At 41.3% G+C, this 121896-nt stretch overlaps 1 protein-coding gene and 1 pseudogene across 2 annotated transcripts; both read left to right on the plus strand.

Annotated features, from left to right (window-relative positions):
- Positions 1-13615: 13615 nt before the first annotated feature.
- Positions 13616-14994, plus strand: LOC137784769 (uncharacterized; annotated as a pseudogene).
- Positions 14995-61138: 46144 nt separating this feature from the next.
- On the plus strand, positions 61139-105645 carry insyn1 (inhibitory synaptic factor 1). 2 transcript variants are annotated; one of them, XM_068601178.1, is made up of 3 exons: positions 61139-61771; positions 62318-63966; positions 104330-105645. In XM_068601178.1, exons 2-3 carry the CDS (start codon positions 63823-63825, stop codon positions 105155-105157), a joined length of 972 nt encoding a protein of 323 aa, XP_068457279.1. In that variant the 5' UTR covers positions 61139-61771; positions 62318-63822; the 3' UTR covers positions 105158-105645. The 2 variants fall into 2 exon arrangements, with proteins under 2 accessions (XP_068457279.1, XP_068457359.1); XM_068601258.1 differs by lacking the exon at positions 61139-61771 and adding an exon at positions 61788-62032.
- The last annotated feature ends 16251 nt before the right edge of the window (positions 105646-121896 follow it).

Consider the following 121896-nt stretch of genomic DNA (forward strand, 5'->3'; position numbering starts at 1 on the left):
CATAATCTAAACACCATTGTAAAGCATCCTCAATGCAGCACAACACTTAAGTATTGATGAGGGCACTTACAGACTTCCTTCAGATCTATAGCATACCATTTTCTGGATTTGAATCAACTAACCAGCAGGATGCAGATTGTCAAGAACATGGCTGAGCTCTAAATGTACACTAAATCTTCGCCCCACCATGACTACTGGAAAGTACAGTGCTGAACAGAATATATTGTTATTATTGGGGAATGATCAATCAGGAGCATCGAAGGAGTGCCAACCTAACGTCGCAGGTTTCCATACTGTGAAGATCAGTTGCAGTGGGCAGACTTATCAGTGCAACTAGCACTTCAATTATTACAGTAGCAACGTTTAGATCCAAGATAATGGCAGAAACACCATCAAATGAACTGGCTCTGGAGCCTAAACTGTACACAGACCCACTAGAAGGAACAACTGTTATAATTGCTGAGCTGTTCTATTTGTACCTTTTCTCATTAGACTATTCTGATATGTGTAAACATATCCCTTTTTCTAAGAAACAAGTCGTGGATGGCTTATTTTCCTTACTGCTCAAATCATAAAGTATTATAATTATTATAATCTAATATATATATATATATATATATATATAATTTATTTCCATCCATCCATCCATTATCTTAACCGCTTATCCTCATTAGGGTCGCGGGGCGCTGGAGCCGATCCCAGCTGTCAAGGGGCGAAGGCAGGGTTCACCCTGGACAGGTCGCCAGTTCATCACAGGGCAGACATATAGACAAACAACCATTCACACTCACATTCACGGGCAATTTAGAGTCCAATTAACCTATGCAGCATGTCTTTGGACTGTGGGAGGAAGCCGGAGAACCCGAAGAGAACCCACGCTGCCACGGGGAGAACATGCAAACTCCACACAGAAGGACCTGCCAGACCAGTATCCGAACCCCGCCCCGCCCGGGATCCGAACCACAGACCCTCTTGCTGTGAGGCGTCAGTGCTAGCCACTACACCACCGTATAATTCATTTATTTTAAATAATTCTAAGTTATAGTAAAGACCACTGTAGCGCTCTTTAGTTCCCGAAGCACGATGACGGCAACAAACCAGCATTGATGTTTATTAATGCTTATTTATGCCTCGGCGGTCTTTTAGGTTGTGTGTGTCTGCGCTCTCCTGCAGCAGAACACATCAGGCAGGTTGGAGGACACACACAGCTGTCTTCCGACCGCACGCCACGTAAAGACCGCTTTAACGCCTTCTGCTGCAGAAGAGCGCAGACACAAACAGCCTAGAAGACCGCTGAGGAAGAAATAAGAAACATCTACGCTCGTCTGTTGCCGTCATTGTCTTTCGGAAAAGTCAAGTTGGGAACGGAGAAGTGCTCGATAATCTGGTGACAGGGCTTTGGCCCTGGGCCTGTTAAGCCTGTATAATTATAGGAGAAATCTAAACACATTACTGTGATATGTTCTGTCTGGATAATGTAGCGGTGTCAGTTCAATAAGTCGGATTGAGACAAATTCAGATGATTCTGCTGACATTTTCTAATTTATTGTTGTGGAACAATAACCATGGCTCTCAAGCCAGCCCAGATGTTGTTGAGCTGGCCACTCTGCCCAACAGTCAGTATTTGCTTCTCACCCTGAGGAAATCATAGCTCTTTGTTGCGCACAGTGTGAGTAATTATTAGGTTTTGACTGGACATTTTAGTCACCAAGGAAACTAAGTTATTCAGCTATTGAGACCAACAGACATAATGGTTTTGTTTCTCTCTTTTAGTTACTAAACAATGTAGATGTATCTTTTTTTTTTCATTCAGCCACTGAGACCATTTAGTATACACAGAGAATGCCTTCATGCAAGAGTGACCAGTTGAAGGAGAAACTGCATTATCAGGAATACAGCTTGTGAAGTTTTCTCTGTATTTTACATTACAAATTTCAAACAATAGTTGTATTGAAATGATTTTCCTTCTTAAGCATTTAACTATTGTTGAAATATAACATGACACACAAGAAAGAACATTCTCAATGTGATTTCCTCTGCAAATTACACCATTTCATCATCGATTGCTTGGTACTGTTTTTGACAATGAAACGCACTGGCCACAGTTGGTAAAACTTGAATGGCCCAAAAACTAGATCACATCCACAACCCAGAGCGTGATTCTCTGCTGTGGTGAGATTACAACGCTGATAATAGACCACCCTTATGCCACATACAGACAATCACACAATAGAGCATGAGACCAAAATGCAATTTCCATGCAAATTTTTAAGCACCCTTACAAAAAGATTTCCATATTCTGTGTGATTGTGACTCAAAGTCTCTGTTTACTCTGCTTAACCTTTGGATTGATTTCTATTTTTTTGATTTCCCCCTTTTGATCCAATCCGTCCGTCTCTTCTTATGTCTTGGCTTAATGCAGGTTTTGTGCATTGACCAGAATGCTCGGGCAGAGGGCTGTTTTACCCTCCTGTTCTTGTCGCTTTATTTATTCATGTGACATCCTGTCCTTTTACCTCATCCAGCTCAGTGCTTTGCAGGGATACAGATGCTGTAGATAGCGGACACATTTGGGTTGCTCAAGCACTGATCTTATGCCAGCCACTCAGACAACACCATTAATCTCTCTTATCAGCATCTCAGTGGGTGCTCTGCCCCCGGAATGGTATGTTCTACATTGGGCTACCATTTCTCAATGGATGCTAAATAAACCACGTTGCTTCCTCTGATTTACCCTCAGTACTGATGTACAGCCTATAGCTGAGGAGACCAAAAAGAGCCATCGCTCTCCCAGTGGCATTGACCACTTTGTTATTGTTAGTTCCTTCAAAGTGTTCCTGGCCTCTTACACAAACGGCTTGACAATTTTGTAATTGCATTGTGTGATAAAAAGCTAATTAAGTTATGGAAGATCTCTTATCTGTTTTATTTTCCTCGACGCTATCCAGGGGATGACCTTGATAAGATCCGTTGGAGGCTGCTGGCTTTTTTTTTTTCTACTTGTGCTCTGTGTTAATAGGGACAGTGATAACTACTGTGGATGAAGATGAGAAAGGGCTCCTTGATGACAGTAAGTTAACACAAGATACAGAGATACAGGCCCAGATAGAAGACAGGGAGTGCCTGTGGGAATCACTCACCAATAAAGTTCTGGTTCTTGTGATCTCATGAATAACTGATAAGACTTGGAAGCTTAATGAGTTGAATTATTTTACTGACACTTGGAAAATGCGGGTTGACTGCTGTCTTATGAAGCAAGACAATATACTCACGCCTGCAAATCTGCACCATAAGCGACGGAAAATGACTTTGTGGAGCCCCCTGTGCTTTACAACAGGCGTTGGAGATGTGGTTACACTGGGAGCAAGCATTAAGCTGAGACAACACTGGGTACGCTGCACTTCCACATGAAAGGCCGAGATGCAAAATTCATCCAAAGCAAACTCATCTCGGCTGGGCAACAGTGTCCGCTGTCACTCCAAAACCAACAGGGACACACACTGCTCAGGCAGACATACATCCGCTTATCTATTTCATTCAGACTGCATGTCTTTACTCCATTCAGTTCAGCGTGGTGATTCATCAGGAACCACACAGACCTGATAGCCTGTGATAGCGTATTAGGATAGATTAGGATTGTGCTGTCTGCGCAGGAAATAGATCTTAGTCTGGGATTTATTGCGCCTGGTGGTTTGTTTACGGTGCAAAGCACGGCTAGCTGAGCAAGCGTAGCTCCAGACATGAAACAGTTATTTTAGTTAGGGATGCCCTGCTGGACATATATGGCACAGGAACGGTGCTAAATAGCGTTTTCATTCAGTCACATGCATGTCAGGGATACTGTACTCCACCTGACGCTGCAGGAAACGTCGACTTTCCCACAAAGGGCTCTCTCTTCCATCTAGAAAATCAAAGATATACAAGTTGTATACACACATTTGTGTAATCAGGCTATCATGATAAAGTTGTGTATATTAAAACCATACTAATAAACACAAATATCCACCAAAGAAGAGTTTAAGATCTCCACACCATTTTTCCTACACTCGGCTATTTATAAGAGCCTTACCAATGAATGGCTTGGGCAATGATTTGCAAGTGCAGACAGTGTACATTTATAGTGTTATTTTTTTGGTTGTGTTGAGAACATATCTGGGGAAAATTTTGACAGCGCTCTCAACGTATTATATAAATGAACTGTTATCCTCAGCGCTCATACAGGCCTTGTTTGGTATTAAATAATTCAGAACATTCTCGGTTGCAAATGTCCATTGCATGCACATCACGTATGTGCTTCCTGTCTCCCTCGTGTTTCAGAGGTGTAATATATTACATGGACCCATGATGCATTGGAGACTGACGCACATACTAGATGTACGCCCTAGGGTGTGGTTTGGGTGATGGTGGGGAAACTAGTACACTGTTGTACATCATTCCCTGCACTTTCCTACAATACTATTCTCATTTTATAGGGAAGCAGCAAATGATAAAGACGGCGTTGCGATTTAAAGAACAGCTGGAAACAAAATTCAATACTTAATGTAAAGGGAGCGAGTGGACTGTCAGTTAAAGTTAGTGGGAAACTACTTCAAGCATTTTCTTAATGGCTGACTCTGTGTTCTTTTTGTATTCATGCAGCAGGAGGTTTGCACTCTCACAAAGCCTCCATCAGCAGGACTTGTCTTGAGCACCTCTTCTTGCAGAAATACAACTGTCCAACTGGCTAATTATTCATTTGGCATGTGGCCTTTCCAATACAGAGAGAAAATCAGAGCTGTGTTATCACTGCTACAAGATGACCTGCTGACAGCGACTGGCAGGGACCCCAATGGGATTGGTGTATTGATCAGATGTGGTAGAACCCCCATCAAAGTGGAAATAGACTGTTAACATGTGAGCAGACCCGGGGGGGGGGTCAATTAAAAATGTATACTGTGTGACTCATGAGAGTGAAAAAAAGAAGTAAAGAAAAAAGACAAACAATCAAAATTGCCTGCATAGCAGAGACAAAATTTCACTGGTATACATTACATACACATATCATGGCAAATTCTTAGTTTCATGTAATCTTCCACAGAGAGACAGATATTGGATTTTTCTTTTTTGGAATATTGGGAGAACAGAGCATCATATTGACGCACTATTGAAAATGTGCCCTTCAATGACTACCTCCTCACACTGGCATTTGTTCTTGACAAACGGGCTCATTATTGGATGACTTAATGAAAGCCTTCCATTCAGAATAGATTTCTGTCTTAGACAAATTATGTACACATGGCACCAAGAAATTAGAAGTCTAGAAAGGCAGAGAAAGGCTCTGTCAGCACCCACTCTTTTGGACAAATTCCTGCATTAGCCCAGATCACAGCAATTGTAATTATAACATTGTCTTGATCAATTAGTCTTCCATATCAGACTGGTTACAATATGATGGCTTAAACAGTCCTTTTGGATTGGACAGAGACAAACATGGCTTTTCGGACTGACTCAAAATACACTAATTCCCCTTTAATAAATGTTGTGTGGAATGGCCTGAAGAAATGATAAAATATTGATTAATATATAAGAAAAAAAGTCAAAACATATGAAAAAAAAATCATCTTGGTTTTCATATTTCAGAAGGGAAGAGCTTTACGAGGGAATTTAATTTCCATTAATCGGAAGTAAATCAGATGCTGTATCTTCAAACATTACATTTAGTTCAGTGTGAAATTACCAGGCTTCATATTTGTGTTTAATAAGAATGCATTTTGTGTTTGAGATCCTAAACCTACTCAATTATGTGTAACTCAGCAAAACACTTTTTTATTTAACCAATTTAAGAAACAACAGTCATCAACAGTCCAAAGATAGTATAACACAGACAAAATAAATTACATCATTATTATAAATCATAAAGTAAACTAGCTGTGTCCAAGCAGTTTACCCAGACATCTTCCTCTTCCGACCTCTTTTCCTCACTTTCCTCCTTCTTACTCTGTTGCCCTAGTTCTTCTTATCATAATCTCTGGCCTTTGCTAAATTGCCCTTGCTGTTTGCAGTGAAGTGTAGTAAGCAGAAACCCACCTTGCCCTGAGTTGCCCCTGAGTCAAAACTTACCTCTTGAAAACCCCTGGATTTCCAAAGATCCAGGTCTCATGAGTGCCTCGTCTGTCACTCCATCACTGGCTTGTATCCTTTCCCTTTAATAATGTGTGCTTTAAAGCATTCTTCTGATACCGAGCTTGACATCAAGACGACATCTGTTTTTAATATTACACATAACACTGAGAAATGCCAAAACAGTAAGCCTATTCATTTCAGATTACAAACAAAGAACTAAGTCCCTTTTTTGCATGCGCCAGGTCAATAACAAAAGTGGTTACTCATACAATGACAGCCCACTCATCAAAACAGGGCTAAATGAAGCTGCAGCTTAATTAAAAAAAAATTAAAAACATAACGACCACAACCCTTCTTGTGTGAGACGTGAATGGTGGAGGACTTCAAACGTCTTCCTTTCCACACATTGCCAATCACTGTAGGCTGCATGATTCCATGTGGCATTGTACATTTAAAAAAAGGTGACTTTGAAATGCTGAACAACACTTCCGTCGGATTCGAAGCAAGCTTGGCATTCATCCGGAGATGTGTTTCTGCTCACCTGATAAAATCAAGTCCAATATTCACTTTTTGCTCCGCTTTTACTCGACACTAACTCATAAGAATAACATTACAAACAACTAAAGCAAACATAATAATAATAATAATAACATAAGAATCACATCTAATTTCTAGAGTTCCATTCAGAGTTTAACACACAACACCATTGGCACCACCTTTTTAACTTTTTCTCTATGCAAAACAATGCAAAGAGAGCCATGAGAATGAACCCCAACAGTAGCGTTGTAGGTTAGATTAAAAAAAATCCACTGAAATGTGCTTCAAAGCTCTTTTGAGCTGAGCATATCTGCAGTCATAATTTCAAGTAACCATGTGATCCAAACATATATTATAGCAACAGATTTAAATAATGACTTTGTACAAATGTCAGCAGTTTGCCTCAGGGCACATTTGAGGAAGTATAGCTCATGCAAATGCTTCAAGAGACTAATTTGTTTTCCCTTTTAACAATTTGCTAATGTTGGTACTACTATACAAATGCCATGAGCCCATGTTTTAAGCATAGTAACTCAACGTTTGGGTACTTTTTAAATGAGCTTATATTTTGTATGTATTTTTAGACCTTTCCAGGCAAGAACACACACTTATATATTCCTGTAGCCCCAGAAAGTTAAAAAAAAACAAAAAACTAATTCCTTTATGAATAAAATTGCTTCAATGCCTTGAAGGTACAACACTACTTTTCCTTGAATTGTATTTTAATATTTCAGTAGGCACTCCATCTTTAGAATATTCAAGGTTCAATATCAATAAGACATGGTTTACAAGTATCTACAATTTTGTTGACAGCCTTTTGACACACACATGAATGATGTAGACCACACATGGACATGCATATTCTTTGCCTTAAGTCACACGTGCTTGTAACAAGACACATGCATATAAATGCTTCAACACCATTGTCCTAGAAAACCAGTATTATCGCTGTACTATATGTACCTGAGGGATCGTAAATGTATTTGTGTGAGCATATAACGACTCAGTGAGAAAAGTCCAGTCTGTGTTAGACTTGAACAAGTGCACTGAACATCTTCTGATGAGTGGAAAGTTTTGCTCTTTGAGAGAAGAGTAGAGATCCAGAAGTGATCCTGACTTAAAGTGCTCTGCCACCGTGTATCAGACTTTGGGGTTAGAGGTTTGGCGCAGGCGTGATTAATTTGCCTGTGAGCGCTTTGTGAGACGGAGCGGCATGCAGCAGCAGTTGCTGCTCGCTCAGCACAGAAACTTCGTAACAATACATGCTTTGACGTCAGGCTTGAGTCAGCAAGTCAACAATTGCCTGTCGATGAGGCTACGGAAGTGTGCACGCTTGTACATAAATTGCCTTTTATAGTAAAAGCAGTGTCGTTGTATTGCATTCATGGCATGCATCTTATTTATTCATTTTTCATTTTTGATTGACCTCACGCGGGCCGGATCGGGAGAGCCGCAAGACGCCCTTTTGTGAACTACCCCGTCTGGGAGAGATTTTAAGAGCAGCACTTGTGTGCTGCAGTGATAAATCCCTCCCAATGCAAAAAAAAAAGAAAATGCAGTTAACGCATGATTAAATAATGAACGCCATTAAAGGATTGATGCGATAACGCTAATTATTATTAGGGCTGGGCAAGTTAACGCGTTAATAACGCAGCCCTTATAATGATACTAAATTGTATTTGTATAACACTTTAAAAAGGCACTTGATGCACTTAAATGTAAATGTAAGGCTCATTAATAAACAAATGATATTAGATGTGAGACAGTCCTGCTGCTCTGTTCTTTGGAGAACAAAATAGTAGATTTAATTTGGCAAAAAACAAATGTTTTTTCATGAGGAAAGGTGCTCAGAAATAAACAGTGATCATTCATTTATTTCAGTCAGATGTGAAGAAAAAATGAAGGTTGTGTGTTTCTGTGTGAGGAAGCTGATCTGATGCCCAGCATGTCACATATAAAGTACTGATGATGCTGATTTTGCCATTGCACTTCTGACCCGGCCGAAGCAGGCAGAACATTTAAGTGCAAAACAACACCAAAATCACATTGTAATCAAATTGCCCTCTCCTGTGCCTCTCATCCCATGATGGCAGTTAAGTTCACAGCATTTTAACAACATATCACTCGTCTGCTGATGTGTCAAAGCTCTTTTTTTTTTTTTGTCAAAATCGAATAATGAATTACATAGTTTCAAATTAGGTTAATGTCTTTAGATTGCTAAAAGATCATTTTTTGTTAGAATTGTACATGTGTTTCACTGAAGACAAACATGCAGTCTATCTGAACACTGACTAAACACACATACATTTAAAATAGATTAAACGAAGGCATGGTGAAGGAGAATCTATGATTTATTTGCCCTTGCGAAGAAATGGGATGCTGTCTTATTTTTTTCTGCCACAGTGTTAGACAATGAGATGAATGGTTGCATTAAAAGATAAAAGAAAAGGGAAGAAGAACTGAATACAAAGGGGAACAAGAGCGTAGCTGCAGAGATATGAACTATAATTCTTTTCATGACGCAGGCATTGACCTGCAATACCATTCTTCATCCTGCACTCTGTCTCTTTCTGTTGTGACGTCTGGGTTCTTTCTCTGTTGCTTGACGCAGCACAGGAAATGCCTCAAAAGTCCCTGCAATGTAAAAGTAGAGTATGTCTATTCTGTCATTGTTCTCCTTAACACACTGCGTACAAGTGTATCTGCCCTTGTGATCTCTATTCTGCAGTTCTTCTGAAGGAGAGCGAGTTTGTGTGTGTTTCAGTGTTTTATTGTTGCCCAGTGAGCCCTTCTCTCATGACATATTTGAGAAGTGATTATGTCTGCTGGGGATCTCATGTCTGGCTAAAGGATGGGAACAGACGAGATTGGGATCTACTTCTTCTGTTCTTGACTAAGCAGCATGGGAACATCAAACATTGTTGGTCTGGCTTCCACTTCTGTAGTTATTCCTTTTTATTTTGTTTCATTACAGAGTACCACATTAAACAACTGGCTATGTGCCCTATGCCTCCAATATGCCTGTATTGATCTGGACAGTAACTTTGCGCCTTTGTGCTGCTGCTGTCACCTTGAGTCATGCCTGGAGAGCAGCCAGCCTACTTGTAGCCAGTTTGCATCACACTAACAACACACAGTGTTTTCCTAATAGGATTGTCACAGTGCTGGTATAGGGCCCATCTAAACACAGTGCTTTTCCAAATGGCTGATTACACTTTAGACCAGAGTAGGGTCTAATGCTTTTACTTATCAGTAGGGAAGTAGTAGCTGGATTGAAAAGCACTTATTAGTCACCTCATTTGCTTGCAATTCCCCCCACGAGTGTAGACCATATGACAAAATGAAAGATTCAGCTACTTGGGGGAGATCTGGGTCATCAACAACCAATGCAAGTGTTAGCTTACACACAAATATGCACATGGATTGGAATACAGTTATTCACGATCAATAGCTATCATGCTACTGTTGCGGGACATAATATCCAAACTTTATTGTCTTTTGAAGTAAAGAGGCTCTTACCTCACATCATTCCATAAACCATAACCTATTTATTGAATTGATGTCAATGCAGAATGCGGTAAATTAGATGATAAAATTGCACCCACTCCAGATACAAATCGGATTTAACAAAATTGCAAACACACATCTGCTCTTGTCTGATTATTTGTCTAATGGCATGGTGTAAATACATGTCAAACAGTAGAAAGCATGCACACATAGGATAGAAGCAACATGGGAGTAAACACACAGCATTGGCAATAGTCTGTTGCATTATTTTTCTAGCTATGCAAATAACATATCTATGATGACATTTTTTTGCAGCAGCATTTTATTATCATGATAAGACATTTTTTTCCATTGGCTTGATTAAAATCACTAGTAACATATGTGTTTTATATGCACATTTAATCTGAGACGCAAATTTCATATGTAGTCATACACATCTAATAGGGCCAGCGCACAAAGTAGCAACTAAAAAAGTGATTTAATTGACAGCATTTAGTGACATTTTGCTGAGTATGCTTATTAATTTTATGCAATACTCTGTTTCATATTCTTACTGTCAACCATATATATTCGTGTGAGCAGCCCACAACACCCATTGTCTGCTTCTGGCCAAATGAATCTGGGAGAAATTGTTTTATTCAAGAGTCCCTCATTTGCTGTAAGGATCTGATTAACTTTATTATGTTAATGCTTTGAAATGATCTTGTGTCAATATGAGTCTGTTGCTATGAATCTCTGCCCATTTGTGTTAACACTGCAAAGCACTGGTAACTTGTCTGTAGTCCAGCCATTATGGAGCCTGTAATCTTTATAATGAGATATCTGCATATAAATGTGAAAATCTGAAGACAAGGGAGTTTGGTATCAGAAGCTTTTGGTTTTCCATTTGTAGTCTGATTTGTAAAAACTAATCATGTTTGAACAAGCTCTGGTTGCATACAGGTAAACGGTCCATGCAGAATCAGAACCCATTGGCTATAACTTGACAATGATTTAGCTTTTTATTCATCTCTATCTATTTTCAGAGTGGGTGAAGCAGACCCTGTTTATCACCATTGTGGCAAAAGATTCATTCCTGACAGGCTGGAGGGCTCAAGCAGGTGTAAGCATATGCTGCAGGCATACCCATAGTTCTGGAACTGAGGACTGTCCATTCTGTCCACCAACTATTTTATTTCCAATCCGTCTCCTCAGCAAAATGGTCTGGTAAGGCAGTAAAAGAAGGGACGCAGAGAGGATATGATGGATATGTGTTCCAACACCCACAACTGCCCATGTTCACTGGTGGCAAATGAGGTGAGGTTTCTACTCATTACCCACTTACATGCATACTGTATGTCAAGAGGTTACCCTGAAAATTACATGTCCGTTTCAACTCTGTGTTGTGGATTAAAATCAAGGCAAGAATATCCTGAGATCGCCAAAAAAGCTCTGAAAACCCTGCTATCCTATCTTTGTGGAGCGGGTTTTAATTAGTTACAGAGTGCACATAAGGGTTTAACTTACGGAGGTAGAATCAGACTTGACATAAACAATACACATTGGGGGTCACTCCCGTCACCTCAAGATGGGACCGGCTCGTAGTAGAGAATCAAGCTCAGGGCTCCCACTAATTTGGCGTAGTGGTGGGTTGTATTTTTATGCACCTTATGATGGTCTTTATGCCGGTCATCATTTTACGTCATATTTATTACGTCATATTAACGTCCACATAGTGAAGCGCCGATGTTGCAGTATTGTAATGGTGTGTTCACACCAAACCATCAAGATTTCGACGTGCGTCAAGATTACATGCCCAGCTGTGTAGAAGCTGAGAAGACTCGTATTTTCCAGCAGGCAGCGAGACAGATGCGTTGAGGCAGCACGAATGGCGCGTTGGCCACAAAGCATTCAACGCGTGAGTTGAAATTTCCCAACACCGTCAGCAAAAACGTGTGAGTCACAGTTGTGTCAGCCAATCAGCGCTGAGATGTTCTGCTTGTCACTGCAGTCCTGCTGGTGTTGAATCAAACCTCTACTAGCGGTTATTTCTTCTGTCGTCGATAGCAGAAAAGATCGCTCTTACGTTGAACAACGATGTGGTTGTGGAGAAAACGAAGGAAATGTCGAAGGAAAACTGTCTTTCTTTGTATGTCAGATGATGGGCGCAGGAGGTTTTGGTGGGTGCGATATAATGCTGTTCCATGATGTTTGGGTGCACATTAGGTCACTCCTTTTCTGTGTGTTGTGTAAAATGGTGTGGAGGGCACAGCTGTTAGTCAATGGAATAAGCTGAAAACATGAACTTGTTTAAAAAACGTGAGGGCTCACACAGCAGAAGCAGTGGTGCTTTAACACTGAGCACTTTATTTTAATCACATATTCAATTCACATAATGGCTGATAATGCTGGTTATTAACTAATTGTCACTAGCACTTTTTAGTTGAGCATGTTATTTACTGTACTAAAGCAAATATATAAGTATCATGAGCAAAGGTGGAGAGGCTGTGCAATACAACATGCAGCTGTGTACATGAGATCTAAATACCTGTGGGGATCCCCTGCTCCAATCGCTCAAACCTTGCAGTAATGCTGACAGCTGTAACTGCACTAAATCCCCCACCTGCCTACACTAATATATATATTACGCTCGATAAGTTGGAGTTAGGGAGCAAAATGTACATTTCATGGTTTTCCCTGATGCAATTAAAGACTGCTAAACCATGAGCAGTGGCCTGCTCTGGTTCCATAACCATGAAGCGGAATATTAGATTTCCCAGCTCCCTCTGCTTGAGCAGTGAAAGTGATAAGGATATGGGGAACTCCCTGCAGGAGACCTCGGATCACAGTATGTACCCAGCCTGGTCTAAGGACCAAGACCAGAGATGATTAAAATGTTACGACTGACATTATAATTTGCATTTAATTATTCTCAAATTTTAAACTCTCAAAAATTGTATTATGGAAGAGCCTCTGGTTGGCCTGGCCTGACACGTTGAAGAATTCAGTTTTTCATTTCTCAGTGTAAACACTTTTTAAATTACATAGTGGCCTGGGGGTTTGCAACACACTTTTTTACAAGACCTCTTGCCTTCTAAAATGGCTAAAATGACTGTACGTATACAACTCTTTCTGATCATCAAATTCAGAGCATATCTAGTGCGTCCACAGAGCGCACTCTCACCATGGCAATGATTGAGTAGCCAGCTCGCAGTTAACAGTGCTAACAGCGCTAACAAGGGCAAGAGTGCTGACAGAACAAACAGTATACCTGGTTACCCATGGTTGTATGCTCCACTTCCACAAAGACACACTTGTTAAGAGCGGTAACTGCCATATGAGTGCAATGCAGAGGGTCGTCCATAAGCCAGCGAACAGGGACTGCAGCTCTGCATTCAACACTATCATCCCGGAGGCTCTTCATCACAATCTCTCTCAGCTTACCAGACCAGCGCCCACCTGTTAGTTGGTAACAAACTTCCTGACAGACATGACGCAGCAGGTGGGGCTGGGAAAAATCACATCGAGCACTGGCGCCCCCCTGGGATGTGTGCTCTCCCCACTGCTCTTCTCCCTCTACACCAACGACTGCACCTTTAGGGACCCAACTGTTAAACCCAACTGTTAAACTCCTGAAGTTCGCAGACGACACAACGGTCATCGGCCTCATAAGGAACGGTGATGAGTCTGCGTACAGACAGGACGTTGAACAGCTGGTCCTCTGGTGTGGTCAGAACCACCTGGAGCGGAACAAGCTCAATACTGTAGAGATGATAGTGGATTTCAGGGGGAGCCCCCCAACACTACTCCCCCTCAACATAAACAACAGCACTGTTTCTGCGGTGGAGACCTTCAGGTTTCTGGGATCAACAATCTCCCGGGACCTGAAGTGGGCCTCCAACATCAACTTCATCCGCGAAAAGGCCCAGCAGAGGCTGTATTTCCTGCGCCAGCTCGGGAAATACAACCTGCCTCAGGAGCTGCTGATCCTGTTGCAATAGATGGTATAGTTTACACAGGGAGACAACCAGGGGAAGAAGTTCAGAAGAATTTGGGAGAAAACATTGTCCAGCAGTTGTGTAGTAGATTTGGAAACACAGGTCGCAACATCACCATGGATACCTTTCTTACCAGTGTGCCTCTTGCGCAGCATCACCTGGAGAAGGATCTCACTATTGTGGTGCCTCTATGTCAGAACAAGCCAGACATCCCTCCTCTGACGAAGCCTTCCAAGTCCAGGGAGGTTCACAGCACAGAGTTTGGATTTAATGACAGCCTTACGATGGTCAGCCATGTCAGAAAGAAAGGAAAAGCGGTTGTGCAACTGAGCACAATGCACCACGACAAAGTAGTGGATAGAAATAGTAGAAAGAAAAAAACAGAAGTGATCACATTTATAACAAGACAAAAAGAGGATTAGACACCACTGACCAGATGGTTGGCACCTAGACCTGCAAGCGCCAAACACAGAGGTGGCTCAGGGTGCTGTGGTACAACATAATTGACATTGCCACCCTGAATGCCTACACCTTTTTCACAACTCAGCACCCAGAATTCAAGAGCGGCAATGCACGACGGCTCTTCCTCAAAGAGCTGTTAAAGGAGCTTGTCACACCACACATGAGTCGACTGGAAGGCTGCACCCAACTGCAAACCCTGATTATTGAAGCAATGTAAAGGTGTGGGGTGACAAGAGCCAAAACCCAGCCACAGGAAAGAAGCAGACAGGGTCAACCAAAGAGAAAGAGGTGTCAGATCTGCCCAAGTAACAAAGATTGCAAAGTCAACAATAGGTGTGGGAAATGTAATGTACCTGTGTGCAATGATCACAGCCAGAAGCAGGTAGTTTGTCTGAACTGCATACAATGATGAGACGAGAAGGCAAAACAGGGAAAAGAGAGAGGAACTGCCAATGACTGGACAGTTACACACACACACACACACACACACACACACACACACACACACACACACTGGATGTTCACACTGGATGCACTGGATTTTTTTATTGCTGTTCTGGTCTTTGTATGAATCTTTGAATCCCTTTTTCATGTGAACTGCATTCAACGAATCATTTCTGTTTCCTTGGCTGAGCCTTTGCAAGTCCCGATGCGCAGCCACGAGTACGTGAACAAATCTTTTTTTGAGAAGACTCATTACTTTGAGTCTTTGTAAGGATTCGTTCATTTTGAACGAATCATTCACGAACGACACATCACTACTGTCCAGTCTGCAACACGTTTTCTCTGTGGTAGGTGGATATGTATTGAGCTCTGTTGTGCTAGCTAAATAAGTGTATATTTGTTCATATTGTTCATATTTATAATTGTAGGCTGTGTTTAAAGATGATCTTTATTTCCTTTGTTAGTACCAGAGCTATGACCACGAGGTGGGCTATGAAAAGCTGATGTATTTTTGTTGTTTGCCAGGTATGTTAAGTTGAAATGTCTGTGTGTCCCCCAGTCTACAACACGTTTTCTCTGTGTACTAGAGCTAAGACCATGAGGTGGGCTATGAGAAGCTGATGTATTTCGGTTGTTTTGCCAGGCCATTACCATCGTGTCATCTCCGTGTCAAGTGTGCTTTACGTTACTAAAAAATTACAAAACGCAAAAGATAGAGTACACAACTGCTACACTAGCATATTGATTACTTGGTATTAACATGAACATAGCTTCAGTTTACCAAGTTTATTTGTATACAGTAGACTAACTTTTTACAGCAGTGAGAGTAGGACGTATGTATGTTCACACAAAAGATTGTTTGCGGCTTTCGGGGTCCATCAACAAGCGCGACTTGGGCAACTTATCACACTACAGCAGGGCTATTGAGGCCGCTCTACTGCATTTGAGCACAATGACTATATTGACCAGGCATGAAAATCCCTCACCTTTCGGCGAAATTTGCCATTTTGAAACTAAAATAGGTGACCTAAGTGAATTGTGTAGATTCGATGATTATTTTTTTTTTGATGGGTGGTGGTGGGGGGGGGGGGTGTTTGTATTCAGTGAACTGCGAACAGATGCGCGTGCCAGAAGGGAACGCGAGTTTATGGTAATAATATTTTATGGTATATCTAAGTTAAGTTTCCCAGGAGCTCTGTTGACATAGACTTAGCTAACGTTAGCTCCAGCTTGATGAATTGAGTCATTGAACACAGCAGGAGAGAACGCAACGTTAGCCAGCTAGCTAACGCTCCGTTCATGAGGAGGTAGATTCTGAGGTGAGCGGAGTGAGGGGCCGATTACACAGGACGCGACTTTTTAAAGCGCAGCCGGTTAAAAAACTCCTTGACAAAAACGCAACCGGTGTTTGTTTTTTTTTAAAGAGGGTGTCTGGATGACAAGAGCTTCAGTTGTTCTTTGGGCTATTCTTTTATTTTTTGCTTCTTATTCCCTGCAGAATCAACTGTAAATATTCAATACTCACATTTAAATAATATCCACGATCCCTCCTTACTGCAGTCTGTTTCATATTTAGCGTCAAATGTTTGTTGTTAAATGTTTTGAAAAACGCTAAAAAAAAAGATGGTAAACTATGACGAAAACACGGCAAAAGACTCAAAAACTTTCAGAAACAAGACTTACTATAATTTGCAACACTAAAATATTATTTACGAAAAGAAAGTCAACTAAAACGCCACTGAAACACCGTTATAATACCGTTATATTCTCTCAAGTTTTACTCTCTCTCCTGTTGTTCTCTTGCTGGCGTCATGGTCTGCTGCCCTCCCCCTTCACCTGGTTTCAACAGTACCGTAATGTACCGTAAATGCCTGGAAAGCGCAACGTCTTAGCTTTCAGAATCCGTTGGAATTATGTCAATTGCGCAAACTTTCGAAGAATTACGGTAATGTCCGTGTTGCATGTCACTTTCTGTTGCCAGCGACAGCATCCGTGGGTTAACCACGGTGGTCAGCACATTTATCCTGATGTCGCCAGTTAACACAAATGTGTCCCTGTTTCAACAAAGCGAAGTATGTCTTTTCAATAATGCCAAACACAGCTCCTAAGACTACAGCCCGCAGACTGGTGCTGATGAACAGATGTCTGAAAACGTACTTCCAGCCTCTCTTCAGGATGCTGCGCCAGTTGCTGTGGGGCGACTTATTGTAATCCCAGCGGTGCCTCCAAAATGTTACACCCCTGAAACAGGGGGAGAAATAATCAAGAGAGTGATGAAGCAGTTTCTCAGCAAAACTTTACTGAAATTAATTCACACAAAAAACAATAATTAACACAGGAATCTACAAGACAGCACACAGTACACTTCCATTCCAGTTTACCCAGCATATTTAGATCGTACATTACCCACAGTATTTAGATAGTATATATATATATATATATATATATATACATATACATATACATATATATATATATATATATATATATATATATATATATATATACATATTCCCAATCTTGTCGCAAAATGGCGGCTACACTTGCCACAGCTAGCTACAACTAGCAGGAACTCATGCACACAGCGCATCCTCCCAGTGTAGCCTTTTATTATAACACCAACATTATTCAAATAGCCCTAGTGGTTGCAGAGATACACCCTTTTTACTTTGGCTATGCAATTTTCGGCCTAAAAATAGGTTGGTTTTCTTTGGGAAAGGGGGTATATGGTATTTTGGGTGGACCCCACTGGACAGCAGAATTTCATTGTTTAGATGCACATTTTTGGGTGATGTCTGCCAAGATCTTGCTGTTCATTTGCGATCTGATATAGAGTTATTAAACGAGAGGGCCAGACTATGAATCTGATGAAGATTTATCTAAAAGGCAAAGCTGTTTGAAGACTGAAGCCAATTAGACATGATATGCAAAGGCTTCCAAGATTTACATTTTCTTCCATCAAGCGACAGATGGATTTATGTCAGTAATGCCTCAGATCAGAAGAAGAACAGAGACCAAAGGCACGTACAGTATTCATTCAACACTGCTGCATGCATAATGGTCTGTATTCTATATTGTCTCGGAGGGCTGCATCCATGGCACAGAAATAGGAAACTTTTTACTATATAGTTCACGTCTACTAAATCATATTTTCTTGCAGGAGGATTTAATTCTGTCTCGATGTATAAAAACAATCAATCTAATTACAAGCCTTCCATTTGCGTGGCGAAAAAAAAACATCAATGGGATTTTGAAAACATATTTACAGAAGCTGAGGCAAGGAGCGCATCTGCAAATATTGGATTTTGCTGTGAAAGGAGCAAATGTGTAACCGACACAGGGAAAACAATGACAACGCAAGACCGAATGTAATAAATAAGAAAACCAATAAGTCAGATATCAATAGAGATGATAAACAAAGTACCGCATTCATTGAGCTTGTGTAGCTTGTTTAAGCTATGCACTGTAGTATCACACAGCAGTCACTCGTAGACAACTGGAAACTATTACCTATTGCCAAAGAGTTGTGATAAAAAGTCTAAATAGATAATTGTGATGAAACTAATCGTATTAGAAATCTAGTTTAGGGAAAATAATCAAACCAGCATACATGAAATGCTGTGGGTCGACAAATTTGTCGGGCATCACACGTAAAGCATCGCAAACAAGTGAAGTACATTCAAAAAATGTTGTTTTCCAATCAAGGAAAATAGAGAGGTGTAAGGACAAAATTAGGGGAGATGGATGGACGCTTGAAGTGCATCCACTTTAAATTCAGGATGTTAAGATAACAATTGTATTTTTGGTTAACTACTTAAAAAGTCAAAAGGTTTCATCTCCTGCTTCATTTTAACATTGACTTCGTCAATCTCTACAAATATTTTGGTTGTCTCCCTTCCAGATCTTGTTTGAGATTGTATCAGCTAACATCGTATGCTTTCTTGCACTCGGAATCAAAGCCCTTGCCATGGCTTTGTTAGCACACACTGCTATTAAGATCGTAGAGCATTGTAGAGTGTAGGAGTAACTAAAAGTTACACACCTTAGGCACAAATACAGGAGCAATTTGGGGTTAAGTATCTTGCCCAAGGACACATCAACATGTGCTAGTGCTAGAGCCGGGGATCAAAACTGTAGTATGAATTCCCCGAGTACAAATAGAACAGATATGGAAAACCCACAAGCATCAGGATGTGGGCAAACATAACAAAGCTTTTCAAACAGTGGAGAATACTGAAGGTATGCTTTGTGCACGTCTCAACTGTATATGGGAACTGCCGCAGAAAGCGATATGCAAGTAGAGTGGCAATTAGAGGCACTGTGGAGTGCTGAGCCAATAGGCAGATAAAGAGCCCCTTTGCATACAGTGTTCAAGCTGTAATTATGTTCAATTGTGTTTTTTTTTTTTTTTTGTTGCATGTGGCTTCTGAGCTGCTCTTAGCACCATGTTCCTCTCAAATGAGTCCTGTGGGGCTCACCTTCAATTTCCCTTCTCAGCACTTTTATACCACACCCACTGATGGCCAGCTCCAACTCATTATTGTGGAGCGATGTATGGTTGGGACTTCACGCCTACATACCCACAACTGCTGCCTCTTCTGCCACCCCAACATCATCAGTTTAATGCAATTATATTGCAGAATTTGCAAATTGACACACTGATGCAGGGCAAGACAGGACCTCCTGCTCAAAACAAAATGATGTATGACTTAAAAACACTGAAAATAATATGCATAAGAGCCTACTACTGTATCAGGTTGTTCATGGCTTTGAGCGAATGGCTTACAAAAACAATGCCAACATGCTGGTGTTAACGCTTTATGTTTGCCTTGTTCATCATTATGTTTAGTGTTTTAGCATGCCAACGTTTGCTAATTAGCGCAAAAACAAAGTAAAGCTGATGCTGCGTTCACACTAAAAGCAAAAGTACATTGCATGCAAAGTCAATGCACAGACGTGAATGGTTGACATTTATGTTTAGGGCGAATGATGCGTTGTGAAACAATTGCGGGGCCGTCAGGGCCTTCTAAACCTGTCAAAACCTAGAAGCTTGAATCTTGGGACTTACTGATGACCAATTTCCCACTCTCCCCTTGCTGTGCTGCCCCCCCTCGGGTGCATTTCCTCCACTGTAGTGCGCCACGACCGGCTCCAGGCCGAAAGTGTCATGCCGGCTCCGGTCGCATGCTTTTGAGCGCTCGTGCCTGGACCTGGCCGCTTCCCAGGGCCGTGGATTATGTGATTATGAGTCTAACGCACAAGCGAGTCAGAGGGTCTCTGAAACCCTGTTGCGCAATAAAAGTGAGGGCCGGCCCGCGTGACGCGCCCCTCGCACCTTGCTCACAACGTCTCCTCTTTTTTTTTTCTTGTCATGTGGAGCGGCTCAGCGGGTCAGTCCTCTCGCCTCGTATGCTCGTTGTGGAGCCATGTTGGCGGAGCAAACTGTATGAGTGTAGATCTGTGACCCTTTTTTTTTTACCTGCGATCACAGCTGGCCTAATGGCCAACACCCCGGACCGCCACTGGTGGCTACGGATAATATTATGAACCCAGACCTGATGGCGTTTGATGTTTTGACGTTTGTGGAATTTCCACAACGGGTATAAAGCAGAACCAGTGGTTATTTCAATGGTAGATGGCGAAATTGTGACTATTTTTACGGCGATACGCCACAAAGAAAAGCCGTACCCCTTTGCGGCGCTAATGAAGCAAATTAACCATATAGTCGAGCGAGTAAACACATGCTTAAAGCCTTTATGCTTCTGCGTCAGGTCGACGGCATACCTACGCCGTCGACGCACACCCCTACGCCGTAGCTTGACGCGCACCTCCCAAAAATCCTAACTACGCGTCGCGTTGACGCGGAACGCAAGCGCTGTCTTCTCTGTCACCTTTCGCTTCAACGTTTGCAATACTCTATAAACTCTATAACCCCTGAAACGACACATCAATTGTAAACAGTAAAACACTTTGACATGTTGGAAAATGTTACAATATGCTAGAGTAACACTAAACAAATACTTTTGGCCCAGTCCTGTTGCAACCAAGACTTGGATCATCTCCACATAAATTATGTATGTGAAAGTTAGTTTAAAGAACATAGCTGCTATTTTTATAGAGCTGGAATGTCCTTCTGGCACACATACTCAATCACACTTCACCATTCAATGCAAACTATGGGAACGTGGAACCATTACTGGTATTTAAACTACACAGCATGATAGCACAAACGGGCATAAATGACGCTTGAGCTGTACGCCTTCATCATCAAAGACTCCATGTTTTCTGTCTGTTCTGTACTTTGGGCATTTACACAATCACACACCTGAGAGAAATTTCCACCTAACAAGATTGATATGTCACCTGAGACTTGCTGCGAGGAGCTGAGTAAATGCTTTGCCAGATTATCTACTTATTGCTCCTCTTTCCCATTTTACTCCCTTTGGTGGTGTCTCTCATGCAGAGAATTGGAATTTCAAATTTCTACTTCTGATGACATTTGTGCTGAGGGCTCTGACATGTTTTCTCAGTTGAATGAATATGTAAATAAAGACCACCGTGTCATGTCTGATTAAACAAAAGAATGACTTCATTAATTAAAACTGTTTTTTTTTTGCCAACTTTTTAATGAATTCATGTGAGAACATTGTGCTCTAAGTGAGGGCTAGTTCTACTTGTTGCTGCCCCTGTGAATGCTACGGTAAGCTATGTATTTTCACATCCCAACCGTGTGCATCACATTCCGTTGGTCCAAACATTTGCAGGAGAGAAAGTGAAGCAGAGATTGCTATAATACAAGGGCTTAAAAAGCCCCGAGTTGTGGCAGAGCTGGATCCTGGTGGTGTGAACATTGAGTTGGTTACACTATGATGCCACCCTGTGAAGCCCCAGGTGGATGCCTTAGGTTTTTCTCTACAGTTCAGGGTTTCTTTCATGCCATCTGCGCCTGGCTCGCGGACATGGCATTCAAGCAGGGCACAGAGCAGGCACGGCTCCTATACTCTCACTCCAAAGAGGCTGGAAGCTTTCCCTTTGAGTGTACAAACCTCAGGTCAGATGGCTACCACAGCAAGTAGACATGGCATTAATATCTACAATAAGGATGTCATCCTCTACCAGGTCGCAGGCACGCTATTTTTTTTTCATTGCTGTGAGCGACAAGGGGGCCGCTGTGAGGAGACTGCCAATATGAACTAGGCAGTCAGTGCCAACAACATATCTTTGGGTAGTGCTCAAGACATCTGTGCACATTGTTAAATCAGGGGGCAGATTACATATGTGCCACCATCTGACATCAGCACAAAAGTGATGCAGAATTGCTGCGTGCAGATCATCGACATCAAAATATTGGTGACAAAACAAGCTGAGAAAAACATCTTTCATAACATCAGCAAGAGTTGTCCTCTCAAAAAATAAGAGGATACATTATCAGGTTCCCGTTTAATTAGATGCTTAAGAGACAGAGCAGGATGGACGCCAGCTACTTGTGTTTCTGCGTCTACAGCTCAGCTTGAGACCCACTAATCTGGAAGAAATCAAAGATTTACATTTTTGCATTTGCCTCAAAGACCGCTGACTCAGATGTTCCCCAGCCCTGCACAGCACTCCGGAGACAAATCTGTCTGGCACATTTCATATTCCACACTACACATATATTTTTCAGAGAATGTAGGTTGCTGCTGACATAAGCCAAAATCTAATTGATGAGGACACCACCTATTTGATAACAGGGGCGTGACCGATGGGACACTTGACTGTGCATTTCAAATTTAAACATAATTTTTATTCATTTATTTTCATTCTTCACAGGAGTACATTTGAGCACTACTTCATCAAGTGGAACAAATTGTCCAGTTCTCTATTTTGTTGGCAAAATAAGATAAATCACTATGAGCTCTAAACATGTAAAAAAAAAAAATAAGAGTGGAATGCATTTGCTGGCATCTCCTTGACAGTTTCAACTTGCAGCTCTCTGTAATTTTACTGCTGAGATCAAGCTGACCTAGATTCCATTATTTCTAAATGCGGCTGAATTTTCAGTGGCAGGTAATTAAGTGTGATTCTTCCACCTTGTTCAACGGGGCCCAGGATGTTTCAGAGTTGGCTGCTGAGTCAGATGGGGTGGTGCTATGCAGCTAACTGAGATCTAGGGGCACATCTCAGTGCTGCTGCCTTTAGTGTGTGTGCCAGCTGCCTGCCAGAGGCCCAGGCTCATTAGATGAATTACAGAGATCAAACAGAGAGGCCGAGGAGCAGAAGAAAGAGAATCAGCTGTCCCTTTGCAAGAGGATGGGATGAAAGGCACGCAGACAGTGAAGTGGGGGCAGAAGAAGACATTGTGTAACCGGAGTTCGGAGGGTGGGTTCTCTGATTCCCCGTCTGCTATAATGAAACATGCGTAGCACCTTGATGGGCCCGCATGTGTCTGGTGACATTGTAGTATGCGTACTGCAGTAGTAGGCAGGTCCAGTAATATCAGCCCTATTAGGATCTTGATGACTCCAAGTCAAAGGCATGTTATTCTTAGAGAATAGTAGATACGTAGAGAGTGTCTACTTGAACTTTTAAAAAAGTGTCTCAGTGCGTTTCAGTGGAAATCCTAACTTGATGACCATACATCCTGGAAAATCTGTTTTTGTTGTTCTTTAGTCCTAATTTGTATTTATGTAAATACAAACCTTGTACCTGCTTTCGAAATTTGATGCAAAGACCAAATCAATGTCATCTTGTAAAGTTACTGGTGAGGAACTTTGAACCAATTTCCAATTTAAAACGGAGGCCTCAATATAACCTGCAGAAGTCCATTTCCAAGAAGATTGGTTATGAAGTTATTCATAATGCTCATCATCCTGCCAGATGGTTTGTTTCACAACTATTTGAAGAGTCCTTCTTGAAAATTGTTTAGAAAATACTTGGCATGTAATTGGATGAACCAAACTTTTTTCAATCAAGAAAAGCCATCGGGGCCATTCATTGCTCTTCTTATAATGAATACATGTTCTACATATCTGACTGACCTAATGCTATTGCAGCAGTTATGCTATCCTCTTGAGAAGCTGACATAGCATTTTAAAAAGAATATTCCTCGTGTCATCTCTTACACACATTGTAGCGTAGGTTTCGAACTTTTAAAAAGGTAGGAGTTGGGCGCCAGACAGTTTGAGAATTAGGAAAGCCTACTAACCCCGCTACAAAACGCACAAGATTCACCAAAATACACAAAACATATACAATTTAATTCACTTTTTACTGTGGTGTCTTTCTTAAATATAAAATGGAATCTATGGTGTCTATTAAATATGGTCTTATGCACAACGGCAATTAACGGAAGATAAACACAAATACAGAGTCCGGATATGGCAATTGAATGTCCTTAATTAAAGTAATCAAATGACAACTCCAGATAAATGTTAATTAAGTGTGGTGGGTCAGAGGAGGGTGTGAGTGTTCACTGTTGAATGATCGAGGAAATTATGAAAGTAAAAAAGTACAACCAAACAAATGTATAACCATTTTTTATATTCTTGTATAACCATTAGTTATTCTAGTATAATCATTTAGATTTTTAAGCATAATCGTTTAGATTTTTAAGCATAATCATTTAGGTTTTTAAGTATAATCATTTGTTTTTATGAACCAATGAATGAAAGTATATACTGTTTGGTCTTTAATTCAAGTGTGGATTGTGATTAGACCATAGAAAATGCATAGAACGTTATAAGTTGCTGTGAAATATACTCTTTAAGTTGCTATGTATTATATGTTTTTTCCTTTGTCTGAGTGATGTGTATTTGCCATAAGACCAAATAAAGTGGTAAACCCTCCTCTTGGGACGTCCTGAGGACAGCATGATTTATGTTCTTTGGTGTTTAAGAGAGGGGGAGAAATGCATGTTTGGTGTGCCTGACAGCGGTACAGGAACACCAAACAGAGAAAGTGGTTTTCAACCAACTCTGAACTTAGATTTCTTTTCATTTTACTTTTCACACTGAGCACTGTTTCATTGAGTTGAAATTGTTGCAAGTGATTGGAGCGCAAAAGAAAAAATCTCAGCCTCACGATCGAGTGAGTGACTGACACCAAATAAAGTTCTGGTTCTTTAGAACAATTCAACCCTCTTTCCCTGTCCACCGACCGTGAGATACAGAAGTGACGACTGAATCTACCGAAGAGACTTAAGGTAAGTATCTTTGGGTGAAAACTTTGCAGTGTTAGTATAATGACGAGATGGTGTCAAACAGGCAGAGAGAAGGTGTAGACGATGCACGCACTCGCTATACGGGTTGAGACAAGTTACAGCCCACTGTGGGGACCTGACAGCATAGAGCGGTAAAACCCCCTCGCCAAAACCTATAACTTTACTCGAAATTTCAAAAGTCCTAAAGATTTAGCCCGGGGCGAGATAAAAGACCGAAAACATTATACTCATATCGGATGAGGATTGTTATTTCCTCCGGGATCACTGAGATAATAGTTGACGAAGTGCCACCGTTTTAGGTAAAGAGGTCTTGCCTTCCTATCCCCCCCTCCTCCTCCTCTCCTCTTCCCCCGGCAAGATCTCCGATCACGCTACAACACGAAGGTGTAAGTGCGTTGGGAAGGGCTTGTAAGTCTGTTCAATCCGAATAAATATAGTTTAATTCAATTTTTGAAGGTCTGATGATGGGCAGTTAATTTAAAATCTGCGTGTGTGTGTATATGTGACAAAGGAAAGGAGGTCCACAGTGGCATCGAAGCAGGGTCAGACCGTTGCTGAACAAGTTTCTCCTGAAACAGTCTGTTCTCGGGACTCCGCACTCTCCGCTCTCTTGTTGTCCATGAAGTTGATAAACTCAGTTGGTTCTTTTCCTAGTTGCTCAGTTGGGCTATACTTCCAACTATTTTATCTTCGAGCTTAACGTGTCAATAAACTGAATATTAAGTAAACTTATCTTCTCCTTAAACAGCCCTCGCTCCTCTTTTATCTCCTTTTGTTAGTTGATTGTTTCCCCCAGCTCCGCCTCACTTAATCCAATCCCCTCCCACTTCCTTTGTCCGATGTTGATGAATGGATTCTGTTGTATGCCATAAGTGCTTCAGTCACTGCATCACCTCTGGATAATCTCGAGAATCCAGCTGCCATGCAAGGTAATGTCATAAGTGCTACTTTGTTGGATTTCCCGTAAACTCAGTAGAACATGCAGGTTCACTTCTTCAGCTCCGACTCCAGTTCACTTTTGATCTGCATTTGGTGCTCCGATGAGAAGCAAAGACCTATGTAGCGGCTTTTCCACCTCCTAGGAGCTGAGCTGAAGCCTGTTGAAGACAACACTGACACCACCTTGCTGAAGGACATGACATATTGCTGGGCCTGCTGAAGGAAAGGGCGCATGAAACAGTATTGCTGCAGTAAAATTTCAAAAAGAAATTGGATACACTCCCGCCAACATTAGTCCACAGGGACAACAAAAATCAACACAAGATTTAAGTTAAAGGTGGCAGCTTTAAAGTAAATTTGATTTGAGCCTAAACAGATGAAACATAACATGAATAATGTTTGCATATAGGTATCACTTGCTTCTTTGGCCAAGAGAAAGGGACAACTCTTTATAATATATATATATATATATATATATATATATATATATATATATATATATATATATAGATAGATAGATAGATAGATAGATAGATAGATATAGATATCTTTATTTAGTCAAAGGTTTTGACTTTTTATTAAAATAAAAGGTCAAAACCGTAATAAAATTGTTTATCCCCAAACCTTTCAAAAATGTTTCACTTATTATTCATCATTTTAGTCTTGACTCAGTTTATTGCTAGCTGAATACAACCCTGATTTATGCAGGACTTATTGATCCAGCCAGCAATTCAACATTCAAATCATGCCAAAATTAAAACATGCAGATGGTATCAGCTGAGAATTGAGTCGGGTAAAGCTTACACTGATTAAAGGTCAATAGGGGTGCAAAGTGCAAATCAATAAATATGGCCATGCAGTTGGATTTTTAATAAACCACGGCACTTCTTCATGAGTGTGAGTTCTGGGCAAATTCCCTTTAATGTGCGCACATACGGATTGTATGGCCCTTTTGATGTAAAATAGAGATTGCATGTGACTACATGTGTATTATAAAGTACTGTATGCTCCTCAGGCACATTTGCATGCAAGCCATAGGATCATTACTTGTGATGTTTTATGGCCCTCTACTTGATTCCTACACCACAGTGTAGAATCAGAGAGACACTGCTTGGACCCTGGAGGTTCAACAACAAAAGCCCTGTTGAAATTGAAGAGATTTCCAGTGCATCTCTAGTATTGGTTGCGAGGTAGAGGCTTACTGGAGGAGCAAGGTGACAGCAGTGGATCAACAGAGGAATTGCATTATGGCGAGATAGACTTAATGGTGGTCCAGACCTCGGGGGAAGTGGCGAAAAGCACACTGGACTGCATCACTTGTGGGGTTGACAGCTTTGGGTTAGAACATCTTACCAATATAGACACTTTCCTCATTAAGTCCTCACTTGCTTTTAGAAAGTTAATTGATGAGATAATTGGGCGGTACTGGGGTTGTCTAGCTAATTATTTCGTTGGAGAAGTTTGAGACACAGGGGCTGAAATTGCTTTTATAATAGTAGTCATGGAGGCTCTGATGCAGAGAAACCATAAAATCAATTGATGGATTGATTGTAGGGAAATGTGCAAGCACATCAGAATAAAAAGGAAGGAACCTCCAAGCTTTATTTAGACTTCCCAAATAAATAGTAACACTTTAGTAAATGATAAAGTATACATGTTGCTAAATGTGTTTTTAGTTGTGCCTGTGGCTAATCTTAGCATTTAGGTCAAACTAATACTGTGCCTGAGTACAGTCTCACAGCTTTTGGCCTATAGATCCAAATAAATACTCTTACATACAGATACAGAGTTATCACACTAACACATTGTGAAAGAAGCTTCTAGCTCATGCAATTCTGAACAGAACAGTACATTGAATCCTTTAAAATGCACTTTTAATTGTGGTCAGGCCCTAAAACAAATGTTTAATGGTTTACTTATTCATTTATACCTCAGTCTCATGCAAACACTTTTTCCTTTGAATACAATTGAAGTGTTCTGAATACTAACAATCGTATTCAAAGGGAGCTTCAGACGAGTACGCTCCGCATGGATTTACTGTCCCTGGGGAAAGGGACAGACTCCATTACAATCTCCTTTCTCATTTTACCCCCTGAAAGGTGTTGGCAGTGCTTTGCATCTAAAGTGCCTTAAAAATTATCATTGACTTTAGGAGACACAACTTTAAGATCACTATAAAGACTGCCGGAAGAAAAGCGAAAATTAAAAATCAGTAGTTGTGATGAAAGCTGCTGTGAAACTAATTAATTTTGTATAGTATGTTGCAGCAGAGAATATTAAAATGGTTATCTTATTGAGTCGTACATAGTAAATACCTACTGTGCTCACTTTGTGATGCGTTAAACTCCACTGTAAATCCAGAATAATTTCCCTCATAACTGGGTCACACATCAGATCTACAAACCAAGCATATTTAGTCAGAAGCCTTAAGAAAGTCTTGAGACTCCCAAACAAATCACGCTGTGGCAAAAGCAGCGCTTGAATGCTTGTTATCTTTGCTAATTCTTAGTTCATATGAAACATGGGAAAAAAGATTAGATCTTCAGTCATCTGACAACCTTTTCATCCCATGATCCATCATGCCAGAAGTCTATTAGTACAGTGTGTTGATAAGAGAAATAGGTCACAATATTGATAAAGAAAAACACTTGCCATGGCTTTGTTCAAAATATGAAAAGCTGCCTGATTTGAGAATCCTCGACAGACAAAGATTACGGTTAAGATGAGGTTTTATCTGTCTGAGTAGTCATTCAATCTCCTACTTAGTCTTTCACAGATCTCTGAAGTTATGCCAATAAGGATATTAAAGAAATGCAAATGCACCACTGTGCTTCCTTACCTGAGGCAATGCTGCCTGCTAAGTTTTCAACAATAGCCGAAGCGGAACTGCTTAATCTCCCTTGTGTTCAACTGCAGCCCAAGGCTACCAAGGGAATGTAGTGGTGAAACAAACCGTAAACCGAAATATGGTAACAATAACAATACTTGTTGCTCAGCATCACTTCTATCTGGTTAAAAAGAGAGCAAGAAAAAAATCCCAAAACAACTATGCGTGTTGGCTCATTATTTCCAGCGTTATAAATAAAAGATCAATACTCCCTTCGAAAAACATTACTCATGTTTTCCGAGGGAAGAAATCACCATATTGGAAAACACAGCCTTTGCGGATGGATTTTTTTTGAACAATTTAATTTATGCTTTGCTCCTTTATATTGCAAAAGCAGCTCAGTATGCGTCTCGTCTACAAAGACATTCAGGTTCATCAGCTTCCACTCTGACAACTCACAAGTTATTGTCATTACCCTCTAGGGTTCATGAATGCATGCACAAAATGTTGGTACATTCATACATACATTCAAAAGTTGATTGACCGACTGCCAGACAGACCAACATTTCAGACTTCTTGGTCTTTCGACGAGCATAACTGTATTCTTTTTTAAATGACAAACTTTAAAGTAATTTACTACTAATTAAAGTAGTTAGTATTGACCTTTTTACATTGTGAAATCAGATTTAATAACATTTTGTGATCCTTAATGACATGCCTTTTCATTGCAGTGCAACTGAACACTCGGTGCTTTGTGTGTTCAGGGAGTATGTTTTGACATGTCAATGCACATTGAAAAGTTTACTTTTAACATCATATTAAATATTCCTCCACAGACAAAACAACTACAGGGTTTGTTATGTCCAACAGGGAAAATATTTTCAACTTTGTTACTCAGAGCTCACATGTTGGTATCATGTTGGTATATAGTTTGGTATCACAAGTAACAGTACATACCCATACTCATTATTCTCACTAGTGGAGGCTAAACAGAATAGTCCAATAGTCCAATGTGCAAATCAGACAGAAGGGCATAGGAATTCTTGCTTAAGCTCATTGAGACCGACTTGAGAGAGTTTTACAGTCATCAATGGGTATGACGGGCCTGCCCATTATAACTATTACCGCTTTTCTTATGACATTTATATGACAAAACAATCTACAAAACTACGACACTAAAACACTGCACACTCAAGAGCACGAGCAACGATCAGAAGGAACGATATTAACTATACAACAAAAAACAACACCATAGACACAATAACACAGCACTAGTGCAGATGTGAAAACACAAAAAGCGCAGCACATGGACTTAAAGACAAAGTCCACCCTCCTCTCTTGTTGAACAAACAGTTCAATAACCAGAGCAACAGAGGGAACAGGAGCAATGTGCAATGAGAAAATACGCTAATAGGGAAAAATAATAATACATGTAGTGTATTTGTGAAGAAAAAAATATATAAAACAGCTATAACTTTGTGATTTAGTTTAGGCCAGCAGAGAAGGCTTAGCTGGCCCTGACAGCCCACCAATACACTAGACATTGTGAACATGTTAGCCAACTCGCTAGCTAACGAATGTTTCTCATTAAAAGTATTATGTACATTAAGTATTATATACACTAAGCAGTGAGAAGGTGTTGTGGGTCTGGCCACTTGGTGAAGGTAAATCCAATATTCATTCTCTTTTAGCTCTGTTTTTGGTCTCTATCAAGTCCTGAGGGAAATATCTGGCTCTTTAGCTGCTACATGCTCCATTATGTCCACCAGCTAGTCTTTAACTGTGTCTCACTGTGATGCGCTTTAGTGTTTGTTTTTTTGTGTGTGCTGAAAACAGCTGGCTGCTGCAGCCGTTCGGAACATATGAGTGCGGTGAGAGAGAACCAACACAGTGAAGTTCTAGGCAGTTAAATAATGAGTTGAAACTCACTTTAAAGCTTAATAAAGCTGAATGGAGCTGCGGATTTCATGTTGTTATTTGATACATTGTGATTATAACAATATAAATTAGAGTTGCTATGAAGTTCCTTCTGTATTTATTGATTTGATGCTGATAACTAAGTTTACAAGAAGCGTATCATCACTGGCTGTGTACTGCCAGTGAAAGAAGGATTTGTGGACAGCCTTGAGTTGAGTAAATTGCCCGTCAGCATCTTGGCATACTTTATTTTAATCTAAACGGGAACATCATTTACTATATGACAGTCTTCTTGACAATGTTAACTTCGTTAATACATACAAGACATTTAATACACAGTCTGACTTCTTTTTTTGGGGCTTGGCATGGCGACCTCGGCGCGTGGAGAGTGTGTCTCTTGTGCAGTTGTGCTGCAATGTCATGTCTGCACTGTGCAGGGTCAGTGTCGTGTTTTTTGTTGATAGATTTGGACAACATGCATTGTTGTTGACCAACAGGGTTGTGCTCTCCTCTCGCTGTGCTGGCCCTCGCCGGGCACATTTCCTCCACTGTGGTGCGCCGCAACCAGCTCTCGGTCGGCTTGGAAACCATGAGGTCCTACCAAACAAAACATGATTACTTTGAGATTGAAAACTGAAAAAAATAATAAAACAAGGTTTTAAGCACTGGTCCCCATCTTTACTCACACCACACAGTTTCCCTTTCAAACTCTCCCATTTAGGATTCTATCAGTTTTAAACTGATGCTGAATTTTGTGACAATCTACCAACAGCAGAGTTAACAGTGACAATGACTGCAGTGAGTAGGGATTTGATTGGACAGCCCAAATTGGAAAATGATTGGATAATCTGCAAAAATAGGAAAAGAAGATATAAATAAACAGTATTAAAACCCTCGAAAACAAGAATAATAATACAGTAGTTGGTGGATATTACACATCCTTTTACATCTGAATTCAAATACTATTTTTTTTAATATTCTTTTTTTTTATTTAGCAGCAACACAAGAAATGCTTAAAAATGCTGTTTGTGTTATAATACTAGCGAGCAGTGCTGTCAAGACCTCCTGTCTGTGTAGATGCTGTTGGAGTTTTTGCTACTGCATGGTCAAAAGAGGGTGTTTCAAACACTATTTCAAGTTTTTGAAATCCAGTCAGAAGTCCGAGCGCCGTGACTGGAGATGTCCCTTTTCAATGTCCATCTAGACTTTTGCTGAACACATACAGTTATGCAGACGTTGTGAAGAGGTGTTTCTGAAAATTATTATCATTTATTTTTTCAAACGCTCCAATTTGATTTGCGTTTTACCTTTCTGAATTATTGAGCAGAAACAGCTGAAAGAGTGATCATGCTGAGTGCATGTCGCACCAATGAAACAATGCACACACACACACACACACAGACGTCTATGTCAATACAGGAACATCATATTCATGGTTTCCAAAACATGTAAATGGTTTTTCATTCATCTACTTTGCTTTTTGAGCATGTCTCAGCTATTTTTCACTGGAAAAAAAACTGTGGAAGAGAATAAGCAACAATATGAAATGTTTCCTTATGCATGGAACTACAGCCTCTGGCTCTTGTGCCAAAACAACACACAAAACAACCATAAATTGAAAGGCTAGCCAAGGCCAAACAATCACATAAAACCAAATATTTGCTAATGTGTTTGTCCTGACACCATGTTGCGCAAAATACATTTCCACATCGCAGCTATAGCACACCCGACCCGCCTGGCATCAGAGTCATTCTTTAAAACCAAACATTAACACAGCTTTGCTGCCTGATATTTACAAGTCCCAAATGAGCTCTGAAGATTACAAATTCAGAGTCTTTTGTCTACTATGCTTCAAACAGAATTGTTATCGAAGGGGAGGTTGAGCAGTCCCATGAAAGGTCTCTGAATAATTGCACCATGTTCTGTATGTCTTGATCTCGGTACATGCTTGAGTTCCCAGTGCTCCGTTTTCATGTGGTTGAAAACACGGCGAGCCTCAGATCTTGCAAAAATTGGCAACTAACAAAGATCTTGAAGATCAAGAGCTCTGGATTTATTTTTGACGACACTATTCAGTGTTATGCAAATATGATTTCCTGTCTGGCGGAGATTTTTTTCGACTCGGCTCATGAGAATGAAATGTATGCATGGTGAAATTTGTGCACAGTGTTGCAACCGAGGAAACATGATTTATGGTATTCAGGTCTGAAAATGCCAGATTGGACAAGAAGGGCCCAGCCATTGGAACCTCCAGGATATGAATATCATGAAAAACCAAAACAGTGTCTTTCCATATACACTACTCACGCTAATAATGTAGCAGAAAGTAATTCAGTTCAGAAGAAATCACATGTTCATGTATATCCTAACATAGGCTCCAGCATTCATGAATGGATTACAAAAATATGACAGTGTCATAAAATAGACCTGTGAATCGGGTGTCCATGCACATTAATAGCACTTGTGAATTTGTTTTGTGAAATCTGACTCAATCTACATGATGGCTTGATCACGGAGTTTCAGGGAGCACTGTCAGACGAAGCCCTCAATGATACTGCTCTGAATGTGCTATTGACTGAGTGAGCACACTCCACACATTCAAATCAATGCATCATTACTGCTGCATATTTGCTGAAAATATATCCAGTTATAACCATCATCAGCATTGAATATATCTGCTAAGTGATATAAGTTTGGGGTGAGTTGCTCCGGGGTAAAGCAGAGCAATTGCTGTCCTCCGAGGCTTAATCATTTGATCGAGGGAGAGAGAGAGAGAGTTTGGAGGATGTCAGGAGGATGAACAGAGCTGTGACAGGTGAGAGAGGCGAGAGAGAGGCAGAGAAAAGGTGTTCTGTCAATCACGTTAGTTGAAGGAGAGGACGAGCATATGAACCACTCTTGCTCGTTGTTTAGTCGGACGAAGACAAGTGGCACATAGACAAGGAGAAAGAGGACAGGAGGGACAAGGAGAATCCATCCTGCCTTTCAACCACGTGGCTGGGGGGCTTTGGTGCAGATCCACAGTAAGGGAGAGAAGGTGAGTTACAGCTGAACAACTAAAGCCTCTAAAAGTGCTTGAAAAGAGTCCACTTCACACAAAAGCTATTAGGACAGAATATGATACCTGCGTACAAATATGCAAAAGTATTAATGATCATTTGAAAAATCCTGGACATGTTGTACCCCATACAGAAAAAAAAAGTCCCTGCAACTGTATTCATTGATTCATATCTAGTCTCCTTTCTCTTCACCTTGGGTTGATATATCTTTAATGGTTGAACTTCACTTCAGATGGATTGATGTAAAGCCATTGACTCGTTTGCAAGGTTGATTGCAGACCAGTTCATTCTGCTCTGTCAGGGGTTAGACCACAGTATCATTAATAATATAAGAGGAAGACAATGCACCTTGTTTCCCTACGCACAATTCCAGATTACTGAATTTCCTTGTGTTACTGGGAAATACTGGACTATCCAGGGTGCAAACCATTCTAGTTTCCACGGCAAAGTATGTTAGCTCTAATAAATGTATACCTTGTTAGTGAATAAAACTAGGTTTTATAATAAAACATAGCCTCAGGGTGGAAGACTGAGGCATGCAAATTGCTTGGAGATTGTTTTATTATTGCACAGGAAACAGCCTTTAACAAAAACGCCCCTCGCTCACCGTCTGTCATAACATTACTCATGCTTTTGGGTAGGGAGTTGATAAGTACTGGCTATCTGTTTTTTTCTACAGCAGCAATGGGTAGCAATGTGTAATAAAGATGGAATATTCTGCAAGTTTCATTGTTTCTATTTGCATCGTTGAACATATTTGAGTTGGTGGATCACATCATTTGGTTTTGACTTCAATAGAAATGTGCGGACACTAAGGACAGTATGATTCATGATACATACTTTTGGTTTTGAAACCTAGAAAGTAACATGTTGCATGTACACAGAGATAATTTTAACAAAACAAAGCAAAGTATAATTCAATGTGTAAGTAGTTTTCCAATGCGTGAAGCGTTGACACAGTGTGGTATTTTCATTATTGAATCACAGTGGGATGAACCGCTGCAATATGTATACGCCAAAGTATGAGAACGCAGAATCCTACACAGATGCTGAACCACATCTCAAGGCACTGTCTTTCCTCCGAGCCAACGCCGTGCAATTTGGGCAAAATAAAGAAACAACAGAAGTCAATATGTGTCAAATAAAATCAATTGTCTCATTAGGGATACAACAAGAAACATTTTTCAGACAAATGAAATGGGATTCACTACACCCTTTGCCTTTTGAATTTTGTTCGTGCTGTAATTAAACTAAGATTGAGTTATTGTTTAATTAAAATAAACAAAGGCAGAAAAGAAAACATCCTCAGACTAGACAATCAGGCATATTTATAATGTAATACTTAGCAACACATCTCCTTCACATAATTGTATCTGTTTAGTTGAACAAGTTGTTTGTTGATTGTATTTGACACTGTAGACTTTAATCATAATAATCATAACCCATATTCAAGTAAATGTCAATCCATATTCTCCAATCTAATCTTGGTTTACGAGACATTAGAGCGTAGTGCATCAATTTCAAATAAAAAATTCTCACAAGCAATTTTCATAATGACAACAGCTCATACCCTGTTAACAGAAACAGGCTACAACAACCTTCTTTCTCTAATGATGACATCATCACGGCAGCCTTTGACCATTGTCACACTTCAGATAGCCACTGGGTGCACCTGTGGATTTAGCACATGCATCGCGCCCTGTGGTGATCCATCATGGCTCCAACCTCCACAGTCACCCTGATTGGGGAACTGTAGTCAACCCAGTCTCACTCAGGGATAATGAAGAGAGGTCAAGGTCTGATGGTTCAGCCTGGCCTCACTCTCACCTTGGTGCAGTACATCCCGCTTTGATTTTTACAGCAAAAAAACACTTTCCTCTTCTTCAGAATTAGAAAGTGTATTTATTTCCCTCAACGTAAATTTCATACAAGAATATGCGAGCAGGCATGGTTTAGCTCACTCTGAATTCAAAACCCATTGAACTGTATATCAGTCAAGACATTTCATATTAAACATGATTTTGTCATAAGGCCAAGGGAAAATAAAGGTCGGAGAAAATAATAAACAAATACTGTATGAATAGGGAATGACAGTTTGGGCCATAAGCTTGAGACACGTCACATTTTCAATCTCTACCAGTAGGAGGACAAATCGCCTGAGAGGAGGGATTAGGGTTGTGAATCACTGATGGAATAAAAGCCTCTTGTTGTTGCTTTGTAATTGTCTCTGCCATATTTACATGTTAAAAAATGGAAATCTTTTGTTGGATGCTGGCATGAAAATCGCTCTCCTATGAGTCAGTAGTGACGTTAAATATTCATGACTTTATGTGGAAAGCGGCATTTAGGTCCAGGATGCCAATGAGAAGTAAGCAAAGGCACGGATTAGCAGAGGTGACGGGGCTGATGAATACAAACATTTAGGAGATTATGTTTTTGATTGGAATAATGCTTTGCGGGCAGATTTATTCAGAGCATTGGGTAATGATTAGATTTCCACTACTCATCATCCATATGGAGTTTTGACACGCTGTGTACGCCGGCGCCACAGCAGTGGGGTGGCGTTCAGTTTTCTACTGTGGCGGGGGAATTGATCCACAAGGTGACACCCAGAATAAGAACTGTCAATAGTAGGTCAGGAGCTCTCCACCGCCGAGCATACAGAGTGTGTCCATACTAAGCCTCCTGTGCAGCCATGCAGTGTCGATCAATGTTGTATGAGAAGGTTGGCAACATCCAACTGAATCACCCTGCAGCTTTGCATTGGATTGCATTGGATGCCAAGCAGCATAGGTTTAGGTTGTAAGGGAAGCGGTTCCAAGAGAGAGATATAAAACATTTTTTGAATAGCACTCAAAAGGACCGGTGTTTTAAAATACTACTAATAAAAAATATATGTATATGTAGTGGGATTCAGCGATTTCTTAATACATATGATCACTTTCATGTGACATAAAAAGCATCTTCAAGCAACATTACATTTCTGTTTGGTGTTCCCTTGTCGTGTCAGTGAGATAACAAAAGAAACAAACAAGAACAGACACACAGGCAGACTGGTTTGCAGGCAGTTACAGTGGGGGGGAAATTTCAGAGATACATTTCTGTTCTTAATGTTTGACTGATCTGATTTATTTGATGTTCACTACTGAAAGAATCAGTTCCACTTTTTTTTCTCTTTGACCTGCTTCCTGCCTAGACATCAAATAAGATGTGTTCTCTTGTACTGTAGATTGAAAAGTTTCTCAAGTATCCTCGGGTCTACATCAGAGAAACTATCTGGATCCCTTAAGTTGATGACAAGCAATCAATAGCTTGTCTGTTACTTTATTCTGAATAACAATTATTAAGGGAAAAGTCACAGCAAGGCCAGATGCAGTGCTTTAGTATCTCTGACTTTCAGACTTTCAGAGGATACAGCAGCGCTAGCAGCTTTTTGTAAATGTACTTTAGCGATGAGCTAACACACGGTGACAATGGCATGGTGGTGTTTATCAGTTCTGATGTTTACCATGTGCATCATCATGTGCTGTAGATTGTGAATGCAAACTAAATCATCAATATCATATATTTTTTCAAATGAACAGGTACATTTGTAAATGGATCATGAAGACTATGATATTACAGCTCTTTAGAGCAATTAAAAGAACCACCCTTTGTTTAGCATTTTGATAGCTTGTGGTTTAAACTATATGTCAATATAACAATCATATAATTAAATGAATGTGTGTGCATGAGCCTATCACTTGCAAAGGAAGCTCCATCACTGCTGCTCCTGCTTTCATGTTGCATTCCCTGGTCAAGCGCTGTGTTCACTGTAGCTCCAAGTGTGTTGTTTTTTTTCTCCTTTTAATTACTAAATTGACACTGTTTCAGTTGTTACTGCTATTCTCAATATTTACCTCAGTCTTACCTTGAAGCTAAACTGAAGTTGGAAAAGTTTCACTTGCCATTAACTTACTTGGCCAATGATGAACCTTGACACAAATTTGCTAGATTTCCGAGATTAATGCAGAGAACATCTGTCCACAAAACTCTTTTGAGGAGAACTGATACAACATCACATTACATTACATGTCAATTAGCTGACGCTTTTATCCAAAGCGACTTACAATAAGTGCATTCAGAATTAGTACATAAGAATCAGCTGTGACTATTTGGTGTACATGTTTTTAGGCTTATTAAAAGGGAATAATTTTCTAGTTTAACATTGTTCAGGAGTTCTACCACTGCTGCTTGAGTTTGTCTCTCAGGCACTGTCTGACGTGCCTTGCCGATAGCTCTAAAGCTATACAATTCAACACTGTTTTCCCTGTATACCTTTGGGTTTGGGAGACAGGATTAGTGTAATGGAGTATCACTGTTAAGCATCTTAAACAGCTGTTTGAATCCTAAATGTGCCCACTTTGTTCTTTTTCTCATCCCAAGTACAAACTATTTTCCTGTCTCAACAAAAACAGATAAATATAAATAGCTCTTACCAACTGTACCACTGGACTATTTAGCTCACATGTCTTGTCTGAACGCATGGGAAATACAATATAATGGAAATAATGTTATTTTATAGAGCAATATGAAAATAAATGAAATAATATGTGACTTAAAAAGATCCAATTCCAGTGGATCATTCACAGCCAAGTCCACCAACAAAAGTCAGCTTATCATGACAAGAAAGGGAACAAATAAACTCATGAATAAATGCAAATTGGTATAAATATGCACATACATAAGCCAGACCATGCTAGTCTGATGACAAGAGGTGGTTGGATACAGAGCCTCAGCCTCGCCTCATTGCTGATGCACTGTTGAGCAGGGCACCCCTGCTGGATCTCAAAAAAGACTCAACTACAACCCCAGTACTCCGTTCGCAATCAAAATGCACTTAAGGCACAGTTCCATGTCCCTTCCTCTGTTTGCATTGCGCTGGTAAAGGCGCCTCTGTATTCTGACAGTAGAAGGTCGCTGTTTTGAGCTGTACACCGTGTCTTCTAGACTGACAGGCTTGTTTGTATGCAGGACACACACATCCATCACACGGGGAGCAGCTGGGCCTCAGAGCAGAATAGGAAAGTTCAAACTCGCTCAACTACACCTAGATGAACAAAGAGGGCTGTATAGGGAGAAACACAAATGTCCATGCGCATGTATTGGACTCACTTAGGGTGGTAACAACATACAGGGTAATGGCTGTCAATGACGAGTGTCCTCCAACTGTTCAGGAGCCATTAGGGGGATCTATATTAAGAAAACAGAAGCAGGAGCATTTTAAAACACAGCAGGTATAATGACATTAAAACGGCAAGATTGATGTGTGAGGAAGGACTGACACGCATGAAGGACACAGGAGCTTGGCCTCCTCTTCAAAGACAACAAGGACTGTCATGGTAGTGAAAATAGGAACTAACAGAATTATTTGGGAAAGTGGCTGCTAGGCTCTCAGCCAGCACTCAAACCACAGAAAGAGAAAGGTTGTGTCGGTTGGTGCTTATTGTGTGTGTTTGAGTGTGTGTGTTCCAAAATGACCACCGTCAGAGTGCAGCATGGGTGCCACCCAGGGAAGAGACATATGGTTAACTTTAGAGAGCACCGCACTTTTGGTCCCTTCCGAAGCGGCGGGCTTTCATGGTTCTACAAGATCCCCACAACTTATGCTTGACATGAGAACTGGATAAGTAATTTTGAGCTTCAATGTTGATTGCTCCACATGTCAGCCACTGCCAACAGGCATTAGTGTGGTAAATAAATGACATGAAAATGTGAAATACTTGGCTGCCTGTCTCGGTCATGAAATGTAAGAACAGAAGGAATGAGTCAGGTATACGCCGCGTTTGTCCAGGTTGAATATATTAAGTAGGTGTGCCATCCTGGTTCGGACTACGGAATATCCGTGTCATTTTACACAGCAATTTACTATTAACGGATATTCAAGCCCCTAAACCTGTGTGCTCCGACACACAGCAGATAATCTCATTCCAACAACTTAAAACTATGACTGCAGGTGACTGTAAAGTTGAAACATAAATCATCCAGTCAATTTCACGCTCTTCTTTTGCTCACTTACAAACACAATGAACAAGACCTTGACATGCTTAAACCCATTCACTCCCAACCAGTGCTGTGGCAACTGACTTATTTCTAATTTACATTTCTCTCTACTCTCTGTTTGACTGTTTTGTCGTACACATGAACACATTTAAGAAACCCTACTTGGAGCTCAGTCAAGTAAATGAATATTTTGTATGTAAATACACTGGTATTTTAGTGTTTTCTTCTCATTAGCATTTACCATGATACTGATGAATAGAAATGTATAAAATATAACAAATATTATTTGTATATCTTATTGCACCTTTCAAATAGCTGTGTTTCTTCTCCCCAGTTCATCTGAGAAAAGAAGAAGTCACTGGAAACTATTAGATTGCATGCAATTATGCATACACTTAAACAGCGTGATCAAAGTAATTAAATTTGTTTTGCATTCAGACACCAACATAGGAATCATTTTTACAATATTTCTATAGGTCTCTGGGGAGACAGAATTGTTAGTCATTTCTATCTTGATATTTTGAGACCCGGGGAGATCATTTGCTGTTTTTTAGATGGCTCACCTACTCAGATTACTCAGGCACTGTTTGCCCTGTGAACAGGTTTGATACAGTGCAAATGATTTTAATTTCACCAGGCCGGCCTGTGAGACAGCTCTAGCCTTGCCTTGCTGATTGGTGAAGTGCTCTTTAATTGGTTTAAACTTTGCTCTCGCTGCTCAGGGATCTACACGCTTAATTTCAGCAAAAGGTCAATATCAATAAATCCGATGCTAGAGAAGGGTGGCAGGCGGTGGAATGGAAGAAAGGGGAAAAAAAAAAGCTCCAAAGTCTTCTGGCTCGAGCTGACCACTGGGAGGGGGAAGCGAGCTGACCCTGGTAACACGGCCAACCAACAGGGTGCTAAGAGAAAATTAGAATTTGAAGCTCCATCGGCCCACCCTCTTGTCAGGTGTTTATTGCCCATGACCTCTGCGAGATGAGGTCAGATTTTCATATTATAGCAAACCAACTCCTTTGGCACAATTGGTTGCAGTATATTCAACAACAGAATAATGAAATGGCCCGACAGAAGAGGAGGGGCTGTATAAGCAAGTGAGGAGAGACGAACTGAGATAGGTAGTGAGTCTTAAGGGGCGAAGTGGTAGAGACACTGCGCAAGATTGTTTGCAGTGCAGAGCAGATGTAGAAAGAAGGAGACGGATATGAAATAAAATCTACTCTGTAGGGGCCTTTCTTGTTGCATCAGCTCCTCTCTTGTGCATTTCAAGGCCCTACAGTGGCAGGCATGAGAGGCTGCCGTGCTTTGGGCCCCTGGGGTGGATATCCACACTCAATACTTGCCCCTCAGGATTTCACTCAACCAAATGGAGAGATGAGTAGTCCCACTGATTACATGTCTAATACTTTATATGGCTCATCACTCTCTGATGCCCAAGCGGAGAAGCTCGCTCAGCACACACTTTCTCACGGACAAACCCACAGACAAAAACTAAGTCGTAATCACCAGCATCCTATCCCCATCCATCAAGAGGTCAGCTGTCAACGTGATGGTTAAGTATTTTCACACACACACACAATAGGAGAAATGCAGAACCAGCAAGAGGGAAGTACAAGGAGAAGAAAGTAAAAAAAAAAGAAGCCAGTACAACGAAATCAGAACAAAAAGATTAGGTTTTCTGGTCATACCTAGGTAATTGCTGGCAAACTAAATAATCTATTTGTTTATTAAATACCATGTGACCCTTAAATGGAGGTAACAAAAGAAAGTTCTATTGGACTAGTCATACTCCCTCTTCAGTTCTTCAAAAGAATATGTCAAAGCTTTGTTTTGCAATGATCTGAGATGCGGATTTGAATTCCTTAAGTCCTAACCTTTCCAAAAAGGTGTGTTATTAGTATGTGGGATGTTGATGCCCCGAACCATTGAGTTGGAAAAACTCGGGGACTGTTCGAGGAGGAATTTTTGGCAAATATTTCTCATAATCATGCTGGATGTTATAAAATATGTTATACAAAAATATATACATATGAAAATGTACATTGAAATTTTTTTTATAAAATATCAAGTATTATAACTGATTTGGAGTTCATACGAGTACTTGAACACAGGGAACAAGAGGTAAAGACCCCAATTGTGGCACGATGGGTTGGAAAGACTTTCAGAGTAGCCACAAACTCTAAAATATGCGGAAACGTTTCTCAAAGTGGACACTGTAGATGGAAAGAATGTATCACGATAGCAAGTATTTTATCAGCTTAAATGAAATGACCCTACTCAATATACAAAGAGTTGTAGATAGCATTATTGGTAATCAATTGCACAGTTATCTGACCCAGACTCTGCTTTGATAACATGGAAAGCTGCATTTTGATAGGCCTATACTGTAAGTGTCTACTAGATGGGAAAAGAACTGTCTGGCCTAAAAAACTGCACAACTTGATTTGCATTAACCCCCATATAGCTGAACCACTTCGCCAACCAGCTGAAGTGGATTCATTTGTAGTCTAGGTAGTTTACCAAAGAAAACTGATCACAAGAATAATGGACTTAACCAACATCATGTCATTGCCCATGTGCTTCACCAGCTGATCCCGTAATGCAGTGCTCAAGCAATGAGGAAGACCAAGAGACAGCTGGGTCACACGTTTTCTACAGCTGACCGCACCTGGCTTTTAAAGCATCTGCAGTGGTTCTTCGAAACTAATGAGTGTGGGAGAACCACCCGGACTGCTTCTCTCTTGGTACCTTGCTTGATGAGCGCTTCATGAAGGCATGAAGGAGACTAGGGATTAGGGTTTGTTGAAACCTTGCCCTTCCTCATACATCACCGTAATAGAACACAGGATGGGACCAAGGTGCACAGATTTCAGCTGTCAGGAAGAGGGGCTTAGCATCGTCTCAAGCAGTGATGATAATCCATGCTCACCTATCCCCAATCAGGAGATGAGAATCTGTAATGACAGGCCCCAATAAACTTGAACCTCAGTAGCTAGGGGGCTAATAGCATTTCATGTCCAATTAGGTTAGTTGAAGCTGGTGCATCTCTCTGACACAGCCTCTTTTCTGTGATAGGCAGACTGACAGAGAGGGAGGAGAAATACCTCTGACTGGGTTGACAGACTGGGTCAAAATCAGCTCTTCGGTGGGTTAAGTAAGGCTGACACTGTGTCTGCTTTCCTGTGTAACTGAGCTGAGCCACAATACACAGTGCACGGAATCATAAAAAATTGAAAGTGATATTTTACTTTTGAAACAAAATAGCCGAGGCATCATTTTCACCACTGGAGTCCATCTTAAAGCTTAAATGCCGAGGTGCATTTCAGACCAAGCTGGGAGAAGTCAGGAGGGATGATGCCTCTGAGAATGCTTTGATAAAATGGGAGAGTTGACCGGTGAGGCGTGTGATGCAAATTAAATTCCTCTAACGGAGAATCTGATTGAAGTCAGAGAAGAACTGACCAAGCTGAACACAGACCTCACAAGCTCATCATCCCAGCCGCTGGCTCCTTGGCGTGTAGCAAGATCTACCCCCTGTAGCCGAGCAAACACAGATGTGGCTGCCTCATTTAAATACCTTGCTCAGGGGGTTGCAATCGCAAACATGTTTCCCCAGCCGGCAACCAAAATCTCCTATGAAAAAGAAATTTCAGTCTTTAGAGTAATTGCCTGCTTCCAGTTCCTGATTTGCATGGTTTCAGTGTACACAAATATGCTTGAATAAGTGTGAAGTCAGTCTTGTTCTCTTTGTCGAGGGAAAGTTGGGGAAGCAGCGTACATAGCAGCTTAGCTAAGGCATTGCTATGTTTGGAAAGAGAGAATCCTGGTGATCTTCAAAGTACATTGTAGAGTTATATTGGTACGGTTGCCCTGCTCTCTAACGAACCTGAGTAGAAACAGTAGGGAATATAAATAAAGGTTCAGTACGCTGCTGCCAGATGGAGCCCTGTTTGGTAGATAATGCCCACCGCCAAGCCCCTGAGGTACATTAGCAATGCTTATTTAAACAGCTGGGCTGAATATTGCCCTTTTAAATGGAATGAAATGGTCCCATTAGCGGGCCATGCGCCCTACTCCTTCCACTTATTGTTTCCTACTACTGTAAAACTCCCTCAACATTGAAGGGAAGTTGATTTACAGTAAGTGAAGCTAAATGGGTGGTAAGGTGGCAGAACAAAGCAATAGTGCTGGAAGCCGGATCAAGAAGACACTGTCGGCATATGCACAACATTTAACTTCAGCTTCTCAAAGACACTCACGTTTAGCCTTGTTGACATGTTTTTGTTATTGAGAGTTTCTTTCATCAGTCTTTCTGAAAAAGTGAAACTTTTAGTATTGGTGATCTAAGGTCAGTTGTATTACAATTTGAAGACATCCTGATTTTAACAAAGCCAAACACCAATTAACTTGTTAGCATTCATTAAAAAAACACTTCCATGGAGTTTAACCCCACTTGCCTTCAAGTTAGATTCAGCGTATCTAACTCTGCTGCATATTAATTTGCGGATCTGTAAATGGACTGTACCAGTGCTTTTCTAGTCTTCCGACCACTCATAGCGCTTTCACACTTACCCATACACTACATTTTGCTGTCATTGTACGCCCAAAGTACTACAGAGTGCAACACCAAGGCCATCTAAGGAGACATCCTGGCTTTTTGTGTGAAGAAATGTATGGTATCAATACACTGTGGCATAAATGCTGGTGACAAGTTACAAGTGCAACTCTTGTAAAAAGAGTCTAACACAACTGTTAGCTTAACAATGTAGTAAGGTACTCTAATTATACTCTCTGTAGATTGAAAATGACATCTTGAAACATCAGCTTTATCAACACAGGTGAAGTCCATTGGGCTGTCGGCTCGACTGTGTTCCCTTTAAAAGCAACACACTGATCATGGAGCTTCACGATAAGTAGATTTTAAAGAACCCCGCTGCTACTGAACAAGTAAGGCAAGGAGCACACTGAGTCACTGAGTTGAGCTCCAGGCAGAAACAGGGTTCTTTGTCGACTATGGTTTTGTTGTCTTGATGTCTTGTCTGTGGGCACTGAAGAAAAATTCTGACATCTGGCAAAATATTTTGGCTCATTCTGATTGGCTGACAAAGTGCATACTGCACAACTTTAGTGCAGTGCACCACAGACGACAGAGCCTACTGTATAGAGTCTTTTAGATTCTGTGTACAGTACTACAATTCCAAGAAAAGCATATGGTCATTCTACTAAAATATATATATATATATATATATATATATATATATATATATATATATATATATATATATATATATATATATATATATATATATATATATTAAAATAACAAAAAGTAAATGGCAATACTACTTTTGTATAGGAATATTATGCAGGGGTTGGAGAATGCGTCTCGGTGAAGCATGAATGTTTTGCTAGCAGAACATTTCCTAGGCATTGGCTGTCAATCTGTCAGATGAACAATTCTTTTTTTCCAGGTCTGATTAGGTTGACAGTTCTCTCTGTACCGAATGGTCATTTCCTGGAACAATTGCATGGCTTCCTGCATTTAACACTTGTATCCTCCCTGCCTGTACTTTAAATGAATGTGGTGTTACCGGACAGGAAAAGTAGCTTGGGGGCCTTGTGGATTTTATATGTCAAGTTGGAGCCAAAATTCCCTTGCAATTACATCTCAGGTATGACGTGTATACGAGAAAGAATTCAAGTGAGAAAATTAAAACGCTTGAAATTAACTTAAGTGCACAGCGGCAGACAAGGTGCTTGAATGATGATGATTTTGGTGTGTGTGAGAAGGCTATAGGGAGAAAAGGTTAGAAAGAACAAGCCAAGCAAAGAGAGTGAGTGTGGATTGCAGATTTTCATTTTGACTATTGGAACCCTGAAGCGAGTGGTAACAAAGCAGACTGGTTTTGTGTTTCCCTTTGAGCTCTCAAAGCAACATGAAAAGGAACAAAAGACCAGGGGACTGCTGCAGTGCTTTCAGTTTTACAAACAATTTCCTGATACATCAGACAGGCATGCAAACAGACAGAGTCTGACATTAGATAGAAAAATAGATGAAGCTGGAGAGTCCAAAACTGAGGAAGCTATCATTGCGTATTAGCTGTGATGCACTATTCACTTTTATCTAACTTCCTCTGGCGAAGTAAAAACAATTTACAGTGTGAATTTGAGTGTGAACTCAATGTTCTTTTCGCAACCAAACTGAACAGGCAAGCTTTATTTTCCTGCTTTTATAACTTAAATGAACAAAATGGTGTTTATTGGTGAGCAAAGTTTCCTAAATTGCACTGCTCTCAGTGTGATTTCAGCCACATCCCTCAGAGCATTGCCAGTTTGTGTCCGGAGGTTTGGCTGAGAAAAAGCTGTCTCCAGATGTATCGGGATGATATAGTCACTTCTCCTCGGCCCCCAGTACTCTAATCGGCTTTGAGAAGAGAGACTGATAGAGGACATCATTGTCTGCCGTTTGGTGTTTCAGCCCTGAAGGCCTCAGCTCCTGTGTACCAAGGCCAAGCGTCTCACTGGCCTCACGCAATCCAGCTTGTGTGAGGTGCGATCTGTTTTGTGCCCAAGGGAGCGCGCCACTGCTGGAGCTCACCAAAGTTTGTGAAGTCATCCCAGACTCACTTCTTTCATGTCTAGATGTGTCAGCGTCTCAGCAGGATCCCAGCATTGCCATCCGTAGAGGAGAACCCTTCTCAAGGCTCTTGTCTTTGTTCACAACAAAGGTTAGCATTTATTTTTTTCCACTCTGACTTTACCTGTCTGTGTGAAATGGAGCCATTGAATTAATGCACCATTCCTCTCCCGTAAAAGGTCTGTTCTTTTTATTGAATCTTCTGAACTGCCCACGCTGCTCAAATTAAGTGTCTCATAAAGCTTCCACTTAAATTGTCCTCTAAAGTGTATGCAAAGGTATTGCAGATTCTGCCATTAAAATCTGTATCAACAATTCCCCTGGCTTATAAAATGTGCACTGGCTTTTAGAAACACACAATCCTACTATAATGAGGAAGTGAAATTACAAAGTCAAAGTCCCATTTCACCACCAGAAACAAAAGTATGCATCCATTATTCATTTGTAATTTCACTGCATTTTGCTCAACATATTGTTTGTTATGTCACCTTGTATTAACTAGAACAAGAGCTTTTGTCTCCATGGACCAACCCCCGGCATGAGACAACAGTTTGAATTGGGTCAGGGAGGCTTCCCAGTCTGACCTACCAGCATATTTGGGCGTTTTTACTGTCAGGGCTGTAACAGTGCGCCGGCCGCCTCTGCCTATGCTCCCATTCTCCGGAGAAACGGCGGGAAACTTTGACAGGGGATTTATGCATCCCTAGCCATCCTCACCGTAGCGATCCTGCGCCTAACTGGCAGCTGCTGTGAAGCTTCTGGTCTCTCTCGAACCACCTGTGTGCTGCGTCTTCCTCCATCTCTCTCTCTCTTCCTCCTTCACCTTCATCCCGCCGGTGTGCTTCATGTCTGCTTGTAGGCTAACCGGCTAGCTCTGACCACGCTCGGTTAGCTCCACACAGGATTAAACTCAGGTCCGGTAAAGTCACTTCTAACACCAATGTAGCGTCCACACTTGAAAATGCAGGTTTCTTGATGGGACTGACAATGACGTTGTCGAGACTCTCGTACATCCAGTTTGAAGCTACGTAGCTTCAAACTGGATGTACGAGAGTACAGAACAGCTAACAAGCACACGTTGCTATTAGAATACACGTCTTACACACTTAACCTTCCCGTTCGCCGACACAGATTAAACTCAAGTTATAGATTTGTTTTCTCAGCCACCATCTGTTTAAGATATATGTTCATTGTAGGTCTGAACAACGGAAAGGACCACAAACAACTTTCTTTATTTATAAAAAGATTTGAGCTGTTTCCCTCAATAACTTTAATTATGTATACAGTATAATAAAAATAAGAGCGCTGGAGAGAGGAAACACATTTTATAACATGTAATAAAGAGAAACCATAATCATATTGTGGGTTATTTTATAATTATGCCCCATTCAGAATTTCAAAACAGAAGTAAATAATTAATGAATAAGATGCATTCCACTGGTAGAAATCAATCATGTGCGTAAGCAGGAAACCGAACACAGTATAAATACCACACATGTATATAAATACGCAAAGCAAGGTTCAGGTAACAGACTATAGAGAAAACATCTCCACTCTGACACTGATGATAACTGTGTCTTTATTAGTATAAGTAGTAGTTCAACATCATTAAATTAACTGAAAAGTGAAGTGCATTTTTAATGGAATGTTGACTAAAAACTGTCCGGACCAGAAAACAACTCTGTTAAACTGATCAAGTATACAGACACAAACTCCGTCAGAAGTATCAGTTAAAGCCGACTGACAGCTGATCCAGATGTGATCAGATGTGATCGGTGGCCGCACTCATCAGAAAACCACGTTGCTTCACGTGCCGCTTCAGAGTGGAGGATGTCTCATGTCTCTTAAAGCATATTTCCTTGTCTATTTCCTAGTCACATTCATAAATTCAATTTGATCAATCGTTTGATTTACATTGGAGCTATGATCTATCTCCCTGTTGATTGGTTGTTTCACTTGATCTTGAATTGCCAAGTCCTTGTTGAAGTTTGTTTCAACATGACTGCTACAGTATGAATGAATTATGGATCATCCTTACAATGTTTATTAATTATGATGATTTATATTTTACCACAGGAATGGTTGTAGTTTCGCGGTATGGCCTACAAATAGCCGCAGCCGTGCGTGATGACAACTGCTCTGGCACAATCAGAAAACCCCGTCCGTGTGATACAGTCTGTGAAACTACATTTTCTTTGCTGTTTTTGTCATTGACAGCTCTGCTGAGGACTATCAAGATAATTGTCTAAATCCATGTCGTGGAGTGGAGATGAGGCTCAGACAAAAACAATTAGTCATGGATTTACGCAGACCTTTATGCATCTGGCCCCTGAAGGGCCGCTCGTGTGTGGCTATGCTGCTACTTTGCATGGTGACTCAATTCCAAGGCTGTGGCTGAGCACAGAGATGTCCTTGGCTGTCACTTCTCATCATTTGCCGGTCAGTGAGACAGCTGAGCAGAGGGCAGCTTATGAGCAGTGAGGAGATGGAGGGAGTGCTGAGTGACAGACTCTGGCACTGAGTGACTGGGCCTTATTAGGACCCCTGTTGTGTCCATGGGGACCCTGACCCTCACGGGTTGTATGCTGCACGTCTACGGCGCGCATCGATGCACCCTCACACAGGTGCAGACAAACCCACTGGCGGATGCAGAGGTATCCGAATGCATCAATTGTAATGGGTTTGCGTACTTGCAGAGACTTACACAACCACATGCGCACAGGCAAAGACAGATATGAATGTAACGACCCACAAGAGGACACACACCCCAACAATTACAAACACACAGACACAGCCAAACTGTTGTCCTCCTGCTATTGATATTCCTCACAGCTGTGGCCTTCGTGCACTTACAAGTCATCATTGGCTGCCTTCAACCACCACATATAATCAAAATCAGTAGCACTTCTTTTTCTCTATTTGTCCTCCCAGGATACATTCATGCAATAGTTAATATATGCATACATGCGTGCACTTGCAAATGCAGTGATCCAGCGACATATAGCTACATTAAAAAATGCTAAACAAATCAAAGAAATACCGACAGAAATGCCCGCCCATGCATTTAGCACCTCAGCAATACAATAAACCATCTTTAAACTGAGAGGACCTTCATCCAGAGAGGTCTGTGATTAATGCAAAGCATATATAAAATGCACAGGGCGCTGTAATAAATGCTCCCTCCTTGAGATTTTTTAGACAATTAGTTTTACCCTGTGTATCAGCAAGATTTTCTGTATAGCTCAAACTCTATCCACAGAAAAAAAAACATCAGCATCATCAGTGAGCAAGATGTAATACACAGAGGACTGTGAGCAGAAAAAGGCAGCAGTGCCCGTCAGAGATTCCTCTCTTAGTTTAGAAGACCGACAACAAAGTAACAGAGAGAACATTCAGGCTTTCACATTTACTGCATGATCTAGGTTGGGATTGGTGAACAAAATGCAATAAGCCAAGGCAATGGGGTAGTCGAGATATGTAAAAAGAAATAAAAGAGGGGTCAGTGGATATAGTATCACAAAAATAATATCCACATTTTGCTCCTGTTTCTTTTTGCAGTAATCTCATAACACTGGAAGACAGGAGAGTGAAACATTCAGTGAAGCCCTGAGCCATCCTACCAGTATACACTTTAGAGAAAACTAACACATCCGCAATGACAATTAGAGCACCCACTGAAAGGCAAGGTAATACTGCAATGCATTTATCTGAAAAAGTGTGTATTGATGTGTGTGTGTGTGTGTGTGTGTGTGTGTGTGTGTGTGTGTGTGTGTGTGTGTGTGTATTGCCACACATTATTTGTGTTGCAAGATGTAATTATTGGACGCTGTGATAGTGTTGGTGAGCTCTGCATCTATGTCTAAGTCATTTCATTTTATATTCTGCCTTGAAATGATTTATAATTAAGTAAGTACACTGTCAGTGGAATGAGGTAATGTCACCTTCCCCAATGCCAGTTGCCTCGAGAGTTTTCAAGAAAATATTCCTTTAAAATCAAGGCTACAAGATTAATTTGGAGCGGAACTTTGATAAGGGTTTCTTGAGTGTTTTATAATGCTGTCATTGTGCAAGAGGCGTTAATTCTTTTTTTTTCTGGCTGAAAAAAAACCCTCTTTTTCTCATTTCTCTAAACCTTATCCCTATATATTTTCTGACAAACTTTGCTGTAGGCACAGATTCATCAAATTCTGATATATTTTACTCTGTCAAAAAGTCGTCACTTAAACTCAAGACGAAAAGAAAAATGCCTTTTTACCCTTTGAAATCTCATCCCTGTTCATATTGTGCAACTATTTCACACCACAAAAAAAAAAAGATCTCAATCAAATCATCTGTTTTTCCTGTATAACAAATATGATGTGTACTTACTTTAGCAAATACCAACCACTCATATCATAACAATCCATTCATCAACATATCTGCAACTTTAAACCACTTTGGGAGGTGTCTGTGGATCCACATACAGCTTTGAGATAACCTGTTTCACTGGTGAATATTCACAATACAGTACACTGGGACTTAATGTCATTACTTTTACTCACTTTACAGCAGTTACAGGTCTATTTATGGCAGGGTAACTCGCTTTTACCAACTTTTTTAACCCTAGAACACAATCGCTGGGGTGATTTTCACTTTTTCGTCACCGGACAATACTCACACGTCACAGGAGCGGGTGGACCAAAGAAAAAGTTCATAGTTCCATTGATAATAATGTAGGATAGAAATATATAAGCTTTTCTTTTTCTCCCACCTATACTTTTTCAGTCTCTGTTTGTGTATATTATATAGTATAATAATAGTATTGTATTGTATAATGATTGACTGAATAAAACACACAAACAATTATTTATATTTGGAATCACGTTTCATAGACGATTCCATTATTATTTTCACCTGATTTTGAGCCTTTTTTTTAAATCTAGTATAACAACAAGTAAATCCAGGGTCTTTAATCTACTTCTGGCTTCACGAGTGCCATTCCATCGCATAAAGATTGCCATTCAGCAGACTTTCCTGCAGCCCCATGCTCCAGTGTCCACTCCTCTCTCACTGTCCACGTTATTCACGCTCTCATTACCACTGTGGATGGAGGCGTTAATGTCTTCTCTGTGCATTTAGACAATTTACAGCTCAAATCCCAAGCGACAACACACCGTGGGTACTAATGTTTTTTCCCGTTTTTTCGCTTCGGTTACCTGCTGAGATCCTGTGCGCGAGCTTCGTGTGTGTGTGACAGCGAGAGAGACGTTGCATCAGAGGAAGCGGGTCGCGCATGGCGTGAGAACTCCTTGTTTTCCAAAACTGCCAGCTGTGAGTTAAGTCTTAAAGATAAGTACTTTTGAGTAGATTTAACTTGCTGCTGAGTTCGATGAATGTCCAAATCGGTATGGCTCTTGCCTCATCCTACCTTGAACAACCTTAATTATAAAGTGAAGTTTTTTTGTCTGCACAGCTTATACACACGTTAGATATATTGTCGTTGCAGGCCCTTGTGTCCATGTGTTGTGTGTGTCTGTTCTTCTATATTAAAAAAGCCCCGCATCATGTCAGCATGTGGCTCAGGATGACAAATCTCCTCTTACTATCTACAGCCACGCAGCTCTCCACTGCGTGGCCGGGGCCATGTTTCCCTGCCTCTCTGACACTCAGGCAAGCGGCCTGCCTGCTAAACTACCCTCGCTCCTCAAATGGAGTTCTCATTTTCAAGGGGAATGGCTGCATGGCATAACGCACTTTGTCTTGGGAATTACTTTTTCTCTGCCTGTGTGGCTCTCTGGGATGGACATGGCTGGCTGGCTCCCGGGGAGACAGATGGAGGCCGCTGGCTAGCCTGACACGTGTTGAGAGGCTGTGATGAGTCAGTGACGAGGGGTGGGCGGGATGGGGAGGGAGGGAAGGGGGGGCAGCACTCTGTCTGTGTGATGTGTTGATGAGAGTGGGGAGAATTGAAGGGCGGAGACCTCGCGTGGCCTGAAATCTTCTGCACCGAAGCTCTACATTGGAGTTGCACTAACCTGTAAAGTGACTGTGATTTGAATCAGAAAAAGAGGAACAAGGAAATTATTCACTATTTGGGAGATTAACTGGCATAAATATTTGCGACTTGTATTATAGTGCTGATAATGTGCGAATAAATTCAGTAAATATTTACAATGTTCACTATCTTGGTTTAAAGCGTTAGCCTGCTAATTTAGCAACTCAGGACTAAACAGAACATACAACTGAGACTAATGGGAATGTTATTAATCTTGCACATATTTGGTTGGAAACCAACGTTTTTAACAACGTCTGAGGATCACCACAGTTATTACAATTCATCCTGTAGTGAATGTGAATCGCTGAGCAAAATATCATTGAGATCCATCAAATAGTTGTTGAGATATTCCACTCAAAACCAAATTTGAAACCCATAGCACAACAGGAAGATTCATTATGATCTATCTTCTGGGAACTATGGATCTCCGTCACAAACAGTGTGACGATCGGTCTGATAGCTGTTGAGATATTTCCCTAAAAGCCAAAAGGTAAACCTGAAGGAAAGTCAGGGGGGAGCAGTTTATCCTCCTGGTCTTTGTAACATGTTTCATAGCAAATCAATCAAATAGCGGCTGAGATATTTCAGGCCAAAGTGGTAGAACAACCGACAGAGTGGCATTGCCAAAAAAATGATGATCATACTTCCAAAACCCAGTTAATCCGACATTGTTTGGAACAAATACACTATATAGTGGAGGGATTACGTTTGTATTGCAGAGCAATTAAAAATGATTCAGAAGTGGACAGTTTGCGTCATCTTCAGTGATTTCGGTTCAACAGATCTTTCCATGGGCAGCGAGACAGAGTGTTCACTTTGATGAAGGGAGATCACAGCGAACAGTTTCATTGTTTAATTTGTAGCTGCCTGCACCCGGACACCAGATCTTGTCTGCCAGTCTACACATGCTTACAAGACGATAGCGGTGTTCCTCCAGTGTCTTCTGCTAGATTCCAGACCATGGCATTGAGAGAGGATCTTGTGCTGCCTTCGGCAATGAAACAAGAGTGGGAGTAGGCATCAGGGTCGAGTTGAATAATTCAGCCCCTGGATCACAGTGCATTTTCATATTCATATTTTCACTGGCACATTTATCTGAGCGATCCTCGCCTCCTCTGCCTGAATGCATCTTCCTCTTCAGACCCCATAAATATCCAAATCAACTAATGACTCCTCTTGAGGAATTAAAAAGGCATCATTAGCCAGCACCTGAAGGTTTGGTCTGATGTACTGTGAGGACTTTGTCGATGCTGATTAGGAAAACAGTCTCAAGGGTCGCTCTGTATCACAGCAAAGTCATATGTAATGGGGAAACCAGGCGTGCATTAAATGTGCAGCATTTCCCTTTTCACTATTGTCAACACAAGGATTAAAGCTGAATTACAGTATTTCTTGCAAAGTTATGTTGTCATACCATTTGGAGCACTACTCAATGCATAGCAGTTATTGGAGTCAAGACCCACCAATAGATGGCAGATGCCCATAGTAAAGAATTTATATATTTCCATGTCTATTTATAGAGTGACAGCTTTTATACGGACTCTCGGCACAGGAAAATTCCATCAGCTTACCAGTGACTGACATTTATATTACAGTAGCTGTACAGCAACTATACATAAGTATAAATAATTAATTTTATAAGTCCATTAAATATAAGACTAATCAATTAGAAAACATGACATATAGTAAAAAAAAAAAAATGTTTTCCTCCATCTCATGTCAGCTTTCTGGATGTCCTCAACAGTGTGTCACAACCGTAGTGCATCTTTTTCAATAGAGGTAATATCTGAGTCCCCGAGTTGCACAACAAATCAAACAATTTTGACTCAATAAAAAATCACAGTAATTTTCAAAAGCCTTCTTTTTTAACACTTCCCCCCTATACTCTGAGTGCTCTATTTTAATTAAGCGCTTACTTTTACAGATGACAAGCACATTAGGGATCATTTTACTTTCCCTTTGAGTGCAGGAGACCTGCAGCAGAATACCTTTTATACACTTTATTCTCTTGCACAGCTGAAACAAATAATGCTTGTTGAACGGGCAACAGTTGTGCGATAGAAAAAAGTAGGGAGAAGGAGGAGCAACAAGGAAGATGTGGCGGCAGCAGAGATGACCCACATTGGTGCGACTCGTTATGAATTCGCAATGATGCTGCTGGGCTTGTTAGCTCACAGGGGAGCCAGGGGTGATGGGAGATGCACAGTCGGCTAGCTCGGCTAACCCCTCTGCAATTCTATTACACTTGTTTATAGCTCTTGGCAAACAGCACACCAAAAGATACTTTAGCTTCTGAGGAAAGGGCAGGGTTAAAGGGGGACGACTACTTAGCATTTCACAAGGAGACAAAGAGGGCATCTGGAGCAAAGTGAGCATGCTGGAGAAGTGAGGGAAGACCAGATTGAAAGATACAGATACAACTGGGCTGACTGTTATTGATGCATGGTAATAGAACCAAACGGGACAAAAACACTATGGGATTAAACGTTATTATGGATTAGTTTGTTCTTCTTCTAATCTTTCTCTGAATTTCTCTCCCAAGCACAATTTGAGAGGATTTGTAAAAAAAAAGCACTCTTACATGATCCGTGGTTCAAAATGACAGGCCCTATTTGACTCTGTCATCCACATGGCCACTGACCTACATGAGGTAACTAGGATTCCTTAAGCTATAAGTGATGGTAATGTATGTAATTGAATATATCAACTTTATGTGCAAAATGGTAAACAAATACTCAATTTAACTAAATAATCACGTGGAGCTACCATGAACCATCTACAACGCTTGCACGTGTACTTTTTCATTTAATTGCTGAACAATTTCTACAGTTTCATAACCTTATTGAAGACATTTTGTTTAAACTGGAGCTTTGAATTTCTCTGCTATTAATTCCCTTTTAGCAACCTGATCAAAGGCTGGATTTTGCTTTGACATGATCGGATGACATTTTCTACCAGTGCAAGAAAAAGCAATGTTCTACTGTTGCTTTAAATCCCACTTTTCTTACGAGCTCTTGTAGAAGCACATTAATGGCAATCATATCTCAGATGTATCCAGGGCCAACATTAGTTAGTCAGACAATCCTCAGGTGTTAGATGACTGTGTGTGTGTGTGTGTGTGTGTGTGAGAGGAGGGGGGGGGGGGGGGGGGCGCATGAATTATAATGGAAGCAGCAGCATGTCTAAGCTTGCTGTTAAATTGGTGTTAATGAGTAAAGTAGCTATGAGGTATGGGGTTATGGTAAGCAACTTCAACCTCTTTTTAACTAAGCTCTTGTCTGCATGTAGTTTGGGTCACTTTTTTTTCAATGGTGAATATATTTTGATATTTTAGGAATAAATGGTGAAGAAGAAATAGATCCAGGCAAAAGGATGAGAGGAGATCAAAAGGACCCTCGGAGTGACATGGGGAAGTACATGAATTGTACACGCCCGAGTCTGTTTACATGGAGTATTACTGCAAATTTAAAGGTCTTATTGTATTATCGTTAATATAAGCTCTTGGGTATGACAAGGAACATGGAATAAAAAAGACAATATTTGTGATCCTGATGCATTGTGAGTCCGACATGGATATAGATGCAATACTAAATCAGTAGAGTACTCTCTAAATGTGAACTGTGTACTGTGCCACTATCACCAGGCAGATGTTTAGACAATAGAGGTTAGTTAAAAAGGCAAAATTGTAACAAATTGGTGGTGCATATCCTAAACAGTGGCTGCTTGTAGTGATGATGGGCCCCGGTGAGCTACATTTCAATAGTTCCATTCTTGCCCCGACATAAAGAGAGTTTAATTTGAAGACCAGGCGACAAAATCACATCAACTTCACAAACAACTTGGGACATTCATATGAATTGCTTCTACTTGTATCAGAAAGTAACTGAGAAGTGTAACAGCACACCAACACATCAGACCCAATGCTGTCTTTATGCAGAGTCATGAAACTATTTAAAACGCAATATACTTTACACGGTCTGTTTTATCTGTCCCTGCTGTGATATCCTCTCAGAAGACACCACTGGTCTGCATATTTAGACTGTCCGGAGCCCTGCTGAATGAAGTCATTTTGGATTAGGCGTAAGTGAGAATTCAAGATTTAGTGTTGTTTTGCAAAGCCAACTGCACTCAAGCACCTCTTACTGAAGAAAAAAAAGTCCAGATTACCTTCCTTCCTCACATGTATGTCATTTCTTTCACTTTCTGAGTTCAGCTCTAACACCTTTCATGGCATGCAGCATTTATATTTTGTATCAGTTTCGGTTTCCCTAATATATGAACAAAACCGTAGCAAACATGTACCAATGGCTTTAGCTATATTCCAACGCACACAGACTACCCCATCACATCCTACTCAAATGTAAGATGCTACCATTGATCCATAACAAGTAGATGGAGGACTGTTGAGTAACTTCTGCAAAAAAAAACACCTGAATATGACACGGGAGCACAATGAGACCACAGGCCCTCCGTGACTAGGGGCTCCAGTGCAGCTGTATGGAAAAACTTTATTTCCACCACTAGTGAGGAAAGTCAATGAGAAATCAATCAAACACTTAAGATTCATTTCATTGTGTAAGAGCACTGATCCATCACAGGGTGTTATGGTCTGAGGCAGCCTCTGCTCCTCTGCATGACTGCTGAAGAAGAAAAAAAAGCAGACAAATGCACGTACAGGACTTAAATATCAAAAGGTCAGTAGACGGGCAAGCGGAGAGACTGGTGTCGTTGCAAGACAGGCTGGGCCTCTGAGCTCTCTGTCCCTTAGTGTTTGTGTGATATCAAGCACAACTGGGAATCGTAAACAGGGCATGATGTCTACGTCGGGCCATGCATATTGCAGATGCCAGATGCGCCTTCCAATTCCTTTGGTTCATAAATCATCATTCAGTCTCCGTCATCATAAATCCCCAAATCCAACCACGGAATTATGATGGTGGAGATTATAAATGTGAGCCTTTCAGTGAGAATGCATTTTATCAGTGGAAATAATTTCACTCCACATACTTATAAATATATGATGCCAAACATGAAGCGACATGCCAAGGGTCTCTTAATTTAATCATGAATATGTGTTGAATTTGCACTGAAAACTACACTTAAATCCTCCTGCACTATGCCATCGTGTGACTTCTTCACACAATTGTCATGTCAAGTAGCAATTCATATTTCAGTGCATCGGTCGACTAACCAAGAACATGCAACTTGTCCGTCCACCATTTTAGTCAGAGCAGAGAGAAAGCCACACGCCACAACTACACCACAGTGCCACACAATGGCCAGGAGAGGAGACGCATAACTGTTGTAGATGAATTAAAAGGATCATTCTACAACTGTAGTTTATCTCTTAACCAAGAAGGAAGAAGAAAATATTATGAATTTTGCCGAAATTCACAGGAGATCCTTGCCCAATGAATAAACTGATTAGATTTGGATCATTTCTACCATTAGACGCTGTTTATGTGCTGCTGGGAAAAGTAACACTTAACAACACAGCATTATGCCTGTTTATTTGAAAAAGGCTTTGATACTTGAAACAAACCTTTCCTGCATGGGTGGACTTTTGCGGCTGCAAAACCTGCATCTGGAGCGTCGCATAACGTTCTGTTTCGTGTCACGTTCAAATCCAGACAGCTATTCACCTCTCGTCTGTTGGGAAGGGCCATTTATAGGTCAAGAAAGGATTTAGATAGATTAAATATATATTAATTATGCACCAATTATTCCACCTTTAAAAAAAAAAAGAGAATGACTAAGAATCTTGGCGAGCTGATGAACATGGTTTTGTTTTGAGAGCAAAATCCCTTGTAGAAGACCGGAGAAACGGTGTGTTTGCAGCTTTTTAAGCTGTGAAGGGAATCTGGGGTATTGAGAGCTGAATGAGAGCTAATTAGTGGAGCGTTGAGGGTGATGTATTGCTGGTGGTCTGAGCTCCTCAGGGTGGAGGGAATATGGCCCCACACAGATTCTTCACTACGAAATGAAAACTTACTTTTCAATGCCGTGATATCATTTGTAGAAGTGTATCCCTACAGTATACCTGTTGGTGGAAATACAACTTCTGGTAAAAAACAATTATTCAAAGAATCCACCCTTCCAAATGTTCTCAATGGATATCTCATTGATTATTGATACAACTCTAATGTCTTTACGATAGCATAAAGCCACCGCCAGCTAGCTCAGCTTAGCACAACGACTGGAAACACGGTAAAACAGCTAGCCTGGCTCAATCCTTTATTGGAATAACTACAAGACCTTTTAATGTCTGTATTCCTGAGCACAAAGCAGCCTTTAGAACAAGAAATCTGAGATACAAGCCAGACATTAGGGAAAAGCCAAAGATGGACCCGTCTTACTTTTCCAAGGTCAACAGTATGTGTCATTAAAGATATTGTTCCCACAGGGAGATGTTTGACATGCTCCATGGTGTGTCGTCTTATTCCTACTCTTAGACTGATTTGTATTTTTAAGGGTGAGCAAGACTTGCTACCTTTTAAATTTTGTTGTTTTTTTGTCTTCCAACAGCCAGGTGTTGTCTATTTTATATCCAATTGACACTCATAAATAATTTAAAATACACCTATATTGGTCTAACCACTCATACATGTTTTTGATTTGTAAAAGGGGGAAGGTATAGAGAGTATTGATTGCTATTATTATTATTTTCAAGTTATTATATTAAAAAAAAAAGTGTTCATATCTTACTTCAATGACAGTGAAACCAGAAACTGTGAAGAAGGTTTGCAAAAATAAATAAATAAAAACAGTAAATCAATGCGGTTTCAAATAAATAAGAGTATTGGGAGGTAGGTAAACAATGTAAGTCAAATAAAATCTCTCTCTGGATTTATCCTTATGGTACCAAATTACTAATGTAGTTTCTTCTGTATAGGATTGTCCAGCCCGGTGTTTGTGTGTGTGTATTTGATGTGTGTATTAGTGTGTTTATGTATAGCTGGGCTTGTTTGTGAGCCTGTGCCCAACTAGAAAAATAAATATGTTCTATAAAACGTCTCTATAAACAGCATGGCACAATAAATCCAAGGCAGAAATATTAGGTGCAACCAATATTTAGCTGGACCCACTCCAGATCCCTATAAACTCACAGTAAAACCCTCGAGTCTCGATGACCTTAGCATTGAAAAAATATATATTTTAGAGGGGGAAAAAATCCAATTCCCTTGCAATGAATGCATCACTGACAAGGAGCTACCTGGGCTTTCCCACTGAGAGGTCATTTAGTACACACTCTTTTAGGGACAACTCTGTTAAATACACCACACATTTCCAAACAAAAAGGTATTTTGCAATGTCAAGAAAAAAGGACACAATGGCAAGAACAAATTGTGCTGGGAACTGTTGCTGTGTTCTAAGAAGGAAGCCTCCCATATGTGCAGAGAGAATAAGCAGTGAAGCTACAAAGGAATCTCTGCTCAAGGACACCTGTTGCAGAGAGCAGTTTCTGAGACGCATCTTGTCTGTGCAAACTGCAGAGGCCATGTGTAAATACAAGGAAAGGTACAATATGCCATTGCAGTACCCCAAGTCCACATAGAGCCTCACGTGCTTTGGAATCTTGAGGAACATACACATATTGAAAGTCCTAAGATGACACAGTGACGAGTTACTTAGATGAGGCTACCATTGAATATGAAGCATTTGTTTGACATATTTTTAAAGAGCCAAACTTAATGATGTATCAATCAAAGAAAACACACAAAGGACAATGTAATAAACTGCAGCCTATCCAATCAAATAGCGTAAGCAAAATGGCTGCGATGCTAATAGTAGGAAAAGCACTGAGGGCTCCGGAACAAATTAATCTGCATGGAGGATCCACCTAACCTGAATCCACTTTGCATTTTTCGTTACAATTATGTAAAGGGATGCATCCAGCCGCTGGCTGTTCAGTACAGATATCTGCCAAAACCCTGCATTGCTCAAGAAGTTGCCTATATGAATTTGCTTTACTGTTACATTATTTCCTTCAGAAAACTAATTTCATATTAAGATAACTGCCTTTGGTGGGGTTATGCAGAGCTTTTGTGTTGAAAAAAAAATGCTGATGAAGAGGACTAGGGAAGGAAAAAGTCATGCTGGTCCTCCCTCCCTATTTCTGTCTCTCAGTCAGATGAGGTCATCAAACACCAACCTCCCTTGGATATTAATGATGTAACAGCCAGGGAATTTTGGACACCTCGCCCCAAGAGACTGCTTGGCTGGAGGCAGAGGAAGACTTCATCTTGATTTAAGAGCGATATAACAGCCTTGATAGAACTGTGACAAAGACTAGATAGACAGCGTGAGAGGAGATAGTGGGGGAGTGTAGACGCCAGCAGAGAGGAGGAGGAGGAGGAGGAGGAGGAGGTGGGAGAGGAGCGGTGCTGAGGAGAGGGACCGTGTGGTACACTGTGCCTTTAAAGCGCCAAGCTCCTCCTCCACAGAGCCCAGCAGAACAGCCGAATGGTGCTGGTAGGAGCCTGAGCCCCACGATAAACTCTGGCATCAGCTTCCCTTCATCCGACAGTCAGCGAGGACACAGTGAGGGCGCAGGGGCAGAGAGACGGGGACGGAGAAAGGGAAAGAGCGAGAGTGACAGAAAGGTGGGGGAGAGGGAGAGAGACAGACAGAGGGAGAGAGAGAGAGAGGGGGGGAGAGCGAGAGAGAGAGAGAGAGAGAGAGAGAGAGAGAGAGAGAGAGAGGGAGAGGGAGAGGCTCTTATCACACAGCTCCTTCCTCACAGCAGTAGCTCAGCCGTTCTGTCTGCTGCCTCCCGGTGCAGGCGAACGCTGACGGGAATGACGGGTGGTGTGTTTTTCGGCAGCAGTTATTTGAGTGATGGTAGCGGCCGCGGCAGCATCACAAACGGAAGCAGGAGCTCTCCTCGCCACTGTGGCTCTTAGTCATCTTCAGCCTCCTCTCTCCCTTCTCAGAGTGCTATTAGGGCCATTAATCGTTCCCATCTCATGCCTCCTGCCTCCTCCTGCCTCCTCCACAGCTTCATCCTCCACTTCTACTCCTCCTCTGATGAGCCACAGCTTTAAAGTGAAATAACCCTGCTGATAGAAGCGTTCCTCTCTGTCAAGACAGTAAGTAGGAGAGAGGGAGAGATCTGTGTGTCTGTGTGTGTGTGTGTGTGTGTGCGCGCCTGTATGTGTGAGGGAGAGAGAGAGAGAGAGAGAGTGTGAGACAGCGAGAGAAAAAGAGTAAGAGAGAACAGCGAAGATGTTAGTGTGTGCGACAGAGGGACTGCTAAAGAATCAGCAGGTTGTGTGTGTTATGAATGATCCTGCTGTGTGTGGACAGTGAGAGCTCTGGGCATAGCAACAGCAAAGTGATGCACAGGAAAGGTGAGTAGGTGTGTGTGTGTGTGTGTGTGTGTGTGTGTGTGTGTGTGTGTGTGTGTGTGTGTGTGTGTGGAGGTGAGGCAAGTGCTGCTGAGGCAAGAGATGCATTTTGACAGCAGCTAAAAATCAACGCAGTTACTTCCCTTCCATCTTTGAGTCTCCTTCACTCTATTGTCGTTGCTTTTTTCCCCACCGCTGCTATGACTTAGAGGAAGAGCGAGGAATATACAGAAAGAGGAGGATAAGACATGAGAGAATAAGTGATTGCTTTTCTTCCCGTCTGTCCAGGTGCCATGTGTGATTGGCCAGCGCACCCCGTGGCAGTGGCATCGCCCTGGATTTGGCGAGAAGCTCTCCCCCATGCTTGTTCTCTAGGGCTCCTCTGGGAAGCATTCATGGGATTTATCTCTTCCTGCTGGATGGCACTGAGCTCTCTGCCTCTCTGAAGAAAAAAAAAAAAAAAGTCTACGGAGAAAATATACACTATACGGATAAGAAGTAAAATAATTATCCAATCACAGCACAAGAAGGCAGACCAGGTTCCCTTAGCAACAACTGAAGGAGAGAAGAGAATCCTTTTCTGTTTCTGCTCCTTTAGTTTTTGGGCACACCCCTGTGGACTGCTGTGGGTCAGTGTTTTCTGAGAGGAGCGCTGTTGCGTAAGACAAGCTGCCACCCAAATTCCAGGGGAAGGTGCTCATTCGCCTCCTGGCCTCCTTCTAACTGTGTCTCATCGACACCATGATTTTTTTGTTCTGCCCCCACAAATTCTCATCACAAGTCACGTCCCGCCGGCTTGGAAATCAATTCATTCTGATCCCGAGCCACCTGGAATAAGCCCTGCTTTGGGGGGGAGATTGGACGCTCTGTGAAAAGACCCACACCTGCCTTCCTCCCTTTCATGGACGAGAAAATGAAGGACAACATGATTAAGTCATCCTCTGCAAAGGAAATGGCTGTGAAGCAAAGTTTATTTTGACGTGAGTTTCTTCTTGAATTCTTTTCATTTTTCCTGGAGGGGGGAAACGCCACACAGCACAGAGGAATATCCCCTTTTTCCAAACAGGATCTGTCCTTCCTCTCTAAAAAGACAGAAGCCCTCACTAAAGGACTATATTTAGAAAGCAAATTGTGTCCCCACTGGCCAACAATAATGTAGAACACGGTCATTTTGAAGAATTGAGCCACTGCTGGGAGTTCTATTTTTATTTTATTTTTTTTATCTATGTTGGATAGCTTTCTCTATAAGAAAGTACAATATGGAGCCCTTTTTCTGCTTTTCTTTTGTATCTTAGCCTGCAATTATGTTACTGTGTTTCACAAGTAAAAAAGGGCAAGTGGAAGAGAGAGAAAGTCTATTCCCTGTATAGACAGGCGTTTTAAATAGCACCTCCTCGGGAACAATTTCAAACATACACACTGACACATGAGATGAGTTGGCTCAACACGATTATGTAAGAGTTTCAAACCAGCTTTTAGCCCATGTATTTTGTCTCTTCCTTTTCCATGGATGTACAGCGTTTGACTTTTCCCGTGCTCATTTTCTCCCCGTTTCTGGAAGCATCTACCAGAGGGCATGGATGTCAGAGTGTGACCCTGTGCCGAGTGTGCGAGCGAGGCAAGGTGTTTTTGCTGCCACGGTGCTTTTAAGATGTTGAGGTCTCCCTGCGTGGCCGGGGCCCCTGTTCGGATCAGTAGCACTGAGGCTCCTTGTAGCCAAAGACATGGACCCCGACTCGGCTCCCCCACGCCCTCAGCCTGTTGGCCGCTGGCCCCACGTCGCCCTGTAAAGGATGTCCCTCAGCAGAGCTCCGGCCCGGGACACCTCTGAGACCCCCAGCCCGAGAGAACGCATCCGCAGCCACATGAAGATGGTGATCGATCAGTTGGACGGCATTCTCAAAGAGCTCAAGGATGTGGCCAAGGAACTCCGGGAGGTGAGGTTCAAAAGCTTACACATATGAGTCTTCTACCAGGTGGGAGGGTGGGGGGGGTTTAGAGAGGAACAGGGGGAATGAAGAGACGGAGGTAAGGAGAGAATGTGGGTGTGCTTTTCAAGTAGGCTGCATTTAATGAGTGTAAAATGATTTTTCGCAGCATGGAGATTTTGATTAAGATTTGAAAGTGATGAGATCTCACTTTCTTGTTTAGGAGCAGGAGGATTTTGTTGATTACAGCCACAGCAAGGCTGTCTTCCCTTTCCAATCAAACAATTGCTTATCGCCAATTACAAACGTGGTGTCTTGTGGGAGGTACGGCAGATGTGAAGCGCTGTTGAAAAGCAGCAAAGCCGAGCTGAAAGGAAACACAGAGGCAAGCTTTGATAAGATACAAGACTTAGCGCGGCAATAGTTATATAACCATTTTGTTAAGGATCAGCTGGATTTTTTTACTGTATTTTTGCAACTGCCATGGTAACACTGGGAGATTTGTGTGCGCGTGTGTGTACAGTACACAGTTTGAATATGGATCAGCATAGAAAGATACCATGCGTGTGCTCTTCCATGCCTCTCAAGTATATGGCCGAAACAAACGTGTGCCAATACATGATAATCAGACAACATATGTTCATGTGTGTGAGACTACAAAATGGCCCTCATCATCTTTTTAGGATCTTACCCCTGCAGTGTCCACAATGCGGTGAGCTCCTCCTGCAAAGCTCCTCCAAAGAGAAAGATGAAAGCAAATAGAGAGACAGAGACAAATGAAACCTGAGCAAACAGTTGTGTCTGACCCGTCCCACATCCTCCGAGCACAACGCATGATTAACCTCCCACCTGCAACAGATCAGGCGTGCAGAGGTAGTGTGAGTGTGTGTGTGTGTGAGTGTGTGTGTGTGTGTTTCCCGATGTGTTGAAGAAGCAAAAGAGTGAATGTTAGCCCATGTAAAGGCCGAAAGGAGTAGGGTTTTGAACAGCCGGGGTGAAGTTGCCGTAGCTCACTCCATCTCCGCACAAATCCCACACACACACACACACACACACACACTCTCACACACTATGTCCTACTCACTACGCTCTACTTTATGTACTTGCACAGTTGGAGGTGCAAGGGCACAGCTTACAGTGCACCTTCTCTCTGGTGAGTAGAAGCCGGCTTGGCGCGAGCATGATTGATGATTATGGGACAACTGCAAGTGGAATAATGCTGGCTGGAGCTATTTATAAACAAAAACATGGCCAGAGCCTCTGCCAGCAACGAATACTACCATTCTTATCCCAGACCCGATTAGAGAGGGCTCTGCATAGTGGCTCAAATGTCTTGTTTTTTTATTGGGAAAGCACAATCCCACACATTGAAATGGCTGAGGAATCATATAAGCTTCAGTGGCAGTCATAATGCTCGTATCAATATCCTGCAATTTGGTGACCTTGCAAACGGAATCAAAGAGAGATGAAGAAACAGAGTCAGTGTCGTGCTATCAGATGCATGGAAGCTTAATGTTCCATTAAATCTCTCATTCTTGGCCACATGAAAGGAACACTATAATAGATAACAACTGTCATAATAAATAAATGATGAACTGCCTTATGAATGTAGTGAAATAAATAACCCCAGTGTGGGAACAGTAATGACTGATTATCACCCACAAGGTCTCGCGTGGGAACTGTAGATGCTGCAGTGCTGTGAAGAGTTAAAGATGGCGCTCCAAAGCATGTAGCATGCCCAACAGTTAAAAACTTACTGTTCTGTTATAATGCTTACTTTGCGATACTAATAGCTTGAGATTACAAAGCTACATTATCCCTGTGCCAATTGGTCAAAAGCTGAATATAAAAAGTGGTTAAAACGTTCAATTGCAACACATCATTAGTAAAACTGCAAAAGCGTCCGACTAGAGAACGTTTTCTGAGTTTCCATTGCCTCAAAGGGGAGTGCATTGGATATGGGATGTTTTATTTAGTCCATACTTTAAGTAAGGTTTCAGCCATCAGGTCTTTATGGCCTCACGCATTAACCATTAAAATAATGTATGTTCTGCAGATTTTCAGTACGTTTTGAATGGTTTGCAAAGTATACCAGCTTTTATTGAATAAATAGTCGAGCTCCAAAGGATTTTTAACGAGGCCTGAGGGGAATCTCACATCCAAAAAAGCAGGTAAAACAAAAAAAAAATTGTAAACTTTTGTAAATTGATTTTGCTTAGCTTGGTTTGTGAAAAAGTCCTGGGGGGGGGCAACAAGATGATGATCCAAATGATCCATCCCTTATGACTTGTAGTTTCTTCAGCCCAATGTGGTATTGGCTAACTGACATCAACAAGCAGCAATAACCAAAGTGATTAGATGCTGATACAAGAGAAAAAAATAAGAGACCATAACTGTTGTTTTAGAAAAACTTTCACCTCCACTGATTCCACCCTAAAGTGGCACAAACCTCTTTTTTAAAAAAAAGGGTCTCCCATTGATCGTACATGTCTGCAAGACATCATTCTGATTTTGGATTACTACAAACCGCACTCTAAGTGCAGTCTAATCAAACCTTGTGGTGAACCTACCATTACACTGTTATTATGTGTGGCATTTCAAAATTTGACTCGAAAAATCTCATATTCTGTACGCTTTTTTAAATATGAAGTTTTAGCAAATATTAAGCAAAAAGCCATTTAAGGGGGAGCCTGGAAATGACAGATCACTAATGTTAAATTAAAAAGCAATTGCAAGAAAATTTCCATTTAAGTACAGTTTGTGAGGCCTGTGCTTTTTTTCAGTCAAATATTATAATAGTATAGGAGTTTTAGCCACTCTGGTCTCTGAGCACATTATGGCTGGTTTTATATTTTACCGGGTAGAGAGGTAACATCTTCATACCAACGGATTAACATAACAGCCAATAACAACAACAAAGCAGTCCCTGATTGGCTCTCGACACCAGTTTGAAAACCACAAACGTGCAATACAATATATTTAGTTCATTCGGCTCTTTGGCTGAAGAGTTTTTAAAATCTACATATGTTTAGCAACCATGTCATGTGGTTACCTACCACTCAACTATTGAATAGACTGTCTCAACAACTATGCATACTGATAAAATCTATATGAAATGTGTAGAAATACAGATGTTTTATGAGAGTGATCCTTTAATTTAAAGATGCAAAGCATAACAGTTGCTTGCCAATGATACAGTACAGCTTCAGTTCATGAATCTCCTTTACATGTCAAAGGAAACATGTAACGCAGAGCACACACAGTTTGGTTGCTCCGCTCCAAGATTGCGCCCCTCAAAAGCCCTTCAAGTCAAATGCAGCTTGTCTTGCTTGTAAGTTCCGTGGCAGGCTTCACGACTAAAATAAGAAGGATCTACGGAAAGGAAATGGAAGATGAAATACTGATAAACTACTCCATTTGTCATAATAACACTGGCAGGAGTGGAACAATTAAGGTTGGTATCATTGTAACCTTGGACTTTGAGATGTGAGGATGAACAAGGGAAAATAATAGCACCAAAGAGAATGCAACGTAACCTCTGAAAATTCACATTTTGAGTTGTGCTAACATTGAATTTCACTTTCACGTCAGACTGTTATCGTGTGGATGTAGTTATTTCGGAGAATCGAGCAGACGATGCTGCACGTCTGTGAACGGCTCGAGACAAATGAACACAGGAAAGGCAATCAGGACTCGTTGAATTAAAGCTCCAAATGAGAGGAGTGAATGAATATAAGCTGGACAAAGAGCAATTATCAGTGGCAGAGTACAGCATGCCCGGGACACTGGCCTATCAGTCAGCCTTGCAGTACTTCTCTGCACATGCTCATCACAATGCTGGAGACTGGCTTACTGTTTGGACTCAGCTGCAGGCCTTAAGACAGTGGAGGGAGGCCAACGGAAAACAGTACTGTCAGGTGGAAACTGCGTCCTCCAAATGTCAGCTTTTTAGGAATTACGTTCCTGAGTAACAGCTTTATTAATGAGACTGGCCACCATGCAGTTTTAGAACTGTATAATGGATTTTTGAAAGTGTATGATGAATGTGTTTGATCTACTGGAAGTGACCTGTGAGTAGCAGCAGCTGCAGGACTAAGAGCCTTTCAGGTTTTGCTTGTTTCTTGAACAAACACTGAACTTTGAGCTTGACTAGCTTAGCCCACCACTAAATCCGCAGGAGCACATCTCATTGAAATGTGCATTAAAGAAAAGGGGTGGTCTATTCAGTTTCTATTCATCACCCAATGCCGGCCGCATGATCTCATTGGCCTGGCTGTCAAATTAGGACGTTTGTGCTAAAATGGAGTCCGTCAAAAGAACTGCTTTGTGAATGATTTGATCAGGAAGTGTACAGTGAGACACTCTTTCATGTCTGAAGCATGCTTAAATGCTGCATTGTTAAAGGTTGGTGTGGAATCCAAGCAGCTGGCCCCAGATCAGCCAGCCAGCCAGCGGTGTCTCCTTATCGAGACTGAAACCAGTTATGACACAGTCGCTTCTCTGCGGAAGCTGCCGCGCTCAGCACTGAACCAAATCTCTTCCAAACCCAGAGGCAGCCCAAGGGAGACCAAAACCAAAATCAAAAGGACCATTTTTTTTTCTTTCTGCGGGGGCCATATCCTCTCCTCACTTTGTTTCCCCCTGCTGATGCTGCTGCTGAGCAGGGTAGGGAGCCCAAAACTGCCGAGCAAGAATACTTCAACATTTAACCACGAGGGGGACTCCAGTAATCACGAGCACTTTCGCTCAGGGATTAGAACAATATAAAGGATGCTGGTAAACGCACTCTCGTGTCCATGAAATAGTTGATCCTACAGAGGATTATGTTGGGTAATGTTTAAACGCATGGCAAATATATTGTGGAAAAAATTGGATGATTCCTGTGGAGCCCAAAACTGCCGGGGAATGGGTCAGTGCAGAGGCGCGTAAAACAATAAAATAGAATATTTCCAAATTATCATATAAATAAATTAGTAAGTAAGAAATTGTATCGAGAATTCACAATTTTCAGATGTCTTCATTGGATAAAGTTGTACTACAATTTAAGTACATCTATCTATTTTTAGCCACAGAAAGATATGAGGAAAATAATTGCATATCACTAAGAAGTGCTTCTAATGTGCCTGTGCATGCTTAACTAATTACATTGTCAATAAAAACCTAGTTTAATTAAACAATTAATGATGAGTTTATGTGGCTGAATAGTACACAATCTTGGTTTATTCTGTTTGTCCAAATGGATGCCTTCAATCAGAAATTTCAATAAGTCCCAAAGCTGTCGTGGTGGATCAGTTTTGAATTGGCCACCATTGATGTGGGTGTAATGCCCAGTTGACCGCAGCCCAGTGATCTCCATTAATAAAGATGGCCCAGTCTGTTCTCCACCAGAGTCCATTTAATTCAGATTGAGGGGAGGGTTTGGCTTGGTCTCCGATCTGTGAACATGTCGACCAGCAGGCCAACAACACTCGGTGGGTAATGCTGATAACTTAACCACTCACACAGGGAAGTACTCCTCCACCTGACATCCCTGGGCCAAAGAGTTTCTTCTCATTAAAAGCTATTTGGAAGAAATGACAAGTACCTGCCTGCTGTGTCTGTCAATTTGTTCCTCCTTGTCTGACCTCTTTTGTGTGTGTAAATTAAATTCCTAAATTAAACTTGGTGACGAGCCTCCAGCAGAGCTCTCTTTGCTCAGGAAAACAACAAGAACAAGGTACCTCAAGCCCTATCTATTCTTTGCTGAACATAAAACACCCTGCCATCTCCACACCTGTGCTGCTGCCTTGAGCTGAGCTCCACATAAATGTGTCCATTCTTAGAATGAATCAGAGACTCAATTATTCCCAGGACTGAAGAAATACTGCTTCGGGATTTGAAGTGAAAATGTCAGATCATCTCTTGGTTGAACTAATTTAAAATCGACTCGGACATGGCCACAGTTCTGATCATGTTTGGTTGTACGAAACCAAATGTACCTCACTGATGTACAGATAATCTTGTATAAATACAACCCGTCACTGCTTTAATGAAAGAAGAAGGTATAAAACTTCTCGTGCATTTGGCATTTACCAAAACCAGCTTGCAATGGCAGCAATATCAAAATGTAGTTCCGAGATCTCTATTTTATATATTAAAAAAAATCAAAAGGAGGGAAGGGAAAAGAGGTAAACAACGAGTTAAGACTTTAGCGACATCTAACCTTGAGTGCTGTGGAGAGAATAAAGCGGCATCATGCAAAGCATTCCCCTGAGCCTCTTTTACCTAGCTCTGCTGTGGAGCTGCAGCTTCTTTAGAATGCAGGCCCAGCATATTGACTAGCCCATCATGCCTGTAAAACCCACTGGATTAGCTGGCCCTTTGAGCTCTGCCTCCCTGTGCGAGCTCTGCACTCAGCATCGACTGTAATGAGGGCTTTAGGTTAAAACTTTGCTGAGGTAAACACTCCAAAAAATGCACTCATCATGCTCATTGATTTTTATCAACTAACCCATGAAGCTACAGATAAAGCAGTGACACTTTGCCATGCATGTTTGTACTTTGGGATTCAGCCATGAAACTCTTTCGCTTGTCCCAAGGCATGGATAGAGCTGAATAGGATGAAAAGAGTAGTTAAAGGTCGGAAAAAAGGAAAGACAGAGAAAAGTGTGTGAGAGAGATGGGGAAAGAAAGAGAGAAAAAGAAGAAGGATGGATGGAGATAATGGTTTTTCATGCTACACAGAATTGCGACAGACTGGGTGGAACAGCTTAGATCAATTGTTGCAATTGTTGCTCATTCGTGGGCGTGTTTAGGATTGTTTTGGCCCATCTCTGTGCTGTGAATAAAACCAGTAGGCTGCAGTTAATGGTGTGAAAAATGGCATCCATCGAAGTGCACAAGCAGCCTCCGAGAATAGCTACATCACTTCATTGTGTCAAAGCATACTGTACGCAGAGGGACAGCTTGCTCTCCATTAGTTCGGCTCTTTTACCAGGTGTGGATACTAATTTTTACTTACAGCACATTTGCACGTACGGAATAATGAGGTATACAAATTTATTTGAAGAAAGGCTATATTTTCCTAAATTTTCATAGCCTGTGAAATTGCTCAGGGCAGCGTGGTCCAACCCACTAACCAGTGTAGCATCTTAATCCAGCTACAATCTTTGGAAGTGTGTTATACTGAAGGATCATCAAGAAGCTTTTTTTGCTCCTTCCTTTTATTTTTAGCCGTAGCCGGTGATGCATCATAAATCAACCCAGTTTCCAATGAGATTGTTCAGTTTTAACAAGCAGAAATAGCTGAACTGAGCTGGGACACCAAGCATCTGTATCCTCTGGCCTTAACCCATGAACACTCACGTTAAAAATAGTTACTCTATCACTAACGTCAGGTAAATTTCACTCGATATACTGTACCTGATAAATAATAAATTAAATGCATTATTTTTATTGTTATATTACCATCATTTCTGGTAAAAATAAATAAATAAATAAAATAAAATAGAACACAGACACAGAGGACAAATTTAGGACACTCCGCCATGGAAAACTCATTTTTTAAGGTCTATAAATTTTGATACATCTGCTTGGTTGTCCTTTCTTTACTTTAACTTGTTTTATTGATCGTGCTGCATTCGAGACAGCAAATACGCAAATTAAAAATATATTCTGCCTCCAAAGATAAATGATGCATTGCTGCTAAAGCATTGTCACTATCAGACATGTCAACAGTATATATGTCTGTGGGGATTTGAAAGGCATGGCCACATGATAGCTAAAAAAAAAGAGAATACTTGCCTTTTCATATCTCACTTTGATTTCTAATAGAGCATTTGTCCTGGCAAAAATACAATAATGTCAAATTCCAAGGAGAAATCACTGCACTTAACTAGTACCTATAGAATTGACATTATATAAATGACATTATTGTTTGTGTACATTCTGCTGGTACAATTCACAGCATGTGTGGCGTTCTTTACACAGCCACAAAGTACCAATTTAAAAAAGAAAAAGCAACCAAATTAAATCTGATCTATAAAAAAGCTGACTGAAGAAAACGTATCCCTGCAAAGTTTGTCTTTGATTAAGTGAAGTTAAATATCATTAGTAATTTATTTAGTGCACATTTCGTGAACCGTAATTTTAAATTTGCTGAGAGCTAATATGCCCTAACTTTCGTCCTGCACCTTGGACGCCTTTAGTTCCACAACAGAGGGGCTCTGCTCAAGCAGATGCATCAGTACATACCAAGTAAGGCCGTGTGGAATATTGTTTTATCCATAAGTAAGTCATATTTCAGTTTTATTGTATTGGCAGATTCCGTAGGTCCTAAACTTTCCAGAAAGGTGCACTAATCATGTGTGGCATCAAGCTAGGGATATAAAAATGTATATTTCCTAACGTGGGGAGCTCTCTCAATTCACTTTTTATGTCCTCTTGAGTCATATTTATGTATATATTTGTATTTGAATTGCGTTATAAACATGTAAAGTTGACTTATTTGCTCTTGTAATGCAAGGCTGTGCATTTTGTTTTGCTATGTCACATCTGTGGCTCTTGTATTGATTCATGGGAGTACAAGGACATGGAGAGTGAGGAAGAGCTCTTGATGAAGAATTCAGCCCCCCCTCCCGTTATCAGGGGCTGCTGGGGTTCTTTGTGTTCAAAACACCCAGGGATCCCATCTCTCGCCTCCCGTCAAGTGCAACAAGATGTCTTGGACGGAAGCCAAGGCAACATGGATGTACTCATTTTGCACACACAACATCAAGGCTTATATTGTTAACGATAAGGACAATTACACACAACTACACAATGCAACACTTGCCTCTGACTAACCAGACAAATCTACACACGCTCAAAGTCCACATACGGACCTTGGCTCGACTTCTTTTCATTGCGGTCCCGGTATCCAAAAGGAGGTGCGACAATGTCCTGCTTTAATCCAGGTTCTCGTGGAAGGCATTGGATCAACTCTTAGGTCCACAAATAGAGTTGAAGAATGGCTTGCTTTGTGCAAAATCTGGCTGTGTCATTTACGGCAGAAAATTGTCTCTCGCACTCACCATTCATATTTGTGAATAAATGTTTTCCAATTTCAATTAGGACAACTGCTTGCCAATAGTATGCTTTTAAACAACATTTGAATCACAATTGCAATGTTACTATTGAGGTTTTCAGTGGGTCTGAAGTGTCAATCAAACACATATTTTACACACTGCTTTCAACTGAAATTACTAATTTCCAGGTAGTACTCGAAACTTCTCTAGTCAAAGAATACCTTCAATCAATCCTTTTTGTGCCCAGATCAAGAAGAAAAAACCCTATTTGAATGGTTTTGCTGGCAACCAATCACCACAAGTGTTCAATGCGACCAGTGATTGACACACTACAGCAGCGTACAACACATAAAGCCAGGATTGCCTGCTCGCATACAAGGTTAGACACAAAAATGTATGTCTCAGCAGCTAACACGTCGAACAGCAGCAGAACAGTAGTAATGACATAGTTTCTAGATTTACTGCAAAAATTAGACTCAACTGAATCAATGTCCTGGCCAATAATGCAGGGATTGGTAAAATTGGCATTAGTTTCTCCGTATGCAAGATAACACATACCGGAAGAAATAATAGGCTAATACAAAAGTAATGCACTTTGCAACAGGTCTCCAGAAATGCCAAAACAGTAGATTCCCACACTGGGATTTATTTCTAATCTACCTAATTAATGCCAACTAGAGAGAGATCCATTTAACATTTAAATGTCAGTAATTACTTCACTATGTGAGGTGCCTGTCTGTCTGAATATCAAAGCAGGTTGTCTGAATTTGGCCCACAGTGTCATCGTTAATCTGCATCATGAACCTGTTTTATCGAATGAATCAGAACATTTTGTTTTTCACTTATTAAGCATGTGATACATTGAAATTGCTAATACTGGTACAGTTTAAAATAAATCTAAATATTCTAAAAGGGTTTTTGCTCTGGATATCTTTACCCTGCAGTAGCGTAGCCATCTGGGCTCTGAAGAGCTAAGGTATTGTTCATCAAGAAAACAGTTAATCCCAAAAAGATTCATCATGGATAGGTGTACTAAGTCTGAGAATCACAAAATGTGAACCTTCACATGGAATAAAGCCAGCTAAAACAGAGTGGCACACAGCTACATCAAGGTGTAATACCTGTTCATTCAGGAAGCCTCTTTGCATGCTGAGAGTCGGTTGTATAAATGAGGACTAGGAGACTGTGACCAATGATCGTAGGTTCCTACATTTCAGAGCTTCTGTGAAGCATTTCTTTAATTGTTTTCCTCAGCGGCTAGTTGTCAACTTACAAATTGGACTGGTGGTGCTGCAATTCATCAGGGTTGGCCATCTATCCACTAGGGAGTGAGGTTTATCTCAGTAAGTGTTGGTAGGGAAGTTGTTGAGGTTGCATTAGAATAAGTTGGCCATGTCAATGAGTTAAATTTGCAGCAAGAATTCAGCTTCTAAGTGACCTTTATCATAATGTTTGTACATGTTTCACTATTGTCGCTGTGGTTCCCTGTAAAGGCACCCCGACAATCTCTGACTCTGTGATATAAAACCCACAAAAGGAATTCCTGTTAAGCATCTTTAAAGACAGTGCCCCATGTTTCTGAAATCTCCCCTCTCGGTCTCGTGTTGCTTTGCACTGGCAGCTCACACTCTGCCCGTGGCACGGCATGGATGGCTGCCACCACTGTTAATGTTAATAGCATGACAACACCTCATCTAATGCAAGGCATGGTTAGATGAAAGAGGCACAGCAGAGAAGACAGACCATGTCAACAAACTGTTTAGGTGATTCATATCTGTTGTCAACCAGGCAGTCACCTGTGCAGTTGGTAGTTTATGGCCATCATGATGCAAAGTAGATGATACAGCAAGGTCGCCAAGAGTGAAAATTATAATGAGACTTTTTGGTCTGTTATTCTCAAGGATATTAACTTGGTATGGGATTGTAGGTTGATGTGGGCCATGGCGGACTGTGTGCTGCAGGTTTTGATTAGAAAGTAAAAATCCTAATTATGATTATGCAAAAAGCAGATTGGAAAAAATGAATTTACTGATGAATTTTCTGATGAACGTGCATGAGCAAATTCCCAGGGTGAATAACCTTCTGGACTGTCTTTTGTTTTCCAGCAATGCTTCAAACATTGTGACACTATATTTCTAAAATAAGGATGTTTCTAAAATTATCTAGAGTTTGTATATACATTATATATATATATGAATATATTGTTTTTTATAATTAAATGTTATAGCTTTTTATAATGTAATTGTTTCTTACAAATACACTACATGTATTATAATTATAATTTTCCTGTTTAGCTTATTTTCTTATTGCACAGCTGCCTCCTCTGCTCCTTCAGGCCTCTCATATGGCCTCTTATGGGACCTGTTTAACAACATTTTTTATCCTATCACATTTCACTTCTTTTTATTTATGTAAGATTAGCCTTATTACACATGGAAAAGCCTTCTCGAGACCCTAGATGTGTGATTGGTCATAGGGCCCGCGTGACCATTAACATGCGCTGCGATTGGTCAGTGAAGCTAGCGTCTCACCTAGAACCTAAAATCTCAGGACCTACTGATGACCCCTTTCCCACAGGTTTATGTGCGTCTGGTGAGTGAAATGCTGATTATGTTACTGTTTTTTTTTTTAAACATTTACAGTCATATGTAATCCTAAACAAGCCACAGCTCTGTTGTTGCTGCTGCACCTGGGGGTGCTGGTGCTTCTACTCGAGGCCTGTACCCGCGGCCTCTCCTTCGCGGGGGAGAGGTTGTCGCTGCTGCTCCCGACGCGACTGTCCACCGGGGCACACTGTCCTTACTGCCGCATCGGGTCGCCAAGGCGGGGATCAGCCCACGTAAAGGGCGTCAGGGGCGATGTCTGCAATCCAGTCTAACGCACGCGGGAGTCAGAGGGTCTCTGAAACCCTGTGGCGCAATAAAAGCTAGGGGCGGCGCGCGCACCTCGCAACTTGCTCACAGCGTCTCCTTTTTTATTTATTTTTCTGGCCATGCTTGGCGGCTGCGTGGGTCAGTCCCCTCACCCCGTATGCTCGTGTTGGAGCGGACTGTATGAACAGTTTCTTCGAGTGAAGGACCTTGTAAAGTTATTGAATATGTGTGGGGATTTTTGTTTTCTGATATGGTTGTCCACGAGCTAACAGAACAAAGCAATCGAAACAATAGTTCAGCATCATTTTAAGCCCACTCAAGTTCACTGCATGATTGATTTGATCAATTTTAGATCAACACACATTTTAATAAAAGATCATTTCAGTGCAGGCCACCTTGACCCCGGCCATGAAATTACAGTTTCAATGGTCAATGAATAAATTTTAATGATCAAAAGTGTCAACAACATTTTGAGTGACTAAGGGACAGCTAACCCCTAAAACAGTTTTTAATCTTACCTATAGTGCTATTTATGAATTAGTTTTTGATTGTTTTGGTGCGAGTTGTAAGTAATAGTGTTGAGTTATCTGCCTTCCCTGAAATACGTCAAAAACTTCCCAGCAATGTATCTGTCTGGAAATCATGAACCGGTTATTTAAATAATCCACCGCTCACAATGTCTGCAAAGTGGCAACTTGCACCTAAACAATCTAGATTGATAAATAGCACTAGTAATTGGTGAAAACATATGTTCTGGCACAACCACATCAATCACTATTTACAAACCATTGTGTGTGCATCTGTGCCTTGACCTATTGACACCATGTTTTTATTAATTTACCTAATGTTTGACGCCATTGACAGGGATTAGGAGGAGGAGGAGATGAAGCAAAGGTTGAGCTGCAACAATGACCTCCACGGTGTAGTTATAAAGGTCATAGCTGGGATTATAACTAAGAATCAGCTGTTCATGTTGGCGAAGTGGGCAGCTTCATGGAATGGTATGCCCTTAGTCAGGACTTTCAGAGTCAGGTGAGGGTGAAGACACATTGTTGGGTTTGTGGGGAGCTTTTTGTCAGCACTAAACAAATAGGACAACGGTACAGCACAATAGCAGGGCATCCGGTGTCCGACTCAGTCTGCACAGGTCTCTGTGCGCGTGGTGTGGAAATATTTAAAGGCAGAAAAATGATGTGGAGAAGAAGGAAGAGTTGGAGGCAGGGTAAAAGTGAAGGGAAGCGAAGAGGAGCCAAGGGGATGGAGAGGTGGGGGGATGGAGATGTGTGGGGGGGGGGAGCGAGAGCAATAAGGAAAGAGAGAGGGCTTATCTCTTGGCCTGCAGACAACAGTATTTTTTTTCCAGAGCTGGAGCTGTGTACAGAGGGAAGTGTGTTCCTCTGTGGACTGCGTGAGCCAGAGGGTCAACAGTTCATATTTCTATGACTGCAAAACAGTCTCAGATGCACGACAATAAAAAAAAATCCTGTATCTCGCTATTTAACACTTTGTCTGCACTGGGAGCAGACAAGGACGGCTGCTATCTGCTGCTATTATTTTTAACTTCCATATTTTTAACTGATGCTGGAATTTCACAAGCATTGGAGCCACCTGTTTTGCGTCACGACTGCTTCGCAGAGTCATTTGTAACAATCGAAAATAGCTTTGGTCCACATTTGGTCAATGACATTTGCGATGACCTAAATGGAGGCGATAATAAATGGGCTGGGAGTAGCTAAAATTGTGATGGCACAAAAGGAACATTTTTAGGTTAAAAAAAAGAAAGAGAAAATCTGCAAATGCCTTTCAAGTAACAATACACCAACTGGAGAGCCTTGTGCCTCCTTAAAATTAATATATATTGTAATTTCAGTTGATCCAAAATGTCAGGGCAGATGGTCATTCAAAAATATAATCTAATGTTGCATCAGTTTGGGAAGACAAAAACATGTTTTTATGGAATGAAGGGCTAAAGGTGCGGCTTACAAGGAATACACTATTTTCAATACTACATTTGTATTCAAATAGATATTTTATTGCAAACCATCGGAGCATTTTTACATATTTTTGCAGCATTTATTGCAAGTAAATGTTTTTACATTGCATGTATAATGAAAAAAAACAATATAATTGAAAAAAACATCTATATATATTATATATAATGTTTTTTTTCAATAACTTTCATCAATACATGATTCTACTTCTGCGTAATTAATGCTCCACTGTTAATTGATTATTTGAAACTGGGCCTATTATTATAACTGAGGGGTCTTTAAGAATAAACTAACATCTCGTAAAACAAGTGGTCAAAAAAAGAACTGCCGCTTGAAAGATCTGAACAAAACATGAAGACAGAAGACAGGGTGGGCGACATGTTAACTCTTTGTGGTGAATTCTGTGCCGTGACAAACAATGAAATTCCCAAATCAATTAAGGAAACTCTTGGCAAGCCTGTGAGCGATAGCCATATTTCCGCACATTTTCTATGTGAATGAAAACCCTAAATTATTTTCCTCTACTTATCACACCACTTTGTAAAGATCAATGCACCCTTTCCTTCTGCTTGGGAGCAAGTCGCACCGTGCTTTGTATCCACAGCGAAGTTGCCATCACTAAGCCCCACTTTGATTCTTCATTTCTTAGTTGGCGCTGTTACGACTTATTGTTTCAGAACATCAGGCAAAGCGATGAATGAAAGCTTAATAACTAAAGATAAACCTTTTTTGACATTACGTGCTCCTTTTTTTGTCATTCGCGTGCAGTAAAATAGCATGCTCTTCAGGGTCGTTGTGTGTCTCTCTCAAATAGAACAAAACACAAAAAAAAGTATCACATGCAAGGGATTCTAGTTTCAAAACTTTTGGTTCGTGCTTTACTTTGACACAAGCAAGAGAAAGTGTGACCTTTGCACAAAACATGGCTGCGAATTTAAATCTCACACAAAGCTCTCCAGCTTGACTAATTGATGCCTGCAGCGAAAAGACACAAAAATCTGCTGCTCTGACACGTCCATGTGAAGGCGTAGTGGCACTCCTGGATGAGTGCTCCTCTAGAAACAGGCACTTTGTCAAACGCCCTCTCCTCTGCTTGACCAGACCAGATGCGGCCCATCCGGACACCTGGAGGAGGGTGACACCATTACGTCTCCCTCAGTCTAATTGCATGGACATAAAATTGGCAGTGGAGAAACTGTTCTGAAGCCAAATTCCGCAGGAGAGATAACAGGGGCTTGATCTGAAACAGTGCCTGCCTGATTGACAGATTGCTAAAAGGTAGACGGTGGCCTCTACCCACCGCAGGTAGACGCGCCTTTTGCCCCGCCTCCACGGGGTTCTAGCGAGGTTGGCTTTAGGGCCGGGAAGTGGAAAACAGCACAGCAAACACTTTAATGTTGGATTTAAATCTGGTTATAACTGTTGGTGGTCAGGCAATTAGATATACACAGTGCAAAACACAACCTCATGCTGTTCTGAGTCCACTGCTGCCTGCCTCAGCACTATACATATGTATGAGTGTAAGCTCAGGAAGAGAGGAGCAAACCCATAAGCCTTAACTATTTTCATTTTGGAACACAAGTTGTCTGGAATTGGTTTTAATGTAGAGCAAGTGTTTCCCCATTGCTGACACGCTTGTTTAACCAGTGTATGTCATAGTAGTATTGTTGAAGTTGAGCTAAATCGCTTGATTCTTTTCTTATTTGTTCGCGCGTACAAACTTATGTTACCAAAGCCATGTGATCTGCCGTGCTGTTTACCGCCACGGTTGCAGTCTGAGTCGTACATTTAAACTTGCTATTATGCACTCAAACATAAAAACGGGGCTAACAAAGTTAGATAAATATGTTGTTTTTCGTGATACATTATTGATTCCTGATCCTGAGACACCAGTAAATATCCCTGAGGAGAAAAAAAGAAGCAAATTGTGTTGCTTGAACTTTGAGCGTATCCAAACATAGCCGCATCTGGGATTCTGCACACCAATATGTGGTGCAACCAAGCCTTACATCTTTGAACAAACAAATAATGTTTGAGCACTGCAACGTCAACAGTTTTGCACTCTAATGAGGTGTGTAGGGGTAAATCTGCATAATCACCACCAAATCATCTTAGAATGACAAAGGCTCTGGGTTCTAACACTTCTGATCCATGAAATTCCAAAATTGGATTTAAATTTCTATTCAGGAATATGCTTGTCCTTTATCTTGGACTGACAAAAAAAGAGATAGATAAATTGAACCTGATATTGATAAGTGCAAGAAAGAGACAGCAAACAATTGGAGGTTGGGTTGGATATCATCTCTTTGAGGGCCATGGAGCCATTAAAAGGCAAAAACAAGCTTCAAGGAAAGAAGGAAAAAGCAACGCTGGCACCGCTAACAACATCGTCACTCAGCACACCCACTTCTTACCCTCCTTTTGCACCTCATTGTCAAAATAACTGTCAGAAATGTTTCATGTTTTTGAACCGCTGGAGAAAATGTTGGACTTTGTGGGAGGTGCTGTGTGCTCGCAATATTGGGAGCCATGAAGAAAGAAAGAATCTAGGATAGCGGTTTAATTTAGAAATATCATTTATTTGATGAAAGGTGCAGCGCAGAAAGCCGGAGCAACTCGTAACCGTGAGACTCCATTTTGAAGCAGCGAAGAATGTTTCTGACGACAAACCTGCTTTAAACTTTCGTGACAGCCAGTGGCTGTATTTTCCATCCATTTTATACTTTATTGGATTTCCTTCCTTTATCTGCTATTGCTGTATTTAGTGTTGATGATTTCCAATGGGAGAGGAAAAATAGGCCATCGGATTCTCTTAATTCACCGCACACACTCTGCCCCTGTCATTTAATTGATAGATGCATGCCCTTTCTTTTTTCACTCTCTCCCGCTCCCCACAAAGCTATCCATTTATTGCCACTTTCATTACTCGGAGCGGAACGGTGAGTTTTTGAGATCAGTGCTGGGTATCTGGAGGCTAATGAATTGGATAGACTGCAGTGATTGCAGGAGCATCTGCCTTCGACATCGGAGGACACTTAGTAACATGTTCAGAGTGACAATAGAGAGACGAGGAACTAAAAGCTACTGCTGCCTGAAACGTTACAAAACATTTAGTCTATTTATCCCCGTATATTCCTTCAGTTGTGGCCAACTGGTAATAGTATAGCTACAGATGTAGGCATCTTAGGATCAACTCTGCATTTAAGTGCTCTTAAAGGTACAGGTCCGTTCACATGTCTATTCATACTTCAAACTACTGATTAAAAGGCCTCCCTAATCCCATGTAAATTGGAGAGTAAGTATCATTATAATCTAGTAGAGTAGTGCAATAACCACCCGGCAGAATTGTCACAAAAAACAAGCACTGGTCCTCCAGCTAGTATAGAAGCAGTTCATGTCTGGTCAGTTGTGTCCAGTTCCTTATTCTGTATTGGTTAAACTTATCCTACACTGCAGACAGAATACTAATCAGGCCAAAGAGAGAGCTGCAAGAGACTCCACTCCTGTATTCCCCCTCCATTTATACTGCATTAAAGCTTTCAGGCTTTCAGGACACTGTACTGCTGAAGTAACCTTTGCCATAACTTGAACTGTGGTCCAGCAATATATTGGCTACATCTCACACAATTATGAGCATCATTTGAAACACCCAGGGCATTTTAGTGAAACATTAACGGCACTTAATGGGATGCCAATTTTCGCTACTATTCAAATAATGTCTGACCATTAAATAGATATTTCATATGCATTTTGATGGGTTGTATCAGAGATGCTGCAAACACTACCCACCAGTTGTTGTCCTGCTCACACACTCTGATTTATTCCCATTTTGCATTAGAGAGTGAACACTTTTGAGGCCCAATCAGTCATTTGTTTGACTATATAAATTATGAAGTAGGTACAGTATGTGCACGTACATAATTCATGAGTTAGAGTTGCAGATGGAAAATCAGCACTTTGTGCTTTTCTCAATCGATCATATTTCATAATACAGGCTGTTTCATTGCAATATTTACAAACATTGCTGATGTAGACAAACTCAGGGCTAAAACTCCTAACTTTGGCAAGGTACAAAACCCTGAATTGGGTGTTCAGTGTCTTGCACAAGGACACTTGGGCTTGGACTGGAGAAACTGTCAATCTTCTGATTGGAAAATGACTCCATGACTTAATGGCTCCTATAATCAAGGACTTGTCAATCAAATATAGCACAATCCAATATTTATTTATTTTAAATATACATTAACACATGGTTAATTCATGCTCAATTAAGTGCATGCATGGAAGCTGGCGACTTATGAGCGAGCATCTCCGCTTTTACTGCCCGTTTCTGACCAACATTTCTGTTCAACATCCATTACACAGCTCGACTGCACAGATTACAGGAAAGGTTACAGTAACATTTGTGGCTGACCGAGCACACCAACCCACCATCTTGCTCTTTCGCTCCTTTTTTTGATTCTGGAAATGAGAGCAGATGCCAAATGAAACCACTAAGCAGCGCAGCACTGAATTAAGAAATAGCTGTAACCGGGACACACTGGATGAATATTTAGAGCAATGTACATATTTTAGCATGCCTTTTTGGGTAATTCTAGGTCAAAAGCCTGTGGCTGCACTGATTTAAATTTGGCTTTGAGGCCACGTGTCTTTAAGTGTATAGTATGGTAGTGCAAAGTAAGTACTGTTGATAACATGTGGTTAGATGGGTTACGGGTTATCACAGGGCATGGTCTCCGGCTCCTGCTGTCTCTTTCTCCCTCTTATTTTTATAATGATCTCTTAGTCCTTGAACTCCCCTGAGTCAATAGAGATACTCCACTCTTGTGACTAAAGTCAGGGGGGCAGGGAGACAGTGCCCACGTGTCAGCACTACATTTGCTTTGGCCTTGAAGACAGACAAAGAATGTTTAGGAAGGTTAGAATAAGGGCGAGACGAGGGTGCTAAAGACAGAAAAAGAGGGAGATTCATGGTGCTTCATCATCTCCCGTGACAACTGCACACAAGGGGAAGCAAAGTACATGTCCACTTACAATCTGCAACCTTATCCAGCCGGCTGCCAGCTAGCGGTCACCTCGCAGACGTCTGGCCAAGCCCATCTATTAACCCAGAACAGCTGGCCACTTTCCAGCTTGAACGACCGCGCTTTTAATTGTGCTCGTGTTGTGGAGGAGGAGGCTTTGCTACGATTACATTTAAATTGTGATCATTACCAATTTGTCTCACCTCAGAGGATCACTTCTCAAGAGACACAGTATGACTAATATCTGTAGTCATACAGACAGACAGACCACCTGCAATTGTTAAAATGTAATTTTTGAAAAAATAAACAAATAAATGACTTTAATAACCTTGACCGGCCCAACCTTTCTGCACGTATATCTCCACTGTTAAATCCTGTCGATGCTGCAGAATACACCAACATCTACATAATACAGCAAAACTAATTTCCCTGTCTCCTGCTGTTCTTGAGTTCTGGGAAGATGAAAATATTCATTGCTGTTGTCTTGAACGCAGCGTAATCATGGAGGATTTATGCTTCTAGCTTGTATCAAATTAATTGTGCATGGAGTGAGGAGGGTCGAGAGACTCATTGAAATGGATTTCACCATGTCATCACACAATTGCACAAAGTAAAACTATATTCCATTTTCATCTTTTTCATCCCAGCAAAGTCCACACCGGCTGCTGCCTCCACGAGAGTGGTGAATGCGGAGCACAGATACGGTGCTGCATTACACGTTAGCTAATTTCCAGGCTTGTCAGCATGGTGCGGAGAGGGGATGGTACGCATGGCATTTACATTGAAATGGTTATGCAAGCCAACATGAAGAGACTACTGCTTTAGGATTATCCCACAGCCTTGAAGTCTTTTGGTGCAGTGGTTATGCCCAAACATTTAATTCGCAAGGTGAAACTTGACAGGAATTAATAATGGATGTCTTCCCCTTTTAAGAGTTTGACGGTAAAAACTCAACGAACTAAGAAATTGAATCACAGTTAAAAGACAGGAAATACAATTTGAACACAACATCAGTGATCAAAGGATGTAATCAAGCCTCCAGTGCAGTTTATCAATATTGCGACTCTTGATGGGATAGAAAATCTAAATGTAAACGCTCCTGATATGTGTTGAGTAAGTTGGGGGTTTTCTTATCGTCTCCGATGCCATCTCATTTGTTTTAGCCACAATTTAAAGTATGAAAGAACTGCATCATAAAGGATCGCCATAATGGTTTCAACATCCGGTTATGGAGCTGATAACGTGACCAAATACTGTTTTGATACCATGAATTACAGATTACTTTCAGTTGCATTCATTTATCTTCATATCGATAGAATTTATGTCTCGTTTAAATGACTTGGGTTCAGTGTGATGGAGCCAATGGTGATTCAATTCATCTCTGGAGCACTATTACTAAAGCTGATGATGTCTTAACGCAGTTCATGAGTTTGAATATTTGAGTCAAATAACTCATTGCTTTGGCATGATAATAGCTTGACAATCCTAATCGTAGGGATGAGGTTTTATAACCATTCCTGATCTTCACATTGGCGCTGTTCTGTATAAGTATAGTTTTCTATTATTGGCCGAGAATAGACCTGCTTTTGAGGAGCTACAGGTTCAATAGGTTGCTCAAAGGTATTAGATAAGAAAAGACGTAAAGTCATAATTCTAATCATAATAATAGCCTTTGCTTCCCTCTTCTTGATTAAAAAAATTATTTGCAAGCCTCAAATTATAAAATGTGTATGTATTTGCTGAAGAGATATCAAGCAAGAGGCTCTGGATTGGTGTCAACAGTCTAAGTAGAGATACACCTGTTACAATTTTCTTGGCCGAATACAAGTTTTTACTGCAAGATTTAGATTTGTGGAATATACAAGTTTCTTTCTAAGAACTCTAATTGACCACAAGACACCAGACAGACTAATTTTTAACCAATTCCAACATTCCCAAAGTCAGTGAAAACAGTTAAAAATTCTAAGTGTTATCCTTTTTACTTTTTTCCCCATCTCCTTGTATTGTGGATATTTGCATAAAACCCACAGTTGAAATGAAAAGGAAATGCATGATTGCATTCTTATTATTATTATGATGTTCTATATTCTTCTATATTTTATATTGCTTAAAAAACACCCCCTTATAATGACTGGATTTAACAAAATTTCTCGTCCAAATCAAAAATTTACTAAATGACATTTGAACACATCATGCTAGCCTTATATTGAACTACGCCCGACACCGCCCAATTAGTCGAGCTTGAACGCACCATTATGTAAGTCAATAAAACCTTTGTGAATCTTGGCCATTAGCTCCGTAACATGCCGGACTGTGCTGGGGAGGGACCGGCAGACGAGCCAGACACGTCGCTTTCTCTGAACAGCATGCATGCGAATGAATCACAACGTTCCAACTGTTTTTGAAGTTATTCCAACATTGCTCACTTTGGACTTTAAATTGTGAACAAATGTGAGCTTTGTTTCCTCCTCAATTACAGACCCGTATGTTACATACCTGTATGTGCAGCTGTATGTTAATGTAAAACTAAAGTGGCGGCACAGGACAGTCCATGGGAAAATTTTGCTCGGTAGCCCATTGATTGGCGCATTGCTCCATTCAAGTGCTCCAAATAGAAATACAAGAATCACTTCCCAGCAGAACAACATTCTTAAGCGCACTCTGAGCGACAGGGTGATTTGGTTTATCGGTGCTTTCCAAACTGTTAAAATAAGTAAATCAATTAAACGATGAACAAAACTTTAGTTAGGGGTAAAACAGTACTATTCATCCCCCGACCTCCCTCCAAGGACTTTTTCGCTCTATAATAAGCTCACCTGACTTCAATCACTACAACTTTTGTCATTTGAATGTTAACATATGTTGTTTAGGGGTATTTACTGCAATAACTCACTGTAGTTTTTCTTTAGAGAGCAGTTCCTTATCTCAGGCTTAGTGGAAAAGTGATGGGAAATGGACTTGCATTCATATACTGTAGCTCCTTTCCAGTCTTCCGACTAAAGAATGAGGGGTAAAGGTTCAAACTATTCGGATTTGCTGTTCGTCTTTGAAATTATCATGACTGCTGTGACTATCTCAGTGACGTGCACTATATTGCGCTGAGAACAAAGGTCAGGAGATATCATGATGTCATGTGAAAGTCATGCTGAGACAAAGTAGAGCCAGTGCCACAACAGCGGCGCCCTATGCTAAGAAGAATGACCAAGTCTTCATAAAGGATTGGATGGTGCAGAAATGAAAGAGAGGAAATAGAAGACTGTGTCACATTCACAAGCCCTGAAAAAGGGAGGGGTTGACAGTAAACCCTGTAAATCCATTTGGTTTTTCAGACATGGAAGGAGAACGGAACTGACAATAGCTTGAGGGGCCAGTGCTCCACGGAGTGAATACCAGAGCGGAGGAGAGGAAAAATAAATAAAGAATGTGTCACCTAGTGGGAGGAGGCACCGAGGCAGGATCTGTCAGAACTCTGCTGCTGTCTGCAGATTAGATCTGGGGCTATTTAAAGAGGGAGCGCACGCCAAAGCCCCCGACGCCAGTGTCCACACTACATCCGACGCCTCTCTGACATCATTGGCAGCCATCACCTTGTGACAAAAAAATAAATAAAATAAACATGAAGCATAAATGATGGCTACAAAGTGGGTGGGGGGTAGGGACTGACCTGATCACGTCACACGTTCTCTGCATCCGTGTAGATTCGGCGCATAAAAGCCAAGGTCACACGAGAAGGAATATGTCTGATGATGTCAGAGATGCAGTCAGAGCTGCGGTACACATTTTTAAGTGTCATTAGTAGCCTATAAATAAAACTCTCTTAACGCTGAGGTAAGATCTACAAGCTGTCATCAGAATAATCACGTTTTCCCATCAGGACCAAAATAGTATTTGCCCGCCAAGCAGTCGGCCTGATCTGGCGTGCGCTGCATGTATCTGTTGCGTGTATGACAGTGTGTTGTTGTTTGAGAGGGAAAAAAGAGGTAGCGATTGATGCATGTTTGCGTGGGTGCATGAGTATCTGCCAGAAGAGAAGATTGGTTATGTGTACAGGAGTGTGTGTCTTTATATATACTGTAGTTTTGTGGGTGCCTGTTGTGGGTGTGTATTCCAGCGTGAATGCATGTCACGAGCGTGTTTTCTGTCCTCCCACAGTAGATTGATGAGATAGAATGCTGTTGGCGAGGCCCACTGTGCGTTTGGTGACATCACTCTGACTGCCGATGAGGTTTCTCTTCACAAATAAAGCAACATTAGCTCAGTTATGGTTTTTTTTTCTCCCAAACATGAGCCAAGGATGATGAAGCGTTGTGCACAACCCAACCGCAAGGCCCCATTTACCCCGTGATACCTTCTGCCTTCTCTACTCCCTTGTGCTCTTGCACTCCTGTCTCACTCTCTTCCTCCAGGCTGCAGCAGACTGACTCTCTGCAACAGACTGAGTCATTCTCTGCCAGTCCGTTATCTCTCCATCCAGCGCTTAGATTTCACCACCCCTTTTGTTGTCGTCAATCAAAGCTCAGTTGCCAAAGAGAAAGGGAGAAACCCTGAAAGGTGTCAAAACAGCGGCCAACTAAGGACTTTGACTTAGACGTCGCTGCCACATCTACGCACGGACACAGTGCATGGATTATTAATGCGGCCCCTTTTCAAATGTTTCCAGGAACCGTGTAGAATGGTGTGTGAAAAGCAAGGGGCTTGCGTCAGAAGGTGCCTTGGCAAACAGCAGTTATTGCATCATGCACACTGGCAAACAGGCATTACACTTGGTTTGGAGGAAGCGATTTGCTGGCAGGCTGAGCAGATAGGTTGAGAGGGTCACAGAGAGATGCAGGTGAAAACAAAGAAGCGAGGGAAGCTCAGTCGCACTGATCCTCACAAATGTCCCTCACAGATGGTTGGACGACGCGCCCGTACTATAACGCTACCTGCTAATTACACGCTGTGCCTGACTTCACGCTTTCTCCTTTCTACACATGCCAACTGTGTTGAAAAGATGAATATGCTTTACATGGAACTATACATCTCCATTCTTCACTCTTTACAATTTGTATCAACAGCGCAGTACAATGGGCCCACTGTTTATGGACTGGCAATTTAAAGCGTGAAAGCAGGAGATGAGAAAACTTGCCTCTCCTGTCCTTCATCTTCATTGCTTATTTGTCTGCAGTAATTGGCCCTTTTAATGTTTCGGTAGAAAGCAGGTAGAGAACCCCACTGTGTTATGCATTTTCTAACAAGACAGCAGAGCAGAATGTAGCAGACGGGAGAAACTCTGATGGATGGATGATTCATTTCACAAAGGACTACACGCTCAGTCAGCCGCCGTGGACTTGCCATTTACATCTAGATTCATCCATTCTGGAGTTGCACATATTTTCCTGTCACTGGGCAGACATTTGACAACCGGCTTTAGTTTAATGCATTTTTGTTATGATAATGCATCCTGAAGAAGGACACAGTTATCTTTTGGTATGCCTTAATTTGGATGACCACAACCCTGTTGAGTGGGGATAAGAACTATCAGAAAATCTCCTGCCGGGTTTGTCTGCAATGACCACTGCTCTTTTGGGTTTTAATTAAAACAACCCACAATGTGTTAACCCCCTGACTAGACAACACTGGCCTGTAAGGAGTCATAAACACACTTTGTTCAAACTGAATGCAGGTCATCAGCTCTTGTAATATAGAATAAAACAAAAAAAACTTACCAAGCTGTTTGCACGCTAAGCAGGCTTGGCTGTGTTATTAGCTTACTGGCCAAGCGCTAGTTAAGACCAGTGAGTAAGACAGTATAAAACAAGTAATCAAAGAGGATTTGAGAAAAGACACGATAGGTCCTGCAGCCATAGCTGTACCAGAGTATCCAACATATTATACCGTTTGCTGCAGCGGAAAGTGACATCGGTGGACAGACTCAGAGGTGCACACTCACATACTCGCTACAAATCGAGCGATCTTCCTGGCAAAGATAATGAGTATAGAAAGTAGGAGAAAATACTAAAAATGCACTGAAATATAGCTGAAAGAATTTCTTTCTCTCCCTTTGGTGAGATTTGTTTACCAGGCTTCTCTTGCCAGAAGGGCTTATGTGAGAGAGGTAGCGCTTCTCCACACACCAACTCTGCAACCTATAATTATCAATACACACAAACACACACACACACACACACACACACACACACACACACACACACTCGCAAACATTAAAACACAAATCAAGAGTTGTCGTGAGGAAAATATGCTGCGCTATTGCTATAAGGGGCACATGTATTCTCTGCAGATTTCAGGCAAGTAATCAATATGTTTTTGAGGTTATGACTAATATTTCAATATGTAATTATAGGAGCTGATCCATGCCCATTGACTAATTGTTCTCACTATGAGATGGCTGATGAAATCCATGCAAAAAAAGAGAAAGAGAGAGGCAGTTGCAGCTTAATAGGGAGCCGTGCCAGCACATCTGGATTTTGATGACTCATTTCACATTCAAAGGCTGTATTTTATTTTTGAATTTTGTTAAAGTTCACTCTTGCTGCGACAGGATAAAACCTCGGATTGAGGATAACTGGAAAGAGGATATGTTAAAGGAACAAATAAAAATGGGAGAATGTGTGTTTCCATGCAGGAGACCATCTTTTAGTGAGGCAGTATTTCGCGGTCCTTGCTTGCTTAGGTGTAATTACATGTGACATTTTAGCACTGCAATCAAAGTAGTTTATTGCTGCGAGGATTCTTATAGCATTCAAAATACAGTCACTGTGGACCTTATCAAAATGTTGTAAATGCCTGACTCGCATGCAAGTGCACGTTCTCTCAATATTATTCCCTCCCTGGGAAATGCTTGTTCAATAACATAGTACCAATGATCAGAATTCATCCTACTCCCCTCAGAGATGAGACACTAATTGCTTTATTGATACGTCTTATAGCTCACCGCTGGTTGATGGCTGACATCTCACATCATAACAAATTCTGCCGGTATCACCCTGCAACACACAAAGATTAGATCACACCTAGTACCCTCACCGTCAGTCCCCCCATCAGTCCCCGCAGCAATTTCTTACCTCACTCTTCATTTGATTTCATAGTACATCTTACGAACTCTAACATAGCCACGCTGAAAATAAGCAAAGAGTTCAGATAATGACAAAGACGGTCATCACTATCTCTGTAAGGTATGGCGAGGAGCCGGCTGATTGTTCATTTCTATTGTAAGTGACAACAGACTGTTCGGAAGACATTATCCACACATTACGGGGAGATGTCTTTGACGTCTGTCACCCTGATGATTGATTGCCTGAAGGAGATTGTTCAGTTTGGGATATTTTGGTTGCTGTTTTACAAGAGGCAATGTGTAGGTGGGTGGACCGGAGAGCAGTCTATAAATAGAAAAGGCTGGTGATGGTGAGGGAGTGATGGAAGCAGGTATGTGTAGCAGCCAGATGGTGCCTTGTGGGGAATGTCTCCCAGTGATTTTGTTTGCAAATAGGTCTCTGTAAAGTCACCGGCTCCTCTCCTCCAACGTGCATGCTGTTGTAGGCAAAGCTTTAGGAACTGCCATATCTGATAAAGGTGCCGCAGACTCAAAGACGTCCCGCCACTTGCCGGGGACGAAGTGAAAGTGACGCTCGGTGACAGGTTTTGTCACTCTCTGAGGCGACCGCCCTACAGATTGTCACAGATAGAAATGGCAGAACTCTGGGAGCAATGACAAATTGTTAGGAGGATAAAGAAGTTGGAGAGCGAGCCGTGACTATATTTGTGGCCTACTCCAGCGCAGTGGTGGGGAAGGAGAAGAGTGTGCCATCATTCAAGAATGTTTGTGATGGTGTCATGACCCCTCGCGTAGAGAAGTAACTGTGGACCGGTAAGACGTTTGTAAAATATAAAGAGCTGCGACCTGCACGCCATTCGGCATTCAACTGACCTGAATGAACCTGAATGCATTCAAAGTGTGTTGTGTGGACTGCTGGTTGTAATAAGTGAAGATGTGAGCATTTATTACACCTATTTTGTCCAACTATTCCAGAAACGTTGAGTTTAAGGATGCCATACAAATGGTAAACAGGAAAAAAAAGTTCTCCAAATGTTTGCAACAAAAAAATAATCTTCCCTTCCTAATATTCTATCTTCATGTTTTTTTTTGTTTTTTTTTTGCATTTGCTTGGTAGAGCATGGTTAAGTTAAGATGCACCGAGCTCAACCCTCTCGTGTCACTTCCGGTTGAAAAGAAACAAAATGGTGACAGCTAAAATGCCCAACTCAAAGCTTAAAAGCAGTAGTTAACAAATCGATCGGGGATCTCTCGGTGCTTCCGTCCACTTCCTATACACGGTCTGTGATTTTGTAACTAAACTATGACAAGTACGCGCACCTTTACTTTTCCTGTGTGGAAGTAAAAGAAGACGTAAACAGTGGCATTAAAATGTGTGACAGGTGAGACGTGAGATTCAGAGAGAGGCTGTTGTAGGAGTCTAGTGTGGGATTGTGCGCTAGTTTTAAGTGTCGACTCTAAACATCATGATTTCAGAGGACAGCCCTAATGGAAAAATGAACATTTTAATGCTTTGAAAATAGAGAATACAAGATTATTTTATGTTATCAAGAGAGCAATTCTTGATTTGCTCCGCTGGGTGAGTGCGAGTACGACATTGTGAACACTGTAACAGAAGCCAGGGTGATTTCACGGCGATATGGGCACATTTTCTGGTTCGTAACTGCAAGCACCACACCAGATAAGGGTCATTTGGGTGGAAACGCTCAAACAAACATTGTACAAGTACAAAATTGCAATCTCCAAATTATTTTTTAATGGAGAAGCTACAGGGTTTGTTTTTTTTTAAATCTCTAAAAGTCTTCACTACTTGAGGCTTCTTTTGCTCTCCCATCAGGAGAAACAGGCTCAGGATTAAAAAATATGTTTAAAAGTCGTGGGATAATGATTTATTTTATTTCTTTAAAGATCACAAACTTACTGTGGTAGTTCAAATTGTCTGAAAGAAGTGTATCTTGATGAGGCACTATCAGTTTTTGTTTGTGTTTTTGGAATTGTTTTCAAGTTGAGTGCAACTTAAGAAGTCAACAATGCCTCGGGGATACTGCGTGACTGTAAATGTCATCACGGCATATCGGTTACCGCGAGGAAAGATGGAAAGCTTATAATAAACGGCTCACTCCTCCAGACGGTGAGTCATAGTCAGAGGCCCGAGGGTGAAAATGCTTTGTTGATGAGAGGTCAGAGGAGACTTGTTCATGCTAACAGCGTGGCCACAAGTGCTTAGTGCAACACCAGTGTGAAAAGAGATATCCAAGAATATGCATTAACCATCACACCTCGGGGAGTGCGGATGACCTACGACACAAGTAAACCACACCAGGTGCCAATCTTGTTGCCTAATTGCAAGAATAGGCCTCTGTAGGTTTGTGATCACAACATCCTTAAATAGGGGAATTACTGAAACGCAGGGTTTGCTGTGAAATGGAGATAACAAGTCAGTGTCACCATCAATAAAAGATGGAGGGGACGTGTTCGCTTGAAGTGTTTTTTTCTTAATCCAAATAAGTAGCCTTAACAGCTGAGAATTAACTGAATGCTGCAATGTATTATGCAACCATGTTGCGGAGCATATGTGACGAAGCGAGTATCATTTCTAGATTGGAGGGGGGGGGGCAAATTATCTGTCCTTAGAAATCTGTTTCTACCTGTATATAAGGTGCTTAACTTTCAGCATATATTCCTCTCCCGACATGGTTTGGTCCGAAAAGTTCAAAAAGCAGAAACAAAGATGATGGAGCAGCAATTGAATAACTCTGGATAAATTCCTGAGGCCTACCACCGCCGCCCCCGTGAGCAGCAAAGAGAAGGTTAAAATAAAAATAAATTGCATTTCTCTTCTCTGTGCCTCAATGTTTTCATTTTTAGCAGCGTAGATCCAGCTATATTTGGTGTGTAATGATATATGGGTTCACACAATAAAAGAAAATGGGAGCACACTCCCATTAAGATAAGCGCTGCAGGCCAAGGAAACCCAGAAATGCCAGTGGCATATTGATTGCCTGGCCTGTATTAATAGTAGGGTTAGCTGCTGCTCTGTGAGCGCAGACATTTCATCCAAAGTCGTGGCCTGACAACAATGAAAACTAACCCTCAGTTCCAACCGAATAAAAAGTGCTGTAAAGCTGAAAAGGCAGTTGTAGACAGAGTTTTAGTCCACGGTGATTATTTGATGTGACTGTTTTACTGAATGTTGATTCAAGGCCTAATAGTGTAGACCGCTGCTCTAACATCCATTATGTTCTTTAAAAAATACTTTACATTAAGTGTTGGCGCTTACTTGGTTATCATGTGTGTTGTAATTGATAATAAATGTGCCAGCTTAAAACAACAACCATCATTTTTTGACAAAAGGGCAGACTGTTAGCAAGAGGATATTGTGGGAAGCATCATGACACATCTTCATTGTAGCTCACTTTATTGGGCTGGGTTTATCAATAGATGCAAGTCTGTGTAACAGCACAATTTTGTCGGGTATCATGAAAATTCACAAGCAGCCAGAAATGAGTATCTTGTTGCAGGTGCATTGAATAGAAATGAACATGGATTATCAATAAATAAATCACATATATATATTTCTAAGTGCCAGCTAATTAGCATCACCACTTATAATAATGCAAATACCAAGAGCCATTACTAAACATGACCCTGAGCTCAATACACGTTGGTGAGCTTTCCTGTCTGGTACAGACAGGAACAGTTCATTTACATTTTGATGCAGAATGTATACTTGCTGTTGGCATGTTGTTGATGGATATGTCTTACTTCATGTGGATATATGTGTTCTGTATGTAAAAAAGCACAACAGCTACATTGTAAACCAGTGCAGTTGTAAATAAGTTACAGCCAGGCACAGCATATTCGGGGCTGACGTTCGAATAAAAGGAGAGATATGCACATATGACTCATAACAGCTTCAAGCATTATTGCATATGGAGCAGCGTTCCAGATGTGGCCTGAATGTTCAATAGTTCGGATAACATGTCATGACAGAACTCTGCTTCATTTCTAACAGCTGCCGACAAATTACCAGGTAATTCTACGTCCTCATCCAGTGCACATTGCATAGCATTTGAACAACATCGGTTGTTCAAATGCTTTAAATAAACTCTCTAAAGTGACCTTTAGAGGTCTTTATAGAAAAGGTAGAAGTACTGTGAAGTTGTTTTACTTTCGCTCAAAGTTTTTAAAATGAGTTTGGGGAATGATCCGTTGGCAAAGTACATGACATTCAGACCACATTGTACGTCCCATCTCCTTAGGTCTTTATTAATATCATACAGTTTAGAAAATCCCCGCACTGGACTCAAGTGGCCTTTACATGCACACAGGGTTCACAGAAAACTACGCAAGTCTTGTCGTTTACTCTCCTTAGTCTTACCAGAGCTGTATTATATTTAATCACTATATATATATTAATTGTTTTCATTCTACACGTTTTTACTGTAATATATAACAGCTTGTTTTGTACCATGGAAACTATGGATTGCTAAATTTACAAGGGCAGAAATCTTAAGGATTTAAACTCTATGATGTTCAACCAGATCAAAAAGCATTATACTTTTATTTTCTTCAAAAAAATGGTCATATTGAATGTTTTAGAGAGCTATATAAAAAAAGTCTAATGCATTTGGTTGAGAAGGAGGACTTTGTTCCATTGAAACCTTTTAAAAACCTAACTTTTGTAATTTGACTTTGTATTAACTGACTCGAAGGTTTAACTATTTGAAACCGCTTTCAGCTTGCAGCACTTCTCTAAGACGTAGCCATGGTTGTCGTGTCTTAAGTGTGACTTGTTAAACTTTAAAAATGTCATGGATGATCTGAGAGGGATTAACACAAAGCTACATTACACAGATGTCCAGTTTGACACATCTGCACAGCTGATCTGCCTGCAACTGGTCATTAACATCTCCTTTTTCCTTCACCACTAACAGATCTAATAGACCTTACTGCATAATATTGTAGGGAAAAGGGTACTGTGGTAATGGCAAAAAAGATTGTAAGCCTTCATGGTATTTTTTGATTTTTTTTAATCTATGTGTGTTATTCTAGATTTTTGGGCGTGTGTAAATCCATTTACACCCTTGGAATTGTGAAATAACACCCATTGCTGCTGCATTGGGAACTGTCATTCATAAATATCCTCTATCCCCGCCAACCTAAGAGGTGTCCGTGATAGGAGCCATGGCAGGAATTTGGAAATATATTTTTTTTAATATCTAAATGGGAGCGGATGATAGATTTTGCATGGTAACACTAGACGGATAGTTTTTCACGCAACCATAAAAATCACACTCTGTCTTGTTGGCTAAAAAGAGTAGATATACTGCAAAATATTTTGCTGAGTGGGGTGGGGGGGGGGGGGGGGGGTGGCAGTTCCATCCTCTCTTATGATAAAGCTATTAATGACTGTGTGTGATAACATAATTGATAATGTGGCTGAGTACGATACAAATCAATTCTGACAGCGGAAAGCAGTTTTTAATAAAGGCAATATTTTTCAAAGATAAAATTAAGTTCTTTATAAATAAAAGTGGAATAAAGCTGACAATGAGATCCTAAAAGCTATGCAAGTTAAACGTGAAAATACATTTGGATGAATGTGATTAAAGGTGATTTTCCTGCCAATCAGTCTTTTGCCTGCTGCATGGCATCTTTCATCTTTTTCATGTTCCTTCTTTGAATTATGTATTAGTCGTGACCATCGATGGGTGCTTATTTGTTTCAATTAGTCCAACGCACGGACATTTTCACAGTTACCTGAATCAGAGTGACAGTGTTTGCGCCTTATAAGGAACTCAATGAAGCTTAACAGGTGGACTTTAAGTTTTCATTTCCGAAACCAAATCTATAGAAGCTGTTCCTAGAAAGTGATTAACAACTAAGACAAAATCAGGTGCAACATACTTTCTCTTCAGCTTCTCATATGTTCTTTCAATACTGACCCAAATCTTGCCAACTGTAAGTTGATTGACTATTTTAACTACTACCACTGCTTTTATATGCCTTCATACATTTCCCACACCACACAGAGTACTAATCACCAGCACATAAATGAGATGATGGGCTGGTATTAATATAGTACCTTCCGACCATTTCGGAGCTCTTAAGGTGCCACCTGCTCATCAGGATGTATTCAAAAATGCTTAATCCAAACCCACTTGCCCGAGGACACTTAAGCATATAAGGACTGAAGCCAGAGATCAAACCACTTACCTTCCAATAAGTGGTCAACCTGCTCTACCTCCTGAGCCACAGGCGCTCCACAGAAGCCATGTAGCTATGTAACTGTACTATCGAGGTATCTCTTTTTTTCTTAGGATAGACTTGTATCTTTCTCTTCTCAGGGTAGACTTGCCGCTTATCTGCTTACTGATTTGGCCTGTAGACACACTGGCAGTGTGAAGTGTCAGGGTGAGGGATTTACTGCTGGATTGGGCTGAGCCGGTTCCCGTGGCGTTGCATTCTCCCTTCCTGGAAAGATTCTCCCCTTTTTCGGGAATAGGTCAACTACGCTTTCCCTCCAAACCACACACAAAACACACGCGCACATTTGCCGCGTTCTGACAAACCGCAATCACTTTCGACCTTCACCGGCCTTCTACGGAAAGACACCATGTTGTTGATAAAAAAAAAAAACCCTACTGAGTCATTAAAATGGCTCAGTGTGGCCTGGCTGCGCCCAAATGCACACCTATTTTCCTTGCATGTGACCAGCGTGACCTGACAGTACTCGGGCCTAATCCGAGCGCTATCTCAGCGAAGCAGACATACTGAGGAGCCCCGTAGCGTGGCACTCCCATCTTTCTCTGGTCATTACCAGTGCTAGGCCTCTCAACACGGATAGAAGCAATGAAGGAGAACCTCAATAAATGATTAGCGCGCTCTGCCAGCACCAACGCATGCGGCATCTGCTGCCTTCCTGTTGCTGGAATACATCTTGCTCCCTCACCGATTGTACAACATACAACCTCTCCAGCATAAACCTTCCACATTTGCCATACAGCAGGAGGATGAGTTTGCCAAGTCTAATGACCTAAATTTGGCTAAGAAAGTGGTTGATTCGCCAGACCTCAAGGACTGCAGAAGCCCACCTCTCATAAAGCCCCGACGGGATAAATGCGGCCCATTATGCGGTAGAGTTTGTAATGACGCTTTTGATTAGTGAGTTGTCAGGAGATATTGGCCCTACGCTCATCACTGCGTTGTTTAGCACTTTAAGGCCTCCATAAAGATGACTTTTTTTTTTTTTAAAGATGAAAAAGCAGGGGGCATGTGCCTAATGAAGTCTCAGGCTTATAGCCCCTCTCATGACAGGATAATTACACCAAATGCTTCAAGCGAACACTTCAAAGGACACTTCATCCCTGTGCCAACACCATGCAACACAACTCACCAATCAAGATAGCCTGACCTAAATCAGGTCCCTGTGGCTTGTCTGTAATATCTCCCACCCACAGACCCACTGGACCTTTGTAGACTCAACTGAGTACAATCACGACCACTCTCAATGTATTTGAGAGTGGAGTTCAGTTTGCAGATAGAAATGTGTCTCTGCTGGGGGAACATTGACAAATGAGACTTGGAAATACGGTGGTCAGCTTGTGCAGGTGCATTAAGGCGATAGCTCAAGCAAAATCTCGTTTTATTTTTTACACACTTCTTGTTGTTAAGTGTGTTGTCTGCTCTGTCTTAAGCTAAAGGTCCTCTTGAAATCACAGGCGTTTCAATGGATTTCAGTGAAGTTCTGCTTAAAGAAAGAGAGCATCAACATATCTATGACTCTGCTGTCCGGCCACATGCTCAGTAAACACTCATCTTTTTTGACCACAAAGAATATTCTAGTCTTAATACTCTGCATCCGTTTACTTGACCTTGTTAAGATTATAAGGCAGGTTCCTCGGTCAGCGCGAGCCAGGCAGAGCACCCGCCTCCTGCTTCACAAAGCTGCCCTCAGCTTTCATGTAATGTGGCTCCAGCGTTCAAGCCAACAGTGCCGTGCACATATTGCACCACTCTGCATGTTGTTCACACACTGCTGAGTAATATTAAGTATGTAACGAGAAATCCAAAATGCTCCCAAAGTGCTGTTTCATCCAATAGTGTATAAGATGTCTCGAAGAGATTGCACACGTTTACGAGTCACTGGACAGTTTTTCCACTGAATCCAGTAAACACTTTCTTTCAGTGCAAGTCAGGATGATAAATTAGCTTCTGGGGGATAAGAAAAAAAATCATATCACCACATTGTGAGTGGCTTGCATGGTCCCCTCTTCACGTCTTGAGGGGAATTAAATTGAGAGGGAGTAAGCAGGGTAAGGAGTAAGAAGAAACTGCATAACTGCAGGAGATAACTGCATTAAAACAATGTTTGCAAACGTTTTACTTAAGAAACCAGCATGCAAGGCTATTTTGATAATTGCTGAGACTTCCTATCTGACATAAACCACTTTCAGCCGTGGAAGAGCTGCACAGGGGCAGGCTGGAAATCTATTGTGACATTTTGAGAGAGAATTAACACAAAGATGTGTTTGAATAGCTTCACTGAACACATTTTTTTGGAGTTTCTCATGAAAAAAAAAAAAGCAAAGCCATGCTAAACATTGGATGCTGCATAATTAACAAACAAGCACTGCAAACTTCCCTCCGTCTACTCTGAAAATGACTCCCAGAAGAACGGGTGGCACAGGAACAGATGGAGAGAGGCCACTTGAACACAGCGTAATGAAGCGATCCACAGAAAATTCACTCATACAGCGTGCATTTCAAATGAACCCAGTGAGGGTGTTATGTCTCATTTATTTTGGTAACCCACACCTGATATATATTTTTTACATATGTACAAACGGCATTGCTACAGATGCCCTATTTCACAGTTTTTTTTAATTATGTGTATTTGCTGATGAAGACTGGAATAAGATGGGAGAAAATTTGGACAATATGATACGATCATTAGAAACATGTCAAAGATGCACTTTTACACCGTTTATGCATACAAGACTCCACCTGTTTACGAGACAGCTAACAAACATCTTTTCACACCGAATGTCATCAACGCACATCAAACCGAGCTATTCCCATTAAACATATGTTTAAAGATCAACGGAGTGGTGAGAACATGTGGTAAATGTTCCCCTCCTAAGCACAGGCAATTTCATGCCCACATTTTCCCACATCTTCTGATTTTGACCTCAGCCTGTAAACATTAAACGATAGTGGTGGAATAAGTTATTCCGGTACTTATATTTCTATTCCAGAACATTCGCAATTAGCATTGACAGAGGACAGGCGCTCACTTGGGGGAGAGAAACGAGTACCCACTCATGATAAATAAATCAGGATACCAGGTGGAGCTGATCATTAGAGAGGACTCTTGTGATGACAGTGGACTATGGATCGTATTTCCCAAATTGCTCCTCCGCCTGAGAAGAGGATCTTCAGAGATTTTGCACATTACTGTCACTCTGTGTAAGCTGATCCTCGCCTGTCTTTTCCATCCTTGTAGCTTTCTGTCACAGACAAGGCTCCACGTGACCTCTTTTTACTCTGACCCTCAAATGCCCAGCCCAATCTTCTCAGACAGGTGTGGAGGTACTGTAATGAAGCCTCGCCTGATGCTGCCGAGGCTACCTCTCTTCAAGCACCTCAGAGAGCTCTGAAATGACTTGCTGTTGATCAGGTGCAGTGACCAGTTGACTCATGGCTGCCGGCTAATGGTGTGCAGTGAGGAAGACGACGAAGAAGAAGTGTACCAATACCACTTATTGCTCGGTATGGACTGTGTGAACAAGATCAGAAGTGATTCGTTTAGTGCAGTCCAGCTTTTAAAATGGATAAACCCGATTCTAAAACATTATTGGGAAAAAAAAAACGTGTTTATTGCTATAATTTGCCAGCTTATAACTTACACACAGAATCATAGATATTGCTATATTCATCATTATAGTTTTTAGTAGCTGCCACTAAACACCACTTACTGTAAGGAAAGTTAGTTAAGTTGTCAGCGGATGCATTGAGAGGAAATTAAAGACGAAAGATAAACTCAAAGCCGCAGCACTTATATCCACTGTTACACTATACACTTCTGCTTAACTGTGTTGCAAATGGAGTCTTTTCAGTCACAAGGATGTGCCATCGCTGCATCATAAACTTTGTAGAGTGGTAGAGCCATAAAGTCTGCGGGGGATACACAGCCTAACTCCAGAGGTTTATCACGGCTTCAAGCTGCATGTCCTGAATTTTAAAGGAAATTTGAAGGAAAGTCAAATATTACTTTCCGATGTCTATTGTCATCGAGTCTGTAACCAATAGGCCTTCGTTTCAGACATTGTTAGAAGGTCTTTTAACTGTTAAAAAGATAGTCTGTCAGAACATGCGACATGTTTGTTGTCACACGGGTGTTTTCAATTACTTTGCACAGGGATGATGGAGTACACATGTTTTTCGCATAGAAAATGAGCATTGGGCTTTTTGTTTACTCGTGCAGTGTTTGATTAATGTTTTGACTTTTGAATGGTCTGTTGCTTCAAAGTGGCAGTATAGGACCAACCAAAGGAAAATATCAATATAATATCAAAAGTAATGTGTCCACGTGTTCCTCTGTAAAAAAAAAAAAAAAAAAGTCAATGTTAAGTCACATTATTACTTTTGCCATCTATTTTGATTTTCATAATGCGTGTTCTATTTTAAACCTATTGTGCGCATTATTAATGACTGCTTCCTGATGTGTTCATTCATCCTTTGTGCCAAAGCGATCTGCTCCTCTAACTCTCTCCATAGCTCCTTCATCACACATTCTCTGACTGGAAGAAAAAGCAGAGACTAGTGTTCATTGTTCCTGCGAAGAGCATTTGCTGCATTGTGACCTAGAAAGATTCGGCAGAACCCTTCAATCAGAGACACTTATCAATCTAAATGAGCCCACACACCGCGGGCAGGGGTCAGGCTAACCACTGAAATGAAAAAAGCAGGGTCGTGATCCACTTCAGAGAAACAACAGCAACATCCAGGTGAAGTTCTGCAACGAGATACATTATTCTGACCATTCCTTTAGCCCAGGGGGTCAAACTCATTTTAGTCAAGGGGCCACATGCTGCCCATTTTGATCTCAAGTGGGCCAGACTCGTAAAATCACAGCATAATAGCACATACCTGACAACTATTTCTCCATGTTTAAACTATCGGTGAAGGTTTTTGGATGATAAACTGTATTTTAAGGTCTTTCAACAAAAAAATAGAAACATAAAGACCAAAAATTCAGACATCAGCTTGCTGCTTATTTGCCTGGGCTCTCCTCTGCAGATTCCCTCAGTTTGTGACGCCACTTTGATGACGTGATCCATTTTTAACGACTCGCAACACAATGCCTCGCGGTGAAAAATACAGTGAAATGTCCAAAAACGTTATCCTCCACTTGCAGCTTGTACTTTCTCCCTGAATTTCGTCACAATCAGCGCTGGAGCACCGTCTGTAGCCCCACTGAGACAGCACGGGTCCAGTCCACTGTGACCCGGTCCAGCACTTCTACGAGAGCGCTAAAAATGTAATTCACTGTAGTGATGTCTGTCATGGGGATCAACTCAAGGAACTCCTCGGTGACCGCCAAAATCTCATCAACACCACGAATGAATATCGCCAATTGAGCAATATCTGTTGTAATATCAGAACGTCCATCTATTGTCGCTGTGGCTCAGTGGTTAGCATTCCCGTCTTTCAGTCAGATGAGTGGTAGTTTTAGCCCTGGCTCTGCTAGTTTTATTTTATTTTTTTCCGGTGGGCTGGACTTGACCCCCCTGGCGGGCTGAATCTGGCCCGCGGGCCGTATGTTTGACACCCCTGCTTTTGGCGTCACTTTAAAAAGTCCCAATACAGTGTGTTTTAATTGTTCTGTACAAATATGAATCAGTTATATTTAAAATAGCGTTGTTCTCATTGCAATGTGAGCTTGTATTGGCGTTATGGTAAGCTTGTGAAATACATTGAGCAGATCTTTTTTTTTTGTTGTATTTGATCATGTTTAGTCCCTGAACACTCGCTTAAGTTTTCAGTCTCCTCTGGGCCTGAACAACATCTTTCATAAACAACTCCATGAGAAATAATTCAAGGATAAGAGGATTCATACAGCACAATTCCCTCCGGGCAGTCTGCCAATAGAGAAGCACGGTCCAGGTACTTATGACGTTTACGATGCCACGACTGGCAGATCCGCAGAGGAGCTCATTGACAGATGAGCTCATGCAATTCATGTTGACGTATACAGCCAGATATGAATGCGTGTGGTTTGACCCAGTAGCATAAAATATCTTGAGAAAAAGGATTCAAAAGCGGCGTACAATGTAGCAGTGAGGAGAATAGCGGCATGTAGTCATCCGCCACAGTTTCTATCACTTACCTTCGTAGCTGCTGATGTAAGTCAGCGTTTTATTTTTAGTTTGAAATTCAAGGGTAGAGTGAGCAAATTTAATTTCACAATTTAAATCATCTTGAGATATTTGTACAAGATCATCAAGCTCATGGATGTCAGTTGCCATGTTTGCAGTGGAGATCGTCTGTGATTTTAGTGAAGTGAGCACATCATCAGTGTGTCTTTGTATTAACATTCTGATCGCTTTTTTTTTTTATTTCTACAAACAAAGTTAAGACTTTGTGTTGCCAATAGCACTGCGCTGCTTTGTAATCATGAGAGCCAAAAATACTGAAAATAATTACAGAGGCATATAAATAAAAAGCAATATGTTCCACAAATCTCAAAGGTCAAACTAAACTCTCTCTGGCTTTTCAACTGTAATTATGTTGCAAACTCATATGTGTAGGTTACTTTCGAAAATAACATTCAGGGAGTTTAAAGCACTGGGCTTGATTGCCGAATTGTTTGGGGAACCGCATGATTTACAAGCTGCATGGACGATGAGTGATTTCATTTGACAAACGATTGTTGTGGAGGGCAGAACATGCTGATTAAAGGCGCTAAAATGTCAAGTGTGGCGGTCCTGGATGTTTTGGTGTTGTCAGCAAACCAGTGTGATTTCAGATGAAGTGCTTTCTATTCATTAAACACTTACCGCTGTGGCTGCTGATGGTAGAAGCATTGAAGTTCATTCCGAGTTAATGAATTAAAGGCTTTTACGGGACACATTTCTCTGCAGTTGGTGACATTTTTACTTGGTTTTGTTGGACATGGGCGTTACAATAGCGCTGCAAATCTAAATATACATCAATGTACAAGCATGGAAAGCACTGGGTTAAGTGGTTGTGCCATATGGCTATGAGCGTGCGTTCATTGTATTCATCCTGGAAGCTGTAATGCAACATCAAGGCAAAATAAATCATCCGCCGGACTGAGGCTGGACGGCTTTCACCGTTCATCTAAGAGGCTTCTTCAGTTCTTCTCTCTCTCTCTAGAGCTGAAGAAGCCTCTTAGATGAGGACTGACACAGCTTCACTCCTAAAACCTCATTCCAGTAGATATCTAATTTTGTCTTGACGTAGCATGAAGCTAATTTACAACATCTGTCCACAGGAGGCCTTGGAGGAAATAAAAAACAATTTTTAAACCACGAACCAAAACAATTAAGGATTTATGGATGAAACATATTGTAACGGCAGGCTGAAAAGGCAAACAGATCTATTAGCAGCTGTGAATAAATCTTAGCTTTTGTTAAACCTGCCTGTGGGGGGGAAATCAGTGGGATGTCAAGCATCTGGAAATTGCATGTAATGTAGTATCCGGTAAACTGTCACAGAGATTTATAATAAAGTGTGTTTCATATTAGTAATTTTGTTTTTTTTTCACACTTTTGTCAACTTTTGTCATTACAATGAGTCTATTTACATACTGCATGTGTGAAAAGTAAAATAACTTTGCATTTTGCATTTGTAATGCTTCTGAAAGAACCACAATATGAGTAATATTGAACCCCATGTGAATATTAAAAGGACCCTGGGGAGTTTTCTTGTACAAACCAAAACACATTGTGTGTATCCTTGAGGTCTAACAAACGTGCCGAGTGCATTTCCTTCTTCATAAAATATTTGCACAGCCATTTTTTTCAAGAAATATCTTAAATCCTGCACGTCAACCAGCATGCAGTCTTCTTTTTTCAAACCTCAGCGGGAGCACTGCTGCATTTCTTGCGGTTTGACTGCCACCTGTTGATCAGTGAAATAGTGTGACACCATAGTTATTTAGATATTTCATTCCAGACCAAAAGTGGTGGACCACTTTACCAACAGACTAACAATGCCATCTATAGAACCAGGCCGCTAAAAATGAATATAAAGAGAAATATCTGGATCTGAAATGAAATCTCTGTCTGACCTAAAATGTGTTTCTCTGCAAAATCTCATCAGTTTCCTCACTCGTGCTCTCCTTTTGCTATTGCAGGTGGTGGGTCAGATCGATAAACTAACGTCCGACTTTGACTTTGACCTGGAGCCGGATGACTGGACGGTGGCCACAGCCAGCAGCACGTCCAGCAGCGAGCGAGGCTTGGGAGAGGCCTTCAGGCTGGATTTCCTCAATGCGGACGTGCTTTCTGATAGCTGGGAGTTCTGCGGCTACCTGGAGGCTGCCGGCGCCACCGCTCGCATACCATGCGAGCAACCGGGAGATCCGCAAGCGGAGCTGGGACGTGAGACCATCCCCACCCAGACGCAGACCCCCACCCCGCCCCCCTCCACTGCCTCCGTCTACTCCCAGATGAACGGCGGGCTGCCCATCCCCAATGGGCCCCGCATTGTTACGCCAGATTCCTCCAGCGAGGAGGCCAGCAGCTCCACACACAGCCACAAGACTTCTCGTACCTCCGGCACAAGAGAAAGAGTCCGCTTCAGTGACAAAATTCTTTACCACGCTTTGTGCTGCGATGATGACGAGGAGGAGGAGGAGGAGGAGGAGGAGGAGCAAGAGGAAGACAAGAGTGGTTGTGCTACACCAGATAGCGATAGTGAAGCCGGTCTCCCGTCGAGCTCAGTGACCCCCAAACGTTCTTCCTCTGAGCACTCACTCCTCCATAACTGTCTGGACCCCTCCTATGTCTCCTCGCCAATGAAGGCGACGAAGGGAGCCCACACACTACCCAGGAAAGGTCTCTTAAACCCTGGCTGCCGCAAAAAACTGTTAAGAAATAGCAGCACACAAACTGTCTCTGACAAGAGCACCCAAACTGTACTGCCCTATATTCCAACCAAACAGAAAACAAAGGACCACTGAGAAAGAAAGCTCTAAGTTTATCATAACTCTCATGAAGAGGACTGTGCATTATTTAATATTAAATACATAGCTCATAGATTAATACACAAATAAATTAATTACTAAATAAATAAATGATATATGGGAAATCACTCGACTACCTAAAGTTATTCTGAGGCTCAGGGAAAACACGTAAAATGAAGCAAAGCAGATCATTAGGATGAAACGTTCTGGCGGACCAAAAGGTTAGTGCCTGTTCTAATGTTAAAAGATACACTGAAGAGATTCCCTGTGTGTAATCATTTGAAACAATGACGGAGATTATAAAAGCAAACGTTTTTACAAGAACATTTAAAGTGTTCGAAATTGGAAGAGAAGTATGGAGAGGTCCTTTCCCCTCGTACAACAGTAGAAGTCACAAAAAAAGAAAAGAAAATGCTTGTTCCTATACTGTGGATACAAAACGCTGCACATTCTGTACTCTGAATCTGTATAAACATTGTCTTTTTCATGTTCCAGTTATTTCCAATGTCAAAAGGGTTTGTTGCTTTCAGAGGGATAATGTATCCAGACGCACATGTCAAGCCTCTTCCTCTCTTTGATGTCAACAAACACGTTTGAGCGAAGAGCCACAACACAACATCATTTACCTGCCCTTGATTTTAGAAACCACGCCGATGCGATCTTCTTCTTGGTCTGCTGCAGAAACACACGAGTGGCAGACGGAAAAACACACACAAAGTAATCTGAGAACGTGCGGTCCGCTAAAGTGACATTTCCATTTTTGTTATTTTCGTCTTGTCTGGCGGTGATGTCATTAGACCCGGGATCGGGGGGCTTAATGGCAGTCTACAAAAAGGAGCTAAAGGTTTTGTCTCTCCATTCAGTTGCCCAGTGGGGAATTGAACTCAGCAGAGCAGCGTTTTATTCACAGGGCTGACGCCAATAGCCATTCCTGATCAATATGTTAGAGGGAGGTTGCAGTGAGAGGTCTCTCTGCTGAGCATGCATGCCACTCTCCTGGGCTCTATGAACAAAAACTCACAGTCAGACCTATTAACGAACACTGAGTCAAACAAAAATTAGTACTGTGGCCCTAAAGAACTGACATTTCAAAAATAAATGTGTCCAGGAGTGAAAGCTTATGGTGGAAAGTGAGAGTGTTCCTGTTCAAAAGGATCTTTTTTTCTTCTTTTTTTTCCACCACCGAGCAATAATCTACCCTGGGGGACGGCTTTGTGAGCTTGCCCGGCATCACTTACCTAATGTTTTGTTATCAAGTTTGAAAAGAAGAAAAAAAAGTAAAAATGTCAGTCATAAAGAGGTAACTCCTTGCTGCTCCTGTGAAACTGACCTTTGTGCCTCTGAACACATAACGGGGCTCCGGCTCACTTTTCCAGTAGCATATGATGTGGTCGCACCCGTTTTCCTTACAGCATGGTATTGATCAGAGGTGGAACTTAACTAAATACATTTACTGAAGTACTGTTCTGAAGCACAATTTTGCACACTGCTACTTTCTACTCCACGACATTTCCGAGGGCTCTATTTCACTTTTGACTTCGTTATATTTATTTATATGTGAAATACAATGCATTTTTATACAGTGAATTAAAACAGCCTAAAGTTTAAATAAAACAATTCAAGAAAAAGTGCTAAAGCTCTACTGCAGCCATTTTCAAAAATGCATCTTACATGTTACTGCATCAATAATAATAATAATCTAATATTATGTATAATGCATCAACTAAAGAACAAAATGACGAAGAAAGTTTTCTTGATTATATACTTGCATACTTTTTTCTTTAATGCACGACTTGTTTTTTTCATATTGTGGTATTAGCACTTTTACTTCAGTAAAATATCTTAATTCCTTCCACCACCAGCGACACTGGCTCAGTCGTTGTCCCTCCTTCCCCACCAGCCTCCTAAAAAACACAAGTAAGGTGTTTTTTAGTCAGACGTGCACCTATAAATAAAGGCAACTTTTTACAATATGAGGGCGCAGAGCGAGTGGAGGCGCATCGTCACGAGGGAGCATTTTTCCCGCCAGCGCGGGGTTGTGACGACCTTCCCTGAGCACTCGCAGCTGCTAAACAGTCACTCAACTTTTGAAACTTTGGTGGGGATGAAATAGGCAGCGGATACAATGACGAATGACATCATCATGTTCTTGCATGAAGGAGATCAAGTCACAGGAAGTGTTGAGTGGGAAACTCTTTTGGTCGCTGTCCGGAGCTTTGCCCATCGTGGAATTATCGTTCCACAGGAGGCAGAGAGTCTCATTCCCGCACATACTTAACGAGTATATTTAATGCTTCCATGTGTTATAAGGGGGTTTTGTAAATTGGTTTTCACACTGCTGCACGTAGTTAAACACACCGTGAAATTATCTTATCTTTGTATGGAGTAGAAAAAAAAAGAAAGAAAAAAGCGAAAGAAAGCCATCTTGTTTTGACCTTTAAATCAGATTTTTTTGTGTGCTGTTGAAACTACTTTCAAGCTGATATTTTCAATACATCATTACATTTTCACATGTGGATGAGACAGTTTCAGTCTGCAGAAATGTTCGAACTGATCAAAGCAAAAATATTGGACTCAAAAAACACAACTCGAGATGAAGTATAAATTAAAATATCATGCGAACCACAGAAATGTGCAATGCAAATAGTAGGAGAGATTTTACAATTCAGGCAAATTGTAATACGGGCGAAAATTGTGGAGAATGAGGCGTGAATTAGGCCACGTTAATATTCCACACATTTACAACCCAGTGACCAAGTGATGCTACCAACGCTGGTATTTCTGTGTCCCTCTGGTTCCGTCATGGTTCGGGATGAACCCAGTCTCCTACAAGGGGCAACTGCAACCCCGTATATTATTAGGTACTCTGGAGAAGCACATCCATAACAGCCCACCTCTTTGTGTATGTGTGTGTGTGTTCATGTAGAACAGTTATTGCATAGTGGACTACTTAAGGGAATTACAGCTATGCTGTTTAGGCAGCATCATGCCTCGAGAGTCCGATATCAGCGAAGCAGAGTGAGCACTTTTACACCGGGCAGCTTGGTAGAAGCCGCGCGAGCAGCCGCAGGCCTGAAGCTGATGTGATACACATGCATATACCAGAAGTCATTTGGTGATTTCTTTTCTTTTTCATTCTTTTGGAACGTTTTTCCTGTTGCCTCGCTCTGGCTCAGTTATTCCCAAGCACCTGTGAAGAAAGAGGCACTGAAGAGAGATCAATGGCTCACTCCCTAAAGCATTGGCTGCCATTTCCCTGCTAGATTGGGGACCACCAGGTCATCACAGCCATTAGCATAAACAAACAAAGCTATGCCGCCACACAGGCAAAGCATCAATTACAGGAAAACAAACTAAGCCCTTATTGTGATGCCTATACACCCGCCAGACATTACAATGTGAGGGGGATTACATTTTTCCAATCTAAAGATTGTATAAGTCATATGAGCGATGAAATCACCTCTTCAAATATAGAGCTGTTTGGCACTGCCGCAGAATACATTATCATTGGGGGACAGATTTGAGATATTTGGACAAAACATTAGCAACGTCTCGTTTGCCAACAGGTCCATTATTCATCTTTAATAGGGCAGAGCTTTGTCCTCAGTTCTCTGTAGGACAAGGATGGGAGGCATCCAAAGGTTATGAAAACCTGAGCACACCCACGCCAAATCATCTGCTGAGCCGGAAGATCATTTTGTGATGCCGCTGCATACAGAACAGATGTGCGTTTGTGTCCGCTTGAAGATGCACGTGTCTCTCGTCTATAAATCTGCTGTCTTTTGCCGCCTGCACCTTATGTCAGGAGATAAGTGATGCTTCCTGAATTACACATCGCCTCATTTTTCATATTTCCGTGTCACGGCAATTAATGGAGATCAATACAAATAGCTGCCGCACGTCCCCCCCTGGAAATCATTTGGCCAGGCGTGTCCATAAGACAACATTAAACAAAAACTCCTCTGGATGGCTGCAAAATGAGTCATGCCATCTATGTTTTGACATCAGCGGTCGGCATGTATTAGTTCACATCCGTGATCAATCCACTAATCACGGCCAGTGGGACACCCTCTGCTGAGTGACTGACAAAAAGTGTGGCGCAAAACCACTAAAAGGTGATTATGTCACTAACGCACAGATTTATACGCCCCCCCCCCCCCCCCGCCCTCCTCCGCCCCAGCCCGTTCCATTCACACACTTCATATATAATTACCACACTTCACTCTCACTGCCCCTTGACCCCGTCAGTGTGCAGAGGAAAACAGATGACAGATCTCTGTTTTCTCTGCTGATTGGTAAGGGTCCATGAAGCGGAGAGCTCAATGCAGCCTCACTGATTACTATGGATTTGCTAACGGCCGGGGCTACCTAAGGTTGATTTGTTTCATCTTTGTGCCATTTATATCCTGCTGCTACTACAACAAACTAGTTCTATTCCATCGCCTTCCTCCTCCTCACCACACATTGCTTTCCATTCATGATATCGCTGGTCGGCCTCTGCACATCTTCCACTGAGCTCATGAAGAGAAAAGATGACAATGTCATGCCTGTGTTCAAAGTTTTGTGTCATTAAGCAGAAATGTACAGCCCCCAGATCACCGCTGGAGGAGCTCACCGCTCCCGGTGAGACAAGGTCAGCCGCAGCCGAACAATGTGGATGGTTGGCAGAGAGTTACGTGGCATGCCGCGCGCCTCGTGTAGAGGACATCGACGTCTTTATGCACACGCAGACACCGGTCACATATCGGCCACAGACTCCAGAACGCATTTGGGGCCCGGCCAATCCGAGACCGACTCCCAGCACCTGAGGGATGGCCGGACAAGGCCACGTCAACTATCAGTCACCATTTGATTTTGCCGGGGGTGTGATTAATGAAGGGCCAGCAACAGCCTCAGATAAGATTAGACCTTCACAGGTGATGAAGGACAGGGCCTGTGGCTGCGAGTCGGGGGATGGGCGGTTCTTTGGAAAAAAAAAAAAAACACCGCCTTCCAATGACTTGGCACACAGTAATTAAAGTTAATGAGAATCCTGTCACTTTCACATACAGCGTGGCATTGTGATTGAACAGTGTGTCAAGCAAAACAAAGAAAGGTAATAGGAGGCAATAATTATTCTATGATAGGTTAAAGAGATGGCGACCATACGGCCTCGTGATTAAATATAACTACCAAATAATTTTTAGTGTTTGTACTCGATCTTGGTTGGCGAAACCTGTATTGGTGCTAAACTTGACAATTTATTACTTTCCTCGGCCTTTAATTGGGCAAACTGTCCTTCTGCCACCGAGGTGAAACTAACTGTTCAAATGTATTGGCTAATACTAACTGACGCAGCGGCAAATGTAGTCCTTCATTTCTGGTAAGCTTAAAAGCACATTTAAGAACAATCACCCTTCAACAGTGACGGAGAAGTTTGTCAACTTACAACTGCTGCGTCCAGTGAAAAGGGAACGATCCAACGGATAGATGTCATTACAGGATGCAGTTCACTTGAGGAATAAATTAATCAACACACCCAGGCCAAAGAGAGAAAGTTACCATTTTCATCACATTACCCGACTGACAATTGAAATATCGCCCCACGTGAGCTTGAAATTGTGGCACGAGCCAGCACAACCAAGGACATTTCTGAGTGAAAAAGAGACAGAAATGATTGCAGGGGAAATGCCACATGTCCTCGAATTGAACCACCATAGAAATGTAACCTTGTTGCATACCACACTAAATTGCACACAAACGATGTGTGTAATGACATGCTCAACTGAGCAAGGAATACATCAGGAGACAATTGAATCAGCCCAGAAAAATACACAATTACACGAAACATCACTGACTCAGGCTGCAGGAATGGGTGAAAATATATCCCAGAGTTTCTGCTTGGTTGTGAAAGTAGAGAGACAACTGAAGAATGCCGCTGTTCAACGAATGTGTATTGAAAAGTGGACCGCGGTATGTAAATATTAAGTGCAGCGCTTTGCGTGTACATCTCATTCTGACAATACATAGTAGCAGTCAAAGAAGAGCCCAGCAACGGTCTGTTTCCAGACAGCTCAGGTTTGGCAGCCTGTCATTTCCATGGCATTCTCAGGTAAAGGCCAAGGAGGCAGGGAATAGCTGACGGTTTAGAAAGACCAACAAATAAGAGTTAAACGATAAGACAGGTACAATGTACAAGGCGGGTCCCCAAGTAGCCCTTCTTTCACCCCTTCTCTCTCTCTCTCCCCCTCCCACCTCCCAATGCACTCGTCTCTTCTGGCTGTAATGAGCTCCCCACTCTGAGGTCTTCATCAAATGCAGAGCAATTCACTAGGGCCAAGGACAGGTAAGAGTCATCCTTCTGAGGCCCCACTATGAAACAGAAGGGGGGTGGAGGGGGGCGGGGTAAGGTGGAGTTCTGTTATGGCGCAACGCTGAATGATTAATTGTACCATGGATTGGTTCCCGTCTTCAGATATTCTGTCAAAAATCTGACTGGGCTCTTCGATTGGAATAATCACTTTTGTATATAACTTGCAATTAGTCAATATTTTTTTGGGGGTGGTTCGACAGCTTCCTCAGTATTTTGACAGTACAGTGGGTCACCAAACGGATAAGGGGTGCATGGATCTTATGTTACGCCGCTGGCTGTGCATTTCCAATACGTTATAGTAGTGATTTTTCTCAAATGACTGCAATTAGTCAAATGTCAGGCTCAGTTTGATCTCTTACGGGGGCTTGCTGACAAAAGTACTTCAGAGGTATGACAAAAGATTAATAGCTATGGGATTTCATGAAGTCAGGTGCTTGAAAGAAACAGCAGGAATAAACACAGATTAATTAAAACTTCAGTGCTTTCCCTTAAGTTTAGTCCATATTTAGGCACAGAGGCAGAACAAAATCCGTCAACAGACTCCGGCATTGATCGAGCCCACATACACGCCACTGTATAGTCACAGCTGACAACTACTCTCATCGTGTCAGTTGAATTCATTTATTTTTCGACCAAAATATAATTCTCTGGGGATCATGAAGATGAAAGACGGAAAACAAATCACATCTGAAAAAACATTGATTTGTATATCGCCTGTCATGCAAAGTTTCAGCCCAAATATCCTTCACAAAGCAAGGTTTAAAACAATGTCAGGTGAACTATATCTAGACATTTAGAACACATGATGAACTGCAAACGGGGTTGTGTTTAAATCCAGAGTCACACAGGGGTCAAACATAATTTACATATTTTTGGTCGAGTGCTGTCGGCTCATCATTTGTATTGTGTGGAGTACAGCGGTTGTTTTCGGATTGGGTGGGATGTGGGGCCTGAAACTGGCGTGCATGAATTAATTTTCACAAAAACAGACCTAATTTGAAGGGGATCTGAGCACAAATGGGACCCAATTTGAACGGGCCCAAGGATTAATGCATTTAGGTCCAAATTGTGGTCGACCCGAACAGACCTCAACATAGAAAGAAAACCAAAAGCAGCAGCACATGATGTGCCATCAATTCAATTCCATGAGATTCAATGTAATGCAAAATTGAAAGTCTATTTACACTTACTGAATCCGCAATAAAACATTCTACAGCCAACTAGGTAAAAGTATATAATACATCTATTTACAATTCATATCTGTAAATCAAATGCTAACATGTTATTGTCATGGAATAGCATACATTTTGTACATAGGCTATGGATTTCATAAAATATCTTCTACTATGGTGATGATTTACCACGCGATCAATGTTAGTCGTCGATGTAAAAATTACGAGACTGGTGACCTGTGAAGATCTCTTGCGTGTCATATTGATAATTTGCAACATATTTGGTCTCAGACTAAATTATAGGTGTCCTTCACATCCAATTAAAATGCAAAGTCCAAATATTTTTTAATCATTAAAATCTGCTCTCTTTTTTTTTTATTGCTCCAAATAACACACATGATTATTCCTCTAAAGGTATTGAGCAGGAGTCAGTGAGGGATATAGTGTGAGTTGGCCAGATGCCAAGTTTCGAGACAAACAAACCTCAAAGGTTTTTCTTTGCAATTGATCCTAAAGCTTCAAACGGCCTGCAATGTAGCTTGGATAAAAAGCAATCAGGCTGCAGTTTTAAGTTATGGCATCTTGGCCTTGTCCAAGTGGTCAATCAATGTTCTTTTTTGCTTGTGTCCTCAGTGCATCAGCATGGGCTATAAAGCCTAGAAAGCACAGCCATTAAATGGCTGCATGGGCCCTTTGCTAGCCTGGTGTCTGGCAATCTGGCAGCGGTTTCTGGCACCCTCGGTGTCGGACCAGGACTTTAAGAGCATGTAAAGTGTAAATCTCCCAGCTGACAGGCTGATCTCTGGCTCCAGACCGGATTTACCACCTTGCACAGAGCTACACGAAGCCTGCTGTTGAAACATGCATATGACAAGGAAGAAATGTTAGACATTATGGAAATCCTTTCACAGATATTAACAACAGCGACAACTCACAATACTTCAGTCTATAAAATCTGTATGAGGAAGATATTCCATGAAGACGAAAAATTTAGTCTGAATTACTGTGCAATTTAAAGTGGGAAAATGACCTTAGCAGTGAGCTATCAGACTCTGAAGTGACATTTGGCTGTTGTGTGGAGATATTTTTCACCTCCCAAATTGGTATTTTGGGGACTTATGATGCAGCAAAGTAGGCAGAGATGTGCCGAAAGAGGTACAGTATGCTCAACGGGCAATCGACTGCAATTTCGCTGTTGAGCATGACCTTTTGTGTTGAGCGCAATTTCCAAAACTATGGGCATATGCTAGATTGCATAATTGTTTTATATTTTAGTAAAACTGTTTAAACTGCGTGTGTCAAATTTGCTGTGCATCGTCACATTGTAGTGCAATTAACCCAAACCGGTGAAATTGTTGACTAAATCACGCATAACCATCTTCAAATCCCCCATTTCTGTGTTCTTGTGCAATGCCTTTAGAAACCTGAATGGGTTTTAAAAGAGACACACTATCTGCTCGTGGCAGCATATTCTGGGGCAAAATATTTAAGATTGAGCTGCCATATATTTTTACCTCCAAAACCCAATTTTCACAACTGCACGTCCAATGCCAATGTACAGTGCTTATGTTTAGCAAGGCAGGAAAAAAAGGATGTAGGGGTGTTGGGTGGGTGTGATTGAGTCTTACTTTTACCGGAGAGACCATAATTACATACACACACACACATACACACACACACACACACACACTTTTGTTGGGCAGTCGAGGCGTGGACCAACACACAATCTGCAGCCATGCTTTTGGCATCTGTCAGGGGCGTTTTCTTTCCAGACAACCTGGTATCACTGCCGTTTGTGATTGTTTTTTTTTTTTTTAAATTACTATTTCACATATTTGTCATTTGTGTCTAAACGGACAGCCAGAGGGACACGGAGGGACACACAAAGAGCAGAATGGAAGAATTGCTTGTGGATCATTGCAGAGCAGTAGCTTCAAACAGACCCTGTGATCAGCGCTCGGTGATAGAATCATCCAATACGGCTTCCAGCAATGGCCAAAAAAAATCAGAACTGCACTGCAATGAGCACCGAGTATTTTATAAAAAGGTACATTCGATGGCACGTTGCACTCCCTATATGACTTTTTTTTTTACACTGTGGTCCAATATTGCACACAACAGAGTGTGGTAAACGGTACAAGCCACATTCGACAGAGAGGTGCGTATCAGCAGGACAGATGATAACAGTTAGAAACAGGTAAGCCAACCTTTCAATCATTGAATGTGTTGGATTCAGGCAATAAGCTCCTTCCTTCCGCTTCTTTTCTAAAAGCAGTGAGTGATATGACACGCTGATAGGAGTCGAAAAGATCCTCCAAGAGGTAGCTGCTATTCCTGTCTTGTTCTTCAATGTGCATAAAGGACAACGGGGACATTAATACTTGTCAAATGTAGGTGTTCCTAATAATGTGTGCATTTCTCTTAAGTGTGCCAGTAGCCAGAGTCACACCAGATATTAGTCACACCTCTGCTTTTCCTGCATTGACAAGTCAAAATGTGTGCCATGAAAAAAGCCCATCGCTCACATTTGGCTTCAGTACATTTCACTGAACACAAAAAGCAGGTAAATCATTACCGAGCAACCCAAACGCACAGACGGCGTCCCAATCCCCAAACATTGGAACGTAGCACGTTGAATTAGGTTTTTCTGTCAACTCGATCATATAAAGTACACTTTGAATGTGGGCTGTGTAGACATTTTGGAAAATGGGGCACTGAATATGGATTTAATGTATTTACAATATGAGACGATTAGAACAAAAATGTTACCACTCCATAATTACTAATTTTACACAGCATTACATGAATTTACACCACAAGTGATTTATTGTGGTGATATTGTTGCATGATGTCATGTTTGCCACAGCCGTAGGCCTATTTGTCTTGCAATTAAAATTACAATGCTCCAGGCACTGCTGGGGAAACTGTCAGATAACAAGTGTAGTTGCTGCTTAGGTTTCACTCACTTTTAATGAGGGGCAGACACATTACTCACAGTGTGATACATGCACAATAGACTTTGTTTTGATCCTCTTTCTCACACACACACACACACACACACACACATCCCGACATGCTTCAGTGTTGCCATGGTTGCCAAATGCACATCACCGATAACTAGATATCCGTTTAGTCAGTTTCTTTGACAGAAATCTTTTTGGGGCGAAAAAGCAGCGCATTTATAAGTTTTGATTAGCGCTACGGCTGCATATGTTACATTGTCAGGCATGTGATCGGGCTACGAGTGACAGCTGGCCGATGGTCAGACCATTTGAGTCATGTGGGAACAGAATATAAAGCAAAGACGGGTGTTACAGATATTAACTGGAGACTAAAATAACATGTAGCCGCTTTTGTATTCGCCTTCAAATAACCTGAGTCCAGAACAAGAATTAAGCAAACAACTGTGTAAAGTGAAATACTAATAAAATGTGCACCTCTATTTTTAAAATCCGAGGCCAAAGATACGATCCAAAGAATTTACATTTTCCTGCCAAGTTCAGTTAGCGATAATGACCTAATCAAGCGTGTGAACAGGTTATCACACAGAGATGGCACGCTGTAGCAAGAATCCAAATTTCGCTCAGAAATGAGCAAAGTCACGACGTCAAATTGGACTCGGTGAGTAAAGTGGACGGGGGGATGGGGGGGGGGGTTCCTCCACTTTACTCACCCCATTTCTCTCACCTTTGCTCGGACTTTGAACTCTACGTTCATTTAATCTCAACTACACAACCGTAAACTTTCCTGACTGCACCTTGCACAACTGTGACACTAGGGGGGAGAAAATCTGTCCTAGAACAAAGATATATAAACACCTGGTAAAGTACTCAAAACCCAGACGACACACACACACATGCACACACACACACACACACACACACACACACACAAGAAGTGAAAACCATACCAGTGTAACCGTCATGCTGGAAAATATATCTGTTGATAGTCATTTGTAGCTGAAATCCACACGGCAGATGAGTAATAGTCAAACGGACTTAGTTCAATTTAAATTAGGCTTTTCTTGTAAACTCGATCATATAAAGTACACTTTGGATGTGGTAGTACAACCGTAACCGTAATAACCAATAAAGATCATCTGCGACTCAATATTTTTTAAATTGAAATAGAACACCGCTTGTAGGAGGGTTTCACAGACATTTTAAGGTTGGGAAAGGATGTGTGAACTTGTTTTACCTTTTAGCATTTGGTATGCAGTGTAAATGTCATTGACTGATGGAAGTGTTACTGAAGGGATGAAGTTAGATAGCATTGGTATTGTCAACCAAATTGGTGAACCCGGACAAACCGAATCAACACTCGGAAGCTGAATACAGAATTGACTTTCCCCAAGCACAGTGTATGTGCCATTTTAAGTGTTTCCCTACTATTTACCATACAGATGGATATTAATAAAGACATATTTATTAAAAACTGTTGTGGATTTCACCTTTAAAGGTCATGTTTTTCGAAGGAAAAGTTGTGCAGTCATAAATCCTTTTCCCCCCCGAAGCTTCCATTTTCCCACTCTGCCTTCCTTTTTCTAGAGGCAGCTGCTCACGTACTTATTCATTCATTCATCCACCCAAAAAGAGGTAGTGAGGTGAGAAAAGGAGATCCCCTTTCTCAGGCCATTACCAACTATTTCCCCGAGGTGCAAACCCCATCACACAGTGTTTTTTAGAGACTGTGAGAAAGAGACTTGGCAGGGTAGAAGAATACATTTCTGCTTAATTAATCCCATTCCTTACTTTAGGTATTAAAAGGCAATGGTCTGTTTAACAACTTTCGGCGACACTAAACGGGTAATTAGTCACAGCCTAATCATTTTTCATACATTTTATGGGTATGTCCAGGGCGGGGTGTGCTCCCTGGAGGGTCATCCCTGTAGCCATCTCACTTATTCCACGCCCTCTTCACAGCTCCCTACCCCCACACAAGATTAAGCCATGTTCCTTTTTTTCTCAGCAAGTTTGTCATCAAACGTGTCACGCTCCGTGGTCAGATACTCACACCTCAGAAGCCAGATCCAACCACCTGCTTCTGATAGCATTGGACAGAAACCTTCCTCAGTGTTGGGCAGCTAGAGGCGGTGTGTGTGTGTGTGTGTGTGTGTGTGTGTGTAGAAACCAATTTCTCCAATATGAAGAGGGGGTGAAAAAAAAACCTGAATGGCAGTGAGAGCCTGGGCACAATCAACTATGGCACACTGGCTTGCAGCTTGTGCCAGCTGTTGCCGGCAGCCAATCCCGAAGCTGAATGCAGCATTTGTGACATTTATTCAAATGCTTCGGAAATTAGAATCACTTAAATGGTGAGAGTCGCCCACTGCCCAGGTGTAAATATGATTTCAATAATGCTTTCTGTTCTCTAAATACACACAGCTGCTTAGACACACAGCCAGGATTCGGAATTCAAAACGTGGTGCAGGACATAATTCATTTTTTTCCGAGAGAATATAGATTAAAATAGCTTTTATCTTGGCTTGGTAAAAAGCTTTAACCGCCCACAGAAGCAGAGGCTGAAGACAAAATCAGTTAAACAAAAGTGCACATCCTTACAGCCAACCCCAACGTTGGTTTTGAGAATTAAGATCAGCTGAGTACTCTATATTCCAGCGACATATCTACATGCGACCGGCAAACTGGACCGAGAAAGATGAGGTTTAGTGATATTGCGGTTATGTAAATGTAACGGATGGTGGTGTTAGACTCCTGCTCGATCCACCATGAATACATGTACGTGCCTCAGTGTTGCAAGGAGGAGGCCGTTTCTTTGTACTGTGATGAAAATGTTCTTTCTGAAAGGCAAAACAGCAACAATTAGAGATCGTTTGAATTCCATTGAAATTCATTTTTTTTGTAACTTTTGAAAAGAGGAGAGACAATCACAGAGATGAGGAGCGCCGTATCTCATGTGTGTGTGTGAGAGAGGGAGAGAGAGAGAGAGAGAGAGAGAGAGAGAGAGAGAGAGAGAGAGAGAGAGACAGAGAGAGAGAGGGAGAGAGAGAGAGAGAGAGAGAGAGAGAGAGAGAGGTGAACTACACGCATTGTTTCTGTAAGTTACTACAAACAATAATAATTTGAATGTTTCAAACTATTCGGTACAGCCGTAGTTATGGAAGTGATTTGGATTTGTGATAATACAGATAAGATATATTAAACGGAACACAATGTCGTGATATTGTCCCAGTAAACACACAAACGTTTAAAAGGGAGCTGTTGTTTAAATCAGACACATTGATATCAAATAGATGTTCTCTCAATGTTCAGATCTTCCGAATAGACGTATAAACATTGACTCACGTAACTTTAAGTGTATTGCTTGTAAAACGCTTCCAGGTTCCATTATCCACCCGGCCGGTGTATGGATTAATGACCCGTTATGGCGATCTTGGGTAACCGCAATCAGACCATACGATGCCAGATCGCCCAAAACGACAACCAGCTGCGAGACTCCAGGGCTTCAACCCTCAACCCTCCATTGGACAGCTTGGGTGTAGCGTGTGGAATCCGCCTCTGGGGAGTAGTGGTCAGCATATATGACTTTTTTTTTTTTTTTCAATTTTCATCAGCATTTTATTGTAAATAACGAAACCGCCCGAGATCATTTCAACCAGGCCATTTTGTCATGCTAACAACTGCGACAAAAATCAATCAGCCTCCCCCTGCAGCCTGTGCTATTAACCCCTAAAACGTCGAGGTCATATCTGAGCGGATCTCACTGCACAGTCTCATGCATCAAGCAGGGTACGCCCCTCCCCCAAGCGCATGTCACTGGCGCTAATGTCACATTGCTACGTGCCATCTGGAGTGACTGCAGCAGTCACACAAATATTGTTCATTCTTCACAGCTCTATTTCACACCATCAGCAATTTTCCAACAGCAAGCATTTCAATTTTTCCACAGCTCTCTACGTGACATTTGTCTGCAAATCAGTGGCCACGGAGCAATGTGCGGCAGCGAAAAGCAACAAGTAGCGTTACCACGAAGCATCTATCGCTCTCCACTCGCCATTAACCTTTAAACAACCAATAGACCTTTTCCCACAGCAGGCATTTTGACCCGCGGGGACAGCACAGCTGTGATAACATCAACGTAACATTAAGGTATGTCCCGTTGGAGAGCCAAGTGTCATAAATGTTGTGTTCTGTGTGTTTACAACACGGGTGGCATTAACACATGTGGGGTCAGAGCAAGGTAGTTTCTGGATTATTAACCGTTTGAGAGAAAATAAATAAATAAAGGCAACGTTACATGACAGTCACTGTAATTGCATTCAAAACATTATGCGACAAATCATCGTCCACAAAGGGAAAATTGCAACATCGTGACTGTTGAAAGGAGGAGCAGGTGAAGAGTAACGTGAGGTAGGTATATGGCAATTATGCAAAAGGTGCTCATCTCCAACGGCAGAGAAGAAGAAATCAATACTCTGGTTGGACACTGATCTTCACACCGCTGGACAGTGATGTAAAATCTAGACAGGTGTCTCCTTATGACCATAGAATATTAATGGACAGATTGTACATTGTATTTAAAAAAGATATGAGCCTACACATGGGGGATGCTTCAAAAAAGACAGAGTCCAGAAAGAGAACCTGAAGGAAAGGCTGATCCTCCACGAACAAAGCAGCCCATTCCTTCACGTGTTGTGTTCATTACTGTCCACTTTTAACACTTTGGAAATGTTGATGCGGTAGAATCCTTGAGGTGCAGATAAGTGGATTTGCAGCGCTAGCCGCAGCTGAAGCACGTAGACTGCCTCAGAAAGACAGGCCAGCACATCTGCGGGTTCTGAGACTGATTAACAGCCTCATTAATAGGCTGTAATGATTGCCTCGCGATAAACAAGGCCAAAGTGCGTGACTCTAAAACAGCTGTTAATCAACTAATGCACTTTTTAATCCTTGACAATAGCTCCATGTCAATCCGACGTCATTGCACATGCTCCAGGGCTGCAGTTGCATGTGCACACCGCAGAGAGGGAAATAAATAAACACACTCCTTTTTTTGTAATGAAGGAAAATGGCTGTGTTAATATGGATTTCTATGGCCCAGATTCATAAGTTACAGTTGTGGCTACATTGAAGATTTGTTTATTTTCATCTTAACTTGTAATTTGATTTCGAAAGCAGGGCCTCAAAATATACATGCTGCTTTATGGCTGAATACAATAAGTTGGCTGACGCAGATGCAGAAAAGGCTCAAGTATGAGGATTATTTCGCAAAAGAAAGTGTATTTCCTGCTACTAGATCTTGGAGAAGACCCTGGATTTCAAATTCAAAATGTCTCTGAAGTGAAGTGAGAATGTAACGTGTTTTTTTTTTTTTTTCATCCCATGCGATTTGTTTGATCGCAGCAGGGACCAAATGCATTTATTATTAATGGTTTTGGAAAAATGTCAGTCTGTTTATTGCTTTACAAGGCTCCTGTGTTGTTGTTAATCCTCTTGCCTTTAATTAACATAACAAAATTATTAATGTCTCCTTTTTATCTTTATTATCGTGTATTAAATCCCTTTAGCAGCCGAGAAGCATGCCTAATCACGAGGAAATGGGTTGTGATATTTCAGCTTGTTTTCCAACTTGCAGCTGCAGTTAAATAAACTGAACTGGGGCTCATATTCAGCAAACGTCTTAGTCGAAAAAATTAGTCCTAACTCACCCAAAATGATCACAATGACATATATTTGTTTTGACCTTTTTTTTTCTTCAGGATTTCAGACCGCTGCAGCGTTCCCATCAGGTTCATCAACGTTCATCAGAAGAGCTTGAGAGCAGGCACAGGCCGGGTGATCCGGAAACATGTTCTTTTTCAACATTAATAAAGCGTGTGGTGATTAATTCTGTCCAGAATATTTGCACCGTCAATCTAATTATAACAAAAAAATGTATCCTGAATTATGATATGTTTCAAAACATGTGTTCATGGCAATTCTTGGCTGTAGCAAACCAGCAAAAACTATCATCACACAGATATTAAAGAGCTGCACTGCCCTATAACTAATTGTGATTTCAGCTATTAAACATAAACCCTTATGATGTTTTCATTTTCTTGTGTGAAACTAACTTCTTATAATCGAGGTCATCATTTTTCCTCCGTCCAATTGATTTCAAATCAGCTTTAGGTCAGTTTGTTATAGAATAAGACATCATTCTTTGCATGGTATTGTCACACTGCAGTGGAAGAAATTTCGCTAAAAGTCTTT

The sequence above is a fragment of the Clinocottus analis genome, unplaced genomic scaffold, assembly GCF_023055335.1.
Source record: "Clinocottus analis isolate CAN_PGR_092001 unplaced genomic scaffold, fCliAna1.0.p SCAF_1, whole genome shotgun sequence".
NCBI lineage: Eukaryota > Metazoa > Chordata > Actinopteri > Perciformes > Cottidae > Clinocottus > Clinocottus analis.

What these genes read in the sequence shown, in the direction of transcription:
- insyn1 (XM_068601178.1), top strand. Translation starts at nt 63,823, where the DNA reads ATGTCCCTCAGCAGAGCTCCGGCCCGGGACACCTCTGAGACCCCCAGC. An exon ending in TGGCCAAGGAACTCCGGGAG is followed by an intron (nt 63,967 to 104,329) that starts GTGAGGTTCAAA and finishes TTGCTATTGCAG; the next exon opens with GTGGTGGGTCAGATCGATAA.